General features: G+C 35.4%; 6 protein-coding genes and 1 long non-coding RNA gene across 8 annotated transcripts; 4 read left to right on the forward strand and 3 right to left on the reverse strand.

The window, feature by feature from the left end:
* The first annotated feature begins 6733 nt into the window (after nucleotides 1–6733).
* Nucleotides 6734–7641, forward strand: LOC113779033 (peamaclein-like). The gene is made up of 2 exons (XM_027324441.1): nucleotides 6734–6815; nucleotides 7457–7641. Exons 1-2 carry the CDS (start codon nucleotides 6734–6736, stop codon nucleotides 7639–7641), a joined length of 267 nt encoding a protein of 88 aa, XP_027180242.1.
* A 2847-nt stretch (nucleotides 7642–10488) lies between these two features.
* LOC113779664 (AP-4 complex subunit epsilon) lies at nucleotides 10489–23591 on the reverse strand. Its single transcript, XM_027325339.1, has 11 exons — nucleotides 22770–23591; nucleotides 21004–21189; nucleotides 18961–19176; nucleotides 18744–18854; nucleotides 16477–16674; nucleotides 16243–16374; nucleotides 14476–14532; nucleotides 14251–14367; nucleotides 12833–12910; nucleotides 12219–12362; nucleotides 10489–12125 (listed from the first exon to the last, which is right to left on the reverse strand). The coding sequence occupies exons 1-11, from the start codon at nucleotides 23334–23336 to the stop codon at nucleotides 11019–11021; spliced, it is 2913 nt and encodes a 970-aa protein (XP_027181140.1). The 5' UTR covers nucleotides 23337–23591; the 3' UTR covers nucleotides 10489–11018.
* Nucleotides 23592–34555: 10964 nt separating this feature from the next.
* Nucleotides 34556–37657, forward strand: LOC113781203. Its single transcript, XR_003469557.1, has 4 exons — nucleotides 34556–34582; nucleotides 34907–34948; nucleotides 35574–36853; nucleotides 37285–37657. It is a non-coding gene; the product is annotated as an uncharacterized LOC113781203 (long non-coding RNA).
* Nucleotides 37658–43112: 5455 nt separating this feature from the next.
* LOC113779929 (RNA polymerase II transcriptional coactivator KIWI-like) lies at nucleotides 43113–45298 on the forward strand. Its single transcript, XM_027325719.1, has 4 exons — nucleotides 43113–43349; nucleotides 43453–43558; nucleotides 44884–44906; nucleotides 45023–45298. Exons 1-4 carry the CDS (start codon nucleotides 43221–43223, stop codon nucleotides 45080–45082), a joined length of 318 nt encoding a protein of 105 aa, XP_027181520.1. The 5' UTR covers nucleotides 43113–43220; the 3' UTR covers nucleotides 45083–45298.
* A 1494-nt stretch (nucleotides 45299–46792) lies between these two features.
* Nucleotides 46793–52531, reverse strand: LOC113781659 (protein farnesyltransferase/geranylgeranyltransferase type-1 subunit alpha-like). The gene is made up of 6 exons (XM_027327624.1): nucleotides 52210–52531; nucleotides 50464–50718; nucleotides 49966–50075; nucleotides 48935–49055; nucleotides 48668–48763; nucleotides 46793–47527 (listed from the first exon to the last, which is right to left on the reverse strand). The coding sequence occupies exons 2-6, from the start codon at nucleotides 50698–50700 to the stop codon at nucleotides 47060–47062; spliced, it is 1032 nt and encodes a 343-aa protein (XP_027183425.1). The 5' UTR covers nucleotides 50701–50718; nucleotides 52210–52531; the 3' UTR covers nucleotides 46793–47059.
* A 23008-nt stretch (nucleotides 52532–75539) lies between these two features.
* Nucleotides 75540–77560, forward strand: LOC113780989. The gene is made up of 3 exons (XM_027326801.1): nucleotides 75540–76186; nucleotides 76279–76484; nucleotides 77093–77560. The coding sequence occupies exons 1-3, from the start codon at nucleotides 76067–76069 to the stop codon at nucleotides 77334–77336; spliced, it is 570 nt and encodes a 189-aa protein (XP_027182602.1). The 5' UTR covers nucleotides 75540–76066; the 3' UTR covers nucleotides 77337–77560.
* A 1989-nt stretch (nucleotides 77561–79549) lies between these two features.
* On the reverse strand, nucleotides 79550–91234 carry LOC113781557 (protein decapping 5-like). Of its 2 annotated transcripts, XM_027327515.1 has the most exons (8): nucleotides 90864–91234; nucleotides 89723–89823; nucleotides 85284–85355; nucleotides 84570–85167; nucleotides 84298–84464; nucleotides 80350–80529; nucleotides 80117–80227; nucleotides 79550–80034 (listed from the first exon to the last, which is right to left on the reverse strand). In XM_027327515.1, exons 1-8 carry the CDS (start codon nucleotides 91036–91038, stop codon nucleotides 79897–79899), a joined length of 1542 nt encoding a protein of 513 aa, XP_027183316.1. In that variant the 5' UTR covers nucleotides 91039–91234; the 3' UTR covers nucleotides 79550–79896. The 2 variants fall into 2 exon arrangements, with proteins under 2 accessions (XP_027183316.1, XP_027183315.1); XM_027327514.1 differs by having other exon boundaries at nucleotides 84298–85167.
* Between the last annotated feature and the right edge of the window lie 52945 nt (nucleotides 91235–144179).

The following is a 144179-nucleotide window of genomic DNA, read 5'->3' on the forward strand; positions in this document are numbered from 1 at the left end:
TTATTTTGGTGGTATTTGGCATTGGTTATGACTTGTAATTGAGTCTTATTATGCTTATTTGAATGTTCTAGGACGTGACGGTGGTGCAAGACGCTCTTAGGCGGAAGTGCATGAAATATCATTTGCTTGATTGGTGAGTGTACCACTCACTTGTTGTTTACAATGTGGCTTTGGTATATGTGAACTTGATGCCTTGAAGGCTTATTTGCTCCGTTGAACTTAATTGAGTGAGGGTGTACTTGATCGCCCTCACCCATTTGGTATCTCATATGACTGTCTACTGTTTTACTGTAATGATTGAATGATACATGAAATACTGAATTGGTTCATGAATTTGGTGTCGCTTGGACGAGTATCCAACGACCATTACTGATACGACTGAGCTCAACCCCATTGGTAGTCGATTGGATCTAGCCGGCGAGGGCTTGGTCGTGAAAATTGACGAGCCATGGGGACTGTTATATGGAATCTTGTAGTAGTGAGACTCTTGATTCTGGTATACTCGAGTATTACCAAATTTCTACTGTTTGGAGTTCGGGCCCGGTAGGGGTATGTTGGGTGGAAGGAATGGAAGTAAAGTGGAGCCTACGGTTGGTTACTCTTAAACATTGACGGAGGGTCAATGAGGTTCGATCAAGAATGCAAACGAGGAAAAGTGCTCTTGAGAGCCGCCCGTATCCTTTTATCACCACTATTGATGTGTGCCTTTGCTTACTTTTGATGAATTGGAATGAAAAGCTTTCTGCTTATGTGAACTTTGCTGCTTAAGTGGTATTATCTCACTGGGCGTAAGCTCACTCTATTCCCTTTCGTTTTCCTTACAGGAAAATAAATACTTTTGGACTGGATTTGATAGTTGGTTGCCGAATTGAGCTAGATGGACATATCTTTTGTATAGCTCCTTGATTGAAACCCTAAATGTACTTTTGGATCCGTTTCTCTTTTGATTTGGCAAACCGTACATGTATCCACTTTTGAATAACTTTTATATGCCACTTTAGATTGTATATGCTTAATTTCAACATGTAAATATTTGCTTGATGTTTTGTTGGGTTTTGACGTGTCGGTTACTATTCATGGCCGACTCCGGTTTCATTTTTTTTATTTTGACATTTTGACTTGTTTACACGCGTTTGTATGTTCCGGAACGTATTAGATCGCTCTAAACTGAACCGTTAGTCCTGGCGAGAGCTGGACAGGCAGTCCGCTAACCCCTTTGGTTCGCTTTAGGGGAAGGTGGAGCTGTCACAAACTACCTGATTTTTTGTGGCAAGGGAAGTGTTGGACCAAGTTTACAAATTTGTCATTCTCTTTTGGGTTATTATCACTTTACCCCATTAAACTATATCACTACTATCAATTTACCCCCTAACGTTATCTTTTAGTCACTTCATCCCCATAAGTAATTCAACCAACATATTAAGAAATTTTGGACAAAAATACCCTTTTATTCTATAACATTACTACACTGTTATTATTACTTTATTCCTTTAAATTATAGTGATATAATCTATTTAATTCCTAACGTTATTTTCTTGACATTTTACTTCATCGTTAATCTAACTATTGTGGTCAAAAAATTTAAATATATTTACCCTTATATATATAATTAAAAATAAAAAATTTAGAATGATTATTCTTCTTTTTTTTCACTTTAAGAGATCCAAAAATATAAAAATAAAAGGGTTTTCTCAAATTTCTTTTTTCACACTTATTAATACTATGAAAAGAAAAAGAGATAGGAAAGAAGATGACAGAAAATTAGATTTTGTAAAGGAAAAAAAGTCTAACAATATCGTATTAATTTAAGATTGTTGGGATTAGAATTGAAATCTAGTGGTAAACAGTAAAGTAAAATAATTTTAAAATAATAAAAGTATTTAATTCTTTGTTATTTGTATTTTCTAAAAAAGGAATTGAGCTCTCTCTCTCTCTCTATCTCTCTCTCCCCCTCTCCCTCCCCCTTCCGATCTTTCTATTTTTTAATATTAATAAGATTGTTAAGAAGAAAGAAATTAATATTTTGACTTTTTTTTCTTGATACTAAAGAGGAGAAGAGCCACTCTAAATTTTTTATTAATTTTATTATACAAAGAGGAGGGTACTTTCTTCTAAAATTTTTAACTTGCTAAATTGATTGAATGGTGGGATAAATTGCCTAAAAAAATAACTCTATGGGATAAATTGATATTGAGACTATAGTTAATGGGGGTAAAATGATAATAACTTTAAGGGCTAAACTTATCTTTTTACTTTAATTAACAAACTCCATTAAGTTTAACCGTTAGTCTTAGGGGTAAAGTGACTAAAAGATAACGTAAAGGGGAAAATTGATAGTTACACCGAATCTTAAGGGGGTAAAGTGATAATAACCCTTCTCTTTTTCATAACTGAAATTATGCAATCAAATCCAGGCCACAATCTATTATGCATGCCTAGGATAATATATTTCTCCTCCTTTGATTGAATCTCAAAGTGGATGAGAGGAGTAAAAAGAATCGGCAACAAACATTACCAACAATCCCTAATCCTTGTCGGTTGTTTGACTAATATTTTTCGTGCCAAAAGGTCAAATTATTGGCTGGGGCCATGCACAGTTTTCATAAAATTGTGGGCAATGATTGATAAATAAAAACTAACGATCTACTCTGAAAAGGGATTACCAACCTCCGAACACTTTTTATTTTGCCTTACATTTGCACCCTCTAAATTTTTGGACAAATTACATTTAACCCCCCTATAGTTTAGTATTTTTGTACATAACTCTCCTATGGTTTCAAAAACTATACATAACCCCCTCATTATTTGAATTAAAGTATCAAAGTGACGGAAATGATCATTCATAACAGAATCTTTAAAAATGTTGAAATTACTCTTGTTTAAAAATTAAAATGGTTAAAGTGATCAAAATATATAAACATAATATGTATATATGACACGCTAACCCGGTATGATTTTATGTTTTACCATATAACCCCCTTATGGTTTAATGCTTTACTATATAACCCCCTTATGGTTTTCCAAATATACACATAACCCTCCTGTGGTTAGTAAATAATTTTCAACTTTACATAGAGGTATTTTTGACATTTTAGGTGATTCCGTTATGGATTGCAAATTTCGTTACTTTTACACGTAATCCAAACTATGAGGGGGTTATGTATAGTTTTAGGAACCATGGGGGTGTATGTACAAAAATACTAAACCACAAGGGGTAAAGTGTAATTTGCCCTAAATTTTTTGAAATTCCTTTACCCTTTGCAATAGGCACTTAAACTTTCTAGATTTCCATTTATCGATTATGTTGCCCTTCTGAAGAAATGTAATTTGTACTATCATGGCCGATTTCTCAAAACTAAGTCTGAGATAAACTTAACCGTCCTTATATTTATGTCGTTGATGCTGTCATCTCAGAATTTTTAGTAAAAAAAAAAGTGAAGAAATATCTGTGGGCCATGAAAGAATTCCAAAGATTGTGAATGTTGCAATTGTTGATTCTTAGTTACAAACAGGAGCAGAGCCATATTAAGTTGAGGGTGGACAATCACAACTCTCAACTTTGAAAAATTCCTCCATTTACACCTCCTGAAAATTTTCAAATTTCCTTTCTTTATTTATATTGCCCCTATCAGTTCATAAAGTATTTGTTTTCATTGCCTACTTTAGACATGAACGCATTAAAAAAAAATTTTAAGTTTTATTTTCAAAACAAAAGAAGAATCTTGAAACTCATGGTACATAAAGATGAACTAGTAGTTTTCATTTGAATTAATTTTTCAAGAATTATAGTTGTGATCTAGTGCTCAAAAAAATAGCTATCATATCATTGCTTCGACATTATTATTGTACGTGAAATTCTATATAGTTCTATCATTAACACAGCCATCGTACTAGCTAGTTATCTAAAGTTTTCTGTATTATAATTTATTATGTACAAAAAAATTTTGCCTTTGGAAATAGTGTCTATTGTAAACTAAGTAGTTGCTCCCTAACCTTGGAATCCTTGTTCTGCCACTAATTACAAAAAAAAAAAAATTGGGGACTGGTGAGTAGCAAACCTTGAAGGGTCTCGAATTATAGAAATCATAAAGCAATGAATCGGCCAGAGTGCGGAAGTTACAGTTCAATAGTTGTTGTAAAACCGCGGAAACCACAATTTCTTAGTTTCGAAGAGGTCCATACATTTTAAGAAGATGTAAACAGACAAAATAGGTAATAATTTTAACACCAGAAGTATCCAATGTTTTAAAACTCGAACCGTTAATTGAATCGGTGAGATGTTTGAGTCAAGATTCAACCGATCGGACCTGTTCAACCCTGGTTCAATGAATATCTTAAAAAATAATTTATATAAATATATATATGCACAAAATAAGACACGCAATGGACTAATTTAAAACTTTATATGATAAAAAGTTTAATATTTTCAAAGAATTTGAATTTTCAACAATAAATTTTTTAAATTATAAGTTGAAACAAATAAATTTCATCTCAATCTCAATTATATCTATTTAAAAATAATCTTAAATCCAACCCAAAAATATCACAATATTTTGAAATTATACAAAATTTACGTCTATGGGAATTAGACATTGTGAGTTTAAATTGTAATTTATATTTTTAAAATTTAGAAATTGCAACTTAAAAAAAAAAAAAAAGTTTGGAGGAAGTCATGAGAATCGAAAATAGAGATGCAAATTTGATAGAAGCAAAAAAAGAGATGAAAATGGGCAGTTGTGGCATTTAATAATTAGTCTTTAGAGTTAAAGAAAAATAATTATTTTTTAAATTTTTTTTCAATTTAATGGACAAAAACAAAATTAAAAGATGAAAGAAAACATCAATAAATTAAAAATCAAGAGGTTTGATTAAAAAGGGAGTAACAAAAGAAAAGAGGAGAGAAAGAACTTTGAAGATTAGAGAAAAAGAATCATGAGAGGATGAGATTTTGTAAAGAAAACGGAGGAAAGAAAGATGGAGATTTGTTTTATATAAATGTAGTATAAAAAAAATTAACTGGATGTGATGGTGCAATAGTTATTGCGTTGGTCTTTTATAGCCAAGGTCTCGAGTACAATTCTTGCTTAGCTGCATTTTGCAAAACTTAAAAAAATTATTGAGGGAAAAATTGAAAATCGAGAATCACCGATTCGACCAGATTTACCGATTTGACCGATCTTGACCGATTATTTGACAATTTCAACTGTAGCATAAAATCGGATCGATATCATGGCCAATTTCAACTATAGTATAGAATCGGGCTGGTATCATGGCTTTTCTCTTTCACTGAAATTTGGGCCCAAAAATTTGTTATTTTTTTATATGTTATTGTGTTAATGCGTACATTTGTTATAATAGTGTCTACATCTCATAAAATGTGTTTGCGGTGTGCCTCACACAGGATCCTGATCTGTCTGGACCATGCCTAGATGTACGTCTTTTCTAACAATTGGAAGTACACATGTAAAACCCCCCGGAAGCTAATCCCTACATAAAATCGGACCAGGCAACACTATATTATGCACGCCTAGGATACTTTATCTGTGTAAATTATAAACCATTTTTAGAGAGTAGATGAGTCATGACAGGAGAATAAAGAATTGGAGGGGGAAGGGTGCCAATCATTGTACATCATGAACGATCTTAAATCCTTATCGGTTGTTTGAAATTTTATTTTCTTTCTAAAAGGCCAAATTTCTGGATGGGCCACAATGCTTATAAATTTCAGGCAATTATTACCAAGTAATAACTAAAGTCTGCTCTTTTGGCAAGGTTAGCACATTCTTTAAACTATGCATTAGTTTTTCTTCCACCATCTATATGATTTAATAGTAATTTTTTAAATGTAATCGATTTGTATTGATCCGAGCCGTATGGGTCGAGTTTACCCCCCAAATAATAGTTAAAAACAAAAAATAAACAAAAGATAGCAAATTCTTAACTTCTTTTATTTTGCCCTATATTTGTAAATTTCTTAAAGTTCCTTTCACCATTTGCAATATCATCTTATACTTTCTAGATTGTTTCGCATTTACATTGTCCTTGTAAAGAAATGAAATTCTTGCTATCAGGCCAACTTCACGAAATGCAGTTCGAGATAACCGTAATCGTCTACATGATTAAGTCTTGGATACTGTCATTTCGATCCAAAAATTGAGCAAATCACTAGGGCAAAGGAAGAATTTCGAAAGATTATGAAATTAATGTCAATTTTGCAACTGTTGATTATTCGTTACCCAATCATGGGGGGCTGGTTAGTGACCAACCGTGATGGGGTCTCTAGTTACAAATTGTAAAGCCAGGAATCAGCCAGAGTGTAGATTGCATAATGAAATAGTTGGTGTAACCCACAAATCCTCTGTTTCAATGCTGTGCAAAAGGATTAAGAAGCTGTAAAGAGACAAAACAGGCCAAATAGCCTAATATTTTTAACAACAGAAGCACCATAACCACCATGCAAACAGTCTGGATCCTGCCTGGACGTACATGTTTTTTAAGACATATGTCTTTGCCTGTACCTCCACCTAAAACACCTACTTCTTTTGCATGGATATGAATAATTTGCACCATCATGAGATGGCTGATCAGCCATCCAAAGATACAACTATAAATACTTGCATAAACGCTCCCTATTCTTCACCTCCTTCAACCTTTAAGCTTGTTTTGATTTGTTTTCAAATTTTGCTTCTTTCATTTCCACCTTTTATAGTTAAGCCTCTAATTTGGAAGCACAATGAAGCTTTATGTTGTTAGTTTGCTACTGGTGACACTACTTTTGAGCTCCTCACTTTTCGAAATTGCAATGGCAAATACAAGTAAGATACTTTTTTCCCACTAGTAGCGACATCACTTAATGCTAATGTAGTAGCTTTTATGCAAATATTTTTATTATTGTTTTTGGAATCTTAATGTTAGTGTAGAGCTAAAGAATAAGGACCTTTCTTGATTTGGGAATACCCTTTAGTCATTGAATAGCACATGACAATTCTTAAGCATCTATTCATGGCTCAAGAACTTGCTCAATTTCTTTTCCACCCAACTCTTTCACGGTTATTTATATTTCAAAAACAAAAAAAAAAGTCAGTTTTTTTCTTTGGAGAAATGAGAAGTATAAGAGTTAATCTTATGTACGCAAAATAGTGTATATATTATCACAACCGGATATAATATATATATATATATAATTCAGATTTTCAATTTAAATTTAGAGTAGGTATCATATATTATTGGTGATAGCGTTTATACTATCAATATATAAAACATTAATCCAAAACATAATAGGGAAGAAAATGAAAAAAAAAAAAAGAGAATAGAGCATTGAGATTGGAACCCTCGTCAACAACTATAACAACGTTGACCACTTGGCAGTTTGTTTTTAAGAAGTTGTACGATGTTGATTTTGGTACATTTCATTCAATTTTGACATTTTCTTGTTCTGATTTCAATATATCAAAAGGTTTCTGCGACTCAAAGTGTGGGGTGAGATGCTCCAAAGCAGGCTTGATGAAGCGTTGCCTGAAGTATTGTGGAATCTGCTGTGCTGCATGTAGTTGCGTTCCTTCTGGAACATATGGCAACAAATCTGAATGCCGATGTTACAGAGACAAGCTCAACTCCAAAGGAAAACCCAAGTGCCCTTGATTCTAATACTCAATGTTTAAACCCTTTTTTTGCAGATTTCAAAATGTTTGTTTCTTCATTCACTTTCCATAAAGTTCTTGCCTATTTCATTCATGCAGAAAAGTGTGTAATAAATATGAGATATCCAATCGGATATTTCTGTAGATGTAATATTTTACGTTTGCTCTCAACAATATTGTTTAGAATTTTTCTCTAATTTCCTGTGAAATGGATCATATCAACTTAGTTTCATAATCAACACCAGTAAGCCTTAATCTAGCTAGAAAAGAAAACTATATCTTTAAATTTCAAATGTTAAAAGATCTCACAATATTTCTATCAGTAACATGAAAAGAATTTTTAACCAGAGATGGAAAAATTGTACCCAATTGATCAAGTGATTTTAAATGTCTAGCATAATTTTGGATTGAAAGGATTTTTTCATGTGTAATGGAATCTCGACTGAATTGTTTTCACCATGACTAATAACATGCATAGAAAGTTAGAAACCTAGCTAAAGAACAACGTGCATCATTGGTTTATGAGAAAGAAGGGAATTCTCGATTTAAGTATTTAAAATCTATACTTCCTAAAAGAGGTATGTGCTAATTAACTATGAAAATCAAATGTCACTTTTTTCTTGGGAAGGTAATGGATTGCCCACTTTGAAAAGGTTTGGAAGTATTGTGCTACACAATTCTGTTTTTAATAAAAAGAAATATAAAAACATTTTCTTTTCTTTTTTTTACTGTGGGTAGTTAGTACAAAATGTTTTGTGTGTGTAAATATTGGGGGTCTACATGTATCGCATTTTTAAGATTTCGTCCTTGTATAAAGAAACGGCTGAAAAATTTTTTTAGGATCTAAGATAATTTCCTAACAACCTTTTTAATTGCCCTTAATAAGCTTCTAGCATAATTTTTTGACCTTCTTGTCATCCCTCTTGAACTTCCATTCAATTGTTCTGGATGGATATTAATCACAAGTTCTTGATTAGAAGGAATCTGGTAAACAGAACTCAGATAAAAGAATGGGCTTTCTATTATTCTTATGCATATTTTAGTGGTATTTCAATTTTATAAGATATGACATCAAAGCAACATTTAGTATTAAGACATGCCTTTGCCACTTATTTTAGTGGTAAAATTTAAACGAATTCACCAATCTTAGAATTATACGTACATAGTAAGAAGAAATATCACAATCCAAATGTATAATTTTTTTTTATTTTACCACTTGTTCATCAAGGTGTACGTTGCTATTCATTAAAGTGCAAGTTTCTATTCACGAAAGTACACATTATCAGTAAGTGGGAAAAAAAATTACTATTAACAAATGAATGAAATTGCTGCATAGTAATCCTTTCACTCGCACTCAACACAGGATTATTTCCCAAATCTAACCCCTCTTCTTAAATCTAACAATTTTCTACAGAATATTTGTTATGATCTGTTCCAATAACATTACTGTTGTTAAGGGTAAAAAATTGGAAGGTGGAAAATAAGAAAGAAGAGAAAAGGCTACTATGGTAATGTAGCATTCAGTGTGTTATTTTTTTTTTTTTTTTCGACAATGTGGGTATTCAGAACCACCCGACTAATTCCACAGCGCCCAGGCAGAGCGGGCTCGACCGATACCTAGGACGGTAAACAACTGGGTTGCAGACTGGAATCGAACCCAAACAGACTTGGAGTAAGGACCCCGCCTCCACCATCCGAACAACCCAGCGCGGGCAGTGTGTTATTTATTTAACTAAGAAAATAGTGTTGAATTCCCTATTCTGGAATTTACTTACGCAAAGTTGAATCCTACTTATGGATTTGGATGATTCCATTTCTCTGATTCTAAACTTTTCCAACAAGAATTCACAGTAAATTCGGTGGGTAAACTGCACTGTACAATTCTAGCAATGTACCGTTGCGAAATCATTTTCATGTAGAGGAGGGCATGATGTCTTTGTGAAAACCTGACGGATTGATTCACGAGAAAAGAGTCTACTAAAAAATTTGTTCTGGAGTTTCTATCTTGAGTAAAAGAAATTTCAGTCCACAAATATCACAAAAATGTTCAACTCCAGTATTAGTAACGGACATCTACTGCTTTTTGATCAAGTCATATTCCAAATTCGAAGTGGCCTGATTTTATTCGATAAATGGTGTCACCTCCCACCAGAATATCTCTCATCCAGAGTGTTAATACAAACCTAACAGCAAAGGTAGTTGCTTGACAAACCACTATAGGAGGAACCAGAAAATTTCTTTTGAGGGAGCAAACTCTAATTCAACTAAAACTCAAGCATATAACTTAAAATATTTTTAATTTTTTGTGAGGGCAAATTTACACAAATTTTTTTAAACATTTCAACTTTTCAAGGGAGAAAAACTTAATTTTCCAAAACTTTGCAGGGGAGGGGACCTCTCCGCCACCCTAGTTCTGCCAATGACAACCGCCGAGGCATCAGAAACCTCCTTGCCTAAGCTCTATGAGCTCCTCCATACCGCGAGGGGACTGCGAGAAGAGTTTTATATAGGTAAAGATTTCATACTTCCGCTTGATCAAGGGCCTGCAATTTCCATCTGGTCTACTTTTGCTTCAAAGATGCTTTGGTTGCAAGAAATGTTTGGAAAAATGGAAATTTTTGAGGGTTGAAACAAGAGATTTGGCCGCGTATTTACCTGTAGTTCCACAGATGAAAAAGTCCAATGGATGAATTTTAGCCTTCAGACAAATATGTATGAATAAGTGCTGCAATAAACCAATAATTGGCTTAGGCAGTTGAGATTAGTAGTAGTTATGGCATTTCATGTTCTAGCGTAAAGTTTCAGATGACAAGCGATGACAACCATGGTCTAGTCAGGAAAACAATGATTTCACTTAACATAGAAGTTCTAATACAGTATCAAAAATCCGAGTTAATTGGCTCTGCAAAGGGGATACAATGAGTTAATTGGCTCTACAAAGGGTATACAATGGAATTGGCACAAAAATGGTTTCCAAGCACAAAGAGTCATAAAAGGATCGTCATGAATACATCAAAATAAGCATGTGGAGCATAAAAAATGCATGCTGCTCTTAGTCCTCAATTTGTTCCAGGAAAGCTTAAGCTGAAAAACATGCACAAATAAAAGCCTGACGAATGGTTCAACAACTCTCGTAACTCTCAAATTTAATCTACAAAAGCTCTACTGTTCCTGTGGTTGATACACCGACTATACCCAGTTTTATTCCCCGACAGGCCTTTGACCCACTCCAGTGTAGAAGCCCAACAGATTCGGCACGTTATTTGAGATCCCTGTAGATTAGCCCAACCGCATGGAGATCCAAAGCCGTAATCATACAACAATTGTTCTCGAAGAACAATGATACATGCTATAACAGATACATCAGCCTCCAGATACTTAGCCCAGCAAATCTCTGAACAAGTTGGGATTCTGACCTGTTGGTGTTACACCTAGTTGCCTGACCAGCGCATCCTTCTCCAGTGATTCTTTAGCATTAGGTCCCTTGTTTAATTGCTGAGTTGGGTTTGTAACCGTATTTTCTCCATGACCATTTCTGTCAGGTGTACCTGCAAGTCCAGAAAGGAGATTGGCCTCATCTCTACCGGCAGGAAGTAGGTTTGGAACACCACCACTTTGCACATTCAGGGTTGTTTCCCCATATAAAGACATAACATCTGGTGCTCCGCTAGCACTAGCATCACTAGTAGTCAAAGTGGAAGTGTCTTGGTTTAGGTCAAGGAGACCTTCCAATTGCTTGAAAGGATCCACAGATTGTGCACTACTAGAAACAGCGGATTCATCCAAATCAAGCAAGTCTGGAGGCGGCTGGGGAGTTCTCTCTAACACAGCAGTGTCTGAAGTTGCATTCTTAGCCACATGAGATTTTTCTGCAGCAGGAATGTTAGTCTTTGGAACCTTCTGGCTGCCAGAAGATTGTCTTTTGTGGGACTTTGATGTACCACCAAAAAGTGAAGCAGCAAGTTTTTGCTTTTCAGCAGATATTTCTACTTGCTGCCTCCTTGAATCATAAGACACAGCTTTTGAGCTTGAACTACTAACCGCATCAAGCTGAGGAGCTCCATTTTGAATCTTAGGGATATCAGCATTTGAAGTAGATGGTGCAGCAGAAGAGTAAGTTGGCCTACCCCACTTCCGTTGGACCCCATCAAGTTTTAGCTTTAGTTCTAATGACCCAGTGTCAGATACAGATGGCACAGACGAAGCAACCTGGTGCATCTCTGCATGATAAGATGGCTCAGGTGCAGGTACAAGTTCATTTGATGATGATTGCTCAATTGGAGAAACTCTGGATGGCATCACTGGTTTAGGAAGCTCATATGCCTCAAACCTAAGGGCATGTGATGAGACCTCATGCAGTTCTTGGCTTCTGAAACTGCTGACATCTGTCATTCCAGACCGTTCACTTTCAGGAATATAAGGCTGGGCCCCCTTTTCTATTGACTGCTGAACATAACCGTTGAGAAATGAAAGGCTTCTATCAATCTGCACAAGAATTCATGGGTGTTTAAAGTTGCAAAGAGCACTGCCAAGCTGAGCAGCAACAACTAGCTATGTATTCTCTACAAAATCTGATACCTCGATGTCTTCACAACTTGCATCCATTGGCATGATGTTGGTAGCCACATTAGCATCTAAACCAAGGATTGCTTGAAGTTCATAAGCACGCTGCTGGAGGTCCGTTGAGTGGGATGCTAGTAGTTCTTCAATGAAGGACTGGCACTGCAGTAAGCAAAGAAATTCACCAGTCAGGCCATAAAGAATCATCGCCTAAACCAAACAATGATGCGGCCACATCAAAGCAGCTTGCTCTGTCAGTGACAGGGTAGGTCTATCAATCTGAAGTTTGAACCAAAAACAAATCCCAAGATACCAAGATGAGGATGGACAAAAGTCTCATTTACTGCAATCACTACATATAAATACTGATTTTCATCTAGAATCCTGATGACCTACTGCAGTTCAAATGTTGGAATGCGGTATTGCCAGCTAATCATTTCTCAAGACATACAGATTGATGGCTAGAAATTTGTTCTTAATCTCGCCATCATTCATTTGGCTCAGAGAGAGAGAGAGAGAGAGAGGTGGAGAGAAGAGGCTGAATACTACATAAAGCTCATACATATTATAGTGCAGCATAGGATATAGTTATGTTTAATCAAAAGGAAGAGAATTTGTCTCAGTTTACCCACCTCAGGAAGCACGTCCACTTTTCTCCCAGCTGCTATTTCGAATGAGTATATTTTCATCAATGCGGATATTGCATATGCCTACACAGTAAAGGAAAACATCAAAACTCTATGGATAGGAATCAACTAAACTTCAGATGTCTGAATGAATAATCTCCATGATCAGAACATCTAGAAAGCCTAACTTTTACGGGCATATAACTGCAGTATACATGATCCACAGACTATGCATTCATAATGCAAGAATAGGCCAAGCATGTGTGTGTTCCATTTGTGGAAATCAAGCAGGTCAAGTTCAACTTAAAAAAGTGCACATCTAGTATCTTCATCTCTGCTTTATGAATCTTTACTCGTCTTTGAATACAGGCAGAAGCTTTAATCAAGATCTTTAATGGATGGTTTTCAAGGATATTATAGTGGAATACTACATTCTTAGAGCTTTCAAAAGTGTGTTCATCAGCCAGTAATCGGTAATTCACTTTCCTTTTTTTCTTTTTTCCTTTAATTTGGGGTGCAAGGCCAACATCCAATTACCAAACCTTTATTTTGGTAAATTGGAGACCAATAATTGGATTTCAGTAAATAAGTAAAAATCCAGAATATCTGCAATTTTCTAAAGAACAGTTAGCATTTAGTAAAGTTATTCAGTCCCTTAATAGTTTACTAGCACCTGATATTCAGTAGTTATTACTTAGTAATTTGTATATGTATTAATATATACAAGTATATAATACAAATCTGAAATTCAACCGGTTAACGGGAATTCATGCATCTAACTTTAGTTTCCACGCCCAAACTGTTTTACCAAATATTAGAGACTGGATCTATTTTGATTTTACCAGATTCCAATTTATTGAAATCCGAAGTACAAACAAAATTCGTTCAACCAGTTTTTCAGTTTTTTCCAAATTATAAACAGCCAATTGATTGTTAAGTTCTATTTCAATTTTGAACAAGCAACCACTCCAACCACCTGTTGGGAATTTGTTGACAAATCCTTCTTTGCACAATATCCAGTAAAAATATCAACCAACCTATATCTAAGGAACACTTCAATCCAAGAAATCCCTATGACAGTCTTATATGATACTTTGACATCAGAGTCTCTGTGTTTATGCGTTTTTGATGAAGCAGAGGGAAAACCAGGTTCACTTGTCAAGCTCATCAGTCTATGCGTGTATACATTTTTTATGTATAGGCAAACCTATTAAACTCTCAAGCAGGATAACTTAGGCCACAAATCAGCTCAAAAGCATGTACCATAATCAATCAAACAATAGCAGGCTCCCACCAACCCCCCCCCCCCAAAAAAAAAATCACTCCAAATAGAAATACACAAACATGGACAGATAAGACAAATGTAACTTGTCCAACTACTTGAGACCCAAACAGTCAGTAAAGAAGGTAAAAGTGGTTTATACCTTGATGGTATCATCAGTTGAGTATGCCTCAGCCACATCACATAATTTACCAGTTATATAGGAGGCAGAATACTTTCCATCTGCAGTTCCATATTCTCCCAAAACCCAACAAATGACCTGTAACATGGACCTCAGGAAATGAAAAGCAGAAAGAAATTTGCATGCTGGTCACTGCAAGATGCATAAAACAAGAAGAAAGTCAAACTAAAACATTGGAAAACTTACTTGGAGAAATGTTGAAGGAAGCTTTGGCTCCACAACAATGCGCAGATATGATTCTACCTGCAGTCCAAGAAAAAGCTGACTCATTTTTCATTTAAAGAAAAAGTGTAATATCATAAGTGCTGACTAAAACATCGTTCTCTATTTCAGACTAAATTAGTAAATTAAGCATAAAAGCTCAGCCGAGAGTCAAAAGAAACAATTCCTGAACATTGACCTTGAATTACAAATTCATCCAGCGATCAGCAGTGCAGCGTAATATTATATATAAAGATAAAAATAATTCAATGCATAAAGTTACAAAACAATAGCAGAGATAGAGATCCACACCATAGGGATCCTCAGATAAATATGCACAAGATCCCCAGAGATAGTCCAAGAACATCTCCTGTTAATGAATGAGCCTTGCTAACACACAACAGACTACCAAAAAACAAAGCACCAAAGAGATTTTAGGAAACATTTAGCACTCCATTAGTGCCTAGCATGAAGAACAGCAAACTATGTCGAGGAAAAACATATTAAATGAGGACTGCAGTCACAGAGATATATTTCATTGCCTCTATTCTTAAGAGTAATTAACAAACACCATATCCTGTATAGAAAATTCTATTTAATAATAAAACCAAGTTACAAACTCCACAAATTATCAGAGAAAAGTCTAAAAATAAGTGCAGACACAGATTTTTTTTTTTTTTTTGAGTAACATGGAAAGAAAACAAAACAGACTTAATCAGACAGGAATATTTTCAATGCCTCTATCCAGTTTGCAAAGGCAAGATGGTTTTTAGCAGGCATCACAGGCTTAATTTAAGCTAAGCTTGTGACTGCCAATTATATTCACCTTATTTCTTATTTCATGTGTTGTGTTGACTAGTCAACTTATTCAGATATTCATCATTCTTTGGGTAACTTTTGTGGGCAAGCCAAAATTTCCTTAGGTAATACTTTCTGTAATTAATATATAATGCCATTCGAAGTAGAAAGGCTAACAATTCAGAAATTAGAGAGAACTCTTAAGTATAGAACCTATAAAGAGCATTATGAATTAGCAAGCAACACTAATGTAAAATCTTCTCTTCAGAAAATTTTGAGACAGTATTGGAAACCTCAATTAGGACTTTCCCACTCTTAGGCATACAACAAAAATGATTTTAAATGGAGACAGAAATAAGAAATCACCCTAATTACAATTCAATTGGTCGCTGCTAGAATGGACAATTCAAACTGATTCATCTATCAAATCTTTAAGATCTCGCAATGGCAGGAAAAATATTGCACCAAGTGTAATTGCCCATCCAACTAAGGTATAGAGGAAAAGACCAAACAAAAAGTGTGAACACTTCTAGATGCAAATGTACGGACTGATAAGATCTTCCAATCTGCACACATGGTTCACAACTATGCATCACTTGATAATAGAACAACCCTTTCCCCGCCGCCCCCACAGCATCTTAGTTAATGATGTCAACATAACTTATTTTATCTGCAGGCATACAGTAGTCCAGTCCATGTGCCATCTATACACAGTCCAGAAAATAGTTCAAGACAAGTACATGCATTCACAAAAGTAACAAAATACACCATGTTCAGTTCCCCATCATGATTCTGTTCACTTCCAAATAATAAGCCAGCACAAACTTACTTGTCCAAATTCAGTAAACATCCAAATTCATATGGAAAGAACATCAACCAACACATAGTTCCAAAATAGCAAGGTAATCTCAAAAGCAGGATTCAGCCAAATTATCTTTGCCGAGGAGCACTTACTGCGGAGGATCTCAACTGACTATCTGCAGTATCATCTTCCTCACTGAAACCCTCAGCAATCAAGCGCATCAAATTATGAGCCACTTTAGGGTTTACTAGATCACCAGCATGTTCAAAGACTCTATTCATTGTCTGAAAAGTAAGAACACCAAGATAAGCACAGAATTCGAAAAGTTGTATATTTCTATTGCAAAATCAAACTCAAGAAAATGGGAAAGTAAGGATCGAATTTACCTGGATAAACCACTGGTTGCTTGGTGCAAATTGCTCAGCAAGTTCAACGCACCTGGATGCAATTTCAGTCTTATTATGGCTATCATTGATGTTTATCATGTAATCAATCATACGGTCCACAATCACTTCCACATTTGAAGATTTTGTCATTTTATATAGCAGCTCAAACGTCTTCCGCTTAAGGGTATCATCGGGGTCCTGTATAACGACGACGTCACAGTTTAAAATGATGACAAATGATATGTCATAAAAAATTAATTAAGCAATACAACTCAATTGTGCAGCAGAGTTTGGCCACTCCCTCTCAAAAGAAGGGGAGAGGGAGAAAAGCATTTAAAGAGTAACAAAATTCTAGTTATATCCATTCAGAAAGTAAAAGAAACTAAACTAATATGAAATTCTTAAAATGAGCATTTACCAGAGCATATGATAGGCTCGTTCTCAGTTGATTATTTTAGCTGCTAATAGATTTTGATTATGATTAATCAGTTTTGAGATGTTCTCATTTCTTTTGTATTCAGATTATAGCTTTTTTAATAACCAAAAAAGCTAAAATCCATAATCACCCAAAAGGGTAGCTTTTACTGATTCTGATTATTCTCTATAATCACTTTCCATAATTGCATCTTGTAAAATCTAAAGCAAACGAGAACAAGGCTGATATCTTATTCTAAATTAAGTGTAATCTTGAGAAGCGTAACTTTTATATCACTCAGGTAGAGGGCAAAAAAAGTTCTTCAAGGCAGCAGCAAAAATCTCAATCTCATTCAAGATGATGACCTCATAGCCTTCAAATTTGACTTCAAAATTGCTAGCTACTTCAACTATGTCTACCTCAGTAAGAGAGTTACACTGGATGAAGGCAGCAAAGTCCATTGCCACATCATACAAAGAAAACTGCAGGTATGAAACATGAACCTAATTTTGAGCTCAAACATTGCTTTGATATTGAGTTTTGTGTTCTCTTGCATTCTAGGTTTTGGTTCAACATTCTAATTCTAATTCATTCAGCAGAGAGAGAGAGAGAGAGATTTGTAAGGAAAATATGCTTTCTTTACCTTTCATAATTCACGATTTAAAAAGAATTTCATCTTCCAGATATGCATTTCCGGTCTTCCTAAAAGAAAATATTGACGTGGAAAAAACACTCAAAGGATCCTGAACAATGTTGAAGTACACAAATAGGTAGATATTATTTCAAGATGAAAGGGTCCATGTGCTTTATTTTTTGAATTGTTTATTTGGTGGATTGGTTATGACCAAGGGGTAAAAGCTGTGAAACATAGCTGAAAATACAAAGATACCAGCATTGCCAGATTGCTTAACAGCAAAAACCTGATGATCAAAAGGCCAAACCTCATCCAAAGTATGTTTTCCAGCACATAATAGGTAACAAATACACATGCAAAGCGGCTCATTGCACAATTCCAGAAGGGCTTATTAAACACAATGAACTAGAGTGTTGTTGAACCAAAAAATAAGAACTATTTGCTATCAGACTATACTTAGATAGCATCATAGGTGAAGATCGGTGCAACAAAGCAAATCATTCTTTTCTAACTTTGCAATAGAGAAGAGAAAAGATCACTTGGATGATATGGCATGTAAGCTAAAACAGTCAATCTGCTACAGCTGTCGAACACAAATTTCTGAATGACCAATAGCTATATAGAAGAGGCAGAAAGCCTACCATTTTATTAGCAAAAAAAAATACTCTATTTGAGGCTCAATCAACAACAAGGCAAAAAGATTACAACCTCCATTATATCTTCATTCACCAGAAATAGATGAAAGAACAACTTTAGCTACTCATTTTTCCCCCATAATTGCGCAGAAAGAAAATAATATGGGGATTCCCTATAAGTGAACAATGATTCAAGTTCATATGTATATGATTCCAGACATCAGAACCACTATACAAAATTCATTAATAACTGGCTACTTCATAGACTACTTAGTTGAAGATCATCCTAAAACGTGAAATAGACACTATTATCCAAGCATTCATGCTATGAAATCCATACACATCATGAATCAGCAAAGAAAAAAAATATTAGTCTGCACGTCCCAGTTTCAGTTCCCAGAGTATAGAGTACCAGGAAACACTTCCACCAACAGAAGTAAAAAAAATGCAAGATAAAGGACAATGCCAATAAAAATGGCATAGGAAACATTAAGCATTTTGCATAGCACCAAAGTCTCCATGATAGTACTAAAATAAGTGTAGCATTATTAATTCACAATGATGAGAAGACAGCATCCTTCACCTCTAAACAATCGATGACAGCAAGTTGGTGTTGTTCAGCAATTTCTGGACTTAACTTTATCAATCTACCAAGAGCATCAATGCCCAGATATTTCAGGTTGTGACTATCACTCTGTTCACCAAATAAGAATTCAGAAATAAGGAACGCACAACAGAATTCATAACACATGGATATATCAAACTGAAAGGAAAAAACAGAAAAAGCAGCAAAGACGAACCTTCAAAAACTTGGCAATAGCATCAGCTGCAGATTCTAGAAGTTTGGGGTTTGGATGTATGGAAGAAATACAGCATATGCACTCATAAAGAACAGCATTTCCTATATTACTTGTTGAATCACACTTTCTCATTATGTCACCTACGATAGTATACATTTGCTCACTGGCCTTCTTGTCACCACTACCCAGTAAAGCTAGTATCTTCAATAGTTTGATCTGCATGGAAAATTTAAAGGCATGATCAATAAACGACAATAGAAAATGCTTTAGCATCACCATGTAAGATACTTTACACAATTACTATAAGCACTAAAACATGGTTTAAATGGAAAAAACCTATAACCAGGGTTTCTCATTGGAGTATGTATTAAGAGCCTTCAAGTCAAACTTCAACTACTACTTTCCTCAGATATTAAGCTTAGTTACATCCCATGAAGCCTTGGCTTTGATTCTTCTGGTTTATATGGTTGTAATAGTTAGTAATGTCATGTTAAATGAATGAAGAATTTTTTTTCTTATCTGGGGTACAGGTTAAGGTCCTTAGAAAATGATCCTCTCTAAATGACAACATCTATTATTGCAGCGCCCTATTCCATAATCGTATGTGTGGACATATTCTAACTAAAGAACTCTCCAATTCAATTAATCCAGAAATTGTACTTCATGCTAAATCAGATCATTACTCTAGGATCCTGAAAAAGTTTTTCGACATCCACTCTCTCAAGGTGAACTCCAGCAGCTCACCTGTCCAATTGTTAGATGTACTAAAGAGGCAATCCTCCTCTTATACCAAAACAACATTCATAATGTGAATGCATACACAGATGTAAGCACACATATATATAAATAAGATGCATGCATATAATACTCAAGAATTCGCTTTTTTATTTCACAAGAAAGAGGCCAATAAGAATTTGAGTTTAATGTACAAGGGAGAAAGTCAAGACACAAGCCTCCAAAAGCCAAATCTTTCTAGGAAGAAAGTCAGACAGTTACAAGGGAAACAATGTGGGAATGAGCTATTCTGTACCTTGTGTACAATAGTCGCAGAAAAATCATTCCTCTTGTAGGTGCTGCCAGTCCACATCCATACCTCTCTCTTTTGATTTCGAGATAAGATTTGTACTCTTCTTGTCATTTCTTTCTTAATTTGTGTCTTCCTTTATGTAGCTGGTTAAGTGTCAACTATGACTATGAGACAAAAGAATGCGCTATGGTGATTGCCTTCTTGTGAAGTTTTAAACATGTTTCTTTCATTGATCCCTTAAGGACCAAACTAATTGTCTGGCATGCTCCCGTAGTCAAGAGATGGATGTACAGACACAGAAAGAAGCAATTCTTTGTTTCAATGAAACAGGGGCATATATGAACCTCCACTCATGAAGGATAAGGGGGTCAAAACCCAGTTAATTGCAAGTTGGTGAAAACAGACAGGTAACCTTCCTGCTTCCTAAATTTTTAATCTCTCTCCATTAACTATTCAGGATTATTCTAAAGGCTAAACATTAGAAGCACTTTAACGGTAGGTGGACGCGATTAGGTGGTGTTCGCTATCCCAGGATTGATAGACCTATTTACACTCATCAAGTCCTTGGTTCAATAACAAACAACAGAGGTTGATATCCATATGCAAGATGCGTTACAAGAGAATTTGGCAGTTAGTAAAGGCATTTGAGGGGTAGGCGAGCCACTTTAATTTTTATCCCTACCCAGGGCTAGGCTAAGGATTATGTATCCCCACAGGATGACTTTATCCCATCTAGATTATTGGATCAGACTCATCAAGACAAAGGTTTTAAGTAAAATGAAACAATCCAGTGTAATCCCACCTAATCTGATATTCTAATTAAGCCCTTAAAGTATGAATACTGCAAGGTTGTATTGTTACAAGTTAAGCCAGTTAAGAAAATATTAAAGAAGAATTCAACAAGCTACAACCAAAAGCTTAAGGAAGAAATAATCATCTCCAGTCAAGCATGTAACTAAGATTTGGAAGAGACCATTGAGAAAAATCTTTATTTGCTTCAAGCCATGTCAACCAACCTGAATAAAAGGAGCTGGCATCTGATGGTAATCATAACTTTTTGGCAGTCGACGTTCAGCTACTTGTTTAAGAATACTCGCAAAACTGGCCACTAAATCCTTGTAGGCATTAACATCAATTGTTATTAGATCATAGAGAGGGCAAAGAGTTGCACCCATAACTCCAGGATCATTATCACATAGCCTCTGCAAAATTAACATAGAAACGAAGAAAAATTTGTTAGTTCTATAAACAATGATAATTTGATTTCTCACCTACAATTGCATATATACTAAGAAATTATATATCGATCTGGAACTCCATATATCCAAAAAATTATAGTAACCATTTCGCTTGAATAAGAGAAATACTCGAAAATATTTTTTAATGTAAGCAAGAAATAATCTATACCATCTCAAACCCAACTATTAAGTGCTTAAACTATACAAGTTAAAGCCTTCTCCAACCTAAAAACAGTTGTTTAAGGTGCTCTAGTTTTGAGTTTGACTTTGGTTTTAAGCTTGCTTTTAAGTTGAAAAGCACAAACATACTTTCAATAGAAACTTCTTACTCTTTTCTAAGCATTTTCAGAAGAGCTGAAGCAAAATAGCATTGCAAAATTTCTACTTATTCATGTAAGTTACTAAGTAAGCACAGTGCTGTACACAAACCATCAAAAATTATAAAGTTTCATTCAAAGTTATGTATCATACACGTACCCTAGTGGTTAACCACTAGGCAAGGCATGTTGACATAAGATTCCCTCACATCTCAAACTCATTGCACTGTAAACAATTCTAACTTACAGGAAAGAGATTTTCTCCTCATAAAGCAGAATATATACACATAGCACACAGAATGGATATAAATTACAAAACAAAACTAGCAAAATTTGCATGTGGAGGTTATGCTGCCATTCCTACCAACACATTAAAGAGCTATAGAATATTGATGTCCAACTTCATTGACTCTATTAACAAATGATGTACCTTTCTGAATCCTAAGTTCATCCTATGTTGCATCCCTCACAAAAAAAAAAAAAAAAAGAAAAATTCAACATCCTAGAAGAATAGTAAGTCGTTCTCCATAAAGAAGTATTTGATATCAAAAAACACACCAAGTACTTTCTAGAAGTTACCACATACTGGCACAGCGTTTACATACAATGTGTGTTATAGAAAGTTACCATACTTTAATAACAAAACAAGGTCTATGTTGCACTCAGATCTCCTGCCCCCACTGTTTTCCATTCCAATGCCTCCCATATTATATTTACTCCGGCCAAAAAGAGTACCTACATTCTAAAAACTCTTCCACTCGAAAACTGCTATACCCAATCAATAATGTACAACAACACAGGAACTTACAAAGGCCACTAATGCGCTACCAGAATTAAATACTATATGAACACATTTCTTGAAATTTTACACTAACAATCTACATTCTCAAAAAGGGCCACTTCAGAAGTATTACCAAAATCAAAATGTTGAATCCCTCTTGTCCCACCTAAATACCCTTATTATCAATCCACATTGAGAAAGCACGACATTTATCACCATGGGCTCATGGATGAGTGGATTGTTTTGTCTTACTTATGATAGGAGTTCTAACTCAGATCCTTAAAAAGTTACTCACTTTGCACATTAACATGGTAAATGTTTTTATATTAAAATTGCCAACAGCTTCTCAACTGATTACTACTCTCCAGTCAACAACAAACCAGGGATCTTCACTCTGATTTTTTACCTACATTAACAATATATACAAGTTTGAAACTTCAGTGCACCTTTCTGAAATTAGATATGAGATGATTGACAGAAGAGGGAGCGCGCTGATAAAAACGGTGTAATGCCATAACAGCCTTCTTCCTGACAGCTTCTTTCTGATGCCCCAACAACTCCACAACCTGCGGCAGCACAGCTGGAATAGTCTCCTCATTAATCAACTTACAAACCACATTCAAAGCCGCACAAACCACCAAATAGTTATCCGATTTCAAGTCCTTCTGTATAGTATTCACAATCAAAATAATCAAATCATGATCCTCATTTAGAAACAGCGTCACCGCCAAATACCCAGTCCTCTTCAGATGAATATTATCATCATGAGTCATCTTCACCGCATGAATATACCCAAAAGAAGCATCGTGCCCAAGCATCTCAACATAAACAAGCCTTATAATATACTCCTTCATCTTCCTCTTCGGAATGTCCGGCTCCGTAATTCTCCGTTTCAGCGTCTCAATTTCATGAAGAACGATCCTATCCTCTTCTGCCTTGGATCGAGCTTCTCCAATCGATTTAATTAGGTCAAGAAACTCCTTCGATTGCCCGAATCCTCCTTGGGAGCCCATTGCGAGCTCCCGCCCGATAGTCTTCAACTGCTCCAGCTTGAATTTGCTTTATCAAACCCTAACAACAATCTTCGATCAAAAATCTCGGAAATTTCGGACAATTCCAGCCCAGGTACTTCAATTTGATTGGCAATTTCGGGCCGGCCAGTGATGATTGGGGGAAAATCACAACGAATTTTGGGTATTAGGGTATTAATTATTTGGAAGATCTGAGAAAAAAAATTTTGAGAAATTGGGGAAGATCTAGAGAGAGAGAGTAGAGAAGAGTGTTTTAGTATCAGTACGAGTCTGAAGAGATATTCATTCATAGAACTACATGAGAAGCACGTGCAGAATTTTTATTTTTCCTTTTTTCTTTTAATTTTTCTTTCTTTTTTTTTTTGAGCTTTTCATTTTGGGTTTGTATATTTTGCTTTGTATATTCTACTTTATTTAGTGGGCAAAAGTGGAAAAGTTTTTGTTACGTTTTGTTTATAAAAATTCTCCATAGGATTTTGGAAAATTGTTCTCGTTGAATTTGATTTTGTATGTTATTGATTGATTTTTTTTTAGAGGTTTTTAATTTTTTTTTTGAAAATTTGGGATTTATTGAGATAAAGGAAATTAATATTTGTAAAAACCAAACACAAAGAGAAGGGAAAAGTACAAATGAATTATATCACAAATATTAATCAAGTGTTGTTGATTGATTGTCATACATAAGTTTTCTCATTGTTAAAATAGTGGGTGATACGGTGAGTGATAAATAAGATAATTATGATAAACTTGAATGGACGTTAGGCATATGGTATTTGTTAATTATTAGGTAACTTTGCCTCACACACTTACCGTAAACTTGATATCTCTATACATCATTTTATATATAAAGCATGAGTTTTGAGGCTGTGGAATGGATTTGGTGTTACAATTTTTTTGTTATCTTTTATTTACCCACATAAAAGTAAAGATTTGCTAAAATTAACTATTAAAGTTGAGCAACTTCCAATAATTTCCCAATTTTAATTTTCAATAACTTATTTTTTTCTAGTTTTTGCAACAACAAAAAATCCGTAATATATTTTTTTTTTTGCAATACAAAAAATTAAGCTTCTAATAACTTCCATTAGTTTTAATACAAAATAACTTTATTTTATATTTTAATTTGCACACTCATAGGGTGTATTTTTTCACTAGTATAATATATAAGATGTGATGTTTAAGATAAGCATAACTAGAACAAAATATCTTTGGGTTGTTTAGGTGTTTGGAAGTTTTGTGATGTTTATTTAAATTTTATTCTAATTTAGAGTCATATGTTTAATTTTCATTGTCAAATTTCATAATAGGGTATTTTTCTTCTAAAGTGTGTTAAGACATTATGTGGCAAAATCTTCAATACATAATAAATTTGCATTTCTACTTGTTAAACAATAAAAGAAACGCTTAGACAAATGTCAAAAAATACCTTTCAATTTTCTAGAATGAAATTGCAAAAAAAAATCTTTTAATGCATATTTGTGCTAAAAAAACATTTCTACGCATTTATCCATTATTTGATCTTTTTTTTTAATAAGTAGGAGCTTTTGAATTTCGAATCACCTACTTACAATTCCTCCCACACTAGTGTGAATACCCGTGTTATGCACGGTGCTGACATTATTGAAAAAAATGAAAATAAAATGGTGAATAAAAAAAGGTTAAAAAATTGTACCAACACATTTAAAATGTAATATCTGTCTAACATTAGTTTGAAATATGATAGAATGTGTATATCATTCAAGAACTGTCTTTTTCAGAAGATAGATCCTGAAAAATAATAGAAATTTATATTAGAAAATGAATGATATATTAATAAAAATGAATGTAATTAAATGTTGTTAAAATGAAATACTTACAAATATTATGCATTCGATTTGATAATCTTGTATAAAAGTGCGAACACTCTTCACACCAATCAACTTTTAGTACGAAAGCCAAAATTGGTGATTTAATTAATTCTGTTGAATTTTGTGGAGTGCGTACTACAAATGAAAATGCACGATCTTTGCATGAATTGATTCGTTGGTTGAACAATCTATCACCATTTTCCTGAGAATTAAGTACATACGAAATTCAAAATTAGTGTATTTTTTTACATAGTTTATAAATAGCATTATAAAAAATAAATATATATCAAGAAATTCTACCATCCTTTGTAATTCTCTGAGATAAGAAGCATCACAACCAAATACGAATTGTGCATGTCTGTCTTGTAGATTAAGATGCATGTTACCACTGGAATCTCTGATTTGTATGTTAACATTGTACCTGTTTGACAAATAAATTGTTATATACAATACAGAAAAATATATTGAAATTAAAAGTGCATGAAATTAATTACCTAATAATAGTATCGACCACGTCATTACAATGCAGACCAAAGTGATAAAGAATCAGATAATGACAATCTTTTTGTGATAAGAAACATTAACTCTTTTGGCCTAAAGTTACGGAAACTATCATCATGACAATATCAAATACTATACATATCTATCAAACTCCAAGAATTCAAACTAAGTGAAGATGTAAATTTTTTATCGTAAGAAATTTCTCATATTAAATTCCATCATTATTGTATCTGGAGGGAATTTGGTTCCATCAAAAGTCAAATATCAATACTTGTGCCATAGAGAAAAAGATAACATAAAAACAGTGATGGACATCTATTGCTCTGACCATAAAATAAATTTTTATGCTTACTGTTGCGTAATAAGTTGTTATTAAATTATGAGAAAATTAGTCTAAAATAATGACATATTACCTAACATTTCACTTCTATTTAAAGACGAAAGACAATAACAGCAATAATCAATCGAAAATATTACATTATTGGGAATAATATTTAAAAAAACAATGGAAATGCAAATGTTTAAAGAATAAACAGTACCGGAATTTCTAATTTGATGCGAACGACATTTTAATCGGTGTAGTTGGGATTTTGTCGTTCGAATTTGATGTGAGATTTCTCTTTTGTCAACGCAAAGTTATTGAAACTTTTCGAACTGCAGTGTGGAATCATTGCGGTGTACGTTTCGTTTTCTAAACAAATATTTCCTCCTTTGCAATCTTGCGAGTTTGAAATTTAACTATCGTTGAAATGCTTGTAGGCGGGCATGTTCCATAGTGAAATTAGGTTAAGGGCTAAGATGGATACCATAAAAAAGTTGAAGGAAATAATAAGTTCTTGGGAAAAACGCAAGAAAGTTCTCTTAATTGGAGTGAGCACGCAAGAAAGTTGAATGAGGATGCTATGTTTTGGAGGACTTTTAATTGGAGTGGAATTCTTAAATTGGAGGACTGTTAATTGGAATGAAAAAGTGGGGGAAATGTAGGAAAAACGTGAGCATGATTATAAGATTTTTAGGAGCGGTTATAGGATTAGTTAAGAGATAAACATTTCTTAAATTGAAGGACTCTTAATTGGAGTGGAAAACGTGGGGGAAATGTGGGGAAAATGTGAGCATGATTATAGGATTTGTAGTATACTCAATAACTTGATAGTATACTCAAATCACCGATGAGGTAAAGTTTGCCTAAATAAGCTTTTATAGTGTCCTAATTCCTTGCCAAAAAAAAAGCCCTAAATAGTCCTAATTGGCATTGCAAGTTACGGCAACGTGCCAGTGGCATCTAGTCCTAATTTTTTTTGGGGTCAAAATCTAGTCCTAATTGGTTCTACTGTTTCTTGATCATGTTGTATGCTTCCGAATTCTACTTAGCGTGTAATAATTGATAATGGTTTATTCTATTCTTTCATGGTATTGGACAGGCGAAAACCACACCAGAAGTGTGGTAAATTTACTATAAACTCCTAATATTATCTCCCCTAATTTTTGTATACTTTTTAAAAAATTTAAACTTTTGTCAACAATAGGCTGGTCACGCAAATAAAAAAAAAAGGGACTGGTCACACATCTCATTCTTTGCCCTAAAGAACTCAATTTAGCAAATTTCTTAGAATAATGGTGAAAAAAATCATAACAATGGAGGAACCTGGGTTTGTTTCTTTTTTTTTTTTTGGGATCTGAAACAGCCCTATTCATTTTTAAAAAATAAATAAATTGGCCATCTTATGTTCATTAAGAAAAGGAAAATTTTTTGGTCACTGCACATGGATGTCCGGCCATCCTAAAGGGAAAAAAAACAATTGTTCTGTTCTTGCGATTTTTTTAGGGTTAAATATAGTAAACTCCTTAACTTTACATTTAGTTGCACTTTATGCCCTCAACTTTACATTTAGTTGTACATTTGTGATTTTTTTGAAACGTGATTGTAATTTGCAAAGCTCATTTGTAGGGGTGGTTATAGGATTAGTTTAGCGATAAATATTTTTTAATTATAAAAATATAAAATTGTATTAAAATAGTAAACGAATGAACATTTGTCTTTAATTAAGAAGTAAAAAGGATTTAAAGTATAAATAACAAACTATAAACGGTTTATGAAGTAGATTGTGGGAAAGTTTTAAATTTTAAATTTGACTGGTGATAGGGTTGGTTATAACCTACTACTTTTTATGTATTAAAATAAATACAAAAATCTAGAAAAAAGAATGGGAAGTTTGGAAGCCATTGAGAGACTCGTTCCTAAAAACCCACTTTCCAATACATATAGATACAGATTACCATCCAACCTTGCCCTCCCTCTTCATTATTTGATCTTAAAAAAACTCTCTGTGCTGCATTCTTTCTTTTTCTCTTTTAATTGCTTTTTAAACAAAAATTCTTTGTTTTTATTTCCACCACACCTTAATTTTTTATAACTAATACTCTAGCGAATTGTTGGGACAGTATTAAGGCAAACCAATTGAGAGAGTTGGCACGAGGATTTGCATGTCTATAAGGTTTTGTTGACAAAATCTATTATTTTAGAATTATTAATCTTTTCTTTTAGAGTTTATAATTAAAAATTTTGGCATAGATTGTTTTTTTTTTTTCATTTTCCAGCAGTATTAATTTATAAGCAACAACCTTGTATAAGTTGTGTTAAGTAACGACTATCAAGATCATATTTCCATAATATGGAAAGCAAAGAGAATTTTGCAGTCATGAATCATGACTCCTATATAAAAGATTTAAGTTATTTTACTATTTTTGCATTTGATTAGATATACAAATCTTGATTCCTAAATTGAAGATTGTGTTTCATATTTTTATTCATATTAGGTTAATTTTAGTGAGATTTGTTAATCTAGAATATGGATATTTTTCTAGTTTTTGAAAATTTTCAATTTTAATTAATCTCTTGTGATGAATGCTGAAGTATTTAATGCCCATTTTAAAATGTTAAACTCATTACATATAGATATAGATATCCAAAGAGGGAAAAAAAGAAAAAATAAACAAACAAACAAAGCCATCTTACTTACCACCCACCGAGGAAAGAAGGTCGTAAATTGTAATATATAAAATATGTGTGAAAATTGACTTAAAATTTGAGATATATTAATGGCTCTATCTTTCACCAAATGGAGCAACATGCCAATGATAGTGTACATAGCTGCCGGCCAAACAGAGCAATGTGCCAATTATAGTACACGCTCAAAAGCACTTTGTAACTCTGCTCAACGAATAATACCACAAAATTCCCCCACTATCCTAGGTTGGAATCTCAATTTTTATCCAATTAAACACCAAAATTACCAAAATATATAAGGGATGAAAATTATTGTGCATAGTCCTTCTCTCATTTATATAGTTAAGATTTATTATATGGAATTAAATAATGGAGATAGGATTGAAATAAGGTTAAGAACATGACAATCTTTAACTTTTTCATATGTTCCATAGAGATAGGATCTTTTTTTTTTTTGTATTTGTCCCAAATTATACGTATATTTCCTTTTTCAAAAAGTATTCATTTTGTAAGTTTATTAATATGCTGATATTCAATGTACACTGTTATCAACATTTTCATTTTGTTATTTATTTTAGTCAAGTTTGTAACTTTGACGAGATTGAGTCTTATATTGAAAAACTAAAGAGTAATAAGTTCCAAGAATGATTAGTAATATGAGCATCTATTTTGAATGAGTCATCTAGTGTTAAATGAGTGGTATATAAGAAAACTATTAAATATAAATAGTTGCTTTAACTACATCAACTAACATTTTTTAATCTACGTAAAAATAAAATTAGAGAATATTAATTATATGGGATGAGGTAATTGAGATATGATTATATTAAACACTAATATGATTATTTATTCATTTATTTGTCTATTTTTGTTTACTTATAATAGGAAATCAGACATTTAGCATTGACTGTGTGAACTGATGCTAATTTTACATTTATAAATCAAATTGGGTTCATCCATTTTTCCTTTTTTGTGTTATTTTGAATTTGACTTTATATTTATTATCTTTGTTACGTGTTCAATTATTGACAACACTCCCATTTTTAGGGTGGATTTGGAACTAAAGTTGTTGGTCTCTTCACTTCTGAATCTGTAATTTTTACAAAGCATTTATTTTCCCCTTTAAAAAGTTTTGACCTTTATGTGTTTCTTGTTCAATTTGATTATTTCTCTTAATATTTTTAGACTTCATTTTCTAGAGTTTATGCAGCTCTTCACGTTTTATTTTCAAAGAAGGGAATTTTTTTAGGTAGACTTCAATTTCATGATTTTGGATTTCATTTGTTGTACTTGGTTGAATCCACTTTTTCACAACATGCTGCAATATGGATGGTGACAGCATTTTGCCCCAAGCATTAAAATTGTTAACAAAAATAAGTATTTTTTTTTCTTGGTACCAATACTTTGCCAATGGAATTGGCACCATAAGAACATTGCACTGTCAACCTTGTCCTACCTAACTGATTCTCCATTTTTTTTCCATCTTTTTGATCTCTTTGGGTATTACTTTTATGATAAAGGAAGCGCGATTGGAGGGCAAGAAATGCAAATGTATTTTTTTTCCTTCTCTCATAATCAACTTTCTTTTTTCTATCCTAATTCACCTAAATTCATGAGAAAAATAGTAATTTAGTTCAACCCTAGGAAAGCGATGAAAAAATACATAAACATGCAAGCACAGAAGCAAATAAATATACATAAAAATCTAACTATTACATTTGGGACCCTAACTACAATCTAAGGGAGGAATTTGAAAAATAATAACCTGACTATTACATTTATCTAACTAAATACATTTTTCTTGGGCAAAAGGAAAAAAAACTATCTATTACAATTTGACATTTAAATGTCTCCTAAATAATCATCAAAATAAAATAAAATAAAATAAATGAAAACTTAAAATGGATACATAAAAGAAAAAGCATTCAAAACACACAATAACACATAAAAAAAAAATACATAGGAACACATAAAAGATCTTAAAATAAGAATAAAAGGTACCTCTCTTAAAATAGTGGTTAAATGAGGTAGAATTTGCCCTATTTATACTCCAAAACTACCAAAATAGTCAAAGCACTAATTTAATTAACAATTAAAAAGAAAATGTAAACATATAGCAAATTCACTCTATCATTCCAAAGAAATATGAACAAACATAAAATGTAATTAAATTAAGGACCTAATTGAATGAATTTCCAAATTTTAGGGTCACAGAGAAATTGTTTAAAAGATTAGAGGCTTAATTGCAAATTCCATTTCTGGTTTCTCAAGGCCAGAGGGCCTTTGGGCCATTTTCTTTCTTTTCTTTGTTTTGGTCTAGGCCAAAACACTTTAGCCCAGAAGACCAATCCATTCACAAAACGTTGGGCCTAACTACAAAAGCCCGTATGTCAACCCAAAAAATAAGTCTTAGCCAAAAAATAGCAGGCCAGCCCATTTTCTTTACTAAACCAAATCCAATAAAAATGTTGGGTTTTAACTACAAAACCCATATCATAACCCAAAGAAAATAAAAACAAATCCATTTATCAAAATCCCAATGTATTTGGATTGTAAATTATTTGAGATAATTTTGTGAAAAAAGTACTGCAACACTTTTTAAATATGATGTATGTGAAATAAAAAGGTGATTGAAAAATGTGTTGATGATGGAAGCAAATCAATGTGTGTAAATAAGGTGTTAACCCATTTTCTAAATCATTTTGGGTTTTAACTACAAAACTCATATCATAACCCAAAGAAAATAAAAACAAATCCATTTATCAAAATCCCAATGTGTTTGGATTGTAAATTATTTAAGATAATTTTGTGAAAAAGTACTGTAGCACTTTTTAAATATGATGTATGTGAGATAAAAAGGTGATTGGAAAATGTGTTGATGATGGAAGCAAATCAATGTGTGTAAATAAGGTGTTAACCCATTTTCTAAATCATTTTCATAAATCCCCAAAAGAAAAAGAAAATGTTTAACTAGGTAATTTACATCCAATAAAAATATTTAATCTTTAGTTATATCCTAACATCCAGAAAAAATTTACTCAAAGCATACATAAAACATATAAAAGAAGATCAAGACTTGGAAAGAGAGGAATCAACCCTTTTTCACAAATTTTTGGGCCTTAGTGCAATTATTTAAAAGTTGGGGGCAAAATTGAAATTTCCTGTTCAAACCATGCAACCCACGAACTCTGAATGGATGTTGTAGGTCCAGCAAGTTTAAGAAACATATGAAGATGATTGCAACAAATCCACATCGTTTTCCAAATACACAAAATTTATATAGCCCAAAGAAGATCCCAATATCCAAACGGAAGATTCAAAACAAGATTATGTGGGAGGAATCTAAACCAATATGCTGCAACAAGAAAGAAAAACAGCAGAGGAAAAGAAAACAAGCGAGTGCAGCAAAATTTTTACGAATCTGGCACGGATCTCAGCTTCTATGAAAGAAAAGGAATGAACTAAGTTATCTTTGGTGCTCTATGGAATCAAATAAATGTGGAGAATCTCGAGAAAACGCCTCCAAATGATAGAAAACGAAGCTGAAAAATTGTCGTGGAGACTCAAGAGCTGCAAACGCAGCAAGTTTAAGCCTCGATTCAAAGGTGTTGTGGTGGGTTTTCTAAAAAATTTTCAACACGAACTTTTCTCCCCAACCAACCTAGATTACGTAGAAACAAAATTTTTCTGACAAGAAGCCCTAACGAGATTGGAATCAGGCAGAGAATGTAGCTGAATCATCAGCCCTGGCTCAAGAAGAGTTTTACAGAAAATTTCTACTATTTCTCTTCTCTCTCCCCGTTTTCTCTCTTTTTTCTCTTTTGTTGTCTTTTGCCCACTTTTTTCCTCTCCCCCCCTCCTCTCATGGCTGCATTCTTTTCTATTTAAGTTTTGCCAAGAAACCCTAAAAACTTCCTCTCAATGGTACAAAATGGAATCCGTTTTGCTGGTCTCTTTTTGGCCATTTGATGGCCTTCCTTCCAGAGATTTCTTGATAAGGATTAGACTGAGGTGGACTTTGTACTGGCAATGCTTGGGAGAAAAGAAAAGGAAGAAAAATGCGAATTTGATGCCTTCAAATTTCCAACTGCATTTTCGTACTTGTTGCTCTAGTTCTGGCTTGAAGAAAACTGCGCGCGTGCTGTGTGCGCTCACGTGAAGCAGCCAAAATTTTTTTTGTAATATTTTTCATTTTTTGTTTTTTCTTCTCTTCTTTTCCTCTTGATTTTCGTACAAAACCAACCAAATAAAAATCAAAATAAGGTGAAAATGATTTTTCTTAAAATGAACTAGCGAAAAATAAAAATAAGATGGAATAAAAAAGATAATAAAATTTTGGTATCTACAGCGTAACAGCATGACTAATGCTTTTATACATATTAGTACATAAAACTTCAAAAATTTTATTGCAATTAAACTTTCAATAACCTATTAGCACATGCTTTACAATTTCTATGTGTATGACATAATACGGCTTTTATCACCTTATTTGTATTAGTATTAGGCTAACCGCTTCACATACTAATATTCGTATTCATGGCACACTTTACATGTGCGCTTAATTTAAAAAATGATACACTACTTAATAAAAAGTTAAAGAAAAGTTATTGTGTTAAATATTTTGTAAATAAAGAATAGGAAAATTAGAAGTTAAGAAACCTTTAATTTACTCATTCCTAGTTCAAAACTTTCCTTTTCCTTCTATTTTCATCAACATAACATACAATACACCAAAGAGGGTTACTGTTCACTTTTCGTCATCATCACATGCTGCTCGCGTGAGTTATCTAAATTGGTTCTTCAATGTGCTCTAGCATCGCCCATGGATTTCTGATGGGATCAGAGGCTCATGTGATTTTCTTTCTTCTTTCGTCTCTTGCTGCTGCGATGTCTTGAGCTACCAGAAGAACCTTGCCTAAAATGATGATTGGCCCAATTTACCATATTTATCTTCAACATAACATACAACGCACCAAAGAGGGGTTACTGTTCACTTTTCGTCGTCATCACGTGCTGCTCGCGTGAGTTATCTAAATTGGTTCTTCAAGGTGCTCCAGCATCGCCCATGGATTTCTGATGGGATCAGAGGCTCATGTGATTTTCTTTCTTCTTTCGTCTCTTGCTGCTGCGATGTCTTGAGCTACCAGAAGAACCTTGCCTAAAATGATGATTGGCCCAATTTACCATCTTTATCTGCTGGATATTGGAGATGAACGCTGTTCTAAATTTCAACATAACATATTGTCACTTCCTACAGGCTCGGAGATCTTCACCCTTTTCTTCACCTTGGTTTTCAGATTGGTTTCTCTTTCTAGGGTTTTCACATCTCTTTTTCTGTCTGGCTTCTCTTTTCTCCCTATCCTTTCCTTGCAGACTCTAATTGTGGCTTCTTTTCTTGCGTAATTCCATCTTCTACCCTAAAACCTCAACCCTTCTTATTGTGATATCATTATGTGATGATATTATTATTTGATTTTGGGGGTTTTTTTTGTTCATATGTGATTTTTGGGGGTTGTTTTTTTTTCGTTTCCTATTCTTTTGGTTTTGGGTGTTTGTATCTTTTTATTTCCTTTATTTTTCATGTATCTGCTTTTCCACTTTTAGTAGGTCTCCCTGTATTTGGATTTGGCCGTTGCTCTATCTACATGAAACTTAGGCATATGGAATTATTATGTGATTTTTAGGGGTTGTTTCTTGTTTTTCCATTTCCTTTTCTTTTGCTTCTGGATGTTTGCTTGTATCTTTTTATTTCCTTTCTTTCTGATCTGGCCATTGCTTTGTCTTTTCTTTATTTTGTCCTGGTTACTATCAGTTTGCTTCAAGTAGAACGGGTTCTCAAAGCTGTACCGCCTCCACAGCTGACCACACACAAGGTAACTTACGACTCTGCCTTCCTTACTTTCCTTTTTTTATTTATTTATTTTTGAGTGATCCGAACTATTTGTTTTTTTTGCTTAGAGATTACGTAAGAAACAATTATTACATCAATCGCTGGCCATAGCCAACAACATAGTTTGCCATTGGTTATTCCACGACCTTACCCCTCCTTCCTTCACTTTTCTATTGTTAGTGGTCTCTCGATGCTCTGTGGTTTGTTTTTTCCCTTTATACCCAAACGACATATTTTGATTTCTCCTGGCTGCTAGGGACTCTTGATAAACAAATCTAATGATTAAGTGTTTTCCATTTCATTATAGGAGAAATAATTGCAGGAGCAAAACAACTTCTTGTCAAAGCAGGTACATTGGATAGACTTAACTTTTTGCATCTTTAGATAAATTTTTCCCGTTATTTTTACTGTTCCAACTCTCATCCTAAGAGCAAAGAAAGTAATCATTTGTTCATTATTCACACCTTCAATTTAGTTAAAGGAAAATGAGAACATAGTCACGGTATGCTGCTCATCTGCAATCTAAGCTGCTGCCTGAATTGGTGCCCTTTTCTTTCTTAAAATTAGGTACTGTCTCTGTAAATCTCTTGCCACTATTCTGTGTAAATAGACATATGTCGATCCCAGTAATTCTCATGCAACTTTTGATCTACTGCTATTGCAGAAAGACCAATGAAGGCTAGGCTGCAACCCACCAAATTTAAAAGATCTTTTTCACTGTGCTTCTGAAAATTTTGATATTAAGATATACTCTTCACCTTGAAGAAAAATCCGTTTCGTGTTTTCAAGAGAATTATACATGCATATGACTATGCATTCTCCAATTGCCACTAAAACTGAACATTTGAATCACTTCCTCAACTGATGTTGTTAAATTATTTATTTTATATTCTTCCAATTTTAGTTGTATTTTATTAGCAAAATTGATGTGATTAAGGAATTTTTTACACTTTTCCTGTGTATTTTCCTTGCAGGCAAATGGACCCTTAGGCAAAGTGGATGGAAGAGATGGTGGTGATGCGAACTTGTTCATACCATCTTGGCTGGTTTGTCTCATTAGTAAATAATGACTAAGGAGAGGAAACTTCTTTTTGCTTTCAAGCCAGAAAAGTTATTTGTCAAAATAATTATGTTTTTAATTTTGTTTTATTCAGCGCCAAACATGCCCATCTTAATGAGGTAGGTATTATGTGCATGATACTATGTATTTCGTGTTTGCGATGCTAATTAAATTGTTGATAAGAAAATACTTGACACTTTCATATAGTACTTTAATACCAAAAGAAAAAGAAAGTGTCTTATGTGAGTTCTGTTTTTGGCTGGTGCGTAACTCTTATTTCAAGGCCAACGTATGAGGCTGTTTATTTGTATGTTTCATTTGAAAGCTTACTTCTGCATTTTGGTTGATGGCCTTGGAGTAAAGCAAATACATGGATTTCTTTCTGAAGACTTTTATTCAAAGAAAAACTAGGATCAGTGAGTTCTTGCTATGTATGCGTGTTCTTTATTTACTTAAAGCATTTGGATTAATAGTGAGTATTTTACACATTGAATCCAGAACTCCCATGTAACATTTTTATGTCAATTTTAGTTCTAGTGCTATGTCAACCTTGATTTGATGTGTGAAGCCCATGCCTAGACCTATGTAATGACCAAAGTCATGAAATTGATGCAAAATAGGTAAAAAGGGGAACTAAATGAGTTGAAGAGATGTGAGAGTTTGGTCTATAATGGATTGGAAGAAGTATAAGGAGGCAAGTGAAAGGAACAGGGGTTATTGGCTTGAGGATGCAGTGGAAATCTCATGTAGTAAGAGCTTTAGTTATTAGTATAGATTCTATTTAATAGGAACTTCGGTCGGTTATTGAAATTAATGACCTTACAAGGATATAATGGTATCCTTTGCAAACTTATCTTAACAGATTTATAAATATGTCTTCACAGTTTTTTGTCTCAATTATGTGCTTGTCTTTTTTTTTTTTTTTTTGGGTTAAAAAGAAGCATTCCCGAGAAGGGGAAAGAATGATCAATGCCTTGTATATTTTGCAATGAAAGACACTGGGACTTGCATTTTGATATGTCATATGAATGATTTAGCAGTCATATATTGTGCTACTTCTTGTTGTTTCATTTTGCTTACATGAGGTTTGCCCTATGCAACTACCATGATAATCCTGCAGAGCTGTCGAATGAGTTGTGCAGGTCCATTTGTGCTCCTTCCATCCATTGCTAATATTTGCCGTTCATTTAACAGGTTAGTAAATTTGATATATAGTTAATATTTTTCTACAATTTCTTGGCTATTTGGACAATCTATTCTGCTTCTTTTCTTTTTATTTGAAGAATTTATTTTTCAGTAATTTTATTACTGTATGCTGTTTGGATTGTATTTTGTAATTTTGGCTATGAAAAATAGTTTTTAAGTAGTAATTGTTTTTGCTTCTTTTGCTTAAGCATCATTACACTCATAGGGTTAAGCATCGTTTGTTATTTTCTATAAGGTTCTGATGGTAGCTTACTTGGATCTATTTGTAATTGTTTTTGAATTTCTTTATGTTGTATTATGTCCTGGGGAATTCATACACTAGATATACTTGTCCTAGAAGATTATTTCTTGAATTTTCGTCTTCCTCTATTTTGCAACATAATTACTATATATTCTTATGTCTTACTTTTTACTTGTAGAAAATTCCGGATCACACTGATTAAAAATTAGTTGAGCATCGAACTCCAGACATTGTTCTTACAAGCAGAACTAGAGTTTACAGTATTGGAAACAGGAAAGATAGATTTCATCGGAAATGGAGCGCCTTTGTTGCAGATCATAACCTCCAAGATAGAGACGTTCTACTCTTTCTTCCTCAATCTCACACTTTGTTTGCTTTGTTAATCTTTGAAACCTATGGAATAGAAATTATTTACCCCTGGCATCACATGTTCATGATTTAAATATTATGTTTGTAGATTCTGAATTATCAGTGAAATTGGTCGTCCGATGTAATGAAATGATTTGTGGTTCGTACTTAAGAATGACTTCAGTAGATTTAACCTTTTTCCACTTCCAGTTTTATCCCCCTAGTTATCTCTATGGTGAACTTTGAATTTGCACTCTGGGTCTTGGAAGTCCTATTCCCTTCTATGTCATTCCTTTATTCTATTATTAATTTTTATACCAGGATCAAATAGTTAACTTTCCTCCTACTGTGTATTATGCATGCAATAAATTTCTGTTTACGGTTTTGCTTTTGGACTATAAGCAATTCCAATCCCTTCCAGAGCATAAATATATTATTGTCTAATTCATGAGGTTTATGTATTCCAAGCGGTAAAGAACATGTACCGCGACCACAAGGAACCTAATTCAATGATAATATCGCTATTCATGTAATGTGTGAGGACTCGAAAACTTTTCTTATTTTATTTTATTTTACTGATTTAATTAATTATTTAATTCGACTATTTAAAATCCATTTATATGGAAAAACGCCTCTCTTATGTTTTTAAAGCGTTTTGTTAGAAAAGTTACTTTTCGAAAACTCGTTTAGTTCAGAACAACGAGTACCCATTTTTCAAGAATACATTTGAATTGAGAGCATATTAATTTTGAAAAAATAAGAATGATCAATAGTAGATTAAGAAAAGTCGTGAGGACTCGTAAAATTTATTTATTTTAAACTCCTGTTACGAGCTTATTTAAATATTTAAATGCCCGTTTACCCCAAATATTATTTTGTAACCTTTTTAGACCCAATTACATGGAACTATGACTTACATTTATTTTTAAAATGACTTGTTATGGAAATTAATTTTTGAAAGCTCATTTAACGAGAATAGTGAATGCGCATTTGGAGACAGTGATTGATTGAGAGTACAATAAGTTTGGAAAATTGGAGACTTATACAATGGTTCTAAAATAGGTAATTTTATGTTGAAGTACTCAAGTGATAGTTAGTAGTACTATCGTTATAAGAATTTTTTAGAGGTTTCGCTTTATCGCGCTTAAATCGGAAGTACGCATTTTTACGCGCGCGATTAATTGAGAGACTTAAGGCCATTATTTTTGGACTATTAAGAGTGAATAACAATAGTATGTATACAAGTGCATTAGAGGTTTAGTGCACTAGTGAAATAAATCCAAGAGGAATTGAGCACGAAGCGCGCGTGTACGCGCACTATCCTTAGTTGACTTTTGGAGCATTTTGGGCCACACATTATTAAGCTTCTCATGGGTGCATCACACTAGATCAAAACCCTTCAATTCATCATCTAAAGTGGCGTGCAACACTCTCATTTTCTTGCTCTAAGACAGCCGTGCACCTCAAGAAGAAAACCCACCAAAGTTCTTCATTTTTCTTTCATCGAATCTTCACTGATCCTCCACCAAATCACACCAAAATTTCACCATACATAGCTAATCACTTGGAGACTACACTAAGCTAAGAAAAAGGGGCTATTTTCACAGTTTTCTTGGAGCAAGGAGGGACCGAAAATTTCTGTTTTGCACACCAAGTGAAGTAGGTAACGATCAAACCTTGAAAACTTGGTTTATGGAAGTTCTAGTGCTCATATATACTCATGCATGTTAGTGGGTAGCATTATTTTGAGGAAAATTTGGTTGTGTGGGCTCTATGAACTCCCACCTTGGATATATGGACTGATTTGTGATGTTTTGATGGTAATAATGTTTATTTAGTGCTTAAACTAGTGGATTAATGTTGGGTTGTTGATAGAAACTCAAGGATGGTGCAATGACCAAGAGTGACCATTTTGCCCCTGCTTTGTTCGAGCACTTTGGTGCGAAATTTTGAGATTTTAATGGCTTGCTTATGTTGTTTACATGTTATATTGAGTGTGTAAAAAGTTCATTGAAAAATAATTTGATTTGGTCACCCAAATGTTGGATTTACGAAAGCTTAGAAATCTGAAAACTATTCCCGTATTCACCCAGGCAGTGTTTTTGTTTCGGCTATATCTTTTTACTCCAATGTCAAAATTGAGTACCATTTGTGGGACTGAAAATTAGACATTCCCAGCTTTCGAACGGTGTAAAATACACATTCTGGTTCCATCTGAGTGAGCCAAACCACTCATTTGAAAATTGCTGTCCTGTTTCATTGTTTCCTGGAAGGCAGCACATGAGCTGTAGCTTGATGCTCACGAATGAGCTAGTTATGGACAGATTTTGAAAACAGTTTCTCCTGAGAAAATATAGCCTTATGAGTCTATTTTTCAACGCCACCAACCATGCTCAATTCCGAGTTGAATTGAGTGATTTATGATCAAAATTTGAATCTGGTCTTGTGAAGGAATACCATGCATTTGGACAGATTTGAAACTAACATTAATTTGGGACTTGTTATCCGAAGCTTCTTAGTGTAAATCACCTATCAAATGTACCTTGGACATATTTTAGACATTACGTACTGGAATAGACCATGTTTGAGATGTTTCTTGACCAAATGTTTGGAAACGGCAAAACGAAAGTTCAAAGGCAGTTTAGCCTTAGAATTTCTTGTGATTTCAACGGTTTCGTTAACCAACTTTCCGTACATATTTTTCTATGAAAATTGGCAGAGGAATAGTCCCTATATGGTAGTATTATACTGCTAAATTTGGTGCTATTCCGAGTCCGTTTTGCTGTTAAACTAAATTTCCAAGGTTCACTATTTGAGTTTGGGAAACCCTTGTTTAACAAGTAAATTTTGGTAACTTTGGGTCACCATATCTTGGTGCTCAAAACTTCAATTCTCATTCCGTTTGTTTTGTTCTAAACATGGATTGCAACTCTAATAGAGTTCCAAATTGCAAAAGCTGGTTCAAATTGAGTGAATTTTGTTGAATTTTCAAAGTTGGCCAAAAATCAACTTAAAACTGTCTTGATAACTCAAGTTATCAACTTCAAGCCAAAATTTGAATGCCTTCCACTTAGATTCGTGGAAAGGTGTCTTCTAGGAACTTTTAGTACTTTGAAAGACGTTTCCAACGGTACCAAATTTTCCAATTTTGGACAATCAAGAAGTAAGTTATGATTTTTCAAAGAATACCCCAAAAATAAAAAATTTTGGCCATTTTAAAAAGAATCCGCTCGGGAATAATTTCATAGAATCCGGCCGTGTATCCGGCCAGTTCTTGGCCGGATAGTTGGCTGGATTGGTGGTGAGTTTTGAAAAAAATTGGGTTTGTTCACTGCCTTAAATCCGGCCAGAAATTCGGCCGGATATCCGGCCAGTTCTTAGCCGAATTGTGACGTGGCAGCTTTACTTTCAACTTCAATCGTTCGTTTTGAAAATGATTTATATGTATTTGTTTCCATCCAATGATTTTGAGGATGAAAATCGGATTATTCTTGAGTTTTTGAACTCCACTCTTGGGCCTCGATTTTACGAGGAAATTTAGGCTCATAATTGCGATATTTTCTAGATTGTACTAGTGTGTGACCTTCCGTGATAATTGGGGATTTTAAGTAATAGTGTGTGATAGTTAATTGTTATTTGTTCAGACGCTCAAGGGGATCTTCAAGAGGAACTCGGAGCGGACGTCTAAACACTTGTTTGAGCGCTTACTCTCTTGTTTCAATAGGTGAGTGTTCCATATATGAGTACGTAATTTGAATGAGTCTATGACATGTTTATTCCATGATCATTAAGTGTTAAGTGCTACATGTTAAGTATTTACCACACTCATGGATATTTAAGTAGGGTATACTTGAATTACTCGACATGAAATACTTGAAGTACATATACTTGAAGTACTCGACCTGAGATACTTGAATTGCATATTTATGTGATGTGTTTAAATGATTAATGATGCTATGGCTGCATAAGTCGGTTGGAGGGAATCTCCTCGACTCTTAAATGGTAAAAGTGGGACACGGCCAATGGTGGCCTATTAAAATGACAAATGTCTACCAATTAACCGTAATCACTTACCGTTAACCGTTAACCGTCAACCGTTAACCGTTTACCGTAATTACTTACCGTTTTCCTATCTACTTGATTACCTGGTACTTGATTACTTGATTACCGTAAATTACATGTTCACATGAAATTATCAAATATTGCTTACGTGTTTATGTGTTAATTGTTGCTAGTAATTGCTTATATGAAATTGTCCATCATTTTAATGCGAGTGTGTACTTATCTCACTCGACCTACCAAAAGAATAAATTTTTACCATTCGCCAAATTATTTGATTACCTGTGCATGTTGTAAGCTCTAAACTGAACTTGGGTCCTGCCCTTGGTTACTGACCTACTCGAGTCAGGATTGGGCTCGGTCGGGTAGGTTGGAATCCTGGGCCACCGTTTCGGTATACTCGAGTATTACTACTGGAGGGATAAGGCGATGGCCAGACAGTACCGTGGGGACCGGAAGTTATAAGGTGCAGTTGACCGAAATAGTTCCAATGGAACACCGTATCCTTTAATATGTGTTTATTTCTGCATAATGATAATGTGCCAATGTGAAATCTCGAGCTATACATGAGTTATGCTAATTACTCGTACATTGGTTATTGTCTCATGTTAATGTGTCAATATGTAACCTTGAACCGTACATATAATACGCTAACATTATTTGCTTTATTAGAACTGTTAGAGTGTCTTGGAATCTCACTGGGTTGTGTAGCTCATTCCACGATTTTATTTTCCTTAATAGGGTTCGAGACCAAGAGTGCTCGTGAATAGTACTAAATTAGTCTCTTTTGGAATACTTTAAGTTGTATTACAACAGATGACTGTAGTAAATATTCTTTTGGGTTGTATTAAACTTGAGAGCTGATTTATTGTAAGTGTGAGATATTTTGGAGTACTTTATTATGCATTGAAGTTATTTGAAGTATTCCTAGTCTTGAATTATGGATTGTACCGAGTCCTGGCGAGAGTTGGACAGGCATCCTGCGGATACCCTTTAGTTCGTTTTAGGGAGAAGTGGGGGCGTCACATAATATCTACTTATCCAAGGGTTGACGAGCATAAGCGCTATCTATTCCACCGTGCAACGCTGCGGTTATGCCTCCTAGTCTATGAAATAGAGATGCAAACGTATCAACCAACTCATGAACACTCATGAATCAGCTTGGTCAAAGAGCTCAGTCAACATTAAATTCAAGTTGGTTCAAGTATAAAAAAACTCAATTCATTAATTCGTAAGCTACTCAATTATATATATATATTTTTATATATATAATTTTTATTTTAATAATAAAATTATATATCAATTCTTAATATTTTATTATTTATTAAAAAATTTACTATTTTATTCATTTTTAAAATAAAAATAATTATCTTCTAATTTTTTTAAAGCTCAAATAGGATCAAATTCAAATTTAGCTTAATTCGAATTTGAACGGGAGCTTCAGCTTGGCAGGGCAAAATTGGATTTGTATGCAGCCCTAGGTACCAAAGCATTTCATTTCATTTCATTTCATTTCATTTCACACCTTAGTTTGAGGGCAAAGATGTAATTTCACATGCCGCAGACGTCTCTCCTGCTCTCTGCATAAATATGAGTGCCAAGACCTGCTCCAATAAGCATTTTAGAGGGAAAGGAAATTCACCTCTGCGGCCTGAGCACTTCAAAACGTCATCGTATTTTGTCAATCCGAAGCACCGAAAGAGAGAAATGTCGAAGCGGGGAAAGAAGAAGGACGAGGACTACGCCTCCGAAGACGAAGAGCCCAATAAGCGTCCCAAGAAATCTTCCAAAGCCGACGATTCCGATGACGCTGCCGACGACATTGTCGTCTGCGAGGTATATTTCATGAATATTCCTCTTAAATAGTTGTATAACTGTTTTTACTGAACATTCTTGAGTAATCATTTCTTCTTCTTTTTTTCTTTGGAAATTTTGTTAGATATCGAAGAATCGGAGGGTTTCTGTGAGGAACTGGCAAGGAAGAGTGGTTGTTGATATTCGGGAGTTTTACGTCAAAGATGGCAAGCAACTCCCTGGCAAAAAAGGTTTACTTTTTATTTTTGTTTATTTATTTATTTGTTTTTATTTTTTATAACCCAAAACCCTAAAACCCTAATTAGTGATCAGACCAACTACAGTATTTTTAAAGTCAAAAAGCATTTTTTTCTGAGTTTTCAGGTTTGCCCTACAAAATCCTTGGACTGGTGAGAACAGACTTAGTATTGTTAAAAAAAAACTGATTTTTTTGCTTGAGATTGAGGTTAGAATATTGCTGCTTGATGTGATTTTTAGTTTGATTAATGGATGCACAAATGTATGCTGCTAATCGGGTTGTGCTTTTTTTTTTTTTGCGATGGATTTTGCATTTCAAATGGAAAAGAAATTGGGCAAAATAAAAGTCATTCTTTTTTGTTGTTGTTGTTGTTGCTGTTACTGAAGTGATTGTGAGCGGGAAAAAGGGGGAAAGTAGAAAGGAGTTCTTGTTTCTGCCGGATGAATCATAATATTGAATTTGCCTTGCTGCTATCTGCTTTAAAATATGTGATTATATAAGGATCATTGATCTGCGTTTTGTACCCTTCCTGCTGCAGGTGCTTAAATGTTATCAGAAATGCTGTTTTGAACTTTTTAGTTGTGCTATAGTTTTGGAATGTGAACAATGTGTTGAATTACATTTTACTTGCAATCACTGATTTGTAGGTGTAAAATGTGAGTTTATAATCATACTTATCCTATTCATTGCCATTAACACTACGTAACAAATTGCATTGACAAAATATTGTCAAGGTGGACTCCTATTATCCTAGCAGGCGGAGAAAACATTCTTTTTCATGGAGTAGCTTTGGTCCGTGTAGGTGGTATGGTAGATCTGAAGAAGGTGCTACAACCGAGCTGTATGTTTGTTTTTAGGAGCATTTAAGCATGTCAAGAAGAAACTTTAAATTTGAAAATTTGATGGTATCAAAAGTGAGATACCTAGTCAAATCTCATTACTGATTTTGGACTGGGGGAATTTTTCGAATGCATGCATAAAAATTTGTAAACAAGCATAGGGCAATTGTATGTGGATAAGTTGTCTTCATTGTATAGAATAAAATGAAAAGTTCATGACAACTGCACTATGAGTAGAAAAAAGCTGTCTTTAATCAAGTTAATCAAGTTATGGGATATTTTAGATAGGTTCTCCCAATTAATTTTATTTGCTTGGATGAAAAATCACATTCTCTTGTCTGGACATGTCTGCTCTGTATCTTTTACATGAGTTATCTACCAGTAACTGTTTGTCTTGAAATGATAGAGCAGTAATATCAGGTGTGTATTTAGACTGTTTGTAGTTTTAAATTTACTGATTTCTTCTGTTTTGTTTCAGGGATATCATTGACCATGGACCAGGTATTGTTTGACAGCTCTCTTTACTTGTGACTTTTTCTGTTTTTCTTTTTAATGTTTTTGGCTCGCAATATCTCTTGTTATAGGTTGTTTTAAAGTACTTTATCTCCATTTTGCAGTGGAATTTACTTCGTGAGCATGTGGATGAAATTGACAAGGCAGTTGCTGAGAATAGTTAGATGGTCAGGCTTGGGATTGTGTACTTTTGTTAATATGAATCAACTGGAATTTTGCATGAAGAAGGGGCTGGAAGGATGTAACTAGTGATAACTCTACTTAGACATGCTAACATGTTAGCCTTAGTTTAGAGAATGTAAAAAGATAAATCTGATGCAGCTTTTGAGCTTGTTATGTCTATTATCCATGCAATGTCTATTTTGAGGTCATTTGCCAAAGCATGTTTCCTGTCCTCATTTGCTTATTTATGTGTATTTCTTGTTTAATTTGTCTTTTTTTTTTTGGGTGGGATTTCGTTAGGGATAGGGTGATAGATACTTGGAAGTTGGACCAGTTATCGAGCTTGAAAGGTTGTCTATCAACTTTCTGCAGAAAATGCTTAGACTGTTTACAGTGAGCATGCACCAACACTCGCGTTTTGATAGGAGTTTAGGCACTACTGCCTCGCAGTTAGTTGTTTTAGTTTAAGATTGAGTACGAGCATTTTGCCAAGTATATGAATGAGTGGCTGCACATTCATTTTACTTTTTACAATAACTGCCCTGCAATTGGATTGGATTAACATTGCAATCCTTCTCCATTAAGTTTGCTTTGCTTTGATCAGACCTGTTCTGATTGCTGTGGCTTCATCATTAGCATTTTCTCCTTCCTTTGGCTCAGAGTTCAGACTTGAGATGCAGCTGAATAGCTGGTTGGTAGGGTAAAATTACTCTAAAGCTAGTGTTTTTTCTTAATCATCTCATTCAAAGTTGAATCCCTCGATCATTGGGCCAAGCAGTGCTGTTGAACACTGAATACTTCACCATTTCAAATAAACGTCTACTATTTCAATTTCAATTTTGCTCTGAAGTTATCTTCCCCAAGTTTGGTTAGCAGTAGCACTGCTTTAACGTGGTAATTGCTTTTACCCTGAAAAAACATGAGAAACAGCTATAGCTGCTTCACTCTACTGGAAAAGTTGAATACCTTTGCGCTAGTGCCTTGACTCTAGGCTACTGCAACATCCTTCTTTTCCGCGGTACAATGCAAAATTTTTTTTTTAAATACCCGGCATTACCTTCTCTATTAACATATTTTGAGGGGAAAGAATACTTTGAGAGGGACTCCCAACATTGTTCCATTTGTAGTTTGGAGGGTTAAAACATAGTAACATGGTGTGCTAATTGGATTGCCTGAATTGCTCAGATTTAAATGCTGACGTTTTTTGTCATGCGAAACAACCTTGATGATACATATTATATAATTTTTTTATCCAAATCTTTGTATTATACAAATTGTTATTTTGTTTTGGTTAGACAAGTTTGTTTACAATCTCATATGCGATGAATGGTCACTCTGCAAGGTTCAAGTCAGCTTATTATAATCACAGCCACACAGCGAAGACATCAACTGAAAAATTAACAAATCTCCAACATTTCATAAATTAGTGAACCACTGAGACAAACTGACAAGGTTACTTGCAAACAAGTGATATAGGAATATAAACCGACAAAGTCCATCACTAGTTTAATTTCTGCTAGAATGCTTGTCAGTAGTGACATTTGAAACGCCTATAATTACCAGAACCTGGCGGTCTAGAGCCCAAAAGGGGTGAGAATGGAATAGGTGGGGAGCATCCCATTGTCATAAAACTCAGTTTCTGCAAATCTTATGGAGGAGGATGCTACATTATGAAAAAAAACAAAAACAAGTCAATATCATGAAAATAGAAAGACAGAAGAAACCAAGTTGCATAGCTTATATATGTTTCGATTGCATCCTTTATCCGGTACTCAAATCGAGTAAATTAGAGGTTCAGCTACAGTGGGTAGTTCAATATGGTGGTGTTACAACAAAAGGATAGTTCAATATGGTGGTGTAAAGAGCAACACAAGGACTTTCCACATAAGAAGTTCTTTTCTATGTAGGACCTCTCTCCTCTGATAATACTGACGAGTAGAGAAAGAAGGCAAGATAAGACGAAAGATCTATGGGCACCTTTATAAACTCAAACCAGTCAATCCATCATCTTTCAAGCATTGAGCTGCTTGAGCAGGCACTATGTTCCTCCGCCACTTCCAATAGTTTGCTCTCATTGGATCTACAAGTTCTAGGATAGAACAGACCACTTTCACCAAATCAGAACCTTGGGCACCTGAGTCAGAAAGACCATAGACAGCATTTCTTATCTCCAGGCTAGGCTGGAAACCATGGCAGAGAAGGTCCAAAAGCATGCTGAGGGCGTGCACGTAATTGTTTTTGGCAGTCAAAATCTTTAAGCAAACTGACGCTACTTGAGGGTCTTTAACTAGAGCATGTGTATCATTTCTGTATAAGCCTCGAAGGTACCTCCAAGGACTTTCATTTTCAGGATGCTCCATAATTGCATTAACTGTACAAGTTACTTCTGACCCCCTCATTGCCCCCAGGCCTCCAAGGAGAGGAGATCTTGTTACAACAAAATATCTCTGCAACCAATAATTCAACATGGGATTTCTCAGATGTAGAAATCTACAAAGGTACAACACTGTGACAAGAGATCATGCAAGGATGAGTAAAACATGACCTCCTCATAGCATATCAGATGATTATATGATGCAAGTTGAAATCACACAATTAACTATCTGCTAGCATTTGGGATGATGGTACCAGTAAAGTTTTGACATTAGATCCATAAACAGCTGAATTTGAAATCTCACGTTTTATACGTTCACCGACACACATTGAATACTTTAAATATTTATCAATCAGTACAGAACAAATAACAGATGATTTTGTTAACAAGATATCCAAATAGGCATATAAGCACAATACAATTGTGTTGCATAAGGTCAGAGGGTTTGAGTTTATAAGCTTCTAACTAATTAGTTTGGGTTACCTGAGAATACCTAAGATTTAATCAGTTCAACTAGGAAAAGATTTTGAATATTCAATCTAGCACAAATTGGGTTGAAAACATTAACGTTGTTAATCAGATTAGTCAGCTTTTTTCTTTCCCTGTTTATAAGAATTTTCAAGAACATCTGGTCATGAACTTGGAAATTTAAATTAGTTTTACATTAAAACAATGAAGGTTTTACACAAAGTTGGTCACGAAGTTGCAGAACGAGTCATCATGTGAGATGAAATGCGAGATTTTACTAATAACAATGCTAACACAAAAAAGAAAACTCTAGATAGTCCACCTGAGACGATTAGAAAAGAGAAGAGAGGATTTGGAGTGGCTTTGGGGCTGTTCTAGGCATCTAGCACAAGTGGAGGTTTTATGGAGAAAACAGGAGCAAAATATATATCTAAACTGGAGGAATATTTAAAGTGACGTCAAGACTGGCTATAGAGTCATGGCTCTCTTTGATTTTTCTACAGTAACTGGCTTCATGGACTTGCATAAATTGCTTTTCTTGATCTTGTACCTTATTTACCAATTTTTTAACTTGCAAAAAGGATAAGGACCAGCTGGTAATTTTTATTCTCAAGGCAACACCATCTTGTATTACTCAATGTATACTGGTAGACCAAAACATAAAAGAGGCCTATTTACCAATGACGTTTGGAGATAGACATCATGACATTTAGGATCTAATCCAAACCAAAGCATCATTCTTTACCTGATTCCAAGCAGAATTATTGAAAATGTCATCTTTGAGGAGCAGTTCACAATAGGTTAGCTCATCTTTCCATCCGCCAAGTGCCTGAAGGACCCACTGCACAAGAGATTTAGATATTCAGTCTCTTCATGTACACATACCAAACAAAAAGTCCCTTTACACCTCCTTTACCAGAGCAAACATGGTGATTGTCATTTAAGGCAATTGAGAACTCTTCCACCTCAAAGAATGGAACAGAATAAAGAATAATACTACATCAAATATTACCTGTCCATGAGACCAGGCATGATAATGTTTTGCATCCTTAGAAAGAATTTTCTTTGTGAACTCAAGCTCCCTAGTTGAAGCATCAGTTCCCAAATTTTCAGCAACCCAACGCCTATGGTGCCTGGAAAGTCATTTTTCTAATTAGTTTCAAGTCCCTAAAACCAGAATGATTCAAAACTAACCAACAATAGAACTGGGTAAAACAACATAAAAAGGAAAGTTTTGAATGCATGCTTGTGCCAAATGTATGTATTAAAAGAATAAATAAAAAAAAACCATTCTTTTTTTTTTTCAAGCAGGCAATCCAATCCAGCTTTCGCTGGTTTCCAGATGGACATTGCTCTTTTTTTGAAATTACATGTCAGGTTATGATTTTAAACCCTCACCGACTCCATAGGGCCTCCCATTCAATTAAGCAAAATTCAATATCAAAATAGCTTGTCCATGTGATAATATCCCAAGCCAATAGTTCTATGTTCAAATTTAGCAGCTTACTCTTGTATGTTTGAACTACATGTCAGATTATGTTCCATTCAACTATGCATGTTCTTATGACACTTTATTTTACCAACCAAAGAACTATTACTGACATGATACGAATTGACATGATACGAATTGACATGATATAGGTATTGCAAAGGATGCTGATAGCTTTCCAAATACTACTAGTACAAAGATAATCCTTTTTTCCCGTTATGTATTAAGTATCTTTAGATTTGGAAATGAACAATGTCCCAGCATAGAAAAAGTTCCTTAGCAACAAACAGAACTCAAGCAAATCCCAGAAGTTAAATGAAACTAAGCTTCCACACAAATATGATTGTTAAAAGCTTAAGAGGAGAGGAGAAAATAAGAGGACATGCAGATAAAACAAGAAAACTATTTGTCAAAAGGATCACCTCACCAATTCAGTCTGCAGACACCTAGACTTTGTCCTTGATCAATTGCATCAATTGCACCAGGTACAATAAACAACAAAACTGAAATTATCTACATAAGGGTCCAAATGCAGAAGAAAAATGTAGCGATACCATATCTGATAATTCTTAGAGTTTCCTTCCACAATGCCATCCACAAAGTCCAATTCCTTGTTCATGTCAGCATTAAGCGCCTCAAGTACTAGCCGCCTAAATTGCCATACCTAAATCAACAGACTCACAAAATAAATGCCTAATACACATAATTCTTCACAAAATAATTCCCCTCCATATTTTCTTCTTTTTTCCAAAGCTTCAAGAACCTAAAGGGCCCATCTAATAACATCAAGAACTCATGAACAAGATAGCCAACACGCATGTCATGATTATTCAAAAAATCACTTTAACAAAAGGGGTCTTGTTGTGAGAATTTAAAATAGCAGAAAAAGGTCAAAATTTAGACTCTTCTGTGTTGTTTATCATAAAATATTTACTGCAAAATTCCCTAAACAGCAAAAACAATAGGTTCTTACTTCAAAAAATTCTTACTCCAATTTCTCTATAGAGGGTACTAAACATATAAGCATGCATCAACACAAAACAAGAACTAACAGTGTAATTTCCAGGGTTAAGTTTGATGGCTTCGGTGGTGAGTTGAAGAGCTCGAAGAGACCGCTCATCGGCTACATATATTGCTCTAAAATAGTCCATTGTCTCTCTAAATTCATCAGTATAGGAGATAGGGACAATGGAATTTGGACCATCATTCTGGGGGACAGGCTTCACATCGGCATATTCAGGCCTCTGACTCAAAGGGATTCTTTCACTGCTTTTTTGCAAGACATCCATCGCTATCCTGCATGAGTTCTGTAGGGAAAAGGGAACCAATTAAAGCCAATTACAACTCAACTAAACAAGAAGATTATTAAGCTAGACAATTAACATTTTTCAGTTCAAAACTTAATGAAAACTTTTAAAACAAACAACTAGAGGCAAATCATGAAAAATAGAAAAGACTAGGGGAGTGGTCAAAACAGAAAAAAAGAAAAAAGGAAAAATGGAAAATCTGCGGTACTAAAGCTGTTTTCATTGAACAAGAATGCTATTGATTGATTTCTGATCAGGGTATTAACTTCGGCCAAGTTGTCACTGCGACCCAGCCTCCCATTCCAGGCTACTTTTACTCGGAGATGCTAGAATCGGAGTTAACTTGATGAACTCTGGCTAGTCCTGATCCAGTTGACCGATTGTGTTGAAAAAATATTACATATATATATAAAAGCGAGATTTGCCCGAGTCTAGCCTCACAGTTTCAAAATTCAACCCAAAAAATAGGTGGCAGAATAAACAGCTAGAATTGTTTGCCCTTGTCCTAGTGTCACCAATTGTAATCTAAATTTGTCTTCTCAAATCCACAATACTCAACACATACCAGTTTTAGTCTAAACTTGTCTTCTCAAATCACAATTATCAACAACGACGATGTTTGAGATCTCTACATGGGAGAAGAAGAGGCAAAGAGAACTGGGACTGAAAGTGAAGCTTCAAGTTGTGGAGAGTGGACAGGGTAGGGAAAGAGAAGAATGTAAAGCTCACCAATGGTGAGAGAGGCCCGAGAACAAGAAATAGAAGAGAAGCAGCTTCAGAAGTATCATCTAGCCATGCGAGTTAGTTCCACGTTCATGACTTCTCAAAGTGTCTCCACTCATATTGTGAACTCATTTTCTTTTTCTTTTCAACAACAACAGAAAACTAATTGCTCTATTAACATCATGAGATCTATTAACATCATGAGATCTAACACCATCAGAAGATAAAAGTAAAAAGGATAGTAGTCCACATTGAAATTCTAGTTTAAATTAAAGAAATCAAATTATGGATACCTTTTTTGTCAAGATAGAATTTTGATAAATTGATTAAATTGAACTTAAACAGCATTGTTTGTTTAGCACAATATGAGAATACGATCACCAAGACACACACTCACGCGCGTTGGTGATGTTTTTCATTGCAATGCCTTCTGGAAAGAACTCAAAACTCAAGAGCTTTCAAGAATTATAATCCAAAACTCAAATTCTATTTCCATGCAACATTTTAGCAAACACCTTGATTGCATTTACAGGATCACAAATTCTCCATCCTAACCCAGTACAGGCAAACCCAAAACTTGCTCATATGAATTCAGCACAAGAAGAACAGTACCAATTCAATACCAAATCTCAACTAAAACTTCACAGACCAGCAAAATAGTTCGACTAAAATACTTCAATAAAGGATCAAAACTGTCGACATAATTATATGCATCAAGAAATAAACAGAAGTTACAGCTTTTGGAGTTACAGGAAGAACGGGATTTACACTGCTTTTTCTCTGATGATTTTTGACACAGTAATGGTGGCGGATTCCGGCAAAACGATGATTTCTCTGCCTCGTTTGCTCCTCGGATTTGCTCTTGCTTTTACTGTTTTCTGCTGTTTTTTTTTTTCCTGGGATTTTGACTCACTGTTTTATTCTTTCTTTTATCATCCCCCCGGATTTAAGGGTTTCGGTTCTGAAACCTGAGAAGGGTTTCAGAAGCTGTAGGCTTCTTACTGCTGATAATTCGGATGTTCGAAGGAAAAAGAATCGAAATAGATTGTTAGGCAAGCGAGGGTCATGAGATTCCGTTCCGTTAATCTGAAATTTGAATAGTGAAACATAATTTGCTGAATTTTACGTATTTGAATATCTAAATCTTAGGTTGTGTTTGATAAAACTGTTTTGATAAAACTGTTTTGGAGTGTTTTTCAAAAATTAGTTTTTCAAATACAATAAAAGTTACAACAAAGAACTCTAAAAGATAATCTAAAAATTAGTTAAATTTTTTTTAAAATTTTACCAAAAATCTCATAATAAAGTGCCAATAAAAAATATTTCAAAATATTTTCTAAAAATATTTCAAAATATACTCTAAAAATTCTGCTACAACAAAGTTTTTCAAAAACATCCCCAAAAACAGCTAATCCAAACGGAGCTTGTAGTTTGAAATTAAAATATAAAAATTTTAATTTATTAAGTTAGAAAATTGTTAAGTACTAAAATTTGATACAATTGAGTGTCCATCAGAACAAGGAATAAGTAAATAGTTTATCACATATTTTTTAAAGTAAATTTTGTCTAATAAATTGGGATAATTTCATAAATCTCCCCTGAGGTTTCTGTAATTGCAGAGATCTTCCCTCAAATTTATTAAATTACACCTACCTCCCTTGCTTTTACTATTTATATAACAATATAGGCCCAAAAGACTAAATTTTTTCTCAAAAATCCTAAACTACCTTTTTTTGTACAAAAATAAAACAAAAATTTATTTTACCAATTGCTTTCTTCCATATTTCAACCAAACCCACTATACTAACTGTACGCGATTAAAATTTCAAGTCTGCAAAAGACAAGAAAAAAGAAATACACGACAAATATGTAATATATAAATTTGGAAAAATATGTGGGTACAATCTCTGGAATTTTCTCGAACTTATAGAGAGCTTCCTTCGATTCTTCTTCTCGAACGCCAATTCAAGGGCTTCGCAGCTTGTTCTTGGATCAACCATCGACTCCTCCAAATCTTGATATGGAAGATTTGAAGAACTTGAAAATATTTGAAAACTCAAGCCTTGATAGATGGAAGACTTGAAGAGCTTGAAGACCCAGACCTTCGTAGTTTGGAGTTTCAATACTTGAACGTATGAGATGCCTCTGAATGTGTCTCTGTGTGTCCCTTGATTTAATAGAGAGACCCCTATTTATAGCTATAGTATGAAGTAGAGGTTGAAAACCTGTATACCACTTTACTTGTCTTGCAAGACGTGTAGTCATATTAGGACTGTGCCAGCTTAAATATTATCTTTTTATTTTATATTTATTAATAAAGAGATAATACCAATAAGCAGTCCCTTAATTGGCCAAACTTGTAGGGACCTATGACGTGGCGTTGTTTGATTGGACAAACTATTGCAGTATATAAGAAATATACTTGGATTAAACAACGCTAAATATTATCCCTTTAATAAGAAATAAATATTTAGATATTTATCCAATAGACATGTGACATGATATGATTTGGTTGGTGGAGATATCCCTGCAATTTGAATTGATTTGGAACACCTCAACTTGACACGTGGGAAATATAATTGGCCATTTAATAACCAATTTTTTCAAGTGTACATGACATATGCAATATCCAATTGGATAAAAATAAGTCATAAAAATAATTTATAGACCAATGGTAATTTTAAGAATTTAATTAAAATTTCATTGTCTATAAATGCCCCCTCGAAACTTGTTTGTGAACACTAAAAGAAATTAGCGGAGTATTTGAATGAACAAGTTTATATATATATATATATATGTATATATATATACATATATTTAACCTCAATTCCAACACCGTTAAAATATTAATCTTCCAACCAAACTCACAAATGAACAACACTTAAGGCTTTAGAAACTTGATGTAATGACTCACGTAAGATGGCCATGCAAGATGCCACAATAGGTACTGACTCATATCTTGGTGAATTAGTGATCTCAATTTCCAAGAGCAAGACATCTCAATTTCCAAGGTCAGCCATACCGTGCAATATCCTCAAGTCGGTGACTCGTATAAATCTCCTTTTACTTGTAGGAATTTGAGCATTACGCACACAAGAATTCTTTTCCTTGTACGGTTCGAACAAACCTCCCAAAGCTAGCATTTGCATCCTTGGTGAGCTACACAATCTTGTTGCTGAATTAAATCCGAAAACTCAAGAGGAAGTCCAATACAAATTGCGTTAACATTTGTTGAGATTCGCTCCAATTTTTTTTAGCATTCACGAACAGGTTTCAGTTTTTTTTCTTTTTAACTCGGATTGAATGTCATAAGGGCTAGTTCTCCAATTTCTAAAAGATTAATTCACTTTCTTTAGCCTCATATCCACCGCCCCAGCCATCAAATGCATGTGCACTTTAGTGAGACTTGTGCTATGAATCTCCACGACTAAATAATCTTATTCACACTTTCTTGCAAACTTTGCTTTGTGGAATGCAAACAATATAAATATTTAGCATCTCAAACTGAACAAGAGGAATCTCTTAATTTAATCTACTATAAACACCACCTTTGCTGGACCATGGCCAAAATAGGCGGTGAATCTAAATTCCGAACCAATTCGAAAACTTTAATCACTAGTCCCTTTACGGCTTGTAAAATAAAGTTGTAGAAGGATCAAACCCTTTATCAGGAGTCGAAATAGGGAAATTATAAATTACAATCCCATACAATAAAGAATTGCCTTTTTTTTATCCACTTGCAAATCACGCCCGCCAACTTAATCAAGAAGATTTGTGCACAACCCATACAAGAGATCAATTGCTACTGAGAATACCAAGTAGTATCTGATGATGATTAGGAACCTACAAGATATGCATAGTCAAATTGGAAAGTCCCTAGGCCAGATTGTCGTGGGAATCATATTGGGCATTGAACTCGAGTTCCCAATTTCTTCACAAATCGACTCCAAACAATAAAGCTTGCACGGCTCCCTTTTCAATTGTACATGAAATTACTTTCTAACAACAATTCATACAGGATTGGGAGTCTACTCCTATCCAAATTGAAAAACCTCTCACCCGGATTTCCCGCGGACTCAACACAATGCTACTAGTATAAATAATCAAGACTGGGGTCGCAGATTCACTTGTGAGAAACAACAATAATAACTTTCTGCTATTGCAGAGTTGCTTAGTCGCTGCTACCAATGCTTTCTTGCAGCTCGTGAGTCGAGAATTGCTGTCTAGAAATTGCTACAGTTGCTAGTGCTACTAGACTGATGCTTGTTACTCGTAAATAGCCTCCATCGCATTGACTTGAAGTTGCTATGCAAGCCGTTGCCGCGAAGTCGATCGTGCTCCAATAAATATTTTCCACTTACCAGGTACTTGAAGCCCTTTTTTCCTTTTTACTCGCAACATTTAATTGTTACAAGAAGCTTTGGTCAAGACTTTTGCATGCCAAGAATTGGTTTCGGTCAAGGCTTTTGCACGTTTCATCATTAGATGCTTCAATCACTAAATAGCTTCGGTCATAATTGTCAATAAATAGCTTTGGTCAAGGCTTTTGCATGTTTCATCATTAGAGGCTTTGAATATGATCGGTACTTGGAATTTGTTTGCCTACCCAACATGCGCTTTAGACCTGTATCTCCGACATATTTTGAGATAGTTTGGCCCTTTGACTTATCCATTAAAATAATGCCAAGAGCTATTCCTTACGGCTAAAATTTCAATCTCAACGCTTGTACCAGTCCATTTGCACCCCAAATATTATTATCATGCATGATTGGATCTCAGCTTTATCAACTTACTCCTTTATAGATAACCAAAATCGCGCTTGAAGGAGAACTTTAAGTGAACTCGAAGACTTGAGAAAAAGGCAAGGTAATTCTAATTACCAAAATTTTGTAAGAATTTTCCTTCATCCTCTAACATTTTCTTTTGCAAAATTTCAGCAAGCATGCAAATTAAGGATTACGCCACGCTATTGCCACATATTTCATTGACGGATGAACGGGGATGATCTCAAACGAAAAGTTTGTCACTACATGTTAACAAGCCAGCAATTGGTGTCTTTGTTGAGTCTTTTATACCCCTTGAAAGTTGTTTTCATCTTGAGAATTGGACTAGCAAGTGGACCAGGGAAGTCGTGGCACCATCGACTTTCTCCACTACGTAGAGAGAAGAAGAAGTGGTCGTATTAAACTCGTCACTTCACAATGGAGATTCAGAAATAGCCAAATTCAAGCTTCCATTCGTGGGATTCAATATTGACAACACTACATGGAAGATTCCTTCATCCTTTTTTGGCGAGGCGTGCTTCACCTCCTATTATTGAGAGTGGATTGAGGACATCCTTGAGAGATATAAAGAAGTGCTCACACGTGCCGACATATTTGAAGTTGTCTACGCGTCGAGATACTCCTACGACCGCTGTGAAAATATCTTGCGAACTTTCTTCAAATATTGATGTCCCTCGACAAATACACTCCATACGCCTGTTGGGGAGTTATTCATCACATTTTGGGACGTTTATCTACTTGGTGGCCTTTCGATCGATGGCTCGTTCTTTGATAAAGTTGTTCCTTCAGCACAGGAACTTCTTACTCGTGATAAAGAAAGGAAGCCACTTCTCCCCGAAAGCTGCAGGTATCTCTTTTCGGCTTACTACCATCTCTCGACGAATGACCAAGGAGTATGGATGAAAGATTGGATTCGCTTCTGGTTCAAAGGAGAGGTTAGGTATAGGGCTCCTCCGAACATGGCGAATAGAAGAAAGACCACATCAAATCAAAAATGACCTATAACCCTTCTGGAAGCGTAGAGCCTCATGATCTTGTCGATACCAAGAATTTCGACGTCCCTTTTGACGCATTGAACATCCCAGGATTTTTGAGAAAGGAAATTTATATTGCGGCATTCATAGCGTGTTGGATTTGCAAATTTCTTTTACCAAGCAAAAAGGTCGATCGTATTCGCCCAAGTGTCTTCAAGGTTGCATGCTTAATGGCCACAGGGAAAAGATTTTGACTTGCAATACCTGTTCTTACGAGCATATATCATGGATTGAGCGAGATCGTCTACGCCCCTAACCTTAGAGAATGCGAGGTAACTTTTTCGATCCATTATGTCTATGCTTGGATCGGTCAATACTTTGATGTGTATTATGAGAATAACCAAGTAAGTAGCCACTACGCGCGCATGATGAGATTTAGTGGTGAGAAAATGATAATATTTTACGGTAAATCGAAAGCTAAGGAAATCTTCAAAAAAGTGAATCCCTTGATACTTTCCAAACTGTACTGAACCGAGAATGAAGAAAAAGTGTTGATCGACGATGGATCCTTATCATCGAGGCTCACGAGTTACTTTATTAGTCAACGCTCGTGTTACTTAATTCTACGTAAGGACAATATTTTTATTATTAAAAAAAATAATCCTTACAGGTTTAGTAGACAATTCGGCTTCTGTCAGGATATTTCGAACAACTTGAAAGAGATCACTCACACTTATACTTTGGGTGAGGCCATTCAATTATGGGATTCCTCAGTTCGCACGAAGACGCGATCTCGGATGACTATACCTACGCATAGGAAGCATCCATTGATCACAAAAGACTATGATGTCTGGTGGTCAACATGGTCAAACAGTGTCTTTTCAACTTTCTTTAAATTCACAATTAAGATCCCTCAACAGTCATCGAAGAAGGGTAATGTTACTTCCATCAATGAGCCGACACATTACAATGGAGCTATAGGGACTGGAACAGGTTTTACTGCATCTAACTTGCAGGAAGGCAAAATGACAGGCACTCGCCTGAAAAGTGTTGTCACAAAAAATAAGATTTCAAAGAATTCTCAACGGGCTCCCAAAGAGACGAACCTAGCGACTCCAATAAAGAAGGCGCCATCCACCATTCCAAAATCTTTAATCATGACTTCCATGGGAAAAGACGTTGAAATTGCCATGTTGGATGATTACGATTTTATCAAGGCTATTGAAAAAGAAGGAACTCAAGCCCAGGGCACCGGATCTACGCAAGGGGAAACCCATTCATTGGCAAGCGGCAGTAGTAGTCAAGATCGTCATTGGAACCGATCAAAGAAGAGGATATCTTCTGATTTGGAGGAGGTTTCCTTTACACCGCCGCCGGTTGGAGTGTCACCGTTTAAGGTAATCATCTCTCCATTTTTTCCTTTTTTGTAACTTTTTTTTTCCCTTTTTTTTCGTAACTTTTTCCCCTTTTTTTGTTTTTTTTTCAGCCCCCATTTCTTGAATTCCGTCAAGAAATGTTCGTACCAATTGAACATGAAACTGATGATACAATTTCAAACAAGAAAGGTGACGAAATCGTTATCAGCATTCCAAAACAACTTGCCCCTAATGGAGGTACCTCATCAATACATAAAAAGGAGCTGACTAGTTCGCACGAGATCCGGAAAAGACCTAAGGTAGCATTGGTCTCAGAATTTCATGGTCAAAAATTGATCCAGGCGCATCGAAGGAAGTACTTGCAGAGTTTGTGGATGGATTTTCGCGGACAAATTCTTAACACTCCTATTGAGCAAATTTCTTCTTTAAAAGAGTGTGCAGAGGAAATTATTGCAGAAATCATAAGGACGGATCCCACCAATAGTCTTCCTTTAAAAGACTATTTGATAGAATTGTTTGCCAAGGCAGAGACATATGATGTTTTGGCATTTTCATCATGAAAAAAGATGAGTAAAGAAGCACATGCAGAACTTCTTTCCAAAGTGACCGCCCAACTCAGTAGAGCCAAGGCAAAGGAAGAAGAACTAACTTATCATCTGCAAAATTTGGAAGAGAAGTTGCAATCTATTGAAGATAGGAAGAAAGTTCTCCAACAGGAACTTATTGACTTGGAGAAACAAGGCATTGAAATCAGCTCGACTATTGATCAAAAGTATGAAACCTTCAAAGAGATCCAGAATGAGATAAGCCAAGCACATGATGAATTCTTTTCTATTGAAAATACTAGTATCTTGACTGATGACGCAGTGAAGGAATTTGAAAACATGAAATCTATACTTGAATCATGTAAAATAGTTGTAGTGGAATACAAATTTGACATTTAGACTTTCCACCATGTTCTTGTTTTTCCTGAATTTTTTTAATCATTTTTTCATGTAATGATTTTTTTTATGAATAATAAAATATTTTTCATTTCTTATCTCTTTTTTTTTTCTAAGAGAAAAGAATTTTTAAACTTAGCATTTTATCTTCAAAAACGAAGAGACTCTTTTTTTTTTTTGCAAGGAAAAAGGGTTTGATTTAGGAGGTGTAACTGAACTTAGAAATGGCCCTCTAAATTGCCTACGTATCCCAAAAAGGGAATCAAATCACACGTAGCTCTAGCCGTTCGCATTTTAACCTCATGCGGGTCAGGAGCATCTATTTGTTTACCACCTCAGACTTGGTGGAGTGTTTCAACAGTTTAACCACATACTACACTATTGGTGGTTGTCATCCATAGTTTTAGCTCATGTGGGTCAGGAGCAACAAGCTGTTCTGATTATGCATAGTACCTTTCCAGGTATTTGTTGTTGATGGAGTCAACCCTTAATCCATCCTCAGCAATCAATTTATATGAACCATTCGTATACATTTCTCGAACAACATATGGACCATTCCACTTAAGAGTAAACTTCATTTGTCCGCCATGAGTGAGAATGATCGGTCTCCGAACAGCGAGTACTAACTCTCCAACTTGAAAAGAACGTGGCCGGACATGCTTATTGAATGCTTTTGAAAGGTGAGCTTGATAGCACTCAATTCGTTGTTGAGTTTCCAATCTCTTTTCGTCGAGTGCTTCTAACTCCTCAAGGCGAAAACGAATATTATCTTCCTCACTGAGTCTTTCTTAAATCATAATTTTTAGCAACGGTATTTGACACTCAAGTGGAAGAACAGTTTCAACACCGTTAACAAGCGAGTATGGGGTTGCTTGCGTGGGAGTTCGAAAAGTAGTTCTGTATGCCCAAAGCGCTTCTCCAATTCGAACATGCCAATCCCTTTTCGATTTATCCACGATTTTCTTCAACAGATTACATAATGTCTTGTTGAATGCTTCAGCGAGTCCATTTGCAGTAGCATAGTACATGGAAGAGTTGTATTGTTTGAAATGAAACTTTTTGTAAAGTTTATTCATTGCCACATTACAAAAAGATTTACCATTATCGATGATAATATAACGTGGGACACCATACCGATAAATGATGTGCAAACGAATGAAATCCACTACATTCTCCTTTTTGACCTCTCCTAGTGGAGTTGCTTCAGCCCACTTTGAGAAATAATCTGTAGCTGTCAAAATGAAGATATGTCCACCAGAAGATTTTGGGAGTGATCCAACTATATCCAAACCCCATGCATCGAATGGCCAAGAAGCCACAGTTGGGTGCAATGGTTCGGGAGGTTGATGGATGAAATTGCCATGAAATTGACAAACTTGACATCTTCTAGCAAAGTCGATGCAGTCCTTCACCATCGTTGGCCAGTAGTATCCCATTCTTTTAATGCGAAAGTGTAATTTCGGACCAGATTAACGAGCACCACATATCCCAGAGTGAGCCTCCTCCATTGCTTGCATGGCCTCATCTTCTCCAAAACATCGTAGAAACACTCCATCAAATGACCTTCGGTAAAGCGTCCCTTTGTAGTAAATGAAGTATGGCGCTCGACAACGTATATCAACCTTTTTCTTGGGATCTTCAGGTAACTTTCCATGATTAAGGTAATTCATAATGGGATGACGCCAATCCTCCTTTTCAATCTCATGGACAAAAATATGATAAGCATTTTCTTCTCCACCATTATCTTCTTCATCGAACATCAGAGGTATGACCCAATTTTGACATATTGAAATTTGATTTCGATGAGAAAGTAGAGTGATCATGTGTTGATCTTGATCCCTATCTTTTGATATTTATAAAATAATGGATAATACTAATATCTTTTCAAGAAATATTTTCAGTTATGAAACAAATCAGATTCAAAATTCAAGTGCAAATGAAAGGGACAAAGGCTGCTGAAAGCTGTCGGACGCTTGGATCGGACATCCGATAATCATTGCACAACTTCAGACGCATGAAAAACTCCACCACCGGACGTTTGAAGGAAATAAGACATTCCCCCTGGCTTACTGACCTCGATCGGACGCAAGCATCGGACGTCCGATAGGATCGTTCAAACTCGATGAAAGCTGTCGGACGCTCACAAAGACAATATCGAACGTCCGATAGAATTGAGATATTTCTTCTAACGTATTGTCTGCTTTCGGACGCAAGCACCAGATGTCTGATAGAATTGAAGAAAATTTTTCAAACTCATTGTCTGCTGTCAGACGCAAGAAACCAGACTACCGGGTGTCCGATACTCCAACGACTAGTTGACTTTTCAGCTACTTTCTATCCGTTGGAAGCATTAATAAAGCACTTTCTTGGTCTCCTATAAATAGAGTATGGTCAGAAATTTCAAATAACTTTGCACATTGAGACTACATCAGATCTAGAGTGATTCAAGGGCAAGAATACTCTTAAAAGAATATTTGTACTCTTAGTTGTGTAATTTTCATTTAATTCTTCAAGTGTGTTTCAATTACTTCAATAGCTTAGCTTTGTGAGGGTTATCTGAGTGATAGTAAAACTTCCTTGCTTGACCAAGTGTGACTTGGGGTAAGGAGGAAGTGATCATTCCCTTGTACACAAGAGTGATTGTAATTCATCAACTTGAAGAAACTTGTTTGAATTGATCTACAAGTTCAAGAGGAGTTGAGTAATTAACAGGTTTGCAATTCTTTCTTTTTTATTTACTTATTGTTACGTTTGTGATCTTTACATTGCTTATCTCTTCTACTTCTCTCAAGTGATTTTGTTCATTCGTTAATTGATTCATTGTGTGATCACTTAGAAAAGAGGGTAAATTTCATATTGAACAAAAAGTACCCATAATTTAATTAAAATTTTAATCAACCTAATTCATCCCCTCTTAAGTTGTCTTCGATCCGGAAGTGATCCTTTCCTTGTACACAAGAGATTGGTTGTAAGTTGATCAATTTGAAGAAACTTGCACTATAAAGTGACATTCAAACTCAAGAGGAGTTTGGTATTTGGTTTGATACTCTATCTCTTTTACTTTCTGCTTTGATATATAAATTGCTCATCTCTTCTACTCATAAGCACTTGTGCTTTCTGATTCATTTTTCCATTGTGTGGTCTTTTAGAAAAAGATGGCAAGTACTCAAAAGGTGACTCATAACTTGATCAGTTTTTAATCTACCTAATTCACCCTCCTCTTAGGTTATCTTCGATCCTTACATCATGGACGCTACCCTTCTTAAAGATTCAGCTTGTTGGTTGAAATTTCTAGAGATATGTTCTATAGTGACATTGTCTAAATATCTCATGAGTTGTCTTACATACTTATAATATGAGATCAATTCAGGCTTCTTGATATCATAAATACCAAGAAATTGATTTATCACTAACTTTGAATCGCTATAGACTCTAAGATGCAATTGCTTTATGTCTACAGCCGTTTTAAGACCGAGAATTAACGCTTGATATTCGACCACATTGTTTGAATACCGGCGTGTTAAAGTGAAAGAGTACGGCAATATATCTGTTTCAAAAGTATAAAAGACAACTCCCGCACCAGCTCTATCACGGTGAGCAGCTCCATCGAAATATATCGACCACGGAGATTCGACCATAAATATTTCTTCATCGGGGAGTTCATCGGTCAACTCCCACTCGTCTGCCAATACTTGTCCTTTGATAGTTTTCGCAGGTACATAAATAATTTCGAATTGTTGAAATTGAAGGTACCATCTCGCAAGTCGATCGGACAGTACAGGTTTTACCATGACATATCTAATGGGATTGGACTTGGATATGAGTCGGACAGTATGTGCTTGAAAATAATGTTTCAACTTCTGAATGGCAAATATAAGTGCCAAAACAACTTCTCGATGGGTGTGTAATTCAACTCATTAGATGTTATCATCCGGCTCAAGTAATACAATGCATTCTCCTTACCTTCATAATTTCTTGAGCAAGTAAGGCCCCAATCAACCTCTCTTGGGCGGAAATATAAAGAATCAATGATTTTTCTGGAATTGGAACAGTTAATACAGGGGGATTCATGAGATACGTTTTAATGCTTGTAAAAGTATTTCTACAAGTTTTATCCTACTCGAAGGTACCCTTTTTTTCATTAGTCGACTGAAAGATTGGCATTGTCCAACCAAATTAAAGATAAACCTTCGGATGTAAGCCAATTTTTCTTGAAGGCTCTTTAATTTATGGATATTTCGTGGTTCAAGCATGTTCACAATGGCATCAATTTTAGATCGATCGACCTCTATTCCCCATTGATGAACGATGAAACCGAGAAACTTGCCAGAAATGACTCGGAATGCGCATTTCATAGGATTCATCTTCAGTTGGTATCTCCGAAGGCATTGAAAAACTTTTCGAAAGTCTTGAATATGATCTTCTCGTTTCTTTGATTTCACCACAAGATCGTCAACGTAGCACTCCACATTTTTATGGAGCATATCATCAAAAATTCTTTGCATTGCCCTTTAATATGTCGCTTCAGTATTTTTCAAGCCAAACGATATCACTTTATAATAATAAATTTCCTTGGGAGTGCGAAAGGCAGTGAGCTCCTCGTCTTCGACTACCATGCGTATTTGATTGTAGCCAAACGATCCATCGAAAAACGATAATGTTTCAAGTCCTGTTGTAACATCTACTGTCAATTCTGTGATGGGGAACGAAAAATCATCTTTGGGGTAAGCCTCATTTAAGTCTCGAAAATCTACACAAATTTGGATTTGCCCATTCTTTTTTCTCACAGGAACAATACTTGAAATCCACGTTGGCTATTTCACTTTTCGTATGAATCCTGTCTCAATCAATCTACTTATCTCATTTTCTATTAGAGGAATCAATTCGGGCCGAAAGCATTTCTAAGTTTGCTTGACAGGTTTTGTTCCTCGCTTGACAGACAAATTATGAATAACGTTCCTTGGATCCAAATCAGGTATTTCTAAATAATTTCAGGCAAAGACATCTCTGAACTCAAGCAGCAAATCAACATACTTTTTCTCATCTTCAGGAGTCATACAAGAGCTTATGTAAATTGGGCGAGGATCATCATTTGTGCCAAGGTTAATCTCCTTTAGCATATCGACTGTATTTTTTACTCCTTGTTCAAATTTAGGAGAAGCGCCATCCGCTTCTTTTTCTTCTTCTTCAGAATCACTGATCGTAATATGATGGCAAGAAGCAATACTTTCTTGGTCCTATTCTTCAAAGATGGTTTCGATTCTTACGTTAAACAAGTTTTCATAATGCATAAAGAAGTTGGAAACTCATTTTCTCGAACCATTCTTCTTTATTAGAGTAAGATCTTCCTCCTTGACGACTTGGTACCCTTGTTTTTTGCTGCCCAATCTCTCATAGACGGGACGGTTTCAAATTTTTTGGCTGCGCGCCAAGTCTGTCGAACACAGAAGTACGTTTTGACTTATTTTTCAATCCGTCGAAAACAGACCTTTTTCGGATTGTGACATCCATTTCTTCGTTCACATAGTTACAACTTACCCTTTTGATCATTATACGAACAGGAGAGGGCGGTTGATAATCAAGACACATCGATGAACTTTCAACATTATAGCCTCTTTTTTTCAATATTTTCTGTGTAGGTGTTAATCAGTGAGTCTTCTCGCCAGTCACTTCAGGAGGGAGTTTGCCCAATGCATTCTCCTCATTTGGGTTATAATCCGCCTTAGCAAGAAGTCTATATGCATTTGGATCAAAACTTTCTTGAGTTCGATTAGTTAGTAGTGAGTAATGTTCCACTACAGGTTCTTCTTTGGGACGGACAAACCCTTACAAGTTCGCTTTCTCACTTTTAACAGGTTCTATTTTGGTGAGCGGAACATTTAATGTGTCATTTCTGATAAAAAAAGACTGACCTTCTTCTCTCTTTGATTTTGGAATGTAACGTAAAATGGGTACTTTAGAATCTTGACTTTCTTCCTTTACTGATTCTTTTCTTTTTGCTTCTTTTTGAAGATAAAATTTGACGTCGGCAAAGTGAGTCTCGGTCTCAGTGAAAGGTTTATCATCGGCAGTAATTTTCTTAACTATACCGTCTCGACAATATTTGAAACATTGATGAAGAGTAGACGGTATAATTTCATTCTTATGAATCCAGGGTCTTCCCAAGAGCATGTTGTAAGAGGTTTTGTCTTCAATGATATGAAATAACGCACTTGAAGACAACTCACCAATGGGCAATTCAAATCTTATAAGGCCAATTGCTCTTTGTCCCCCTTGGTTAAATCCTTGGATCATGAGGTGGCTTTGGGAGAGTTCATCGCTTGAGATTCCTAGTTCTTTCATAGCACGTACGGACATGATATTGACAGCAGATCCCCCATCAATGAGTATCCGATTCATCTTCTATTCTCAGACATATGCACTAACAAACAAAGGTCGGTTGTGGGTTTTGAAGTCAACAGTTAAATCGTCATCATAAAAAATGATAGTCGTTGCACAATCCACTGGTGATTTATCATCGATTTTGAGTTTTTCCTCAAATTCAGTGCCAATTTGTGTGACCTGAGATTTTTTAGCTTTGACGACATTACAAGAAGTGGAATCATCAGCATCGTCACTTAAATACCCCTTGGGTATAAATTCTCTCAGTGTCACGGGCTGTCGAATCTCTTGAAGGAGCTGAAAATCTGAAGGAATTGGTGTTGTGGCCATTCCTTTTTATTTTTTTTGTTGCATATCGTTGTTTCATTGTCGAATGAATTCTTTTTGAAAAGATGTATTTCTTTATTTTTGGCTTGCAAGTCTTCTTTCGAGTGACTAAAGTCCACCATTCGTTATCATCTTCAATAACGTCTTCAATTGAGGATTTTTCAAACTCCTTAGACAAAACACTACTTGATGTGGATAAAACTTCTATCGGACAACACACAGACCCAAACATTAATGAGTTTGTTTGGATAGAGAGTATTTGGTTTGCAAAATTTATTCTCACAAATCCCAATCACCTTTTTATCTTCCCAATCACCTTTTTATCTCACATACATCACATCATAAAAAGTGCTACAGTAACTGGATCAAATAAATCATCCAAATAAATTCTTACCCAAACAAACTGATTGTTGTTTGGTTTGCCGATACTTTATTCTCCTCGAGAAGGATTTTTTCTTGACGAGCCAATTTCATAATTTTGTCTTTAAAGACAAAGCATTTAGTGAGAGGGTGGCCAATCAAGCGATGATAACAGCAATAATTTGGATCATTGACTTGACCGGCTTCCTCTGGGTGTTTCATGTCGGGAAGTTCAAGGAGTTTCTCCTTGAAATGATCATCAAACATCCCCTATAAATCAGATTCAAGGAAGGGGTATTCCTTTTCTTGCATCTCTTTTAGAGTGGGTCTTCTTACTGACCTATTTTGGGAGGAATCTAACCTCTCAGTGACCTTTCGGCTCACTTTGGTAGCAATTTTCATGGGAACCGTGTTTATAACCATGGATTCCTTACTACCGAGTTTTGAAGGAAGTTTGCCCTCTTTTTTATTTTCTTGTCTTTCATTGCCTTGACGAGGCGGTTGTACTCGCGGAGCTTGAATAGGAAGCCCGTCAGTTGCGTTGGCAGTGATACTTAATTCCATGTCATGAGCATGAGCAGCTAATTCTTCAAATGTGTTTGGACGTATGCCTTGTAGAATGTAACTTAAGCTCCAATGCATTCCTCGAATGCACATTTCTATGGTAGAGGGTTCATATAGTCTGTCTTTGTAGTTAAAACTCAAATTTCTCTACCTATCGATGTAGTTTACCACAGGTTCATCCTTCCATTGACGAGTGTTAGTCAATTCTAGCATACTAATGGTTCTTCTAGTGCTGTAGAAGCGATTCAAGAACTCTTGCTCAAACTGTTCCCAACTATCAATGGACCCCGATATGAGATCAGTGTACCAATCAAATGCATTGCCCTTCAAGGACCGAACAAACTGTTTGACTAGCAGGTCACCATAAGTTCCAGCATTATTATAAGTCTCGATGAAATGGGCCACATGTTGTTTTGGACTACCTTTTCCATCGAACTGTTGAAACTTAGGTGGTTGATATCCAGCAGGCATTGCTAGATTGTCAATTCTAGCAGTGTAAGGCTTGCAGTAGGTAAAGCTTGACTTTGAACCACCATCATTTTTATCTTTAATCACGTCTTTAACAAGTTCCTTCAGTTGTTCCACTGGGATAGTTCCATCGGCGGTCACATATACTTCCTTCACTTTGTCATTACCTTTAGATGAGGGGATTTCACGCTCTTGGTGCTCCTTAGGGTTCGCATGGTTTCCTTCAGGAACGTGATCTTTCTGGGTGAGCAGTTGAGCGATAAGAGCATCTTGATTCTTGATGTGTTACATCATGGTCTCCATCATCTTGGACATGTTCGAAACTTGTTTTTCGAAGTTTAAAGTGTTTGTCATCATAGCAGGCATTGCAGCAGAAGAAACAGCAGAATCTTCAATAGAAAATCTTGATTGAAGAGTTTCATGGGAAGAGGCTGATCCGGTGCTTGATGAATCATCATCATGCTTAGAAAATTTGGATTCGGATCCAAGTTCGAGCATGGCAAGAGCCTTCTCAATCGAGGCAGGAACGTCTTCTATCCCCACCGTGAAAGAATAGCTCATTAGTGATGTTGAACCAAAGACGGGAGTTGATGCCGATGGAGCTTCCATGCTACTTTGGATGGAGGCTCTCATCATACTCCTTGTCACAGGACCAATAACGCGGGTATTGGTGGCAACATGTGCAGCTTCCTGAACAGACCTAGCATCAGTAGCCTTGGAACGTGCAATCAGGGGCGGAGGGAAGGGGGGGCCAGGGGGCGGTTGCCCCCCCTCCAATTGTTAAAAAAAAAATTTCTAAATAAAAAATTTTTTATTACATTGTTTTGCCCCCCCAAATATTGATAAAAAATTTCACTTTCCCCCCCCTCCAATTGTTATAAAAAAAATTTCTAAGTAAAAAATTTTTTATTATATTGTTTTGTCCCCCCCAAAATATTGATAAAAATTTTCACTTTGCCTCCCTCTCAAGGACCCAAACAATAATATTTGAAAGTTAATTGGACTTGGTCCAAATAACAGAGATTTACCCCCCCTAATTGCAATTCCTAGCTCCGCCACTATGTGCAATCATGATTTTGTTGTTCTTTGGTGCTATCGACGATATATGTAGTTGAATATTCGAAGAGAAGAGATGGAAGGCAGAAATGGTCCCACCGGACGTGCCAAAAATTTGTACGCGATTAAAATTTCAAGTTTGCAAAAGACAAGAAAAAAGAAATACACGACAAATATGTAATATATAAATTTGAAAAAATATGTGGGTACAATTTCTGAAATTTTCTCGAACTTATAGAGAGTTTCCTTCGATTCTTCTCCTCGAACGCCAATCCAAGGGTTTCGCAGCTTGTTCTTGGATCAACCACCGACTCCTCCAAATCTTGATATGGAAGATTTGAAGAACTTGAAAATATTTGAAAGCTCAAGCCTTGATATATGGAAGATTTGAAGAGTTTGAAGACCCAGACCTTCGTAGCTTAGAGTTTCAATACTTGAGCGTATGAGACACCTCTGAATGTGTCTCTGTGTGTCCCTTGATTTGATAGAGAGACCCCTATTTATAGCTGTAGTATGAGGTAGAGGTTGAAGACCTGTATACCACTTTACTTGTCTTGCAAGACGTGCAGTCATATTAGGACTGCGCCAGCTTAAATATTATCTTTTTATTTTGTATTTATTAATAAAGAGATAATACCAATAAGTAGTCCCTTGATTGGTCAAACTTGTAGGGACCTATGACATGGCATCGTTTGATTGGACAAACTATTGCAGTATATAAGAAATATACTTGGATTAAACAACGCTAAATATTATCCCTTTAATAAGAAATAAATATTTAGATATTTATCCAATAGACATGTGACATGATATGATTTGATTGGTAGAGATATCCCTGCAATTTGAATTGATTTGGAACACCTCAACTTGACACGTGGCGAAATATAATTGGCCATTTAATAACCAATCTTTCTAGGTGTACATGGCATATGGCAATATCCAATTGGATAAAAATAAGCCATAAAAATAATTTATAAACCGATGGTAATTTTTGAATTTAATTAAAATTTCATTGTCTACACTAACAAATTAGCCTAACAAATAGTCTAATTCCAAATTCTAAAACCAAGTAATTCCATCATCATAGTCACAAAATTACTTCTCCCAAAACATGCATTCAATTCTGAAAATTCGTTCCATCCTTCATAAATATTCTCATCATATGATTCCATGAAATGGTCAAACTCACAATCAAATGCCCTTATGTTTGCATAATTTTCAACATAAGATACCATGGTTTGATTCCATATAAGTGGTTCAACTCCTACTATATGAGCCACATTATAACTTTGAAGAAAATCCTTAAGGGTGATTTAGGCATAGATGGGATTAATCGAGTTTAAGAGAAGAAAGACAACATTATAACTACAGAGATCTTCAAGAAATTTATTTTGCCAAAAACCAAAATTCTATTTACAACTAATCACACCATAACTTCAAACCTAATGCTCACACCTTCTCAAAACAAAATATTGTAGTCTACCATCAAATCTTCAAACATGTTAACATCTTAAATACAGAGAAGAAACTCTATCTCTATAGCGAAATCATAATCAACAATTGTCAAGTATAAAAAGAAATATAAATGTACTTATTAACATCTTAAAAAGTTTTGTTGGTTGGATGATAGACAAATTAGCAAACCAATTTCAGTCTCTCTTCTTCTTTTGGCCAATGATTGCATTATTTGTTCCATTATTATTGTACGCCTCTTCATCTCCTTTTAGTTTGACTATAAAATCGGATTTTACTTCAATCATCAAATCTAATCCCTTAACTAAACTTGTGATTTGGCAATTTCAAAGAAAAGAAAGGAGGAATAGGAATATATAGTAGAGTTTGGGGGATCACTTGTGGTGTGATTGGCTGCAATTATAGGCAGTGATTGGTGGTAATTTGAGAGCGAGTTATAGGAGGAATGAGTTGATAGACGAGAACGAAGTGACAGTAAGTGAGAGAGAATCGTCGTTGGCTATAACTTATAAATAGGATTACCGAAAAGGTCAGGTTTCTTTTCCTTTTTTTTAATCTCATTTCATTATACTGTAAATTATTTATTAAGTGAAGGTCATTATAGTCATTTTGTTGTGACAAGAGAGGTCATTGTAATTTATAAAACTTGAGACGAGCCGAGTGAAATTGTCATAAACCTCAGGGGAGGTTTGTGAAATTATCCCTAATAAATTCAGTGCCACTTGCCTAATTCATTAGTTTTTGTTATCAAACGCGTGTGAATATTTTAAGATCTGAACTCATTAAATTTAAATATTGAATTAAATTATCAAACAGGGCCTTAATCTTCAACCTATTTATACTGTTTCATAAATATCCATAACTAAATGCTCAATGAGCTAATTGTATAATTTTGACCTTTTATCTTTTCATCCAAAAAAGAAATAGAACCTATGATTTAGTTAGTTTAAAATTGTTAGGTGTGAAAATAACAATAATTATTTTTAAATCAAATTAATATAAAAGATAAAGTATATTATGAAAAACATTACAATCCAATACAAAAAAGTGAGAGGAAAAAAATGACAAAATTATGAAGGAGTAGAAGGTGGAAAGTGATAAAATTATATGACAGAGTAAAAAGATGTGTTGAGTATGAAGAGGCTATAAAAGTCATTAAATAGGAAGAGAAGGGAAGTATAAAGCCATTAGACAGAGAATATCAGATTGTTTAATTAGATAAGAATTTTGAACATAATTAACAAACAATGGTAAATTTGATAGATAAAAAAAGGTAGTTGAAATAAATATATTGATTCTAATCAGAATAAAGTATTCAGTTACGATTCTTGTGTTGAAAAAAATGCACACAGGTTCACTTTAACATATGAATTTTTATTTATCAAATACCCAAAACTTCCGAATGTCTGAAAAGGTTCACTTTCAGCACTTTTTATGTTATCAAATAAACCCAATCTTACTATACATTTTTAAGTTATATATAAATTGAGAATGATATATGTCATTTCCTATGGTTATTGAATTATTTATTCTTTAATAAATTTGATTTATGTTGTCCGATTGGTATATATTAGTTAAATATTCAAATCCCTATACAACACGTACATAGGTTGGTACAAACTCAACCTTGATTGGAAGAACTCGTAAACCACACGTCCGGATCTAGATGAATTATTAGAGTTTGAATAGCGGAAGAAACCCTTAGACCCAACTAACCCTCGAGTTGTGAACTTATTGATATAATCTCAACCCATAACGAATGAATTAGAGAACCTGGTTTTGGTAGAAGACACCACAATCAAGTGCATTTCTTGATTGATAAAGTCAACGAATACTAGAGCCTAACTCTAAATATTCAAAAGAAACTTGCAACAAGCCTTAAGAGAAAAAAAAATCTCTCAATTTTCATTCATGGAATTTCCGTCCCCTATTTCTAAAATAATGTAGCCTTTAAATAGGGTTTACAACAAATGAAACCCTAATCCTAATTGAATTTGGAAAATTAATTGACTAAGGCCTAGTCGATCCTAAAATTCTATTTGTCTTAGGACTCTTAAACAACTTAAGAAACAACTAAGTGACTAAACTTTGCTCAACATGAGCAGGTCACAAATTATTCCTAATTAAGACAACTAAACGACAAAACATTAAAACCATAAACTCTAACTAACGATTGTAAGAATCAATTATCTACTAAGCTTCATTCGACCAACTAAATTCGGCCAACTAAACTAAGATCAAGGATCCGAATTAATGAAGGCTTCATGAAGAGGTTTCGCCTTCACGTCTTTCCACTTGAATAACTGAGAATTCCTTGATCAGCTTGCTTGACTCATGAACACTAGCTTCAACAACAAGCGAATCACCTTGAACAAGAATAGAGGAAATAACTTCAACTTCAACACTTGAACTTGAGTCTTGGATTGCATCATAAGTTCAAATGTTCAAACCCTTACTTTTATTCTAAAATTTAAATTATTTTAAATCACTTGCAGTTCGTGCATAGCACGGATATAATACTAGTTTAATAAAAGTTAATATTTCATATACTGATAGTACTGACTGTGTACGCACCATTATGGTTAGATGCACAGTACTTGTAAAATTTGGATTTCAAATTTAAATTTATATTAATTCGTATGCATCCAATGGTAATAGCGCCTATACTATTAACGTATAGAAAATTATTACTGAGTCAATCACTCATTATCTGCTAGCAGCACTTACTATTGTGGAATATCACTCTTCCTTCTACAGAGTACCAATTTTACACTAATGGAGAAAAATATAGAGAATTAATTGGACCTTGTAGAATGAATCTATTGATGTAAAAAAATAACTTTTTCATGATTGCACAAAGTTAGTAATGTCATGCTACCCTTTGTGTGAAATAAGCAGTCCATGAAAACATAATGTATACAGATTATTTCGAGCTTGCTTATATGAAGAAAATTGTTAATACAATTTCACCAAGCTGGAAAAAGTTTCATCAACGAACACATAAATAAAGTAATATATAAAAGATCGATGAACATAAAAAGAAAAGTTTTATCTAGCTTGTGTTTATTACTTTATCAAAAGGTTCATAGATGATTTTTTTTTTTTTTTTGTAGTTTGGAAGACATGCATTAACTATTTTCTTCAAATAAGCAAACATGTATCAATAGTGAACCAATGAGGTTTAGTTTGCCATCAGCTTCTATTTTTGTCATTTAGTTGAACAATAGCCATTGAAACAAACATGGTTATTGGTTAGTAGGTGTGGGGAAAACACCCGTTGACCCACTGATCCATGGAACTCGTTTTGATTCATTTAAAAAATTAGGGTACCCGATCTACTTTTTTTGATCGGGACAAAGGAGGGTTGGGTATCTACTAAAAAGCAAGGCAGATTTGGGTTATAAGTTTGAGAACCGCGGGTGTGTACACACACACAAAATATCATTTTTAGATATAACTTAACAATTTCATTTAGCAAATTGTATACCAATTACGGAAGATTGAATATAAAATTTTTACAAGATTGATTTGGAAACATGACCTTAATTTTTTGGAATAAAGTTTAATTGTTCTAGAAAATTTATATAATTCTTATCACACTCTTTTCACATTTTTATCTTATTAAAATAATTACTCCTAATGTTAAAATTTCATGTTTCTCTCAAAAGTATATGATTAAGGACCTTGAAGTTGAAGAACGAATAGAAAGTTTTATTAATTCATAACGGAGTTTGTATAACAAATTTTAATATAATTTTATTGGTTTTGGATTTATTTTTAAATTATTTTGGCAGTTTCTTTGCATGAAAAATTTTATTTTATTTTATGTATTTGTTGATGCTTAGATGAAGATGTGAAATACAAAGATCAAATTAGTACATCATTCTTTATTTTAAAAAAAAATTAAATGATGAAAGGGCACGATGTGTACCCGATGATTTGGGTGATATGAGGGGTTGGTAAAGGTTAGAAAATAGTTAATTTGCAAGGTGCAGGGTGAATCAATCAAATGCTTTATCAAGTGCGTACCCAACCCGTGCCTATCCTTAGTGGGTGTGACTCAACCGAAAAGTTGCTTATAATTAAATTTGGGAAAGAAAATGATATGTTTAAAAATGCATGGGATCAATTTGTATCCTTTTAAATGCAGGGATAAAAGTAAACATTTTCTAAAATTTGAGGGACGAAATTATTGATTTCCTTTATAGTTTTGGTGGGAAAGAATTTGATTTTCCCATTCAGTCCTTGGAATAATAAGTACTTGGTTGGACCGTGCGTGCCATTCTTGGTTTCTAAGACAAAACAGGTACGTTTTTAGGATGTGATAGATTATTTGCTTCATTTCGAGTTTAAAGCGCAAAAAAAAAAAAAAAAGTGAAGGACAAAATACGTCATTTTTTGTCTAAAATCAGAATTTCAAAAGTCTAGGCACAAATAGATACTATAACATTATTATGGGAAAGGACTCTGTGCGATTGGGTTTTTATATTGTTCAGTTCAGTTATTATACATTTTACATTATTTGGTGTACAATTATATTGTATTGTTGTATTTCAAAATAAAAGTAGTGTATACGAATAAAATACTTGACATATATTCGACACAACAGTATAATATATTTATACACCAAAAATTCGATCCGATTATTATACTTTTTATATTATTTGATATATAATTACGTTATATTATTGTATTCGAAATAAAAGTGATATATATGAATAAAATGCTCGACATATATTCGGAACAACATATTATAATAGATTTATACACCAAAAATTTGAACACGACGACAATCAATCGGATAGAATCGCATGAAACACAACCACATTGAATCCTTGTCCCAGAAGTCAATCCAGTACCAAAGGGTTTGGGTCACTCTCCCCCAGTAGGAGTTAAGCCTAAATTTTGGTCCCACCACATTGTTCAGATTAAATGGATTTGAATTGATCCAATGGTGTACCCAAATATATGTGGAAATTTCAAAGAAGCTGCAGGAACTTTCTATCTTCTTACTTGAGTGAGGTGCTTAGTATGACATAAACTTATTTCCTTCTTATTTCGCCTCACCATTGTGTTACATTTTGCATAAGTTTCTGTTTCTTACTAAAGCAAATTTTTCTTTAAAAAGTCCCATAATTACTCTTCTTTACCTTTTCGCAAGACCCACAAATTGCTTGCCATACAAAATTCCAAAAATATCATTTGGTTGAAGTTATATTATCATTTCTTACATTGTACTCCAAAAATCAATTAATCATCATAAAAATTGCCTTAATTGATAGATATTAGTTGGAGGAACAATCATGACCCTTTATTCTGTGTTGGATAATGTCTACTAAAATTCCTTCCTCGGACATGCCTTCCTTAAGTTTTACCCAAGAAACCCAACCCACATGTGCCTGTGCTGCTTTGCATTACTTTCTTCCTCCCTTATACCAACCCAATAAACCAATGGAGCGGTTAAAGACTTCGGAGTTTGACCTGCTCAATGCCAACTGAGAAAAGATTACCATTCTGATGCAAAAGATAAGCCCCACAAAAAACTTCCACAAACCTTCCATAACAAAAAACTGTCTAAATACACTCAAGAATGGTGCTTTATTTTCCAAGCACTGAACAGTTTGAAGGATTTTTCTCCAGCAAAAGTCTCAAAATCCTCATCCTCAAGGCAAGAAGACTTGGGGACCAACCAGCCACAATTCCCGGACAAGATTGGCAGTTTGGCACGAGCAAGAGCATAGAAGAATACCAAACAACTCTTCTTCTTCTTCTTCTTTCCGAATATCCCCTTTGAGAAAACATCAAGGCTTCTTGACTTCTTCTCTTTGGTTTTGTCTGCTCTTTCCCCCCTTGAATACAATTACAACCCCTGTCCAAAAGTTCAAGAAAATTGGAAACGCAGAGTCACATACTGGCCCATCATGGTTAATATGGAAAGACACCACTGCAGCTATGCAGTAATACTATTGCTTTCCCTTATCATCATCCTTGGCCTCATCTCTTTTTCTTTGTGTTTTGCTGCTGAATTCAAGAGATCAAAGGTATGGTTTATGTGAAATTGTACATATCCATTTCAAAATTGTTTTTGTGTATGTGGATTTTCTCAATTCTGTTTTGTGTTTTTCTGGTGTAGAAAGAGGACCTTAGATTTAATGGGAAGCTTTGTTACTTAGCAGGAAGTCAAGGATTTGATTTGGGAGTTGCAGCCTTAGTGTTTCTGTTCATTGCTCAAATCATTGGAAACCTTCTTGTTTGCTGCAAGTTTCGGTCAAGAAGCCATGAAAGAGGCTGCAAGACAAAGCAACCAAAGATAGTCATCATTTCTTTAGTTCTTTCATGGTACATTACTTCATCTCCATTCACAAAATCCCATCCCCCAGAATTTGAGATTTTCTCTGTGAATCATTACATGTATCAATTATATGACTAAGTAATAATCTGGAATTTTATTTTACTTTTGCCTTTTCTTTAACTATAATTCGACATATATCTAAAATACTCGAGTAGTCAAAGCTTTATTTCTTAGTCTTGAATGAGGGCTTGGTTCTCACTCCCTAATAAACTTCTTATATTTGGTTTTTGGAGGCACAATAAAATATAAAAACAGCTCCACATGGGAACAGATAATTTGTCACCAAATCAACAATTTAATGATGCTGTTGACAAATCCCATGGACAAGAACCTACGAACGTGGACAGCTATAAAGATATAAAGTTTAAATTTCATAGTTAGCATGAAGAAGAAACCTTAGTCATCCCTCCTAGTTTTATTTATTTTTTGGATTATTAATAAAATTAGGACTGACATCCCTCCTCGTATATGAGATTTGTCCAAAAAAATAAAAAATAAAAAGAAACCTTAGTTACCATGAGATTTATCTTGAATATATATATATAAATAGCACTCCTACCATTTTAGAAGTTCATTAATTGATTGGCGTGTGCAGGATCAGCTTTGGAGTCACTGTTATATTATTAGGTGCAGCTGCCAGCATGAGCAAGAGTCAACCCTATGGAGAAGGATGGTTAGATGGGGAATGCTACGTTGTTAAGGATGGAATTTTTCTTGGCTCAGCAATTTTGATTTTGATTACTTTAGGTACAACAATTTCTTCGATTATCATTACAATAAGAAGGAGACAAGCCGAAAAAGAAGGCAGAAAAGTGCATGCACAAGCCGAATCTGCCTAGCAAAATAATAGATTTTTTTTTTAAATTCTTTTTTCTGTTTTAAAACAAGTGCTAGAGAAAGGAGTATACTTCCCTTCCCCTTATAAGGGCGAGAATTTCCATTGAAACGCAAAAAAAAAAAAAAAAAAAAAAAAATTGAATCCATTACTTCTAAATTGACAGTGATAAAAGCTGAAATTTAGTACACTATGTGGAGTTGTATTTTTTAATTATATTTCATATTGTATGCCATGCTTATAATATAGAATTGTAATAAAAGACAGATGAAAGGGCAGTTACAAAATAGACAAATACCGCCGTCAAGTAGTTCTTAGCAATATAGTAATATGTAACTATGCTATTATATATTATAGGTTATTATTGTGTAGAATTTGCATTAAACATTTAATTAAGAAAAGAGAAAAGTGTGACAAGGCACAAGTCACAAGCATAAACTACCATATATTGCTGGAAACCTTTGATACCCGGATTTGGCGTGAATATTAGGCAGGGTGGACCTAGTGGAGAGTCTACCTTTGCTTGATGTTAGAGTCACCGGCTTGTAATCAACTGGTGCCCACCAAAGTAAGCAACTTCTCCAAAATTTCCTTTGGAATAACTTGAAAACCATTCAATCATAATGGGACTTGACAAATTGGAAGAGGAAGGGATAAGGAATAAAGATAAACTCACTTCCCACCAGAGACTTTCTATGTCCTACCATGAGAATAAGATGATGTATGCCTAAAGCAAGTAAACTGTGAAATACTTGCTCAGTTTCTTAATGTATTTCTCTTTGTCAATTAGCAACGCTCTGTTTGAATTGATCATTTTTTCAAAAACAAGTTTTTCAAATATTATGTTACAGTAATACACAATAACTCAAAAAACATCTCATCTATACGATATATCAAATATTTCAAAAAATTTTATAGTAAATTTTTTTTCATATAAACTGTTACAGTAAAATTTTTCAAAAACACCCCAAAAAATAACTAATTGAAACGGAGCCTACACAAACATGTAGACTACGAGACTAATTCCCATCCTAGCTAATGAAAGTGGAACTCTCTTTCGTGCATCTTAGTTGATTATGACGTTTATCCATTTGTGCATTTTGATAATGACTCGTCAAAAGCCATGGGCCAGAAGTTCCCACCTGGAATAAATCCGAAGGGCCGATCCAGACAAGACTATAGAATCTCGACAAGAATCGGATCACAATTCCTAATTAACAATTGCTTTTTTCTTTTAAAAAAAAGAAGAAGGGGAAAGGGGAGGTGGTTTAGGAGGACATGTATGCTGTAAGCTAGTGAACCCTCCAAAAGGAAAATTTGGTACCCTCCTCAACTTCTGCAAAGAAAATTTTCGTACCCTCATGACAGCAAAAACTGAAATCAGAAAGAAAAACATTGGCTTACTAGTGACTCCTCGGTCTAACCCCTGCTGGATTTAAGAAGACAAACAGGACGGGGAAATGAGAAGTGACAACTGCATTGGAAGACATTTTCACCCTTACAAAACATCAAATATTTCCAAAGAAGACATTTGAGATAAATGCCAGGACCTAAAAAGAGACAGCTAAAGCCATAAGGGCAAATGCAGAAAACTTGAAAGCAGCATAGATGCGAATTCCAGAGGAGTTGTAAAGGCTACCCCAGAAGTCCAAAATCCAAACTTAAGCAAGACGGTATAGATGCACAATACCAAAGACAGCTCCCTACCTTCTAGGCAAGGTGATCCGCTCTGAGGTCTTCAACAATCGCACAAAACAATATTTGCGATAATATACCAAAGATAGACACTAAAACAACAAATATAAACGTAAAACACTATAACAACAAATATAAACGTAAACCAAAACAATAACTTTTAAAACACATTTAATTTTATCCCAATCACTTAATTTCATTAAACCAATTTGAAAACAATCCGTCTCGAACCATTACTCTAGTTATCAAACAACCTGGATTTGGATGAACCCGTATTTGAAGCGATATACTCGGAACTTCTTAATCTGTTCAGGTCAAAAAGCTGCAAATTGTAATTTCATTTTGGGCACAGGTCGCCCCTGGGGGGATGTCCGCCCATGACCAGGTATCATGCCCACGGCTCAACTGAAGATGGTGGCAGTCCGTAGGCACACAGATTCATATCTAAAACAGGAATAGTAAAGCAACTTTTTTTCACAAAAAAAAAAAAGCAACTTTAAAAAAAATGAAAAAACTAAAACATAGCCACTGGCAATCCCATCTTAATTTTTGCATTCCTAAAATAAACTTGGCCGAAAGTTATGGAGAAGCATTTAACCACAGTCAGGCTGCTAAGTCTTCGGGAGGCTGTTTCATGGACATAAAAAACATGAAGCTGCCCGTACACTGAAAGTTCCTAAGAAAGCTTGGCAACAAATGCCACTGCATGGACTAATCGATACAAACAAAAATAATTTGGCATAGTTCCAGGATTTGTTGATCCAGAAGCCTAGCATGCATGATATACAAACAACACTAAGGATTAACATTGCCAAAGATGTAAGATTAGCAAGGACGAATATCTCGGGATGAACGAACACCTAGGATTACTACCGCATGTACCCTCCCCGGCCCCTTCCGCTGGGGTTATGCCCCCTTCCCCAGCCATATGGATTCCGATTCATGCCACGTCCAGTGCCATAGCCACCATAAACTGGATAATTTCTCTGCTGAAATTGGCCAAATGTCTGGAGAAACAAGAGCAATGAGTGGTAAAATGACCTCAATATTATGACAAACGATGTAAAACAAATGCAGCGAATAACACACCTCAGTGTCCAGCCTCATTCTGTCAGAAAACCGATTCTGTCCATTCCTACCTCTACGGGAAGTCGTATTGCAAGATATTGAGTCAAAGAAATCATCCTTGTTATATGCAGGCTGCATGAAGTAGCATCAAAATATTACACTGGATGCAAATTTAAAAGTCCAGACATTCTGATTTAAAACATATGTATAAAAATAAACTTCCACTTAGTCAAAGAAAACCTTCCAACACCTACTTTAGAGTCTGCTTCAGTAGCCAAACCATCACCCTCTTGGTCCCCTGATGTTTGGCAGACAATAGTATCATCATGTAAACTCTCCATGTTGTCCCTGTGCTTAGCTTTTCCAAGATAACCCCATACCTCATCCTTTTTAAACTTCTCATTCATGGCTTCAAAATCAAATTCTTCAGTGAACTGCAACAAAATATTTAAAGTGCAAGATTTCAATGACAGTGCAAGTTATAGAAGTCTACAGAAGTTGATCCATCTGAAGAGTAAAGCAATAGATAGCAAAAAATTATTACTTTTTCCTGCATAATGCTCTTCATTTGAGCAAGACATATGACATTAACCAGATCAAGTTGAATTTACAGACAAGTCTCCAGTACAATATATGTTACCTAGAGCATTAAGTTTATATCCAAGCAGAACAATCAAGTCCTGCTAAACTTATTTTAGACAAAAACATACATGATTGAGATGTAACTTCTATTGGTGTGATGATCAGGTTATAGGCTGTTTGTTTTCCTTTTCACCTACCACCCCCCTCCCCCCCCCCCACAAAAAAAATCTGTTCTTTCATGAGCAGTAAGGCAGAAAATGCAGAGAAAACTCGAGTAATGCCTGCCCAGTAGCAATGCATAATTTTCAAATATCATTCTTGCTTCACTAGTCTAAAACAAGAGCAACTGACTTAAAAAGTGCTTGTAGGGCGTGAACATAGACGACATCTCATCTTAGTGCATGTGTTTGTGCATGCATGTATTTGCACCCACAAGTATAACCAGAGCACCTTATACTACAAAAAAAAAGGCAAACTTTGAACTTTAAACCAAAAGGACATACCAAATGGCTGATGCTGGTATATACTGCTAGCTAAATGTAAATCTGTATATACTAGACATATATGCACCTTATGTGTTTATATCAGTGCAAATATACGTCAAAGCCTTAAAGATCAAATTCCAAAAAAAAAATACACCCACTTTGCTACCTGTTACTTGTTTCAAAAGAAATTTTCTAGTGACTCTTACAACATTAGAGGAGCATTTATTACTCTACAGTTAATGTTCTCTCAGACAATAGAAGCTTGATAGGCCAAGCATTCAACGTTAGGCAATATAACTTAATCGTCTACTATTCTTTCCTTAGCGTAGCACCTGAGCAACTGAATTAACAAAGTATTTCCAACAAAGTCTGCAACTAGAACCACAACTTCATACTTGCCAAATGTAACCAACAAATAACCAAGCTCTTCAGCCCTCACCCCCGCAAACAGTTGGGCATCAAGTCAGAAATTTTCTGCTGTTCAAGGGTCATTACAACTGGGAACTACGGTGCCTTACTGCCAATTCTCTGTCAATGACTTGAAAGCTCCTTAGCCCCTAGCTCTTGGTTGAAGCTAGTACTTTCCATTCCAGCAATTTTAGATTGATTCCAATTGCAGTCGTGGAGGTTGTACTAAGCATTGTTTTAGTGGAGATGCTTTCCACAAAGAAAATGACTTCTCCTCCACTGTCAACTGTTACCACTCTACTGAGTATGACAAATCCGAATATGTACAATTTAAAGTGCAAGACTTTAGACATTCTAGCTGATATGTGCATCTTCTTCCACAACTTCAAGTAACACCACAAAGTCACAACCAATAGCCGCAGCAACCAAGTAGTCACTACAAAATCTCTCCTACAGCTTAACTTTTCAGAAAAGCAAATCATCACATTCTTGTAAGGCAACAGGCGCAACCACCAGCAATTCAGGGTGGTTGTGCTCGCTTTTGTTACCAGTTATCTTATCCTCCCAAATAACTACTTCAGCTGCACTGTCACTACAACATAACGGTGTAGGTCATGACGGTGAAATTTTACTTACATAGGAAATGAGTTGAGAACTGAAATTTAAATCACTATTGGATGATATTTACAAATCACTATCTGATGATACGAACTACTTCAACTGCACTGTCACCACTTATCCGATGATAAAAACTATTATCTGTGGTCATGCTTGCTTTTGTTACCAGTTATCTTATCCTCCCAAATAACTACTTATGTCTGCACTGTCACCACTACATAAAGGTCTAGGTCATGACAGTTACATTAAATCACTATCCGATGATAAGAACTACTCTGTCCATCCACAAATAGTTGCTTTTGGAAGTCCCAATTTTACAAATAGTAGGCTTAATCTTAGAAACTATATTCAGGTTTGGCTTCACATGACAATAGTTAGCAGCAGGACTATGTACTGAGAAATTGGCTGGAACCAAAGGTTGTAATCTCCTTCCCAACGATTGAGTAGGAAATTGGTGCATGCAAAAGAGCTGCTAATGGGCCTAGAATTTTGAAGCTAATTCAAAATTTGCTAGAAGAATATAATATGGAAAAGACAGTGACCAGCTTTGGTACCAATCCAATTAGGAAAGTAGGACGCTAACAATGGTACAAAGGGAGCAATAACCACGGAAAACATCCTACTGGACAGCATAACTTTTTATTTATCAAAATCAGACAGTACTGTGCAGACTTCTGATGCCTTGGCATGAGCTAAAGGGCCCTATACAGGTTATAGAATAGCCTCTATTCTTGTAGCTTTTGCTAAGTGACCTACAATTTGGGAAAAATCCTTCAATAATGATGATGCAGTAAATGGAACTCAAAAAGATAATCCTCAAGGATATCCATCTGCAAATCAAGATGAATAAATCCACTTTCCAAAGTAAGACAAACATAACTAGTGCAGCAACCAAGCAATTGGCAGACAGATGCATATCGAGCAAGAAGTTGATTCCAACTATATAGATCAGTTTGTCAGCCCTGTTCATGTTGGACTAATCCATACGATATCATGGCAAGCCACAGCCTTGGCAAAATCTTGTTGAAGCTAAATATGACAACAATAACCAAAACACAACAATGCAATATTGTCAACAATATCACATCAGCAGATCTTGTTGAAGCTAAATATGACAACAATAACCCAAACCCAACAATGCAATATTGTCAACAATATCACATCAGTAGATGAAGGACACTACTTTGCAAAGAACTATAGCAGCAAGAACAATTAATTAATTCATTCTTAGCTCTAGTTTTTCATTTGATTTCTTACCTATAGACACGCACACACACACATACACATATAGACATACATATACATAAATATATATATATATATCTGTACATTATGTATGTATGTATGTACACACACACGTATACATCTCAACATGTCGCTATATGCATACAAGCATGTGCCCCGTGTACACGACAGACAAGGGAACAGACAAGACAGTCATGATCAACATGTCAATATAGTCCTTCCACAAATTTTCCTATGATAGATTAGACCATTTCTAGACATGGCATTAATCTCTATGCCCAAGAAGTAGTCAATGGCATAGGTTCAGGGATGTGTTGAAATCTTTTTCAAGACTTCCATCAAAAGACAAATCAGCTATAGTTTCTTGATATCTCAAATATTTTCTCTGATAAAAGGGCAGCGTCCATGCAAATTCTAGTAGATAAGCATTCAAAGTTCTAAAACATAACTGCATTTCAAAAAAGACAAGCCATTAACCTTACAGATCAAATTATCTTTGGGAAGTGAGGAGAAACATGGATGTATTGATACCTTTAACTCAGGATAAACTAGCAGCTTGTTTGGAAAAGTAATTCATGGTCTAATATACTTAACTGCACTCAAATCTACTTAATTGAAGACATCAAAGAATTACAGGAAACAAAATGAAGCAAGACCAAACAATGACTAATGTATGCATGATTAAAAGGAACGACTTTTTAATGTGTAAGGTCTGGCAAACTTAAACCCTCAAAACTGGTTACTGCAACACAATAGAAGAACTAGAAGAGAAGAATTAAGACAAACAAGCAAATGACCATCATAATCATGACTTTTGGTGACATTAAAAACATAACTTTCAATTTAGAATTATCGAGACACTACCTCTTGCCTAGGTTGTTGTAATGGCAACAGTGGTGCTTCAGTTGCTGCAGTAGTTATGGAGGATAAGGAATTGGAGGACACTGAATTAAGAGCACTCGTGTCCTGATGAACAGGGAATACGCTCTGAGTAGCAGCAATTTCAGCCACTCTTGGCTGTGAAAACTGATCTGGAGTAAGCAAAATTGATGATTGCTTCAGTAAGGGCCCAAACGAAGATGCAGCAGAGGATACAGACACAGCAGGATTTTTTCCAGGGTCAGAGACCACCATACCAATGTTTGTTGCTTCATTATTATTCACATTTTGAACCAACGACGGCACTGAAGACATATTTAAAGTATTAGCATTCAGCATGCCAGGGGGAAAGGACAGAGCTGAATTTGTGGGCAATGATGGTAAGTTCATTGGCTGCATAGAAAGCTGCTCAGGCGTAAGAGAGGATACAGTATTTGGAAGTGTCACATTTGAAGCAATAAGAGAGGGAACCAAAAGAGGAGAAAAGGGTGAGTTTGTCGAGCCAATTGTCATTGATGCCTGCATTGGAGGTGCCTCTACAAAATTTTTCAATGTCAAAACTGAATTAGTTGCAGATAGGTTCTGATGTTGCTGAGCATAGCCATTGCCACTTGTGGCCCCACCATATCCTTGCAAGGGCATTGGCATGGCATAAGATGAGAAACTGGTGTTCAGAGGGCTCTGAGAAGGACCATGTGCTACAAGCTGAGCTCCAGACGGTTGTGATGGCATTATACCAGGATAGGACCTCATGTTCGGTGCAGCAGCTTCCATGTAAGGGCTGTAATTAGTCAAAGATCCACTACTAGCTGGCACAGGTTTTGCTGAACTTGAAGGGCCAGTGGCAAATTGAGACTACACCAGCAAAAATATAAGTATAGACAGCTTAAGTACAACAATCACACCTCAATCCAAGTCCAATAATGATAATTCATATCTCAAGTTGTACAAACTAAAGTACTCTTAAGCACCTGAATGATAGCCGGATCATTGTGTATTGGCTCATCTACATGAGCAGGTGGAGAGGACTTAACTTGCAAATCCTAAATTCAGAAGAAAAAGAAGTTGATTACAAGAACTTACATACAGATGCAGAGAGCAAGGATGAAACAAAAGAAAAGAGAAAGACAAAATTAAGTACTTCATGTTTCAACTTAAACCTACCGTTCAATAGGTTTTTTATGTTAAGATTGTAATGATTGTGTCCTTCCTTTGTCTTTCTATCTCCCAGTCACAGAATATCTAGCTAATACCCCTGCTTTCCATCCTATCACTATGTTTAATGCTTCTTCACATCCACTTAAATAGCTAGTAAAACAAGATGAGAAAAAGCTGCTGTCCATTCCTATTTTTATTTTGCTCTTTGGGGAAAATAACCCTTCCTTTCATTTCCACTCTTCATTGCATATGGTGGCTTAATTCATAGAAACACTTAAAAGAAATATAATCACCCTACTGTTGAAACTTTAACCCGTTGCAAGAGTTTGCGTGAGATGGAGTTCTGAAATAACTTGCCTTCTGCAGAGAGGAGCACACACTCTCAATAAGGAAACCTAACACCATATCTAGAACTCCATAAATGGTGCATTTCCCCCCAATCAGAAGTATTAAAGTTGGAAGATTATGGATGCAGAAAAACCAGGAAAATCTCATCTAACAATTTTCAGTGCTTTATTAGTAAACTATTGTTCCATTTGGTGGCTACAATTACCACTCCAATCAGTCAACTTAATACATTTTTTCTCTACTAAATGCCACCATCACTACTCAAGTCTTAAGCTATCACATCTTCTTTAATCACTTACACTCATATCACTCTTCGTCTATCTCTGCTCTATCCATCAAGTGAGAGAGTAATCTATTCTGTTGCTTGGTGTATCACAATTGCAGAAAAAGTTGGATGAAAGCATTGGCAAAACAATTTGTTGAAGTCATTCATATGAAAATCACTCATTAGGGTGCATCAAATGTTCCCTCGTTTCCTGCTCTTGAAAGGTTAACATGCCCCTTGGAAAGGAACTCAACACGAGCCAGAACTTGCAAACAAACAATTCAAAGACAACATATGCACCATTTGAAGCTGAAACTTTAGTTCCAGTTGCTACCAACTTGTTTCCAATTCAACCAAAAATGGTACCAGATGACTCAATATCATACTGCATTAAACAAATAAAAGTACCAAGTCTGCATCTGCAATCCTTTCAGGATAGACATGTTTTTGAAGAAATGATTGCTAAATTCACAAGACGTTGATAATTTCCTTTCTACTTCGTAAACTTTTTCCTAAAATACAAACTTTTACCGAAATTGGCTCTTTGGTGGCATTTGTCCAATTACAAGGTCAAATAAATATAACTTTGTTTTCAATAGACGATTAATTTTTGTTTCAGCCATCCACAAGAGTACACCAATATGTTACCAATAAACACCAAAAGAGTTAGAAAGAGAGAACCGTAGATATTACATTATTAACTGTGTAGCAATGCTCATAGTTGTCCACATACCCCATGTCTATACTTTGTCGTTGACCTACTTCTGTACAACTTTGATATATTGATGTTAAACATCTAAAACCATCTAGGAAAATGGCCATGCATTTCATGCTACAGGTCTCATAATATAGCAAGAGACCTTTTTATAACTGCAAAGAGTGTTTGACCTCTGAGAACAAAAACTAAAAAGTAAAAAGCATAAAATTAATGTTAAATAGCTAAAACCAAGTAGGGCAATGGCTGTGCATTTCATCCTACAGGTTTTACCATATACGAAGAGACCTTTTTATGATTGCAAAGAATCTTGGGCCTCAGAAAGAAGAACTAAAAAGCAAATAGCATATATACACATGAAACAATTAAAAGAACTACTTCAGTAAGGACACCACATGATTGAATGAAGAACTGAAGCTTTTGTACAATACGACTTTATTTCTTAATAAAGGAGCTGGAAATAGTAGCTCTAAATTGAATTCATCATTAGGGACCCAAACTATAGTGGCAAAAGAGAGAGTAGTCATGCCATTACCAGAAAGGTGAGCATACCCCTAGGAAAGAAACCTGAGCACCTTCCAGAATTTACAAATAGAATCACTGAAACAGTTGAAAGACTATAAACAAAGAATGTGTAGCTAGAAAACTAATTCCAATTGATACCAACTTGTATCAATGTCAACTAACAAACTGGTACCAAATAACTAGCTGTCATACTAGGTCAACTACATAAGAATTCCAAAACTACCACCTGCTATCCTTATAGGATAGGAATGATTTTGGAGACATGCCACTAAATTTATCAGACATTTATCATTTCCTTCTACATATAACTCTATTTGTACTAGCTGCTTGATTTTTCTTGTCAGTCATCCATATGACAGTACCAAAAGATTCCCAATAAACACAAACAGCAGGTATAAACCTACTACATAAACAAAAACTATGTTGCAATGCTCATCTTTTCCTTTATAACCCATGTTTATGTTTTTTAATTGTCCTACTTCTGTATAAAGTTGTTAAATTGATGGTAAACAACTAAACCAAGTAGCACTATGGCTATGGATTCCAACCTACAGTTGTTCCAGAACAGCAACAGACATTCTTAAAACTACAAAGAGTCTGTGCCTCTCCATAGAAGAACCAAATATACACATGCATGCAGAGAACAATTAAAAAAATTACTTCAATAAGGACACATGTTTGAATAAAAAAAATTGCAGATTTTCTAAAATCCAACTTTATTTTTTGATGATGGAGCTGAAAATAGAAGCTCTAAGTTGAAATTATCATCAGAGACCAACTACAGTGTCAAGATAGAGAAAGTAGTCGTGCCATTACCAAAAAAGACCAAAATTGTTGCTTCGGATTTTTCAGGAGATACTGCACTTTTCTAGGACTATCTTGTTATTACCACATGCAACATACAAAACAGTATGAAACAATTGGACTTTGAGCTACACTAGTTAAAGAAAAATCAAGAAGTACAACAAGATGCTTTCATCATCATGATGTGATAATAAACTTGAATTGTAATGCACCAACAGAAGCCCCACTCCAGCCAACTTTCCAGGAGTGCAACCAAAAAGTTGAATACAACTGAGTAATACACAATGATGATATATGAACCCCATCATGATGTTTATCAAACTGGTTTGGCCAAGAAATAATAGGCCCAAAACCTTGCAAATAGAGGCAAATTGTTTAGTCAAACCAAAAGAAAAAAAATGTAGACAGCTAAAAATATATTTCTAAACAGAAAATCTGATATACTTGTCACCACCATTAGACAATGACAAAGTAATATCTTCCCATCTCAGCTTCAATTCCAAATTCTGAAACTCCTGGAACACATTTCAATAAGTGCCACTAGCTAAGGGGACATGAGCTATATATGAGATGCAGTAATGGGACATGATAAATGATCTAACCTTTTCCCTCTGCTTTTGTAAAATCTCCATCATCCATCTTTTCAACCTTTATCTGATTTATTTACTTTCATGCTGATTATGCTATTTAAGTCTCAAATCTGTATCCTAGTCTTTCCAGAATCGATGGATATCCTTTGACAGCCTCATTGATTTGTAAGAACTGAAACTATATTGTGAACTGACTGCTAAGAGCCAAAACAATCTCATGGTACATTTGAGTTCTGTGTGTAAGGTTTCCAAGCTCTACACTGCCCCACTCTTGATCATGTTGATTATCTTGGCCTGTTCACTATTGTGTTTAATTATGCCAGGAAGCTTGGTTGTTCCATGTCCTTCACTTCTTGCTCCTAATACTAGACTAGTTACAAACTGCAGAGACTTGTAACTTACAACATTGCTCATAGTAGCACATGAATCTGAAGGGTGCACTAAAAATCACCATAATATGTATAGGAAGATCAAGTCACAAGAGTAGGACATGAACAGTTGCAAAGACCTCAATATTATCCACAGAAATAGATTTCATACAGAGCCTAACCAGAAAGGCATACTGAAAAACCAAAAAAAAAAAAAGGTCCTGGCTGGCCTCATATTGCTAATGGAAGGTGAATATGGAAGAGTAAATAATAGTCAACTGCCAAATATGATCAAAGGTATACTTTGACAAAGTACTACAGTTATCTGCAGTGAAATTTAATAGCAAAATGCACAAAGAAACAAAACTATGTAAGAAAAACAAAATGTCACTACCCAAAAACTGATTCACAAATCACATGAGAGAGAGAGAGAATAGCAAATGACCAATATATAAAACTAGTTCTGAAAAACCAAATCCCTCTTACTTTCTTAAAGAAAAGGAGAAACCAATTGTTGAATAGCATTATTTCATCTGTATAACCTTGAAAGTGGACCAAAATTAATAAAGAATATTGGATCAGTCACACACAATGAGTTCCATAAATTAAATAAGATCAGAAAACATAGAGAATTTACCTTGATGTCACTTCCACGAAACAAAATGTATTCATAGACTTTATCACTTGGAGGAATTTGCGGACCATCCTTCTTCCGCCCTTCAGTTCCATATGACTTAACTGCATATTATGGCAATCCAGCAATTATGAAAGGTAACATGAGAATATAGCCACAATCAAAATATGTGACTATGTGAATACTTAAATAAACATGATATAAACGATCAAAACTATAATCAAGAATAAAGAATCAATATGTTGAAAGGATATCTTGCTCAATTGTGCTATCTACTTGTCTTCTTAACCATTGATTTCAAGTTAAATCTCTGTCAATGATGAAATGGTCTCAGCTACAAGAATCATTTAAAAAAAAAACCCTCCAGACATGTCCTCTTCACAATTTCAACTTGCTACAATGAGTCTTAAGAACATAAAAACAATGTAACTCAAAACATAGCACAATACACGAAAATCCAGTGGAACAAAGAACTTGCAATACAAGATTTTGACATATACCACAACAATCAAAGACATGTCTGCTTTCCACATTGATGAAAACCTAAGCAATCCCTACACAAGTTTCCATGACCAATATATGGATTGTTCGTCCCATTCCTTTCCTTTCAACATGAAAAGATCACTTCTTTTCCATTTACGCCGGCAAGTAATTCTCCATTATCCCAACACAACATGCCTATATCTCGAGGTCTACCACAGCTAATTCTTTCAAGATATGCATAGATTATTCTTCATACTATCTCCTAAACTCATCTCTAAAACAGTACAAAATTTCTTTCAAAAAAAAAAAAAACAATACAACTCGCCTAACTAATGAAATAACAAGGTCTCGTACAATAACTATTTAAACTAGAACAAAAGAGAAAAATCGTCAATATAATTATTTCAGGTAAAGGAAATGCATCTGAACTGAAGATTTCGATAGAAATTAAGAAGAAGTTCCACACATTAACTATAATAAACTTCTACAGACTAGAACTTCAGGGAAAAAAATGCGCAAATTGCATTAATTTTGCAGTGCATTTATTCAAAGAAAACAAAAATCTTTCGTTTCTTAAATCAAGAAAATTGAAACAAGAAGAAATAGAAACGTAAACTAAACAGTTAAAGAAGTGTTAAAATAAATGACAGAAATATTTTACCGTTTTTCAAGCCGAGAGTGGAGTCCTGAGGGTTGAGATAATAGAGAACTCCTTCGTAACGAATCTCGTACTTCGACGTCAGACTAATGAAGCTTCCGATGTACGAATCCGCCGCAGACGACGACGCCGGCGACGGAGCCGTCGCCGTTTTGCCGTCGGAAGATTCTTTCGCCATTTTCAAATTGCAAAGATTTTACTCCAAAGAAACAAAATCCTAAAGGAGAAAATCGAAAACCAATGCGAAATTACTCAAAAAACGGTTTCTCAATGTTTTGAAGAGAGGAAGAAAATCAGAAAGTTTTCATCGAATTTTTGTCGGTTTCTTTAGTGGTTGGTTTTGGCGTTTTCTAGAACTTGAACTGGAGAAAGAAAGTGATATATTTAGAGGTGGAGTAAATGCCTATTTATGTAAAATGTATATATTTGTAGTTAAAAAGATGCATGTTTATAGTTAAAATATGAAATGGTTTATTATGAAATGGCTCCTTTATTTGTATTTTAGTTTCAATCCGCCCCCTCTACTCCCGAAAGTTATACTTCTTACGGGAAGGGTATTAGAATTTTCCAGCATCCCCTATGTTTTTCGAATATATCTTTGCCAGAATCTTCGTGGTGAACTTGGAGCACCAGTCTAAAGTATCTCTAGAAATCCATAACCCAAGGTTTTAAAACCTAGACTGTTTATTGATCTGGAGAAGTTATCAGGTCATAGGCTATTAATCCTTCAAAAAGAAAAAAAAAAGGTCATAGACTACTAATTCAATCATTGGACTACCCATAACCTAATAAATAAATAAATTATATATTATTATTTGTACCATATGTGCAATGTGTACATCCCTTTATACATGTTTAGGTCTTATTTAATAATCTAATTCAATATTTAAATATAATGGGTTCAAATTTGAACATGTTCAAACATGTTTAATAACAAAAAATAGAACATCTGAATTAATTAAATAAGTGACATTAAATTTTCTAAATAAAATTTGCTCCCAAAAATAATTGATAAATTATTCACTAATCACTTAGGCACTGTTTAATAATTAAATTTAGCACTTAAACTTAATATTATTACTTAGACACTGTTTGATAACTCAATTCAATATTTAAACTTAATATATTCAGATTTTAACATATTCAGACACGTTTGATAACTAAAAATAAAACATCTAAATTAATTAAGTTGTATTGAATTTCCTAAAAAAAAAACTTGTTTCAAAAGACAAGTGATAAACTATTCACTTTTTCACTTAATATAATACACATTTACATGTATTAGATTTAGTACTTAACAATTTAGTAACTTAATAAAATCAAACTTCATATTTCATATTTCAGTTTTTCAAATTTCAATTTTATCAAACACATCCTTAATGTGATACACACTCAAATGTATCAAATTTAGTACTTAACAATTCAGTAACTATAACCTCTATGGTAAACAATGCTAACAAAGCTGAAAAAAAAAGGAATAAGAACAAAAGATGAAGAAAATCTAACAAATTTGAATCAAAATAAGTACATGCCCATGTAATCAAGGTCATGAATGACCAATCTTTCGAAGCATAACAATTGCAAAATTAAAGCAAATACAAGGCTAGATTTTAAGCCTTAGTTTAGAAAATTAGTAAATTGCAAAGTTAAAAAAACTTATAGATTAAGAAATCAAACCAGCATATATGGTTCAGGCACAAAACTATACTGTGTTGGAGGAATTTGAGGGATTAACAGTGAGATGATGAAGAGAGGGATGATTAGTGTGAGAGGAAATTGAAGAAAATTAGATTAAAAAAATAGCAATAAAAGAAAGGAAGCAGATTGGAGCTTTAGGTCTTGACTTTGGTCAACTGCATGCTACGATTATCTAGTTAGTTTCTAGGTTACATTTTCCTTTTTCACTTTTTGTCAACTTTTTTTTCTTTTTCCCCCTTAATTTTTACCAATTGAATGAATCGGATTGGTTTAGCAACCACTTGGATGGTTCACTGATTGAATCAGTTGAGTCAACTGATTTTCACTAAATAAACTAGTTTTTTTAATTCTACTAAGTTTGAAACATAACCCGACTCAGATAGCTACCCAATTGACTGTTCAATTAGTTCGCCCTAGCAATCCAGACTAATCTTAAACTTTGACCCAACCGATGAAGTTCATTTTAAAAGATGATGTTCACTGCCCCTTTTAAGTTTGGGTTGCACAAAAAAGAATGAATCATTTCCCATATATTCTTAGAGTGTACATTTGCTAAACAAATTTGTCGAGCATCTACTTTGGGAAATAACTTTGGCTATGGACAACCCATGACTTTCTACCAACCAATAGATCCATTAATGGACTCAAAGAGAGCACCTCTTAAGGATCTTGTAATATTATTATTTTAAATCCTTTGGCAAATTTGGATGTCAAGGAAGAAATTGACCTAAGAATAGGAGTAAATAGAAGAAATGGCCTGTTGTAGTCTTGGAATTATCTTTTACATTTAAAAAAAAGTATCTTTTACATTCAAATAAGTGGTCTAAGTTGAACAATCTTGTCCATATTAGGAAAACATGAATTTTATTTTCAATGAATATGAAACCTAAGGATTTGATCCTTTACAAGTAATGTTAATCAGGATATATATGGTAGTTTATTTAATTGTCATTCATGTGACTCCCCCACCTCTCCCTAGGGTATCAGCGAGACGCCTGCCCAACTCTCGTCAGAACTTACGCACTCGTTCAAGCTTAATATAGAGTCACAAAACAACCATCGATTTAAATAAGAAATATTTCGAATATACAAGCCATGACTTCAAAGCTAAAAGTTACGATTACAATCCACCAACCAATAATAATAAAATTACACTTAAAGAGCCATCAAAAGTTCATACAAAATGTATACTAGCATTCACCAGGTCGCTACTCTAAAACCTCCAATCCACCTCCAAAGCTTGTTAAGGAAAACAAACTTAAAGGGATGAGCGAACGCTTAGTGAGGTCAAGAAAACAGACAAGCAAGCAAGTAACACCAATCAATCAAATAATGTGCTTGAAAGCAACTTTAAACATGACATTTCATTCAAGTGCACAAGTAGGAATTAATACAAGGAGGATACAGGAACTCTCAGGAGCTATTCCCACGTCTCGATCAATTTGAGCCATCTGGAGTTGACCCTCCGTCAACCCAAGTAGTAACACGATCATAGTACTCCACTTACTTCTTTCATCCAACATAACACCCACTCGGATCCGGAACCAAACATGTATGAAGTGGCGATACTATTCGAGTATGCCAAACGAGATATCAAAAGATTAAACTATAATATTTTCCTAAATTCACCAAACTTCTTGACCAAGCCTTTGCCGGCTCAAGTTACAAGGTTAGCCAATGGGTTGGGGCGTCCCCACAAGTATAAGAGTCGATGAGACAACATTTCAATCAACTTAGAGTCGATCATAGCACTGAGTCGGGATAAGCGGTACCTCTCACCCCAATAGGGTGTGATACTTTTAGCCGCTCAGTGCTCATGACTTAAAACATGTTTATGTATAAGTGCAAGTCGTATATATTCATCTAACAAGTATCATGTAATCAGGAGAGAGAGAGAGAGAGAGGACGAGGGCAATAAAGTACACCCTCGCCTCGGCAAATTCGTGTATCATATATAACACTTGTACACATATCATTTCAAACACATTAGCATTTAACATGCCCTTGACACTCACCAAAAGTCAAGGCAAACAAGAGCAAAGCGAGAAGTCAAACGAGCTCTTCGGCGTTCTTGTGACCACCTGAGACATGTACAACCACAATTACCTAAGTGCTTGACCAAGGTTATAAAGAAAAATATTTTCTTGCTACCCACTCTCAAAGAGATTTCTTGCTAAATCATTGAAATAATGTTCAAAGAGAGCTCAAAGGTCGTTTTTTGATTGAAGTCGTGGTACGTAATCTCAATTCTAAAAGAAAGCACCATTTCCACTTTCGACACGAAAGTCGAGGGAAAACTATTCCATCATAGGAAAACTATACAATTCATAGTTTTATTACTATTGATTCTGTTTTCATAACTACTGGCTGCGGACTCTGATGCGATTAAATACATGATTGTTATGTGTTTAAATTTTCGGTCGCCAGTTGATTGTTTGTATGGTGTTTTCGATTGACCAAAACTCCAAGTTTCATAAATTGTAAAAGCATAAGGTTAATAGACCAGACGGCAAGAGGACTCTTTTGTTCCTTAAAGCATAATATATATTATAGATCATAGGCCCCATAGGTATTGAACAATGGAGTTGTTGTTGCGTAAAGTCTTTTTCTTTGACTCTGTGGTTCTTGTCTCATTCACGTGGCCGTGCTCATACGTAATCCAGTATGGAAAAAAAAAATTTGAGTTGGCTCGTATTTCTGGCATTGAGCTTTCTTGATTGTTTAATTTGGTTGTATCACTTAATTGCAAACTTGGACAGCACTAGTCATGATATGACTTTCATGTTCTTGACACAAAGTTATAATATGAACTCAAGGGCATTGATTGCTTACTGATTAGTTGCGTTTTAAGCTTTGACATTTTGACCTTGAAATTGGACTATGTGACTTGTTTCTTGTTTGAGAAACTATATGCTTATATTTATGTTAAGGATATTAGGGTTTCTTTAATTTAAGTGAACCCTAATATAAGATATTTAAGCCCTATAAAGTCCATATGTGTGGCCCATTAAATATGTAATTTTGTAAACTACTTATGGATTTCAAAAAAAAAAAATTTGGGCTTGAATGATTAAATTTGGGTCAAATTATGGATATGGACCTTTGGTCCAATAAGTTTTGATCCAATTTGATTGGTTTGACCAGAGTTGACCAAAGTTGACTTTGATCAAAATTTTTGTTTAATTTGTATAATTTTAAATTTGAATATTGGTATGATTATATATATTTTGGAATAAATTAATTGAAAGAATATGCCACCAAAGTGACCTCTATTATGAAAATTAATTTATTTTAAAATATAACTAGTTGGGTACTTGTAATTTTATGAATATTGATGGGTCCAAAGGAAGGTTAATATTTAATAAAATTACATGTGCACTTGTGGTAATAAATACGTGATAATTATTTGAATTTTACATGTGATTTATAAATTGGTCCAAAGAAAAATTTATTTTTTTGACATGTTATTATTATCAGTATTTATTACTGCACCAAGATATCATTTAGAAGTTAATATTTTTGTCCAAAAATAAAATATTAATGGAACATCGGTATCTTGAAATGGGGTTACCTTTATTTGAATTTATTATTATTTTGATTTATGTGAGCTTGTTTTAATTATTTAATGTTTTCTGTTCAGTTGCAACTGATCTTACGAGTATTACTACCAACATCAATAATATTCCTATGTTGGATGACACAAACTTCAAGTTCTGGAAAGAAAATCTCTTGATAGTATTTGGAATAATGAATCTCGACCTTGCGTTAAGGGATGATTCTCCTCCCCCTCTTACAGATCAGAGTACCTCTGATGAAAAGAAAAATAATGAGAGGTGGGAGAGATCGAATCGTTTGTGTATGATGATCATTAAAAAAGCCGTTCCAAAAGCATTCAGAGGAACAATGTCAGAAACGATAGTAACCGCTAAAGAGTTTTTTCAGGACATTGAAAAAAGGTTTGTCAAGAACGAAAAGGTTGAAATTAGTCCGCTCTTAACTCGCCTAATTTCAATGAAATTTAGTGGTAAAGGTAATATCAGAGAGCACATTATAGAAATGTCTCATCTTATTTCAAAATTAAATGCACTTAAATTGACACTTTCTGAAGAGTTATTAGTGCATTTGATTTTAATATCTCTTCCTACATAGTTTAGCTAGTTTAAGGTGAGTTACAACTGTCAAAAGGAGACTTGGTCTGTAAATGAACTCATCTCGCACTGTGTAGAAGAAGAGGAAAGGTTGAAGCAAGATCAGACAGAAAGTGCCTATCTGGTGTCAACCACTAATAATAAAACTAAGGGACTTAAGAGAAAGAAGGAAAAAGGAGCTACAGGTACAGCGCCACAAAAGAAACAACAAAAGAAATCAAATGATCAGGAAAAAAATAGTTGTTTCTTCTGTGGAGGTGAAGGGCATAAAAAGAAGCATTGCACAAACTATCACGCTTGGAATGCTAAGAAAGGTATGCTTATTAATTTGATTTGTTCTGAAATTAATTTAACTTCGGTATCTAGACACACATGGTGGTTAGATTCTGGTGCAACAACTCACATCAATGTGTCTATGCAGGGTTGCCTGAATTGTCGAAAGTCTAATGATAATGAAAGATATATCTACGTGGGCGGTGATAAAACAGTTCTAGTTGAGGCAATTGAAGTTTTTAGATTATTGTTAAAGATCGTATTTTATTTGGATTTTAATGAAACATTTGTTGTACCGTCTTTTTTACGGAATTTGATTTCTATTTCTGCTTTGGACAAATTTGGTTATTTTTGTTCATTTGAAAATGAAAAATTTGAATTGTTTCATGATTCAAAATTAGTTGGTTCTGATTCTTTAATGCATTACAATAATCTATATTTAATTGATACGATTGTCTCGTTTAATGAATCTCTGCATTTGAGTATCAGAGGAGTAAAGAGAAAATTAACCAATGAGAATTCAGCTGCATTTTGGTACAAGATATTGGGACATATCTCCAAATGGAGAATGGAAAGACTTGTGTCAAATGAAATTCTTGATCCCTTGAATTTTACAGATTTTAATGATTGTGTTAACTGTATAAAGCGGAAACAAACCAATAAAAGGAGATTTGAAGCCAATAGGTGCTCAGACGTCTTAGAAATTATACATACAGATATTTGTGGACCATTTCCTACATCTGCTTGGAATGGTTAATAATATTTTATAAGGTTCATAGACGATTTTTCAAGATATGGCTACATATATCTCATTTCAGAAAAGTCACAGTCATTGGACGTGTTAAAAAATTTAAACACTAAAGTTGAGAATCAACTTAACCAAAGAATTAAAAGTGTCAGATTTGACCGTGGTGGTGAGTACTATGGTAGATATGACGATTCAGGTAAACAATATTCAGGGTCATTTGCTAAATACTTAGAGGAATACGGTATCGTCCCACAGTATACTATGTCGGGTTCACCCATTATGAATGGTGTAGTTAAAAGACGAAATAGAACGCTTAAAGATATGGTAAGAAATATAATATGTCATTCTACCTTATCAGAGTCACTGTGGGGAGAAGCACTTAAGACTGCAGCATATATTTTTAACAGGCTTCCAACTAAAGCAACTAACAAAACTCCTTATGAGTTTTGGACAGGGAAAAATACCAGTTTAAACCATTTACATATTTGGGGATGTCCAGTTGAGGCAAGGCCTTATAGGCCAAATGAAAAGAAACTGAATTTAAAAACGATTAGTTGTTATTTTATTGGATATTCTGAAAGATTTAGAGGTTACAAGTTTTATAATTCCACAACTAAATCAATTTTTGAGATAGAAAATGCCCGATTCTTTGAGGATGTCGAGTTTGGGAGAGAAAATACAGTAAGACATATTGTCTTTAAAGAGGAATATATTAATATTCCTACAGGTGTTATTGATTTTGTTCAGAATGTCATTGATCTTGTTCAGGATCCTATTCCTGAACAAGATCATGACATGATAAATCAAGACAATATCAAAGAACAAACTGTTATAGAAGAACAAACTCTTCCTCTCCAAGAACCAGTGCCATTAAGAAGATCCACTAGAGAAAGGAGAAGTGCAGTACCAGATGATTACATTATTTTTCTCCAAGAACATGAGGATGACATTGGATTGATGGAAGATGATCTAATCAACTTCCGTCAAGCCATGAAAAGTTTAAATTCTCAAAAGTGGATCGATGCCATGAATGAGAAGATTAAATCCATGAAGGACAATGATGTTTGGGATCTTGTCTCATTACCAGAAGGTGCGAAACCCATTGATTGTAAATGAATATTTAAAATCAAGAGGGATTCGAAAGGCAATGTAGAAAGATACAAAACTCGTCTTGTCGCTAAGGGATTTACACAAAAAGAAGGTATCGACTATAAAGAAATCTTCTCATCGGTCTCTTTAAAGGACTCATTTAGAATTATCATGGTATTAGTGGCGCATTTCGATCTTGAATTACATCAGATGGATGTAAAGACAGCGTTTCTCAATGGTAACATTGATGAGACGATTTATATGGTGCAACTGGAAAATTTTGTATCAGGAGATTCAAAGAATATGGTTTGCAACTTAAAAAATCCATCTATGGGCTCCAACAAGCGTCTCGACAATGGTATTTCAAATTTCATCAAGTGATTATCTCGTTTGGTTTTGAGATGAATTTAGTAGATGATTGTATATACCATAAGTTCTGTGGGAGCAAGTATATTTTTCTTATATTGTACGTTGATGACATTTTGCTTGCCAGCAACGATATTGGTCTATTGCATGAAACCAAGAAATTTCTAATTAAAAATTTTGAGATGAAAGATTTTGGTGATGCATCTTTTGTGTTAGGCATACAAATACACCGGGATCGATGTCAGGGTATTTTAGAACTATCACAAAAGGGCTATTTTGAAAAGATTCTCAAAAGGTATGGCATGCAAAATTGTAAACCAGGTGACACTCACATGGCTAAAGGAAATAAATTTAGTTTTGAACAGTGTCCTAAGAATGCTTTTGAGAAAAAAAAAAGATGCAAAAGATTCCTTATGCGTCAGCAGTAGGGAGTCTAATGTATGCTCAAGTATGTACGCGTTCGGATATTGAGTACATTACTGGAATGTTGGGTAGATATTTAAACAATTCTGAATTAGATCATTGGAAAGCAACCAAACGGGTCTTGCGGTATTTACAGAAAACAAAAGATTACATGCTCACGTATCGGAAGTCAGATGAGTTAGAAATCATTGGGTAACTGATTCCGATTATACTGGATGCCAAGATACTATAAAGTCAACGTCAGACTATATCTACTTGTTGGCTGGAGGTGCTATATCCTGAAATAGTGCTAAACAGTCTTTCATAGCATCTTCTACTATGGCTGTAGAGTTTATAACTTGTTATGAGACATCCAATCAAGGAATTTGGCTGCGAAATTTTGTCACAAGATTACGTGTAGTGGATAGTATTGAAAGACCACTCAAATTATTTTGTGACAATAAGTCAGCAGTTCTATATTCCAATAATAACAGGAGCTCGACGAAATCTAAACATATAGATATCAAGTTTCTGGTTGTTAAAGAAAGAGTACAGAGTGGACAGTTATCGATAGAGTATATCGGGACAAACTCCATGGTTGCGGATCCGCTTACTAAGGGATTGCCACCCAAAATGTTTCATGAGCATACTACTCGTATAGGTGTTATATTGATAAATGATATACAGTTTTAGTGGGAGTTTGATATTTTAAATGCTCTTATGATACGTTTCGGTTATTAATGATTTAAGGATATTTTATGTATAAATAAAGTTTGAATTTATTTACACTCTGACTTTAGTATGGTTTGATCTCATAAAATTTTAAGGTGGACCAGTTGGAAATAGGCATGTTTTGATCAAATTACATGAAATTTCCATGCTGCATATCCACATCATGATTCATGTCATTTAATTGCGTGATATATGTGACCATTGATGGGTCGAGTTACGAAATTGTAACAAAGGCCGCTTTGATCCTATATTGGTGTAATTGATGGACTGAATTGGTTACAGATACATTATGATAATGACAGTAAAGTTGAACTCATACGGTTAATTGCAAAACATAATTATAAGGTTACACATATAGTCCAAATGGGAGATTGTTGGATCCTTAATCCAACGTTGGACTTATATGTGAATAATTATGGGTTGCAAACTGTCAAATAAGGTTAAGTCCAATTAAAGTGATCAAATATGGTTTGGACTTAATGTATCTAATAGGATGTGGGTCTTTAATGTGTAGAAACTTAAGAGTTCATATTTCTATAATGGGCTGAAATAGGGATCCAAAAGGTAACAGGAATATTACTTATAAATAGGGTTGTGGTCCCCAGGTCACACGTATAATTCTTTTGTCGTATTTTTTAGTACCACAAAATATAGTTTTTCCCTGGTATTCCATCGTCAGAAAAGATACCAGAAAGATACTAAAGGACTCTCTCAAGGATTGGCGAATACATGTTGACCTGGAAGGCCATCCCAATACCTTTGGAGATTCATATATCAGTTTGTCGATATGAATCCAGGTACGCTTCCGCTATTTTACTGTTAATTTATTTCTTAATAATCGTCATATAGATTTTGAGTTTAATAGATGATGGTTTTCACCAAAAGTTAAATATAAATAACCACCCTAAAATGGAAATCTGCCTTTTCAGTGGTATGATGAAGTTTCCATAGTTTACTTGATGGGTTTGTTTGAAATGGAGTGATGTAGGAGTTATGAAGTTGATGTTGCGATTCATGAGCTGAAGTTTCCATTTTTTTGCCACTTTTTGATCTGAGTTGCATAATCTTGGCTTAGTCTCTGAATTTTGTGTTATCTTGCCACGATGTTGATTTAAGGCAAGATCAAATGATGATTTGGATGTTGGGTTTTTGGTAAAAAATGTTGCTATTGTTGTTCGTAGAAGTAATACAGAAGTTGCAGAAAGAAACCAACGATGAAGAAGAAAGCTTCTTCGTACCAGGCTGCATGATTTTTTTTAAATTACACTTTAACCCCTAGTTTTCTAAGTAATTCTTCTATGGCCCACGAAATTGAAAAAATCAATCAATCTTGTCCCTTTAAAATATTAATTTTCTTTGGCATGCTTTAATATGATTTTTGGACAGATTATGTATGAGTTTTAGGATGAAATTTAAGGTTTAATAATTTTTATAGATTTATAATTTTGATTTGGGTTTTATCAAAAGATTTAAAGACTTGGATAATATTTTTGTGGATATTTGATTTATTTTTGTTGATTTTATGATTGGGTGTGGTAGACTTTATTTTGAGTCCTTAATTTTATTTTAATTTCAATCCCTAATATTTGTAATAATAATAATTTGAGCCCAAACTTTTATAATTTATCAATTAGGTCCTTGCTTGTTTTAATTTCTTAAATATATGTTGATTATCTTCCTTAATTAGTAATTATGCTTCATTTAAATGTTCTAATTGATAAAATTCATGATTATTTCTATTGTTTTACATGTTATTTGCTTTTATTTGTTAAATAAATTGGTGCCTTGACCATTTTTTTTTATTTTGAAGAGTAAATAAGAGAAATTTCGTTTTATTAGGTCACCAATTAAAGGGAGGTACACTCTACTCTTTTATTTTGATTCTACTTGATCCTATGTGAAGTTATGTGTGTAATTGCATGTTTTTTGAATAATTTTTTAATTTTATTTTGTTTTATTGGTTCTTTAATTTTGTATATTTATTTTAATTTAGTTTTGATTATTTGAGAGGCAATTAAATGCCAAATTGTAATAGTTAGGGGGTTCAAGACATGTATTTAGATAGAATATATAATAGTTAGGTGGTTATTTCATTATTTTATTCTTTCCCCCTAGATTGTAGTTAGGTCTCTATTTGCTTTTATTTACTTGTGTGTGCTTGCATGCTTGTGTATTTACGTGTTTACTCGCTTTTTTAGGATTTTTGCATCTAGATATCATACTTAAGTGCTATGTACTTTATATGATTTATGTATTTACTTGCTTTTGTTATGTTTTATATGATTTGTTTAGTTATAATAAATGCGTGATGTCACCACACTAGTTCAACGCTAGTTTGGTCTATTTTCACGATCTCTCGCTAGTCCAACGCTAGTGAGAACTTATAGACATGGGTTAGTCTAATACTAGACCTTTAGGGACCGTCCACGCGCTAGAATCAAATGCTTGCATGACAATCACCACATTTCATGCATATTTTCTGCTTTTTAAGATATTCATCATTTTTGCATGATATTTTCTCTATATGTATATCCCTTATGCTTACGTGCAAATCATGAAATTAGACTTGCATTTCATTTAAGAAAAATTAGACATAGGTTAGTGCATTTCGCTTGACTAGATTAGGAGAGTACCCTTTAAATATGGGATATGGACGAGTATGCCTTCCTAATCTTAGCATGCTTGTATTTCCTCTATAAAAGGAAAAATTGAGTCACGAATCTTAGTCCCCGTATCCATTATGTTGCATCCCTCTCTTTTAGGTCACGTATATTTGTATTTTTTCTATTTTTTCAAATCTCATTGTTGCATATTCGTGACCTCTCCAAAGAATCACTTTTGTGCATCGTAATTAATGCGATTTACACCAACTAAAATTTGAAGAGACATATTGACCCTTTTAATAGCTATTAGGTCTAGGTTTGCATTCATATAATAACATCCAAATGTGATAAGTTTTTAGGTTAAATTAAGAAAATTTTCTACTAAATCATGCAACTAGCCTTGGTTAGGTTGAAAGGGTGCTTTAGATTTTATCCTTGTCTTCCCTTTCTTCAACCGTGACTTCCAAGTTCTTTTCTCTTGATTTTTCGCAGACTTGGAGTCGTTTAAAAAGGGTTTTCTCTACTTTTTATTTAAAATTCATTTTTAGGTGATTTGGTACACCTTAACTCAATACTAAGTGGCAACTTCTATTTTTTTTATTAAAAACCCTTTTTAAACTATTATTTTGGGCCAAAATTGTCACACTTTTTGAGTCCCATTTTAGTTTCTTTTTCTTTATTTATTCTCTAACAAATCAAAAATTCATTTTTACTTAAAATTGATTAAAATTTATTTTATAAAACCGTAATTTTATTTTTCATTAAAAATGGGGTGCGACAGGCAAACTCAATCTCAAATTTATGTGTTTTATGGGCAAAGAAAATACTTACTAGTTCATATCTATTCATACCTAACTTGTCACAATGGACAAGGAAATTGTCCAATTCTTTGATAATTGACTTAATTGGAGAAAATATCAAAAAATGAAAGTTATGGCCTATGCGGTTCGTAGTGATATCTTTAATTCTCAAACAAGTGTTCTAGTTACATTGTTTTAGTTACATTATTTTTTGCTACATTTTATTAATGATTGATTTTTTTTGGCAACAAAGTAATTTTGGCGCTATCAATAGATAGAAACTTAACCGATTGTGAAGTGATCTGACCAACAAATATGAAAGTATGAAAGTAATAAGAGTAGTAGATATAAAAATTGTATCCGGAGCAAAAGTAAAACATATGAAGGTGAAAGTAAGAAATAAGAATTAGTGTTCTACATGTTTTTTGCAATTGTATCTTTGCAAAATAGGTGGCATACAATGTACACATAGCAAAATAGTATTTAGTATCGTAATTGAATTACACAGAGTTACAAGAACAAAAAATCAGCTAAAGGAGAAATGCTTAATTCAGAAAATGTAAATGCACTAGTTTGCTTAGTTTTGGAAAAGAATATTGAAGGACAAAAAGGATGCTAAAGAAAAATTTCAAAACAATAAAAAGAAATTCAAGTAAGAATGCAGTTGAAGCAAGTTTGCATGGAAATTTGTGCATGGATAGTCCATTATTATTAATGAGCATTGACATAAAATGAGTAATTTAAGGAAAAATATGAATCAGATATGCATGAGAAATATAAAGTATAAATCTAAACATATTAAAGAAAAATTTTGTAGTTGCAATAATTATGAGAAATACTATAGGGGTATAATAGTAATTGGTCGCTTAGGTTTGAAATGAAGTATACAAAAGTTTGGTTGCTTGGATAATAGCATATTTATTTTTTCTTTTCTTGTGGAAAATGTATTACATCATTCGAATTTTCATTTTAGTTGTTTAATATTCTAACTAAACATTCCAAAATATGTAGGTAGTATTTGTGGTGACCCCACTTCCCCCTAAGGCGAACCAGAGGGTTGGCGGGCCGTCTGCCTAGCTCTCGCCAGGATTCACGCAAGCAATCTAGCCCAAATCCTTCCGAAGAATAACCTAAGCTATTACAACACCGTTTCCTTCCAAATAGACTGATAACTAAATTCTCATTAACTTCAAAGATAACAGCATTTTTAAGATAGCCAATCGTAGACTCTCAAATACCTCACGCGTTACAAACCAGGCAACAAAACATACAATCCAAATACATTAGTACCAGCCAAATAACAATTCCAGGGTTTACACTTTTCCAGCTTCAAGCGGCAATCCAAAATAAAAGATACAATGTTTAACTCAAACTACATGCATAAAAGTGAAATTAAATTTCAAGTCTTGCTCAAGTGCCAGGACCTGTCAAGGAAAACAAATGAACGTGGGGTGAGCTAAATCTCAGTGTTGCCCCAAAACATGCAATCACGTAAATCAAACAGCGAGTAACAATTTCACAAATTGAACAGTTAGGAAAGCGTATAACAGCACAAGATAGGATACAGGGGCTCTCAGGAGCCATTCTCCACGAACTTGATCAAAATTTTCCGTAGCCGACCCTCCGTCAACTTTCACTACCTAAGGTCCATGTAGATCTTCTTATTTTTCTTAACTCCGGCCACCAATCATACCCCTTTACCGGGCCCGAACGCCAAGCACGAGAGTGGTAATACTCGAGTATACCTTTTTATAAACTAGTCGAGGGATTCACCCAACGACGTCACAACACGTAGTTACCAGGTCAGGATAAGAGGCCCTCCCACCCTAAGGTGTGGTACATTCCCCTGCCTGGTGATTTAGTACTTGAGATAGGATAAGAGGCCCTCCCACCCGCAGGTGTGGTACATTCCCCTACTCAGTACTTAGCAAGTGCGAGCAAGATATTCACAAAAACATTTTAAGCAAGTCACCACTCGAAAGGCTAGTGTGATAAAGTACACACTGCTCATTTCGATGGATCAGAAACCATTTTCCAATTTATCACGTATCGAGTCAAGAAAGCACTTTAACCAAATAAGCATAGAACAAGCAGGGACACTCACCAAGAGTGACGTTCAAAGGTCAAGCTGGGAATCGAAGTCCACGTCCTCGCTAAACCCTAGAAAGTTCAAGTTTTAAAAACTATAAGTTTTACTAAACAAACCCTTGGTTTATAATTAAAAGATTATCTTGTATAAAACTAGCTTAATTCCTCGAAACAAATCAATAACTTTCTCTTAAAATTAAAACTGGAAAAGGAATAAAATGTTTCATGTGGTTTCTTTTTTAAAGATATTTCCCTTCTAGAAACAAACTAGAGCCAAATTAGTTTAAACAAGGTTTCTTGCCGAACAAATTTTCTATGTCTTTTATTTGAAATTATTCAAATCTAGTGTTTTTAACAAATTTTCTCTAAAACAACTAGTCAAGGGTAATTTTACGAAAAAAAACTTAAAGTTTAGTAGTTATTGCAATTACTCCCTAAAGGTAATAAAACTGGTTTAAGCAAAGAAAAGCATAACTAGTCGGCAAGGTTTTAAAAGTCCCAATATCTAAGTTTTAATATTAACGTACTAAACTCAATATATATATAACTTAATATTAGGGCAAAATATTCCCACAAGATTTGATTTAAAGATACTTCAATTCAAAAGACTAGAACGGACTTCACGATTCCATTTCATTTGCACATTGTATTCCAAGTTGCCAATATAGCTAAAGCACAATTTAAATATAAATTTCACTAGGGCTTCATCAATCATTAGCCCTAGGTCTCAACAGATTCCAGTACAATCAAAATTCAACGAAGGAAGTCCAAGGTATCAATACAAATTCTAAATCACAAACCATGGACCTTCCAAGTACATTTTGGCCAACCACTTGAACAAATTCACCAAAGAATAAATTCTTGCAAAAACTACTCAAATGGCCAAGAGTTTCATCAATCATTAGCTCTTGACGACAAACAATCATTCCTTACAACAAACAACTAGAAATTTAACTCAAGCATAGAAGATAAGTCACAGCTAGCTTTCACTCAAATAACTCTAGAATTTTAGATTTTCCCTTTCTTGCTTTAATAATGAAGAAAAATTCCAGCAAATGTTCCACCAAAAGTCCTAACCAATTCAGCCATTAACCAAATTTTCCAGAAACAAGACTTCGACCTTTTACACTCCCAGCTTATCATGCAAATGGTAATTATTATGCTTACGGGGTCTCTTAATCAACACATAAAGTTTACAACTTGTAACATAATTTTAGAACCCAGAATTCGCAAAAGAAAACTGGAAAATTCTTTTCTTCTTCACTCGGCTATACTGGACAAAATTCCAGCAGCTTAGACATTCATTAATCCGGATTTTCCTCGGCCAAATCACTAAATTATGTACTCAAAGCTAACATGCATGACTAATAAATGAAGTTACTATCAATTGTAGTCCAAAACAGGGTCGGTCACCAACAACATTCATCCAAAATTCCAGAATTCGTTCAACTATTTACGGAAGAGATGCATGCAGCAGATTTTTGGTTTCATTCAAATTTCTGGTTTACACACAGTTAATTAATCTCATGCAGGGCTTAATCATCCAGTATTTAGTTAGCTAAACATGCAACCAAGTGAGAATCTAACACTTTCCAGCAAATTTCATACTAAATTACCCATACAACTCCCAAAACAACTCCATTGGCTAAGCTGGAAAATTTGTTTAGCAGTCCAGCAACTTCCAATAAAAATTTCCAGCCATGCAACCGAATTCCTGGCCACAAAGTTCACATGCAACACCAAATAACAAACTATCTATCAGATTGGGTCCAAGACCAAGTTCAAATGTCATCAAATATCACCATCTAACCAGAATTTCAACCAAATTCTCTCGGTGGACATGCATGCATCCGGATTTCTGTTTCATTTTTTTTTTCTTTCTTGCTTAATCCGAACTGATTACCCTCACGTATAGCATAATCATCTAGTTTCTAGCTAGCTAAACACATAACTAAGCTCAGATTGTCATAAATTAACAGATTGAAACTGAAATTTCCAGCTCAAGCTCTCGGCAACTTCACTTCCTTCTCAATCAGATTTTTTTTTTCTTTTGAGACTTAATCTATCATCTAACGGCACAACCCTCACATGCATGCCTCTGACCAGCTTCATCAACCCATAACCAACTAGTTTAAGTCCAGAAAATTACCTCAGCTTAAGACTGAGCTCACACAACAAGCGGCTGCAAAATTTCTCCCTCTCGGCTATCCAGAATTGCAATTCGCAACTCTCCTTCTCCCTTGCTCTAGCTTGCGACTAGGATGGAGACAATATGGCTCCCAATCTCTTTCTAGTTTACGGACAAAAGGAAAAGGATGAAAAGCTCAACTCTCTCTCTCTCTCGGTCGTTAATCCCAAAGGAGCTGATCACTTCACAGCTCACGGCATAGGAACAATTGAAATGAGGTGTTGTGGTTTGTGATAATGGTTGTAGTGGACTGGAAATGATACAGCGTAGTGTGTTAGTGGATATGAGTCGGCATTTTGATTGGTGAAATGATGGAGTAAATAAAAGGAAATGGAACCGGCTAGAATGGAAATGTTTGAAGCTTAGTTTGTTCAAGAATTTTTTTTCCATGGCTGCATGGTAAATCCAAGATGGTGGAGGGCCAGTTTGGTCTTTTCACAACCTGTTCGACCTTCCACTTAGGTTCTCACTTGTAAACTAATTCCAAAATTTTACTCCAAATGGAATTCGATAGCCTACTGGGGCACTAATCTTGCAAAAATTCAATTATCGAGACTTCATTGTCCTAAAAATAATTATAAAGGTCCTAATCTAAAAACGATTTCGTCTTAATGCTAAAGTTCCCGTTAACACTTAACATTATTAACACTTAAAATTAGCTACTGAACTTCAAAGAATCAGAATCAAAGAAATAAAATAACCTACATGGAGAAATATTAATTTAACTTGGCAAAATTCAAATGATTCAATATATTCCACAATTGACTTATGTACAGCTTTAAAATTGTTTTTACATACTTAATTAAAAACCAACAATAATAAAGTTTATTAACAGTCAAAAATGCAAACAACAAGTATGAATGTACGTGAGTATATATCCATTTACCGTTATTTTTATTATATATATATATATATATTTTTCGAGGTTTTCACATCCTCCCCTCCTTAAAATGAATTTTGTACTCAAAATTCTTACCTTCTAACGGAATATTTCGGGGTATTTCTTCTGTATATCCTTTTCTAGTTCCCAAGTTGCCTCTTCCATTCCATGATTTCTCCATAGGATCTTCACCAAAGGAATTTTCTTACTTCTCAATTCTTTCACTTCTCTTTCCAAAATCTTAACTGGTCCTTCCTCATAAGTTAATGATTCATCCACTTCGATTCCTTCCAATTGCAACACGTGGCTTGGATCGGGGTGATATTTCTTGAGCATGAAAACATGAAATACATTGTGAATCTTGGCCATGCTCGGTGGCAATTGCAGTTGATACGCCACCTTTCCGATTCGTTTCAAAATTTCGAAAGGTCCGATATACCTTGGCTTCAGTTTCTTACCCTTCTTGGATACTACTCCGCTCTTCAAGGGTTTAACTCTTAGGAAAACCTTGTCTCCTACTTTGAATTCCAAATCTTTCCTCCTTGTGTCGGCGTAGCTCTTTTGTCTACTCTGGGCGACTTGAAGCCTTTCTCTAATAAGTTTCACTTTCTCCTGGGCCTCTTCTATCCAAGGTATAGCCGTTGGATCTACAATTTTCTTTTCTCCCACTTCATCCCAATAAATTGGAGATCGACATCTTCTCCCATACAACGCTTCATACGGGGCCATCTGAATCGAGGCCTGATAACTGTTGTTATACGCGAATTCTACTAAGGTCATATACTGGCTCCATTTCCCTCCAAAATCCAATATACACGACCTTAGCAGATCCTCCAAGGTTTGAATTGTCCTTTCCGACTGTCCGTCGGTTTGGGGATGGTACGCAGTACTAAATTTCAACTTGGTCCCCAATGACTCATGAAATTTCTGCCAGAAACGCGAGACAAACCTTGGATCTCGATCAGACACGATACTTACAGGGATACCATGCAATCTCATGATTTCTTCTGTGTACAACTTGACCAGTTTCTCCAAAGGAAAGCTCATACTCACAGGTAGGAAATGTGCAGACTTAGTAAGTCGGTCAACTATTACCCAAATCGCGTCAAATCCTTTTTGACTTTTAGGCAATCCCGTTACAAAATCCATTGTTATATGTTCCCATTTCCATTCGGGAATTTCTAACGGTTGTAATAAACCAAAGGGCTTCTGATGCTCAGCTTTTACTTGTTGGCAGATCAAACATTTCTGTACAAACTCTGCCACGTCCTTTTTCAGACCTTCCCACCAGTATAACCCCTTCACATCGTGATACATCTTAGTCACTCCTGGGTGTATCGTATACCTCGAACGATGTGATTCCTCTAAAATTTCTTTCCTTATTTCTTCATTTGCCGGAACCACAATTCGATCTCTAAACCTCAATACTCCTTCAAACCCTAACTTAAAATCTAGGGTTTCCCCTTTTTGCACTTTCTCCACATTCTTCTGAATTGTGGGGTCCGTCTTCTGGGCCTCTTTAACACGCTCTAGTAATGGTGATTTCAATGACAAATTCCCGAATAAAACCTTTAATCTCCCCAAGCGAGGGTTCCAACTACTCACTTCTTCTAGCATGTCCCATTCTTTAACCATCAATCTCGCTACTTGGGCTTTTCTACTTAGAGCGTCTGCTACCACATTGGCTTTTCCTGGGTGGTAGTTAATCGAACAATCATAATCTTCCAAAAATTCTACCCATCGCCTCTGTCTCAAATTTAGCTCCTTTTGGGAGAACAAGTACTTGAGGCTCTTGTGGTCCGTAAAAACTTCAAAAGTCACGCCGTACAAGTAATGTCTCCATTTCTTTAAGGCAAAAATCACTGCAGCCAATTCTAGGTCATGCGTTGGGTAGTTCTGTTCGTGAGGCTTCAATCTCCTGGAAGCATAGGCAACTACCTTACCCATTTGCATCAAAACACATCCTAGCCCTTCTCTAGAGGCATCAGAATACACGGTATAACCTTCTCCTCTGTCAGGTAATACCAAAACAGGAGCGGTTGTTAATCGCTTCTTTAACTCCTGAAAACTTGACTCACACTTTGGAGTCCAAATAAACTTGTTCCCTTTCTTGGTCAGCTCGGTCATTGGTCCAGCAATCTTCGAAAAATCCTTGATAAACCGCCTATAATAACCTGCTAATCCCAAGAAACTTCTAACTTCCGTTGGAGTTTCTGGCTGCTTCCACATCATAACGGCCTCAACTTTTGCCGGATCCACGGAAATTCCATCTTTGGAAACTCTGTGCCCTACAAAAGAAATTTCATCCAGCCAAAACTCACACTTACTGAATTTGGCATACAACTTATGCTCTTTTAATATCTGCAAAACTATCTCCAAGTGCTTAACATGTTCCTCTCGAGTTTTGGAGTAAATCAAGATATCATCGATAAAAACCACTACGAACTGATTCCAGATACTTCTTAAAGACTCTCTGCATTAGGTCCATGAGGCAGCTGGTGCGTTTGGTCCAAAAGCATGACCGCGAATTCAAAATGTCCATCATCGTGTATTAAAGCAGTCCTTGGGTATATCTTCCTTCTTAATTTTTAACTGGTAAATACCCTTGCCTCAAATCCAGCTTAGAGAAAACTACGGATCCTTGCAGTTGATCAAACAGGCTATCAATCAACGGTAGAGGGTATTTATTCTTAATTGTAACCTCATTTAACCCTCGGTAATCAATACATAATCTCAAGCTTCCGTCCTTTTTCTTAACAAGTAGAACGGGTGCTCCCCATGGTGAATCACTCTCCCTAACGAAAGCTTTCTCCAATAGGTCCTGCAGTTGAATTTTCAATTCTTTTAACTCTGCAGGAGCCATTCGGTACGGAGTCTTAGAAATCGGGGCCGTTCCCGGCACCAGATCAATCTTGAACTCCACTTCTCTCTCCGGCGGTAATGTCTTTAGTTCTTCGGGAAAAACGTCTCGGAAATTCTCGTACCACTGGTACATCTTCTAACTTCACTTGGTCACTAGGAGCGTTAATCAAGAATGCTAAGAATCCTTGCGCTCCTTTATGCAACATTTTCCTCGCCCGTATTTCCGAGATCAAAGCAGACGATGCTAACCTACCTTTCACATCTAGTTTCAGAGTTGCTTCCCCGAGAATCCAAAGTTCTAGCACTTTTGCTCTACAGTCCAGCTTAGCATGATGATGAGTTAGGAAATCCATTCCTATAATAACATCATAACCTTTTATATCTAGGCTTATCAAATCCACTAGCATTTTACGCTCTCCAATCCAGAATTCGCAATTCTTATAAGCTAAGCTAGTGATTATATTCTTATTACCCATTGGTGTCCTAACTTCAAGGTCAAAGGGTAATCTAACAGGTTTCACATCAATTCCGGACATAAATATTGTATTCACGAATGAATGAGTTGCACCAGGATCAATTAACACTCTAGCTAATCGATGAAAAATTGTAAGAGTACCTTCCACGACTTTCGAGGAATCAGGTACATGTTGGTCATCTATAGCGTATACCCTGGCAGGAACTGTCGGCCTATTCCCTCCAGAGTTGGCTGGTCCAGCATTCAGGGTTCCATCGTCTTGTATTTTTGGGCAACCGGAAATTTGGTGCTCACTGCTCCCACACTTCAAGCACTTTCCTTGTTTCCTCCAGCAACCATCCACAGTATGGCCAGATTTCTTGCAATACCCACAAATTGCCTGTGGAGTTATCGCACGACCTCCATGTGAGGCATTCCTAGGTTGACCTCTTCCATTTGGTCCCCCTCTAGCTCCATTATTTCTTCCCCCTGCATTTCTTGCCCCAGCTCCTCTTGCTAGAGCGCCTCGTGGTGTTCCAGGACTATTTACTCCGCTTGTTCCTCGACCCACCTTGGCCGGTGGAGCATTTTCGTAAGTCGGCTCCCGACTACTATTAGGGGTAAATCTTTTCTTAGCCTGAAAAGATTTCACTTGAGCTCTGGCTACTTCAACTCGTTGGCCTCTCTCGACAACGTCGGCAAAAGTGTCTATCCTCACGGCAGCTAAACCTTCCTGTATTTCTACGTTTAGTCCCTGCACAAATCTCCTTATGCGCCTTTGCTCCGTGGCTATCAATTCAGGAGCAAAACGGGACAATTTTGTAAACTGGACTTCATATTCGGCGATACTCGTCGCCCCTTGCTTACATTTGATGAAATCATCCTCTCTCTTCTCTTGGATGAGAGGTGGAAGGAATTTGGCTTTGAACTCCTCGTGAAATTCGCCCAAGTCCTTGGAGTATGGTTCCTATCCCAGTTAACTCTAACCAGGTTCCACCAGGAACGAGCAGCTCCCTCAAATTGGAATGCGGCGAAAGTCACTTGTCTCTCTTCCGCATTGTTTAAGGCTGCGAAAATATCGGAGATTCTCTCCCACCAGCCTTCGGCTATCTCCGGTTCGGGTCCTCCATAAAATTTGGGAGGTCCGAACTTCAGAAATCTTTCTAATGCCCGATCCTCAGTATCGGCTGGGCCTCCTTGGTGATGCACTTGTCCAGAGACTTGGTGTTCATTCAAGCGCTCTAAGACATCAGTGATCCGATTAATTGCGGTGGCCACTTGATCTCCGGCCACTCCCTCTTGCCCTTGGTCCTGATTGACCTCAGGTCCCCTATCACCACCCGTTTCTGGGTGTTGTCAAGTGGATCTTCCACGTCCCCTTCCTATTACTTGGCAATCCATGCCTAGATTATGCCCAATATTGGAAAATAAGGCGATTAGGCGTGAATATTCTTTGTTATTATTTCTCTCTTTGTAAGCAAGAACAACATAGAAATTGAGAAAAAGAAAAAGAAAACGCTTAACATATATTTACGTGTAAAAGTCATACAAATAACGGGTTGGGACATTCCCAAAAGTAAGGCAAAGAAGTTTAACAAAAATACATCCAGATAATCCCTTAAACAAAAATTAAGGATATGGTGCCCCAAAAGTATGTCATCTCACTAGACAAAATTTGATGACCTAGCTAATGTCCCTCTTTCTAACCCTACATATCTGGTACTATCAAGGTCTAACCTAACCCTCAGCAGGGCTACTAGGGGCAACATCCTCCTCCGGGTCCTCCTCTGGTTCCTCCTCCGGATCCTCCTCAACACCCGCCTGCTCGGTACCCTGAAGGATACTCGTGGTCTCGTCCATCATCATCGCGGCATCAGCCCTGATACCGGCGCTCCTATCACGTATCCCCTCGGCCAATCGAGTCACCCTAGACCTCTGTCGCTCTATCTCCACGCGAGCAGCCTCCAGCCTAGCATGCTCAGCTGCTAACCTCTGCTCTAACTCAGCTATACGGTCAAACTGAGTGTCCACCATGATGCTCAACTCCTCAACATCCTGGGTCAAAGTATAGTTAGCGTCCCTCAAATGGCGACGCTCATCGTCTAAGGACAGCACTAACTCATTGGGGTAGGCATGGGTGGCCCTACACTGACATCGGGGATGCCTATCAGCTGGTGAGTAGCGTATATGAGCTCCTCTGCCTCGTGGCCTATAGGAGATGGATCTAAGAGACTCTATATGTCCATTAGACGCTCCACTACCATTAGCATGTCCGTTTCCATTCTCCATACCTGCAAAATAACCAAAATCCAAAGGTTAAAACTTAAATAGCTAATTGGTTCAAATATCGCTTAAGATATATCTAAAGATCTCATTTCTTACTTCTAGAAAGGATTAGGGTTTCTAACACATCTAATATATCTTTCAATTAACTTTTCTAACATAGCCTCTGATACCACCTGTGGCGACTCCACTTCCCCCCGAAGGTGAACCAGAGGGTTGGCGGGCCGTCTGCCTAACTCTCGCCAAGACTCACGCAAGCAATCTAGCCCAAATCCTTCCGAAGAATAACCTAAGCTAATACAACACTGTTTCCTTCCAAATAGACTGATAACTAAATCCTCATTAACTTCAAAAATAACAGCATTTTTAAGATAGCCAATCGTAGACTCTCAAATACCTCACGCGTTACAAACCAGGCAACAAAACATACAATCCAAATACATTAGTACCAGCCAAATAACAATTCCAGGGTTTACACTTTTCCAGCTTCAAGCGGCAATCCAAAATAAAAGATACAATGTTTAACTCAAACTACATGCATAAAAGTGAAATTAAATTTCAAGTCTTGCTCAAGTGCCAGGACCTGTCAAGGAAAACAAATGAACGTGGGGTGAGCTAAATCTCAGTGGTGCCCCAAAACATGCAATCACGTAAATCAAACAGCGAGTAACAATTTCACAAATTGAACAGTTAGGAAAGCGTATAACAGCACAAGATAGGATACAGGGGCTCTCAGGAGCCATTCTCCACGAACTTGATCAAAATTTTCCGTAGCCGACCCTCCGTCAACTTTCACTACCTAAGGTCCATGTAGATCTTCTTATTTTTCTTAACTCCGGCCACCAATCATACCCCTTTACCGGGCCCGAACGCCAAGCACGAGAGTGGTAATACTCGAGTATACCTTTTTATAAACTAGTCGAGGGATTCACCCAACGACGTCACAACACGTAGTTACCAGGTCAGGATAAGAGGCCCTCCCACCCTAAGGTGTGGTACATTCCCCTGCCTGGTGATTTAGTACTTGAGATAGGATAAGAGGCCCTCCCACCCGCAGGTGTGGTACATTCCCCTACTCAGTACTTAGCAAGTGCGAGCAAGATATTCACAAAAACATTTTAAGCAAGTCACCACTCGAAAGGCTAGTGTGATAAAGTACACACTGCTCACTTCGATGGATCAGAAACCATTTTCCAATTTATCACGTATCGAGTCAAGAAAGCACTTTAACCAAATAAGCATAGAACAAGCAGGGACACTCACCAAGAGTGACGTTCAAAGGTCAAGCTGGGAATCGAAGTCCACGTCCTCGCTAAACCCTAGAAAGTTCAAGTTTTAAAAACTATAAGTTTTACTAAACAAACCCTTGGTTTATAATTAAAAGATTATCTTGTATAAAACTAGCTTAATTCCTCGAAACAAATCAATAACTTTCTCTTAAAATTAAAACTGGAAAAGGAATAAAATGTTTCATGTGGTTTCTTTTTTAAAGATATTTCCCTTCTAGAAACAAACTAGAGCCAAATTAGTTTAAACAAGGTTTCTTGCCGAACAAATTTTCTATGTCTTTTATTTGAAATTATTCAAATCTAGTGTTTTTAACAAATTTTCTCTAAAACAACTAGTCAAGGGTAATTTTACGAAAAAAAACTTAAAGTTTAGTAGTTATTGCAATTACTCCCTAAAGGTAATAAAACTGGTTTAAGCAAAGAAAAGCATAACTAGTCGGCAAGGTTTTAAAAGTCCCAATATCTAAGTTTTAATATTAACGTACTAAACTCAATATATATATAACTTAATATTAGGGCAAAATATTCCCACAAGATTTGATTTAAAGATACTTCAATTCAAAAGACTAGAACGGACTTCACGATTCCATTTCATTTGCACATTGTATTCCAAGTTGCCAATATAGCTAAAGCACAATTTAAATATAAATTTCACTAGGGCTTCATCAATCATTAGCCCTAGGTCTCAACAGATTCCAGTACAATCAAAATTCAACGAAGGAAGTCCAAGGTATCAATACAAATTCTAAATCACAAACCATGGACCTTCCAAGTACATTTTGGCCAACCACTTGAACAAATTCACCAAAGAATAAATTCTTGCAAAAACTACTCAAATGGCCAAGAGTTTCATCAATCATTAGCTCTTGACGACAAACAATCATTCCTTACAACAAACAACTAGAAATTTAACTCAAGCATAGAAGATAAGTCACAGCTAGCTTTCACTCAAATAACTCTAGAATTTTAGATTTTCCCTTTCTTGCTTTAATAATGAAGAAAAATTCCAGCAAATGTTCCACCAAAAGTCCTAACCAATTCAGCCATTAACCAAATTTTCCAGAAACAAGACTTCGACCTTTTACACTCCCAGCTTATCATGCAAATGGTAATTATTATGCTTACGGGGTCTCTTAATCAACACATAAAGTTTACAACTTGTAACATAATTTTAGAACCCAGAATTCGCAAAAGAAAACTGGAAAATTCTTTTCTTCTTCACTCGGCTATACTGGACAAAATTCCAGCAGCTTAGACATTCATTAATCCGGATTTTCCTCGGCCAAATCACTAAATTATGTACTCAAAGCTAACATGCATGACTAATAAATGAAGTTACTATCAATTGTAGTCCAAAACAGGGTCGGTCACCAACAACATTCATCCAAAATTCCAGAATTCGTTCAACTATTTACGGAAGAGATGCATGCAGCAGATTTTTGGTTTCATTCAAATTTCTGGTTTACACACAGTTAATTAATCTCATGCAGGGCTTAATCATCCAGTATTTAGTTAGCTAAACATGCAACCAAGTGAGAATCTAACACTTTCCAGCAAATTTCATACTAAATTACCCATACAACTCCCAAAACAACTCCATTGGCTAAGCTGGAAAATTTGTTTAGCAGTCCAGCAACTTCCAATAAAAATTTCCAGCCATGCAACCGAATTCCTGGCCACAAAGTTCACATGCAACACCAAATAACAAACTATCTATCAGATTGGGTCCAAGACCAAGTTCAAATGTCATCAAATATCACCATCTAACCAGAATTTCAACCAAATTCTCTCGGTGGACATGCATGCATCCGGATTTCTGTTTCATTTTTTTTTCTTTCTTGCTTAATCCGAACTGATTACCCTCACGTATAGCATAATCATCTAGTTTCTAGCTAGCTAAACACATAACTAAGCTCAGATTGTCATAAATTAACAGATTGAAACTGAAATTTCCAGCTCAAGCTCTCGGCAACTTCACTTCCTTCTCAATCAGATTTTTTTTTCTTTTGAGACTTAATCTATCATCTAACGGCACAACCCTCACATGCATGCCTCTGATCAGCTTCATCAACCCATTAGTTTAAGTCCAGAAAATTACCTCAGCTTAAGACTGAGCTCACACAACAAGCGGCTGCAAAATTTCTCCCTCTCGGCTATCCAGAATTGCAATCCGCAACTCTCCTTCTCCCTTGCTCTAGCTTGCGACTAGGATGGAGACAATATGGCTCCCAATCTCTTTCTAGTTTACGGACAAAAGGAAAAGGATGAAAAGCTCAACTCTCTCTCTCTCTCGGTCGTTAATCCCAAAGGAGCTGATCACTTCACAGCTCACGGCATAGGAACAATTGAAATGAGGTGTTGTGGTTTGTGATAATGGTTGTAGTGGACTGGAAATGATATAGCGTAGTGTGTTAGTGGATATGAGTCGGCATTTTGATTGGTGAAATGATGGAGTAAATAAAAGGAAATGGAACCGGTTAGAATGGAAATGTTTGAAGCTTAGTTTGTTCAAGAATTTTTTTTCCATGGCTGCATGGTAAATCCAAGATGGTGGAGGGCCAGTTTGGTCTTTTCACATCCTGTTCGACCTTCCACTTAGGTTCTCACTTGTAAACTAATTCCAAAATTTTACCCCAAATGGAATTCGATAGCCTACTGGAGCACTAATCTTGCAAAAATTCAATTATCGAGACTTCATTGTCCTAAAAATAATTATAAAGGTCCTAATCTAAAAATGATTTCGTCTTAATGCTAAAGTTCCCGTTAACACTTAACATTATTAACACTTAAAATTAGCTACTGAACTTCAAAGAATCAGAATCAAAGAAATAAAATAACCTACATGGAGAAATATTAATTTAACTTGGCAAAATTCAAATGATTCAATATATTGCACAATTGACTTATGTACAGCTTTAAAATTGTTTTTACATACTTAATTAAAAACCAACAATAATAATAAAGTTTATTAACAGTCAAAATGCAAACAACAAGTATGAATGTACGTGAGTATATATCCATTTACCGTTATTTTTATTATATATATATATATATTTTCGAGGTTCTCACAGTATTCATGAAAATCTTTTGATCAAGAAAATAGAGCATTTGAAAAGTAAGAGGGTCTAGTTGATTTGAATAAGGAGTATGATCCATACTACTCAAGAAAATATAGCTGTGATGAAGGAAAAGAGAAGAAAAGAATGATATTTCTTCTGTTTCATAAAAATTGTCATACTTTGGGAATTGCAATTTTTATCAATAGTGTATAGAAATCGAAAAATGTTGTTGCACTTCCTTGTTTCAACCTTGTGAAACACTATAAGTATTGTAGTATGATACAGAGAAGTGTGGAGCCATGATGTTTGTTCAATTTTAGATTTTGATTGCCAACTAGCATGTACAATCAGAACATTGAATCGCTATAGTTTTAGTGACTATCTTGATTTTAACCAAAAGGCTGAGAAAGGTATTTTCTTTATAATTGTCATGTACTACAAAAGTTGTTGTCCTAGTTTTCTTGATAATAGTTTGTGAACCCATAAAAAGACATATATATTGGATCCTTAGATAGTGTATGAGGGATACATGGAAAATGTGAATAAAAATATGTTAACCAATTTAGGTAAGAAACAAATATTTTCGGGCAACCCAAAATGGAAAGTGTGACGCCCCCACTTCTCCCTAAGGCAAACCCTCGGGTATCAGCGAGACGCCTGTCCAACTTTCATCAGGACTCACGCACTCATTCAAACTTAATAAAGAATCACAAGTCAACCATTGACTTATAATAAAGAAATATTTCAAATATACAAGTCCAAAACTCTCAAGGCTACCATTTATAATTACAATTCAAAATACCCAAGTTTAACAAAATTTACACTTTAAATGTCTCCCATAACATACAAAAGATATACTAGCTTCCACCAAAAGCCGTTAGTCTAGAATCACCAACTTCCACTTCCAAACCTATTAAGGAAAACAACTTGAGGTGAATTAACGCTCAGTGAGGCCAAGAAATCAAGTAAGCAGCAAACAAGTAGCGCGAACTAACTCAAATAACACACTTAAGAGAGACTTAACACAATTATCATATAAACGAACAAGTAGAAAGTAAAATATAAACGAAAAGGATATAGGAGCTCTCAAGAGATATTTTCACGTCACGATAGACTCAAGCCATCTTTGATTGACCCTTCGTCAACTCAAGTAGTAACATGTCAGTAGAGCTCCACTTACTTCCTCCATCCACCATATCACCCTCTCGGATCCGGAACCAAACACGCACAAGATGGCAATACTACTCGAGTATGCCAAACAAGATCTCAAAAGACCAAATTTTATAATTTCCCATGGTTCACCAAGCTTTTCGACCAAGCCCTTGCCGGCTCAAGTTACGAAACTAGCCAATGGGTTTTGGGCGTCTGTGAGGACTCGCAAAATTTACTTATTTAATCTCCTATTTCTAGCTTATTTAATTATTTATTTGGCCTTTTACCCCGAATATTATTTGCTAAGCTCTTGAGACCTAATTACATGGAAATATAGTTTCATTATATTTTTAAAGTGACTTGTTTCAAAAATTAATTTTCGAAAACTCGTTTAGTGAAAATAGTGAACACGTCTTTGGAAATCTTGACCGATTGAGAGTACAATAAGTTTGGAATATTGGAGGCATGTACAATGGACCTAAATTAGGTATTTTAATGTTTAAATATTCAAGTGATAGTTATTAGTACTATCGTTATAAGAATTTCTCGGAAGTTTCGCGTTATCGCGCTTAAATTGGAGATACGCGTTTTCACACGCGCGATTTAAATTGAGGAACGTTAGACCCTTATTTTGGGACAATTGAGAGTGAATAATATTTATATGAATATAAGTGCATTAGAGGTTTAGTGCACTAGTGAAACAAACACGAGAGGAATCGAGCACGAAACGAACGCGTGCGCGCGGGAAAAAGAGTTGACCTTTGAATCAATGAGAGCCACACATTTTAGTTTCACATGGGTGCATCACACTAGATCAAAACCCTTCAATTCATCATCTAAAGTGCCGTGCAACTCCTTCTTTTCTGCTCCAAGAACAGGCGGCCAAGGAAACAAAAGAAACAACTCAAAGCTCTTCAAATTCCATCTTCATTTCTTCAACAAAACACCACCAAACTCCACCAAAATTTAACTACAACTTGCAAACAACTTGGAGATTCACTTAAGCTAGGAAGAAAGCTTCATTTCCACGGTTTTCTTGGGGCTCAAAGTGAACAAAATTTTCTGATCTTGATCATCTAAGGGGGTAATGACGATCAACCCCTTGAATCTTAGTTTATGGAAGTAGTATTGCACTTATAAGCTTGTATATTTACATGGGTAGCTTTATTTATGTTGGATTTTGGTGTGTGGACTCTATGAACTCCCACAATGACTTGAGGACTGATTTCATGAGTTTTGATGTTATTAATGTTGGTTTAGTACTTAAATTAGTGGAAATAAGTTGTATTGATGAAAGGAAACTCAAAGCAGGTGAAGAGCAAAAATATTCCAATTCTGCCCTTATGAATTTCGTGCACTTTTGTGCAAATTTTTGAGGTTCTAATGACTTTTTTATGATGTATACATGTTATATGAGTTGTGTAGAAAGTTTCATTGAAAAATAACATGATTTGGTTGGTCAAATGAGTTGATTTCCAAAGTTAGCAAAACTGGAAAATGAATCCCGTATTGCCCTGGCAGTCATTTTGTATCGGCCATAACTCTTTGCTCTGATGTCGAAATCAAGTGCCGTTTGTGGCACTGGAAACTAGACATTCCCAAATTTCCATTGGTATAAAATACATGACCTAGTTCCACTCGAGTGAGCCACACCATGCGTTTGAAAATCGCTGCCCTGTTTCGTTGCTCTCCAGGAGACAGGACAGAAATTACTTCTTGATGCTCAAAAACGAGCTATTTGTGGATGGAATTTGAAAATGGTTTCTTCTAAGAAAATTCGGTTTTATGAGAGATCTTTCGAACGCCATCAACCACGCCTAATTCCAAGTTGAATTGAGTGAGTTGTGGCCAAAGTTTGAAACTGCTACAGTAATAGAATTTTCCACTTGGACAGATTTGTAACTAACAATGATTTGGGACTTGTTTTCCGAAGTTTCTTGGGATAAATCACCTATCAAATGCACCTTGGACATATTTTAAACATTTCTTACTGGAATGGACCATGTTTGAAATGTGCCCTGGCCAAACGTTTGAAAAACGGCAAAACGGAAGTTCAAAGGCAACTTAGCCTTAGAATTTCTTGTGGTTTCATTAACCGACTTCCCGTACATATTTTTCTATGAAATTTGGTAGAGGAATAACCCTTATATGGTCGTATGTACATACCAAATTTGGTGCTATTCCGTGGTCGTTTTGATGTTCAATCAAACTTCCAAAATTCATGATTTAAGTTTGAAAACCCTTGTTTAACAAGGAAATTTTGGTAACTTTGGGTCACCATATCTTGGTGTTCGAAACTCCGTTTCTCATTCCGCTTGTTTTGTTATACTCTTGGATTTCAACACTAAATGATTTCCAAATTTCAAAGGTTAGTTCAAAACCAGTGAATTTTGCCGAATTTCCAAAGTTGGCCAAAAACCAACTTAAATCTGTCTTGGTAATTCAAGTTACCAACTTTGAGCCAAAATTTGAGTGCCTTTCACTTACATTCGTGGAAAAGTGTCTTCTAAGAACTTTTATTACTTTTAAAGAGGTTTCCAATGGTACCAAGTTTTCCAATTTTTGACATGTAGAATGTGAGATACGATTTTTCAAAGTATTGTATCAAACCTGAAAATTTTCCGAATTTCCAAGGGAAGGGAGTTTTCAAATACTCCTTATTCTTTCGCTATTACTCGAACATTTTATGCTTGATTTTCAAAATGAAAACTTGATTGCTCATGTACTTTAAGAAATTCCTTTTGAACCTCGATTTACGAGTAATTGAGGTTCATTTTCATAAAATTTCCTTAGATTGCTCTAGCGTACAATCTTCCTCGATAATTAGAGATTTGTAGTGATTTTGAGTGGTAGTTGATTATTATTTGCTCAGACACTCGAGGGGACCTTCAAGAGGATCTCGGAGTTGACACCTAAAACGCTTGTTTGAGAACTACTCGCTTGTTTTGACTAGGTGAGTGTTCCATATAGGAATACGTACTTGAATAAGTCTAGGACATGCTCATTTCATGATTATTAAGTGTTAAGTACTATGTGTCAAGTATTTACCATACTCATGCCTATATAAATAATGTATACTTGCATTGCATATCGACATGAATTGGTTAAATGATTAACCATATCAAATGACCATATGAACTCGATACATGCTTAACTTGCTAGATTGCTTGCTTAGCCTACTCGGTTTTGAAAAATGGAGTCGAGTGTGTACTTTATCGCACTCGTTCTCTTTTGAGATGAATAACTCATGCTTGGAAATGCTCGAATAACATGACTTAGTATGCTATGGTTGCATACGTCGTTGGAGTGAATCTCCTCGAGTCTCACATGGTAAAATGGGTTAATGGCCAATAGTGGCCTATTAATATAACAAATACTTGTCAATTAACCGAGACTACTCAACCGTTAACCGTTAACCATTAACCGTGAACCGTTTATCAAATCACATGACTACCTGATTACTTGATTATCTGTTTACTCGATTTCCAATTTACATGATTATGTGATATCCGTGAATTACATGCTCCCATGAAATCAATTTGTATTGCTTACATGCTACGTGCTAAGTATCTACTTGATTACTTGATGATCATGAATCAAATGTTATACGAAATTGTCCATCATTTTAAGGCGAGTGTGTACTTTATCTCACTCGACCTACTAATATGATAAATTTTTACCGTTCGTCAAGTTACTTGATTACTTGTGCATGTTGTAAGCTCTAAACTGAACTGGGCCCCGCTCATGGTTACTAACCTACTCGAGTCAGGACTGGGCTCGGTCGGGTAGGTTGGAACCTTGGGACACCGTTTCGGTATACTCGAGTATTACCACTGGAGGGATAAGGTGATGGCCAGACAATACCGAGGGGATCCGGAAGTTATAAGGTGCAGATGACCGACATGGTTCCACTGGAACACCGTATCCTTCAATGTGTGTTTATTTTGCATAGAGATAACTATTTCATGCAAATGTGCCAATGTGCATATCTTGAGCCATACTTGTGACATGCTTAAATTACTCGTAACATGATAACCGTCTTATGTTGATATATCATACCTGTGATATGCTTAAAGTACTCGTATAATGATAATTGTCTCACGTTCATGTACCAATGTGCAGCCCCGAACCATACATGTGGTATGTCCAATTACTTGATTTATTAGAACTGCTAGAGTGTCTTGGAACCTCATTGGGCTGTGTAGCTCATTCCACGTTGTGGATTTTCTTTTACAGGGTTCGAGACCAAGAGCGCTCGTGAATAGTACTAGATTGCTTTCTTTTGAAGATGTTAAGTAATATTATAACGGATGGCTATTGTACCCTTTTCCGTTGGGTTGTATTTAAGCTTGAAAGCTACATAATTGTAAGTGTGAGATATTTTGGAGTACTTTAGTTATGTATTGAAGTTATTTGAAGTATTCCTAGTCTTGAATTGTGGATTGTACCGAGTCCTGGCGAGAGTTGGGCAGGCGTCCCGCGGATACCCTTTGGTTCGCCTTAGGGAGAAGTGGGGGCGTCACAGCATCCCCAGGAGTATAAGTGGTCGATGAAACAATACTCCAATCGACTTAAAATCGGTCATAGTACTGAGTCGAGATGAGAGGCAGCTCCCACCGGAATAGGGTGTGGTACATGCTGCCGCTCAGTACTTACGATTACAAACATGTTCAAGTACAAGTTCAAGTCACGCAAATTCATATTTCAAATAACAAGTATTCAAGAGGGAGAGGACAAGGGCGATAAAGTACACTCTCGCCTCGATAAGTTTACGAATCATAACAATTTCATATAACACCTTGTACAAATAATCATTTCAATCATAGTACATGAAACATGTACTTGATATTCACCAAAAGTCAAGAGCAAATACGGGAGCAAAAGCAAGAGGTCAAAACAAGCTCCCTGGTAATCCACGTGATCACCTGAGACATGTACAATCATGAATACCAAGATATTTTGACCAAGGTTAATGAGAAAAAAATATCCTCTTGCTACCCACATTTAAGCCATGAGTTCAAGTCGAGTTAAAAGAGACTTTTTTGTTTTAAGCATTGAAATAACACTCAAGGAGAACTCAAAAGTTGTTTTCGATTCAAGTCGTGGTAAGAAATTTCAATTCCAAACGAAAGTACTTCCTTAACGTTTGGCACGAAAATCAAGAAAAGGGAAGAGGTAATCTTTATGCCCAAGTTTTAGAATATAAAGGAGCGTTCATGTTTTACAAAATTTATGAGTCAAAATCCATCAAAACATTACTCATTTTCATAGTAAATGTTGAAGTTAAAAGTTCTAAGTTCGAATATAAAATTAGTGAAATTCCTCTCAAGAGTTTACTCTAGCTAAAACACCCATTTTATGGTTCAATGTCAATGGAAACCAGGGCATAAGAATATGGGTTAATCCATTTCTCAAGTATGACATGAGGTGCATATAATCAAGTAAGCTAAGTTTAATATCTAGGAAATGTTTCCAAACCACTTTTTTGAGATTTTTGCTTCTATATAAGGAAAAAGTCAGTTTTGATAGCATTCTTTGGAAAATCATAACTTGAAATTTCATAAGTCCAAAATTTGTAAATCTTATACCATTGGAAAATAGACTCAATGAACTAAACTCCTCTAAAGACACTTTTTCCAGATTCAAATCAGAAATCACTCAAATCTTAGCTCCAAATCACTGCTTCAGTAAGAACAGGGCAAAACAGTCTTGCATTTTTAGTGAACTTTGGAAATTTGGAAAAATTCATAAAACTCGAATCAGACCTTGCAATTTTTACCACTGAAAGAACTCCAAGTCTAGTTTCAAACAAAATAAGCAGAACTCAATTCGGATTTTTCTATACCAAGATACAATAGTTTTATGAAAGCTGATTTTCAAAACCTGGTTCACGAAATTCCACCCTTGGAGTACTTGACACAGTTTGTAAATCAAGTCATAACTAAGGCTACACAAATCAAAAATTAGCGTGGTTTATGGCGTTGAAAACTAGATTCAAAGTACTAAAAATCATTAGAAGAAACAGTCTTCAAATTCATTTCACAAGAGGAGTGAAAATGAGCTACAAGATGCAGCTGTGCAGGTCTCTCGGATAAAACAGTAGGAGCAAATCAGTCAAATTTACCAGTTCACTATGGCTCATAGGAAATGAATTAGCAGGGATATTTTAATATCGTTGGAAAGCCCTCGGAGTTGAGTTTCAAATGCCACAAACGACACTTGATTTTGACTCTTGGACGAAAATTTATACGCAGTTGAATATACTCTGGTTGGCTGTCCTGAGCAAAATTTTCCAGATTTGTTTCTCTTCTCTAAACTTGACTTTTACCCAATCAAATGAAATAATTTTTGAGAGATAATTTTCACACACACAACCCAACATATAACAAGCATTTTTGCAGCAATTTAACAACAAAATTCGAAAATAAATCTGCAAAAATTCAGCCAGCACTTCCTCTCTTTCTCTTCAAAATTTTCTCTCCAACTTTCAAGCCAAAATCAAGCTAGAAATCACTAAAATAAACCAAACAAACATGAAATCCTCAAGTTCATTACCTAGTAATTCGTCTCAAGGCATCTACCTAAGTATAAATCAAGAAGACCGATTTTCTCAAATCATCTAACCTAGCTTTGTTTAGGGGTTTCAAATACCCCTTCATAACAACTCAAAGCTACTACTAAAACTTGAATGAAACTAAAGGTCAAGTGAAGGAAAGCTTGTTACCTCTCCAAAGTTTCTTCAACCCTAGTTAGAGCCAAGCTTTGTTCCACCAATCCACCAAGAAATCACCACAAGACTAGAGCTTTCTTCTAGCTTAATCAACTCCCAAAGGTTTGAAGGTTTTGGAGAGATTCTTGGAGCAAGCTTTTTGGTTTGAAGGAGGGGTTTTCTTCCCTTATTTTGGAGCTTCAATGGCCGGCCAAGTGAGAGGAAAAGGAAGAAGAAATGAAGCTTTGGTTGTGATGCGTAATTGAAAAGAAAGCTTGCTTTTTTGGAGGGTTAAAAGTCAACTAGGAATAGTAACTAATAGTGTCATGCACTACTAGTTTCCTTCTTGTTTCTTACTCTCAAATACTAATCTTTCAAGATAGTTTCTCTTACACCACTAATACTCATTCCTACTAGTCCGAGGTTGAATCTCCAAATCCCTAATTAATCGCGCCGGTGCGACTTTTGAAAAATTTTTGACGCATAAGCGATAAAAATATGACTTGAGTAAAATTCATGCTAAAATGATAAAATTAAATAACCTGCCAATGCAAATAATTTTAAAATAGGTGAAATTAAGAATAAAAGTACGAGTCCTCACAGAAAGTATCATAGTATCAATAGGATGGAGGGAGTAAAACAAATGACAATAGGAATTTATGAGTTCGGATGAAGCAATAAGGACTTTATACATTGAAAAGAATGATGTGTTGAATAGAAATATGGATGATGCAAATTTATTTGACAACTTTAATGTAATATCATTGGGTTTTACTATAAGAAAAAGTGATATGAAATACAATAAATTTGAAATGGTTAGATATAGGAAATGGATGTGTTACAAGAAAGGTGAGCAAAATATGAATTATGTCAATAAGAATTGACAACAAAATAGAATCAAACCACTAAAAATGAGTATTTGTCATACTGGCTCTCACTTAAAGTATGACACCAAAGGAAAAATGTATATGGTCATTGAACCTATCAAAAACAATTGTAACTTAGGTAATAAAATTAATCTTATTTCTTATTATGATCTTAATATGAAAGCATCATACATAGATTTGGCCCAATAGAATCTAGTGTAGAGGTTGGCAAAAGCAATCCATATACTAAAGTTATTTGTGATTCAATTAGAAAAATACAAGAATGCGAAACTTGTGAAGAACTTGTATAATAAGATAGATTGCGAGAAAATAAAAGTAATTATTAATGAAGATATAAAAGTAGTATATACACATTTAGTTTATAGAGAAGAAAGTGATGACTCGAGATTTTAATTCAAACATTATTTCAGCAAACAAAGGGCTTTTGTAGGCTCTTGTCAACTCACAATCAAATGTCAATTTTTCTTATTTTGTAGATGTTCTTGTTTTTGACACCAAATACAAGATAAATAGATATAAGAAACTATTGGTGGTCTTAGCAAGTATAAATAATTATGATAGTTGTCTTTGTATGTGCTTTATTAAAAGATAAATAAAAGCATGTAGATGATCGAATTTTTGAAATCTTTACTTATTTGATGAACAAGAGAAAAAAGACATGATGTCATCTACTATGTACTTGGTACGTGAAACAAAATATAATCAACAAGGCTTACTAATGGGCTAGAATAATATCTGCATTAATTATTCAATTAAGGAGTTTTAGATAATGTGGTATAATTTAGTCAAAGAATGTGGTCTAGAGAGAGGCAAGACTTAAAAAACAGAAAATGGGTAGGGTGATTTGAACCCAAGACCTCTAATACCTAGGGTTTCAACCTTAGCCATTGAACCAATGCCTCATTAGCAATACAAGTCAAAGGTTAGAATTAATGAATGATGTATTAAAGCATTATCTGAAGAATAGCATTCACTTATTAGAGTTTTCACAAGGATTTGATATTATAATTGTCTAGCTAAAGTACGAGGAAGGTGAAGCAAAATCTGCCATTAAAAATACCACTTTGTTGCTGGTTACCAAACTTGTGAAATTTTAATGGCATGTATTCAAAATTTATAACACAAACTATGTGCTTAAAATTTGGGAAATTAGCAAGAAATTTCTACTCTTGAATTCAGAGTAAGGGTTGTTTGTCAATTATGAAGAACCAATTAGTCATTGGGATGCCAACACTCCTTCCGTCCTAATGAAAGGGTCATAGTTTCTCTTTTAGGATGTTTGTAAAGAGTTTTCATTTGATTTCTCTCTTTTACTCTTTTGGTCCTTACACTAATAAAATTAAATTAGCTCTTTAGACCTACCTGTTTAGTATTCATGTGTTTGAAAAGTTCTTATAAATGCACACACCTGGATTGAGAAACCAAAAGGAACTTGGTTAAGATATCAACGTGCAAAACACGCATAGGATGTATGCAAACAAAATAAAAATTTTGGTCCCAGCTTTTAGTAGTTGTTTAGACTTTTAATTTGAATTGGCATATCAATATCTAAACCTATTGCATTTACATGAAGAGCTTGAGTAAAGGACAAAATAGTAAGCAACTCATTTATACTGAACTATTCATAAAAGCACAATTTTCTAAGAGCAATGAAATTTTTGAGATAGAGAGAGCATTTTTTTTGTCAAAAGAAATCATTTTATGAGATATATATACTTGATAATTGCTTAGTTACAAGACAGGGGTCACTACCATTGTATCTTCCTATGTACTATCTAGTAGGTACAAGAGGAAATTAATTTCGCAGTTTATGTCATTAACTAACCTAATTGCAAATTTGGCATTCCCATAGACATAAATTGACAGTGAAATTACAATGTGCATTCATGAGATTTGACGTATTAGTCTATTATGTTGTCATATGTTTGGGATGATACCTTTGCAAAATAATATTATGATTCATAATATATGCATAATAAAGAGATGAACAAGAATTAATGTTGAGAAAAGTATATAGATAATAGAATACCACAACACGATTCCTTAAGAATTAATATATATCAATGACTATGTAGCTGATAATTAATACAAATTGAAATGAAAAAATGGCAAACTTGGATACTATTGTCAGTTTTTTTTAATAGTTGAATACTAAGCATTTGATTCATCAACTTGTTAATAAAGGTCAAGAGGCAAATTTTCAAAATATGAGTGTCTAAGTGCCTACAATTCTCTAATTCCAGTGATACATCAAGAAAATGCATATCTAAACAAATGCACTATTGGATATGTATCATCATTAATATAAATTCGCATAACCAAATTGTCAATTTATCCAAAACTAGTGACTAAAGTACATTCAAACTATGTGTATATTTATATATTATAGTTATTTTTAGAAATTATATTCATAGTAACTAGTTTTACTACTTGAAATTATTGTTAAAAATTTTATGAAAATAAAAATGTATAACGAGCAGTTTTCTGGTCATTATCTATAACTATGTATAGTTACTAATATTATTCAAAATTCCTTATGAGAATCTTTTGATGTAAAATTGGGCATTTTCACCCTTTAGTATAAGGGTTAAAATTCAAAAAATACCAAAAAAATTAACACCATAAGGCTCCTCATGCTTTATTATATAGTATACTATTATCACGACATGTTAAAAAATAGCTCAAACATTTGAAGGAAATCATTTTGGCACACTCATTATAGGGTAAGGAGCTCTTAAAGTACAATAAAAAGAATAGTAAGATGAAATGGGAAGGTTTTCTCCTTATTTAGGATCCTTCATAATAATGCTTGGCTTTCCATAAATTGAAGCCATATTTCCTTCCATCGAGCTAAACCAAATAGGTAAGGAAGGAGCTCGATAATGTGAAAGTAGAACTCTCTAAAGAACCTCCAAGGAAAAGACAACTTCATAAGGAGCCTTAGGGTCAAGTCCCCAAGGTCACTTCGACGGTCAAGTTAATTTTTGACTAGAGAAAAAAGAATCTCTTTCTTGGTGTCATGTGTCTCTATATATAGGTTTTCATATGAGAAAGTGATAAAGAGATTAAAAGATAACGAGATAGAGAGATAAAGATTACCTCTTTCTATGTTGGTTGGATAAACATTGGTCCAGATGATGATTTTCCATCTTTTTAAAATAAAGATAGTCATTATCAATAACCAATTAAGATCACCTTAATCTTTCAAGAAGTCAAAAGCTTATCCTATCCCCAAAGTGTCAGTTTGGTTTACACTGAGCTGGGATAGCTTTGGTGACCACGTGGCATACATGCAATGTCTACCTCTTCACTATGCACCCTGAAATATGCATGAGAAAACTTCAATAGGAGATAACAATAGAAAATTCATGCGAAAAGTTAAACATCTTTAAAAAGGAAAAAAGTACAATCAAATGATATAAAAGAATACTTCTTATTGCACATAATTTGTAAGGAGATTTTTCTTTAGTTTTTCCCTTAAAAAAATGAAAGAACAAGTTAAGTAATACAATAAACATGCTCAATAGAAAGAGTTTTCAAGTACTGTTTAAACTGTCAAAACAATTATGCAGTACTTTATCTTGCTATTTGTGTTTTTTTGTATAATCTAATTTGATTTAGAATACAAATAGAATCTTTTGGACTTTCTTAGTTAAATGCTTTTGTATAAGTTATTATTTGCAAGTAGGTTAATGAATTAGGGTTAGAATTTGGTTCACAGTTTTTAAACCTTAGTTTAGAGCTACAAAATCATCTCTAACCTTAATAATGTCGAAGGAAAAATGTGATTGCTTTCTCCAGAATGTCACCGAATAGAGGATTCGTATTGAGCATATTTGGGTCATATTTTTTTTCATTTGTTAGGAGGTGATATGCTTAGGATATATTTGAAATAGTTATTTATAGATCTTTGATCTATTTCTTGTAGTAGTGATGTAGAATGCGTTCCTTGTCAAAATCACAATCTGGCCGCAATCCAGTTTGGGATTCGATACTGGATTGACGGGAGAGATTAAAGGCAAAAGCTGCTAACACAGATCTGCAACCTATTGAAACGGATCCATTCGCGGATCTTAAGTTGGTGACTACATGAAATTTTCTTTATTTTCTAATTTTAGTTGCGTTTTTCTTTCATTTTTGGCTTAGAACCCCTATAGCTTATAAATAGGCAAACCTAGGGGTTTATTTTAATAGTTTTTGATATATTTTATAGAACTTTAACATAATTGTGTTTGGATTAACTTGTGTTATTGAGTGGCTCAAGTGTGAGATTCTTATTGAATCTTGTGTGGGTTTTGGTTTGAATTCTATTTTCTTTTGAAAGTTAATTGTGAATCCTATTTTTCCTTGGTATGCTTGTTTGGTTTAATTCGTATAATTAATCCATTTAAATCGCTTGCGATATCACATTAGTTGGTATCAGAGCAGGTTTCTCCTGCTTTTGAATTATATCAATGGTTGATGTTAACAAATCTGATGACAGATATTCTGCCCCTAAAATAGAAATTCAGATCACTAATAAACATATTGATCATCTAGAGCATATGATTGACCATCTTCAAGGGACTTTGGATACCTTGATATAGTGTTTGGATTTGACAATTCTGCAAAGATAGATCCGACAAGGTGATCAAGATGAAAGAGTGCCTCTTAACTGAATCCTAGTTAACATGGAGCAAAGAAGATCTCATAGAAATTAGGACTATGAGAAAAATTCATCTAATAACAAGATATTAATTGGTTTTGGCGGGGAAAGCCTTGATCATAGGGGTCTTCAATGTCGAAATTGAGAGCCTAAAGAGTTTAAATTGAAGGTGGGTGTTCCCTCTTTCAATGGTAATTTGGGTATCGAGGATTTCTTGGATTGGATTGCAAAAACTGAAAGATTCTTCAATTATATGGAGATCTCGAAGAATTGGCAAGTTAAGCTAATGGCTTATCGACTAAAGGGTGGTGCTTCTTCTTGAAGGGAGTAATTGCAAAGCCAGAGATAGCATTAGAGGAAGTAGCTTGTTCGATTTTAGCTGAAGATAAAGCGCCTTCTAATAGCTTGGTTCCTTCACCTGGATTATGACTAGTACCTATGTTCATAATTTCAACATTGTATTCAAGGAAATAGGACTATTAATGAACATTTTCTGAGTTTTTGCACCAACTTTCTTGTAATAATTTAATGGAGATGAAGGGTCAAATTGCATCAAGAATCCTTGATAGATTGAGTAGGTGTGTACTGGATTCAACCAATTCTTCATTGTTGGATGTGAATAATCTAGTCTTGAAGGCAAAATTATGTTTGACTTGAAAAAAGAATGTCAAGGTAGAAAATTCATATAGTCACATGGGGGAGATAAAAGAGCTCTAAAGAGGGTTGACAAAACCAATTTGAACCCTCCAAAGAATACCAAGGCTAATACCAATCCCTATACAAGGCCAATACGGGATAAGTGTTGGAGGTGTCTGCAACCTAGGCATCACTCGAATAATTGTTCGTAGTGTAAGCTAATGAATTTTGCTGAAAATACTGGAGCCACAAGCAAAGAAAAAGAAGAGGATGAAGAATATATCTGTGAGCCCAAGGACGATAAGGAAGAAGACTATGAGCAATCAATGTATTTGATATACAGAATCGAGCTGAAGAGAGAAGTTGACACATAGAGGGAGCAAATCTTTAGAACCAGGTACAAAATTTCTAATCAATTTTTTGCCTTGGTAATTGATAGTGATAGCTGTAAAAATATAATTTCTACCGCATTGGTTAAATTTTTGAATTTGCCTATTGAACTACGTCCTGAGCTTTACATGAGTATTTGGATAAAGAATGTACAACCTGTTAAAGTAGTTGATAGGTGTTTAGTGCATTTGTCCATAGGGAAATATTACATTGATAGTGTTATGAGTGATGTTATGGACATTGATGCTTGTTATATACTCCTTTCGTCCCATTGAAAGTGTCATGATTTCCATTTTGGGATGTTCCAAAATGTTTGTCATGTTAAGAAAGTCAAAGCACCTTTTAGCCTTTTCTTCCAATATAGTCCCTTCCTTTAATCATATACATGCTGCTATTCAAATTTAAAATTTGACTTTGTAGGATTAAGATTGGAAAAAGAAGTACAAACATCACAATCAAAGTACTATTCTAAAAAAGTTGGATTCCCAAAACACGAAAAACAATTAGGGATGAAGGAAGTATTATTTGAGAGACTGTGGCTGTGACAGCCCCACCTCCCCCTAAGGCGAACCAGAGGGTTCGGCGGACCACCTGCCCAGCTCTCGCCAGGACTACTGATCAAAATTAGAGCTATCTATTGAACGATCCGGAACTTACAAACGAGCGTTAAACAGGTCAAAATGGTAAAAATAACCCAAAAGTAAAAAAAAGAAATCCGGAGTCGGTCATGAATAGGAACCGATTCGTCAAAAACCCAAACGAAAGAAGGCACGCAAACATTCACATCTGAACTTTAAGCGATTACATTCCAAAAAGGGACATACAAAAAGCTTTTTCCCCAAAAGATATAACATATACACGGTTTTGCCAAATCAAAAAGAGAAACGCCCCAAAAGTACACGTAGGGTTTAATACATTGAGCTATTAACAAAAGATTATGTTCAAGCTAGCTTCAAGTCGGCAAACCGATTATTGCAAATCCAGTCCAAAAAGTAATTTATTTTTCCTGTAAGGAAAACAAAAGAAACAGAACGGGGTGAGCTTGCGCTCAATTGGAGGTACCAAAACTATAGCAATAAAACATGGCATTTCACGTTTACGCAAATCAAATCCCAAAGTACACATTGCCAGAATATAAAGGGCAAAAGAACCCAATGATTCAAATCAGAAGGATAACGGGTGCTCTCAGGAAGCCAAATTTCCAGTGACAGTGCTTGATCTAAACCGCGTTGAACTCTCCCGTCAACGCCCATATAGAACCAACGCGTCCGATAGACCCTCTTTTAACACCGAATTCCGTCCACCAAAACACCCCTTTACCGGGCCGCTACCCTCAACCCGAACAGGAAATGGTAAATACTCGAGTATTACCGGAATCAAGAGGAAGATTACTCAATCCACAATCACCGAACAGACTACCGTGGTTCTATATCTAATCGTCCAGGCCCGCCGGCCCGACTCGGAATAACTTAGCCACAGGATTGAAGCTCATTAGGTCATTAGAAAATCCGAACAGATGCAGACACAGATAACAAGATTCCAAGATACAGGATTACAGAATAGCAGAATTCAGATAAGCAGATTCAGACTTGCAGATTCAGATAGCCACTCAAAATTGGCATATGGGACAGACAAAGAACGAGTGTGATAAGTACACCCTCGTCTCAAACAAATTAAACAAAATTTGCAGAGCAGAAATCCAACGGTTAAAACGCAATGGAGGGGAGTGGTACACTCACCGGGCTCAACTTCAAAAGTTTCACTTCAGATTGCCTAATCGCCAAGAAACCCTAAAATTAACCAAAATAAACCAATCTGAAGGTTTTACTTCCAGGAATCGAGCTAAAACAAGGAATGCACATTGTGGAGGCTCGACTTACACGTCGTATGCCTGCCAAATAAAATTACCTAAGCAAGGTGCAAGAACATTGATTTTCTTGGAAAACAAAAAGATAACATGAAGAACCTGAGGGTCAACAAACCCAAAAAGCCTCATTCCATCAAAAGGGCCAAATCCAACTTAAAGAACCAAACGGCCTAGAAAATCGGCAGCCACTTCCCCGGTAAATTTCTTAACTTTTCCAGCCATTAAGGGCTTCATTAATTTCCTCAAATCAGCCCCAACATTTACACACCCAAAGGTTCATCTCATTTCCCAAAAGCCGTACAGGGCTCAAAGTGGTACAAGTACAAAAGTTAGCTAGGAAACAACCAAAATGAAAGCAAGCCCTAAGAGAGACTCGACGACGAGTCATAAAACAATGCTGAACACAACCCCAATAGGGTCTCATATGCATAACTAAACATGATAGCAAACCAGAAATTAGAAATAGCATTAGTCTTGGCCCCAAATAGAAAAACTGTTTTGCCCTTATTTTGCGGTAATGGCGTCAAATTCACTACGATTATCGGATGGAGGTGTAAGACCCACCGTTTCGAAGCCAAGAAACAGAGCTACAACAATGTAGAAGGTCACTCAATCCAGTTCCTAACACAACTAGGTCAAATATGCAAAATACTATACCAGAATTCCCAAAACAGGTTTGCAAATCACACAAAACTGTAATTACTATAACTCAGTCTATACAAGTCCAAATGCCGAAATTCCAAAGTCAAATGATAGTAAGACATCCAGTAACATTTCATCAGAAGACACCAACTTCAAAATCCAAACCAAATCCAGTCAAAATAGGCAATTACTATCGCAGTTCCGCACATTCTGTTCACCAAAAACAGCAACAGTAAAAACGGCATAACTCTCTCTATACTACTCCAAATGCCCTGAAATTTTGCAGGCACTTCATAATCACCAATACCTACAACTTTCATGTTTTGAGAAAAGTCCAATTCGGCCGCTAGCTATGACCTAAAATTTACTCACCAATACCTACAACTTTCATGTTTTAAGCAAAGTCCAATTCGGCCGCTAGCTATGACCTAAAATTTCGGACAGAATAGGGGTTCAAGAACCCTAACTTTTCACATTTCATTCCAAAGCCAAAATTGATTGCATTTACCAACAATTCACACCTACTAGAGTCATTAGAGTCCATTGCCCATCATCAAAGATGGCTACAACATCCATTTCATATTAAACCAGAAAATTCATCATAAAATTAAAAACTTCAACAACTCAAGCCAAACCAAGAAATAAATCATATAATCCAACACTCAAGCCACTTCTAAGCATAATATAACCATCATTAGGTGTAGTAGGGGGGTTCAAGCATCACTTACCAAGTAACAAGAGAGAGAGGGATGATGGCCACCTTAGAGCTTCAAACAAACTTCACTAGAGCACTCACTATCACCAAAAGAAAGGATTTTATGGAATGAAATCAAACCTCAACTCTTGTTTGTGGAAGATTGAGTGAAATGGAAGCTTGAAAGTTGGGAAGTTTCCTTCTTCTTTGAGAGAGAGAGGGCCGGCCAACACAAGGAAGAAAAATGGTGAATTTTGTGAATTTTTTTGATATATAATCCTTTGGTCAAAAAAGTCAAAATTGGGAATAGTAATTCTTAAAAAAACTTCCAATGAGGAGGTGACACTTGTCACCTCCATAAATGCATTCTTATCTTTCTTTCCTCTCTCACATCAATCACTTCACACATTCTACTTATCACTTAACACCCGATAAATTTTAAACAGTATCCGAAACTTAACCTTATTGACCGAATTTTTCCGAACTTTTCGCACTAGTGGGTCCCACGTCCAATATATATTCTTAATTTTCTAAAAACTCTCGAATACTAGAAAAATCATCTAAAAACTATAACTGCTCATAAAATTCACCAGGAAAATATTTCTAAGCCAGAAAATGCAAAAAAATGTAATTAAGGGGTAATAAACCCTGGGAAAAATATTAGGGTTTTACGGGTTCTCACACTCTCCCCCCCTTAAAAGAATTTCGTCCTCGAAATTTTCTTATCAGCGGAATCCATCGAATCTAAGGTACCCAACGGATATACAAGCCGGTCAAAATTAAGCCGCACACATACATACAGCCAGTTAAGTCAAGTACAAACATAGACGATCCACCGAGGAAAGTCCTTTCTAGTTCACCAAATCCTTTCTAACCTAGGCCCTCACATCTTTCGTATCCGGGCACAAGAATCCCATCTAAGATAATTCACAACTCGAGCCGGCCGGTCCCAAGAGTAAACCATCCTTATTAAAGATTCCTACCCGACATACATACCTAGCTTCCTCGAGTCCTATGATAATGATTCGTACACTTATCACATGCCCGGTTCATAACTTACGCTCAAACGAGCACTTAGACATATTCATGAAATTAGGACCACAACACCACTTGGCCCAGTCTCACTCCGCGCAGAGACCACGCGAAGTGGCTCTGATACCAATTGTGACAGCCCCACTTTCCCCTAAGGCGAACCAAAGGGGTTAGCGGACTGCCTGCCCAGCTCTCGCCAGGACTACGGATCAAATTAGAGCTATCTATTGCGATCCGGAACTTACAAACGAGCGTAAACAGGTCAAAATGGTAAAATAACCCAAAATAAAAAAATGAAATCCGGAGTCGGTCATGAATAGTAACCGATCCGTCAAAACCCAACCGAAAGAGCACGCAAACATTCACATCTGAACTTTAGCGATTACAATCCAAAAGGACATACAAAAAGCTTTCAAAAGATAACACATATACACGGTTTGCCAAATCAAAAGAGAAACGCCCCAAAAGTACACTTAGGGTTTTAATACATGAGCTATACAAAAGATATGTTCAACTAGCTCAAGTCGGCAACCGATTATCAAATCCAGTCCAAAAGTATTTATTTTTCCTGTAAGGAAAACAAAAGGAACAGAACGGGGTGAGCTTGCGCTCAATGAGGTACCAAACATATAGCAATAAAATCATGGCATTTCACGTTTAGCAAATCAAATCAAGTACACATGCCAGATATAAAGCAAAAGAACCAATGATTCAAATCAGAAGGATACGGGTGGCTCTCAGGAGCCAAATTTCCAGTGCAGTGCTTGATCTAAACCGGTTGACTCTCCGTCAACGCATATAGAACCAACGCGTCCGTAGACCCCTCTTTACACCGAATTCCGTCCACCAAACACCCCTTTACCGGGCCCGCTCACCTCAACCGAACAGAAATGGTAATACTCGAGTATACCGGAATCAAGGGTCTCAATACCCAAAATCCCCGAACAGACTACCGTGGTTCGTTATCTAATCGTCCACGCCCTTGCCGGCCCGACTCGAATAACTTAGCCACAGGATTGAGCTCAAAGGTCATAGAAATCCGAACAGATGCAGACACAGATAACAGATTCAGATACAGATACAGAATAGCAGATTCAGATAGCAGATTCAGACGGCAGATTCAGATAGGCACTCAAAATTGGCATATGGACAGACAAGAGAACGAGTGTGATAAAGTACACCCTCGTCTCAAACAAATTAAACAAATTGCAGAGCAGAAATCAAGTTAAACAGCAATGGAGGGGAGTGGTACACTCACCGGCTCAACTTCAAAAGTTTTCACTTCAGATTGGCCTTAATCGCCAAGAAACCCTAAAATAACCAAAATAAACCAATTGAAGGTTTTACTTCCAGAATCGAGTAAACAGAATGCACATGTGAGGCTCGACTACACGTCGTATGCCTTGCCAAATAAATACTAATGCAAGGGTGCAAGAACATGATTTTCTTGGAAACAAAAAGATAACATGAAGACCTAGGGTCAACAACCCAAAAGCCCTTCATTTCCATCAAAAGGCAAATCCAACTTAAAGAACCAAACGGCCTAGAAAATCGGGCAGCACTTCCCCTAAATTTCTTACTTTTCCAGCCATTAAGGCTTCATTATTTCCTCAAATCAGCCCCAACATTTCACACCAAAGGTCATCTCATTTCCCAAAAGCCGTACAGGGCTCAAAGTGGTACAAGTACAAAAGTTAGCTAGGAAACAACCAAAATGAAAGCAAGCCCTAAGAGAGACTCGACGACGAGTCATAAAACAATGCTGAACACAACCCCAATAGGGTCTCATATGCATAACTAAACATGATAGCAAACCAGAAATTAGAAATAGCATTAGTCTTGGCCCCAAATAGAAAAACTGTTTTGCCCTTATTTTGCGGTAATGGCGTCAAATTCACTACGATTATCGGATGGAGGTGTAAGACCCACCGTTTCGAAGCCAAGAAACAGAGCTACAACAATGTAGAAGGTCACTCAATCCAGTTCCTAACACAACTAGGTCAAATATGCAAAATACTATACCAGAATTCCCAAAACAGGTTTGCAAATCACACAAAACTGTAATTACTATAACTCAGTCTATACAAGTCCAAATGCCGAAATTCCAAAGTCATATGATAGTTAAGACATCCAGTAACATTTCATCAGAAGACACCAACTTCAAAATCCAAACCAAATCCAGTCAAAATAGGCAATTACTATCGCAGTTCCGCACATTCTGTTCACCAAAAACAGCAACAGTAAAAACGGCATAACTCTCTCTATACTACTCCAAATGCCCTGAAATTTTGCAGGCACTTCATAATCACCAATACCTACAACTTTCATGTTTTGAGAAAAGTCCAATTCGGCCGCTAGCTATGACCTAAAATTTCGGACAGAATAGGGGTTCATGAACCCTAACTTTTCACATTTCATTCCAAAGCCAAAATTGATTGCATTTACCAACAATTCACACCTACTAGAGTCATTAGAGTCCATTGCCCATCATCAAAGATGGCTACAACATCCATTTCATATTAAACCAGAAAATTCATCATAAAATTAAAAACTTCAACAACTCAAGCCAAACCAAGAAATAAATCATATAATCCAACACTCAAGCCACTTCTAAGCATAATATAACCATCATTAGGTGTAGTAGGGGGGTTCAAGCATCACTTACCAAGTAACAAGAGAGAGAGGGATGATGGCCACCTTAGAGCTTCAAACAAACTTCACTAGAGCACTCACTATCACCAAAAGAAAGGATTTTATGGAATGAAATCAAACCTCAACTCTTGTTTGTGGAAGATTGAGTGAAATGGAAGCTTGAAAGTTGGGAAGTTTCCTTCTTCTTTGAGAGAGAGAGGGCCGGCCAACACAAGGAAGAAAAATGGTGAATTTTGTGAATTTTTTTGATATATAATCCTTTGGTCAAAAAAGTCAAAATTGGGAATAGTAATTCTTAAAAAAACTTCCAATGAGGAGGTGACACTTGTCACCTCCATAAATGCATTCTTATCTTTCTTTCCTCTCTCACATCAATCACTTCACACATTCTACTTATCACTTAACACCCGATAAATTTTAAACAGTATCCGAAACTTAACCTTATTGACCGAATTTTTCCGAACTTTTCGCACTAGTGGGTCCCACGTCCAATATATATTCTTAATTTTCTAAAAACTCTCGAATACTAGAAAAATCATCTAAAAACTATAACTGCTCATAAAATTCACCAGGAAAATATTTCTAAGCCAGAAAATGCAAAAAAATGTAATTAAGGGGTAATAAACCCTGGGAAAAATATTAGGGTTTTACGGGTTCTCACACTGTGACAGCCCCACCTCCCCCTAAGACAAACCAGAGGGTTCGGCGGACCACCTGCCCAGTTCTCGCTAGGACTACGGAGTCGATTCACACTAACCCTATATAGTACACGCGAGAACTCAACGAAAACGAACAATTGGAGACCACCAAGGGTTAAACAGAGCTTACCAAACCATACGGAAGTACGGAACGTCGATTAAACATTTATACATACATGGGAGTCTTGAACAAATGAACCAAAATACAAGCTAAAGTAGTCATGCTACACAAAATACAATTAGAGTTTCGGTACAAAGGAGCTTAACAAAATAACATATACATTAGCTCGACCCCTTTTCTTCCAAAGTCGTGGTTTCAAAGTTTGTCCCCTATAAGGAAAACAAAGATAATGGGAAGGGGTGAGCTTACGCTCAATGAGGTACCAAAATAATAGCAAGTAAGAAAACGTGGAACTTCATATTCACTTAGTCACATATGCGAATCAAATAAAGAAATGAACAAACACCATAGATAGAAAGGATACGGGTGGCTCTCAGGAGCCAAATTCCCATTTGCTTCACCGAAGCTTGATCGAAATAATAGTTGACACTCCGTCAACGCTAAAAGAGTAACCAATACCGTAGACTCCACTTTCTCCGATTTCTTACACCTCACATACCCCTACCGGGCCCGAAATCCAATCAGTTCAGAAATGGTAATACTCGAGTATACCGGAATCAAGGGTCTCAATACCCAAAGATCCCAAAACAGACTACCGTGGTTCGTTATCTAATCGACCAGGCCCTTGCCGGCCCGACTTGAGTAACTAGCCACAGGTGTTGAGCTCAGAGGTCACAGAAAGGTCGTTGGATACCAGCCTCCAAACGACGTCCGAACAGCTACAGATACAGATAACAGATTCAAATTTTGCATAGTAAATTGGCATATGAACAGACAAGAGAACGAGTGTGATAAAGTACACCCTCGTCTCAAACAGAATAAACAGATAGTACATTCGGTCATATCACAGATTTCATATACAGACCCCAAGTTAATCAACAAATAAGGGGAGTGGTACACTCACCGGTTCAAGTACAGATATTTCAAAAGTTTTCACTTCAGATTGGCTTTAATCGCCAAGAAACCCTAAAATCATCAAAGTAAACCAATTGAAGGTTTCACATCCAAAATCGAGTAAACGGAATGCACAAGTGAGGCTCGACTACATGTCGTACGCCTATCCATGGTAAGTACTAGTACAAAGAATAAAATATAATTTTTGAGCAAAAAGGATAACAGTTGGTCCTAGGGTTACAAACAACTCCTAAAACCCATCATTTTTACCAAGATCAACTCAACTTGAAAGGATCGTGTAGCGCTAAAATTTTGGGCAGCATGCCCTCTGTATTTACCTATTTTTCCAGCCACTTATGGCTTCATTATTTTCCTCAATCAATCCCAAAGTCTTACACAATATAAATTCATCACCACAGCTGTTCAATAGGCTCAAAGTCATTCAAGTACAAAATTTAACTAGGAAAAGGACCGGAAATGCAAGTTAAGCCCTAAAACCCAAAAACAGTTTTGACGTCGTTTAGCGTATTGGACACAGCTGGCACTACGATTATCGGATGGAGGTACAATATACACCGTTTCGAAGCTAACAGAAAGGGCTACAATGTTGAAGAAGGCCACTCAGTCCAGTTTGTAGTGAAACTAAGTCAAAATTTGCAATGTACCAAACCAGAACCGCATAAACAGGTTAACGAACCGTATTCTGGTTAAACACCCATAAGTCAGGTTACCAAAATCCAATTCAAGTGATTCCAAAGCCATCCAAAAGTTAAGATACCAGGTTATATTTTTTAAGAAGACATCAACAACCAAATCAGTAGTATTCCTGATCAAATCAACCAATTACAGAGGCTGATTAGCATGTTCGGATTGAAACAGGGCAGCAGGGGTATTTTGGTCTTTTGACAGGATACATTGTTCCGATTGAGCTGAAATTTTGTAGACAACTATAAAATATCATTCCCTACAACTTTCATGTTTTAACCCAAGGCTAATTCGGCCTCTAACTAGGTGAAAAGTATCGGGCAGAATGGGGCTACATGAAACCCTAACTTCTGAAATTTTCTGTCAAATGCGGAAATTTTCCGCAAACAACCACAATTCACGCATTCTAGCTCCATTCTAGATTATTTCCAACCATCATACATGGCCACACAATAGTAATCATATTAAAACAGAAAAATCATGAATAAATAGAAAAATGTCATCAATCTCACTAAAATCATGAAATAACCCACAAAAACACCTCTTAGGCTACCACAAGCCATTAATTATACATCATCAAGAACAAAAGAGGAGTTCCTTAGATGCTCACCTTAGCAACTCAAGAAAAGAGACCACTTAGCACCTTAGCCTTTCAAACCACTTCACTAATCACCTCACAATCACTAAACTAAGAGGTTTTATGGAAAAGATTCAAGATTAATCGGTTGGAATTGAAGATTGAACAAGATTGGAGGTAAGAAATTGGAGAGCTTTCTTTTCTTTTTCCCTTAGGGAGGGCCGGCCAAAGCTTGCAAAATTAAGGATGATTTTTGGGTCATTTTTGCTTAAATTGGTAAAGCAGTGAATAGTGGTCAAAGCAAGAATTAATCTCCAAGTGACACTTGTCACTTCATTTAATACAACTATATCCTTTTGTCTCTCCAATGATAATCCATCTAGGTAACTTCTAATTATCTCTTAACACCTGATAAAATAAACCCGGTATCCAACACTTAACCTAACTGACTGAATTTTATCGAACTTTCCGCACTAGCGGGTCCCACGGTCGGTATACGCTCTTAATTTCTCAAAAACTAACCGATACTAGAAAAATCATCTAAAAACTATATTTACTCATAAAAATTGTTTTTAAAATTTTCGAATAAAGAAAATGTGGAAAAAAAACGTGCAATTAAGAGAAAATGAAACCTAGCAATTAAGAAAATTACGGGTTCTCACAGTGGCAATATGATTGGGATGTGACCTTTAGTGGAAGGAAAAATATCTATTGCTTCGTCAAGGATGGTAAGAAATTTGTTTTAGTGCCAATGAAGTTAGGGTCACAGTCCAAAGTAATCCATATAGTCGACAATAACTTATCAACTATTTTGCCTGTAGTATGTGATTTGAATGTAGGTGACTCGTTAGGTGATATGAAGGTGAATTGTGACGACCTCACCTCCCCCTTGGGCGTACTCTAGGGTTTAGTGAGTCGCCTGCCCAACTCTCGCCAGGACTCACTCACTCGTATCTCGAGAAATTAACTTACATCCATAAAAGTAAATAACATGACAATTCAAACTTATAATGTACATCGATGCACAAACCAAGGTACAAATCTTTATACACCAAA

The sequence above is a fragment of the Coffea eugenioides genome, chromosome 8 (assembly GCF_003713205.1).
Source record: "Coffea eugenioides isolate CCC68of chromosome 8, Ceug_1.0, whole genome shotgun sequence".
In the NCBI taxonomy this organism is placed as follows: Eukaryota; Viridiplantae; Streptophyta; class Magnoliopsida; order Gentianales; family Rubiaceae; genus Coffea; species Coffea eugenioides.

Excerpts from the sequence above, each read along its gene's own strand:
- LOC113779033 (XM_027324441.1), top strand. The coding sequence starts at position 6,734 with ATGAAGCTTTATGTTGTTAGTTTGCTACTGGTGACACTACTTTTGAGC. Across the intron at positions 6,816-7,456 it reads AATTGCAATGGCAAATACAA|GTTTCTGCGACTCAAAGTGT; the intron begins GTAAGATACTTT and ends ATATATCAAAAG.
- LOC113779664 (XM_027325339.1), bottom strand. The coding sequence starts at position 23,336 with ATGGGCTCCCAAGGAGGATTCGGGCAATCGAAGGAGTTTCTTGACCTA. Across the intron at positions 12,911-14,250 it reads CAACTGATGATACCATCAAG|GCATATGCAATATCCGCATT; the intron begins GTATAAACCACT and ends TTTACTGTGTAG. Across the intron at positions 12,126-12,218 it reads CAAGTTGTGAAGACATCGAG|ATTGATAGAAGCCTTTCATT; the intron begins GTATCAGATTTT and ends ATTCTTGTGCAG.
- LOC113779929 (XM_027325719.1), top strand. The coding sequence starts at position 43,221 with ATGTCGAAGCGGGGAAAGAAGAAGGACGAGGACTACGCCTCCGAAGAC. Across the intron at positions 43,559-44,883 it reads GCAACTCCCTGGCAAAAAAG|GGATATCATTGACCATGGAC; the intron begins GTTTACTTTTTA and ends GTTTTGTTTCAG. Across the intron at positions 44,907-45,022 it reads TATCATTGACCATGGACCAG|TGGAATTTACTTCGTGAGCA; the intron begins GTATTGTTTGAC and ends TCCATTTTGCAG.
- LOC113781659 (XM_027327624.1), bottom strand. The coding sequence starts at position 50,700 with ATGGATGTCTTGCAAAAAAGCAGTGAAAGAATCCCTTTGAGTCAGAGG. Across the intron at positions 50,076-50,463 it reads TTAACCCTGGAAATTACACT|GTATGGCAATTTAGGCGGCT; the intron begins GTTAGTTCTTGT and ends CTGTTGATTTAG. Across the intron at positions 48,764-48,934 it reads ATGCCTGGTCTCATGGACAG|TGGGTCCTTCAGGCACTTGG; the intron begins GTAATATTTGAT and ends TCTCTTGTGCAG.
- LOC113780989 (XM_027326801.1), top strand. The coding sequence starts at position 76,067 with ATGGTTAATATGGAAAGACACCACTGCAGCTATGCAGTAATACTATTG. Across the intron at positions 76,187-76,278 it reads CTGAATTCAAGAGATCAAAG|AAAGAGGACCTTAGATTTAA; the intron begins GTATGGTTTATG and ends TTTCTGGTGTAG. Across the intron at positions 76,485-77,092 it reads ATTTCTTTAGTTCTTTCATG|GATCAGCTTTGGAGTCACTG; the intron begins GTACATTACTTC and ends TGGCGTGTGCAG.
- LOC113781557 (XM_027327514.1), bottom strand. The coding sequence starts at position 91,038 with ATGGCGAAAGAATCTTCCGACGGCAAAACGGCGACGGCTCCGTCGCCG. Across the intron at positions 89,824-90,863 it reads CACTCTCGGCTTGAAAAACG|TTAAGTCATATGGAACTGAA; the intron begins GTAAAATATTTC and ends CATAATATGCAG. Across the intron at positions 80,530-84,297 it reads TACAACAACCTAGGCAAGAG|TTCACTGAAGAATTTGATTT; the intron begins GTAGTGTCTCGA and ends ATTTTGTTGCAG.